General features: G+C 42.4%; 6 protein-coding genes, 3 long non-coding RNA genes and 1 pseudogene across 14 annotated transcripts; 5 read left to right on the top strand and 5 right to left on the bottom strand.

The window, feature by feature from the left end:
* Window positions 1–2093: 2093 nt before the first annotated feature.
* Window positions 2094–4645, bottom strand: LOC147366773 (interferon omega-1-like). Its single transcript, XM_086414289.1, has one exon. It carries the CDS (start codon window positions 3077–3079, stop codon window positions 2417–2419), a length of 663 nt encoding a protein of 220 aa, XP_086270415.1. The 5' UTR covers window positions 3080–4645; the 3' UTR covers window positions 2094–2416.
* Window positions 4646–11960: 7315 nt separating this feature from the next.
* Window positions 11961–14777, bottom strand: LOC147366772 (interferon alpha-G). The gene has a single exon (XM_086414288.1). It carries the CDS (start codon window positions 13305–13307, stop codon window positions 12738–12740), a length of 570 nt encoding a protein of 189 aa, XP_086270414.1. The 5' UTR covers window positions 13308–14777; the 3' UTR covers window positions 11961–12737.
* Window positions 14778–15299: 522 nt separating this feature from the next.
* On the top strand, window positions 15300–27324 carry LOC147366770 (uncharacterized). 3 transcript variants are annotated; one of them, XR_015169073.1, is made up of 5 exons: window positions 15300–15360; window positions 15552–15639; window positions 16814–16900; window positions 19867–19938; window positions 20885–23336. It is a non-coding gene; the product is annotated as an uncharacterized LOC147366770 (long non-coding RNA). The 3 variants fall into 3 exon arrangements; XR_015169072.1 differs by lacking the exons at window positions 15300–15360; window positions 20885–23336 and adding an exon at window positions 27192–27324 and having other exon boundaries at window positions 15502–15639; XR_015169071.1 differs by lacking the exon at window positions 15300–15360 and having other exon boundaries at window positions 15502–15639.
* LOC147366771 (uncharacterized) lies at window positions 16352–17242 on the bottom strand. The gene is made up of 3 exons (XR_015169074.1): window positions 17087–17242; window positions 16839–16987; window positions 16352–16583 (listed from the first exon to the last, which is right to left on the bottom strand). It is a non-coding gene; the product is annotated as an uncharacterized LOC147366771 (long non-coding RNA).
* Window positions 27325–44748: 17424 nt separating the features above from the next.
* KLHL9 (kelch like family member 9) lies at window positions 44749–47268 on the bottom strand. Its single transcript, XM_086414287.1, has one exon. The coding sequence runs from the start codon at window positions 46714–46716 to the stop codon at window positions 44863–44865; it is 1854 nt and encodes a 617-aa protein (XP_086270413.1). The 5' UTR covers window positions 46717–47268; the 3' UTR covers window positions 44749–44862.
* Window positions 47269–47788: 520 nt separating this feature from the next.
* LOC147366768 (uncharacterized) lies at window positions 47789–79900 on the bottom strand. Of its 4 annotated transcripts, none has more exons than XR_015169067.1 (6): window positions 79485–79608; window positions 77677–77762; window positions 73874–73987; window positions 73671–73794; window positions 62963–63080; window positions 47789–49576 (listed from the first exon to the last, which is right to left on the bottom strand). It is a non-coding gene; the product is annotated as an uncharacterized LOC147366768 (long non-coding RNA). The 4 variants fall into 4 exon arrangements; XR_015169068.1 differs by having other exon boundaries at window positions 73892–73987; XR_015169066.1 differs by lacking the exon at window positions 73874–73987 and having other exon boundaries at window positions 79485–79900.
* Window positions 79901–83838: 3938 nt separating this feature from the next.
* On the top strand, window positions 83839–84531 carry LOC147366767 (interferon tau-11-like; annotated as a pseudogene).
* A 5274-nt stretch (window positions 84532–89805) lies between these two features.
* Window positions 89806–90687, top strand: LOC147366766 (interferon alpha-G-like). Its single transcript, XM_086414142.1, has one exon. It carries the CDS (start codon window positions 89814–89816, stop codon window positions 90498–90500), a length of 687 nt encoding a protein of 228 aa, XP_086270268.1. The 5' UTR covers window positions 89806–89813; the 3' UTR covers window positions 90501–90687.
* A 6193-nt stretch (window positions 90688–96880) lies between these two features.
* LOC147366765 (interferon omega-1-like) lies at window positions 96881–97562 on the top strand. The gene has a single exon (XM_086414286.1). The coding sequence runs from the start codon at window positions 96896–96898 to the stop codon at window positions 97481–97483; it is 588 nt and encodes a 195-aa protein (XP_086270412.1). The 5' UTR covers window positions 96881–96895; the 3' UTR covers window positions 97484–97562.
* A 9780-nt stretch (window positions 97563–107342) lies between these two features.
* On the top strand, window positions 107343–107939 carry LOC147366764 (interferon omega-1-like). The gene has a single exon (XM_086414285.1). The coding sequence runs from the start codon at window positions 107358–107360 to the stop codon at window positions 107937–107939; it is 582 nt and encodes a 193-aa protein (XP_086270411.1). The 5' UTR covers window positions 107343–107357.
* Window positions 107940–111274: the final 3335 nt, after the last annotated feature.

Below are 111274 nucleotides of genomic sequence, written 5' to 3'. Positions count from 1 at the left end.
ATGCATGATAGATAAAGCCCTTGAGAATTATAGCCATTGCAAGAGATTGGATTACAAACATTTCAGTGAATCTCTGTAGGAAACAGGCTTCCCTGGTGGGAAAGAATCTTTCAGTGGATTAAAGAATCCACGTGTCCATGCAGGAGAGGGGTGTTAGATCCTGGATTGGGAAAGTCCTCTGGAGGAGGAAATGGCAACATACTCCAGTATTGTCTGGGGAATCCCAAACAGAGAAACCTGGCAGGCTACAGTCCATGGGGTCACAAAGAGTCAAATAAGACTTAGCGACTAAACAATGAGAACAACTGTAGAAAACACCAAGCTGACAGGGTTCTTGTGGATTTAGGTTAAAAATACTTAATGCTACCAAATTACATGAATATGGGAAATGACTGGAAGAATAGAAGACGAGATATGCTAACAGGTGAAATGTTAGGGATGGAGCAGAGCATCCCCGTTGCCATCAGCAGGGAGACCAGAGTTTCAGAAATTCAGCACTTCATCTGGGTCTCAGTGAAACAGCTCAAGTCCTGCACTAAGCTAAGTCCTCCAAGCTCCCTTCGCTGCGCCCCAGCGGCCGGGATGTGCGCCTGAACTCTCAGTAATGGACAGGACACGCCTCCACGTCCAGCGCCACGAACTGTCGCGCAGGATCCAGGGGAGAACCGAGGAGTCCCCGTGGGCAAGAGCCTTAATCCCTGCGAGGCACCGCCACAGCCCAGGGAGCCTGAGGGGCCCAGGGAGCAGTGAGGAAACTTCCTTTTGGGTCCCACTGCCCAGGGGAGCTTTAATGCTACTTTGCTCAGATCCTTAGATTTCTGCACCTGCCCCCATGTCCTCCCTCCCCTTCCTAGGAGGAGATTTCGGCCAGATCTATTTACACCGGGCCATTTATGCTGCGATTGATCGCTGGAAATCAGAGCAAGTTGTGAAGTATTTTCAAATTCAGGGTTGTTTCTGGGGAGAAAGACTAATTCTTTCAGGGATTCAGGGAAAAGAAAAAGGCACCTGAAATCTGGACAGAAATCTATTAGATATTCAGACCCTCCAGTGGGAAGACTTGGGGACAAGACTGAGACTTAAAGGGAAAAGTATTTCATTTAATATTAATATAAATGGTTAATTTCTCTTGCAATGTTAATTGGTTAAAAAATATTTCAGAATTTATACTGAAGGTCATTAAGTTATGTCTGACTCTTTGAGACTTCATGGATTATACAGTTCATGGAATTCTCCAGGCCAGAATTCTAGAGTGGATAGGCATTCCCTTCTCTAGGGGATCTTCCCAACTCAGGGATCGAACCCAGGTCTCTCATATTGCAGGCAGATTCTTTGCCAGATGAGCCATTAGGGAAGCCCAAGAATACTGGAGTGGGTAGCCTGTCCCTTCTCCAAGGGATCTTCCTGTCTCAGTAATCTAACCGGGATCTCCTACATTGCAGGTGGATTCTTATAATTTATAAGTAATTATAAATAACTGAAAATGTATAAGTCTTAAATATCAAGTTAAGATATTTTATGACCAAACAAAACTTTAGTTAAGTTCTTGGCTTCAGTGGAAGCAAAATCATCAGTACTGTTTTGAAAACTGCTTCCTAGTTTATCTCACTTCATTGCACAAATGCCATATTTGACTAACCTATGACCCAGTAACTACCATAAATAATTAATTTCAGTTTACAAAATCCCTTTTTCTCTCATTTTTTCAACCAAGGGTCTTCCCTAGTGGCTCAGACAGTAAAGAATCTGCCTGAAATGCAGCTTCCATCCTTGGTTGGGGAAGATCCCCTGGGAAAGGAAATTGCAACATACTGGCGACCCACTCCAGTGTTCTTGCCTGGAGAGTCCTGGGGAGGGGGAGCCTGGTGGGCTGCCGTCTATGGGGTCCCACAGAGTTGGACACTACTGAAGTGACTTAGCAGCAGCAGCGTAATCTTGCCTGGAGAATCCTGTGGACAAAGGAGCCTGGTGGGCTATAGTCTATGGGGTCACAAAAGAGTCACACTTTACTTAGCAACTAAAGAAAAAATAACAAAAAACTCAAGAAGTTTACCTTGATAATATTTAATAAACACAATGAATTACAAATTTAATGAAATAAACGTGAATGTATTTGCTAAATTTTAATATAATGTAAACAAATATATTTTATATGGAAAAATAAATATGAGGAAATAAAAGAATAAATATAACAAAATAAATAAGCAAACAAACAATAACATCAGAGCTGTCTACACTTCAGGACTGATGCACCAGCAGCCAAAAAAATAATTTACATATATTCATTTACTACTGACAAAGTATTGGCTGAAGTAATTCAACAAATTTGCTGGCTAAAGCAGAATTCAGAGTCTTCTGAAATGACCCCAGGTGAGTATACAAGGATGATGTGGCATCTTAGTCAGTGAGGGTCATGTCAAGGTGAGTTCAGGTCTCCATCCATCATTCTTAACCTTTCTTGCAAGCTGGTCGATGAAGAGAAGGATCTCATGATTTCCATTATGATGATTTCCCAGGCACAGTTGCTGTATCCCTTCTCTTGCAGGTAGACATGGATGCCCTGGAAGTACCTCTTCACGGCCAGTGTGGGGCCCGTCCTTCCCAGGGCAGAGTCTTCCTTTCCCGTCAACAGGCCCAGGCAGGCATCCAGGTCGTCCAGCTGCTGATGGAGTCCAGTGCGGAGCTGCTCCAGGAGGGTGGTGTCCCAGGCAGCAGAGGAGCGCTCTGTGTGGAAGAGGTTGAAGGTCTGCTGGAGCATCTCGTGGAGCACAGAGATGGCCTGGGCCTCGTGGAGCTGGCCGCCCTCCACCATCTCCTGGGGGAAAGCGAAGTCTTTTCTGTCCTTCAGACAGAAGCGAGGGGAGAGTCTCCTCATTTGGCCCAGGAGCCTGAGGTTCTGCCTGCCAACCAGCACGTGGTTCTGAGACAGGTCACAGCCCAGGGATCTTCCCGGGCCATAGCTGACCAGCGCCAGGGCCATCAGTAGAGAGAGCACAAAGGCCATGGGGAAGATGAGGCTGCTGCTGGGCTGGCTGGGAAGGCGTCTGGTGGAACCTTGAGGTAGGTTCTCTGATGGCATTGTTTCTAAGCAAGGCCATTAAATAGGGAACATGGTAATTTTCATTTTCTAATCATTTCTATACACTTTTACTTCCTTTTTTGATTTTCATTTATGTATTCTGAATATGGTCAAAGAAAATGTCATCAATCTAAACTGTTTATTTTATCTATCTCCAAAAGCTTCAAATGTACCCATCTAAATGGAAATTTATCAATCAAATGAGAAAGATCTGTGTCTTACGTCTGAATTGATATGGGTTTCTAAGTTTCACTGGGCATTTCTGTCCCTCTGTCTCGTCTCTGAGAATGCAGGGTCTGAGGATCAGGCTACTAGATTAGGAGAAACAGCCTTCTTTCTTTTACTTGAGTACAATTTTTCGTTTAAACTTTATATATGCATTTTCATTTACTGACTTACTGGACTAGATTTGTCCTGCTGCTCCTGCTGTAATCCTTCTAATTCATGATGAGATATGAACAATAAAGGGAAGTAAAGACAGGCAGAGGGGCTGTATCTCTATCACCTTCAAGACTTTAGATTTCTTGTTTCCCTTTGCAGCTTTTCCTACAAAGTAAAATTTGAGATGTTTTTTGTGGGCAAAAAGAAAACAAGTGTAAGTCTCAATGTCATGAATATTATAGAAGGGAAGTATTCTGACACAATGACATATTCTGAGTTAGCAAACTTCAGTGCAACAAATCTGGGGACGAGGCTGTGGCAGAGGGGAAGGATGAGGTCAGTATGATGAACAGAAAGGCTGGGACATGGCTGCTTCTGACAGAAGTTCAACGAAGGTCAAGTCCTTGGTCAGTTGACTGCTCTTTGCTTTTCAAGATCAGCTACATCATTTTTCTTTCTTTTAATCCATGTAGGATCAGTTTCAGGAGAGAAGGAAGAAGTCACACCCACCAGCTCACAAGAGATGGGCAACTAGAACCCCAGTTGCTGCAACATTAACCCTCTCTGGCAGGATCAAGGACACCAGCCTTGCTGAGCATCTGTCTCAGATGATAAATCCACTTAGACAATGAGAAGATGCTTTGCAAAAACTAGAATTAAAAAGAAGGGAATCAAATGATTCCAAAGATACTTATGTTAATCCCCAGGTAGTAGTAATCATGATGTTAAAAAGTAACTGAATTTTATTGCTTGCTACTAGCAGACTAGGCACTTTCTAAGGTCTTTAAAATATTAAATCAATCCTGTCATTAATCCTGCTGGGACCATACCCACTTATCCAGCTGGAAAGAAATATAAATCTGAACCACTGGACTATTCCCAGTGTACCAAAGGTACAAAGGCATATTTTAGGAGCTTTACAATGATTTGTCTGAACAAGCCTGTTTAAAAAAGTGAAGAGTGTAGATGAACATGATATTTAGGAACCAATGAAATACATAGACAGAGGAGAGTGAGATGACGAAGGACCTGTAATCCATTTCAGATGCCAAAGGGTTACATTCTATGGTTTTGTTAAGGCAATTCGGAATGGAATCTGAGTCTACAGAATTGACATTAAGTTTTAATCAAAAATAGACTAATAAATACTTAGAAGACTATAGATTTTTCTGCCAGTTGAAGGAAAAAAAAGCATTAGTTTTCTAATCTAGTGGTCTAGTGGTCAGGATCCAGCACTTTCACTTCTGAGGTCTGAGTTCAACTCCTGGTAGGAAACCAAGATCCCACAACCCTTGAGGCACAAAGTCTGAGATTTTATGAGTGATTTCTTCAGCGAAATATAGTAAATTAACTTATTAACTGTACGAGAGGTGAACCCTATAATCTATGTATTTTATACCCTTAACTTTTCTCATGAGTTTATGGACAGAGAAAAAGTACCTAACAATTTCTTGCCACATGAGCTCCGACATTTCTCCTTCAGAATGACGACTAAAATGTCATTCACCATCTTGTTCTACATGAATGAAGTCACTAGCCACTTAGTTCCTGATCTCCAATTCTCCCTGATAGAGGTTCAGGTTGGAAATCAGGAATGAGACACTCTGTGCTCTGGGAAAATTAGCAAAACAGGCCTTAAGATACTTTAGATCATTTCTGGAGAAAGTTTTATGAAGCTAACTTTTTGCAACATATACATAGAAAAGCACTAAACTCATTCATAGAGACATTTGTTATCCTGACTCTCAGCCATCTTCTACCAAGATGTGAGGTGTCTTCATGTAACCTCTTCACTGCAATCACATATATGGACCTTCCCTGACCTTGGAGCAGTTCCTGGGAGCTGATGAGATGCTGTCCTCCTAGGTATAACCTGCAGCAAGTCCTCCCCAAAACTGAACTCTCAGCTCTCATATTGCTTTGTTTTGTTTTGTTTTCAGTTGAGAATGACCTCACTGATTTCCCAGAGGACCTCTTCAGGTCTGAAAGTGAAAGTGACTCAGTCGTGTCTGACTCTTCGTGACCCACAGACTGCAGCATGCCAGGCTTCCCTGTCCATCACCACCTCCCGGAGCCTACTCAAACTCATGTCCATCCAGCCATCTCATACTCTGTCATCCCCTTCTCCTCCTGCCCCCAATCCCTCCCAGCATCAGGGTCTTTTCCAATGAGTAAACTCTTTGCATTAGGTGGCCAAAGTATTGGAGTTTCAGCTTCAGCATCACTCCTTCCAATGAACACCCAGGACTGATCTCCTTTAGAATGGACTGGTTGGATCTCCAAGGGACTCTCAAGAGTCTTCTCCAACACCACAGTTCAAAAGCCTCAATTCTTTGGTGTTCAGCTTTCTTTATAGTCCAACTCTCACATCCATACATGACTACTGGAAAAACCACAGCTTTGACCATATGGACCTTTGTTGGCAAAGTAATGTCTCTGCTTTTTAATATGCTGTCTAGGTTGGTCATAGCTTTTCTTCCAAGAAGCAAACATTTTTTTAATTTCATGGTTACAATCACCATCTGCACCAAATGTATTAAAAGCCCAGCCCTTGTCTCTTCTATCAAACTTGTTTTTATTGTTTTTTGTCTTTCAAAGAGGCAAAGACATCATGATGGAATTTTAAGAACTTCCTTGGATTGCATTATCCCCAGGAACACCTAGTCCTGCTCTGTGATAACTTGCTGGGTCCTGAGAGAGTCAATTCCTAGGCAGGTTGATAAGAAGTCTAGGGTCCCCAAGGAGGAGAAAGGTGTCTGGGGCTCTCAAGGAGGAGGTAGGGGTCTGGAATTCTCAAGGAGGAAAGGACAAACTTTTTTCTATGTTCCTTAGTAAGGATTATATAACAATAATGGATCCTACTTGAGGACATGTTTCTCCTTCCTGAAAACCTTCTGACTAATCCTGTTATCTTAAAATGTATATTGTGGGAGTGGGTCTAGTAGGATCTTTACAACCTTGGGACATTCTTTTGATTTACTGTAATAACCAATTTAAAAAGTATATAACTCCCTTGCTAACACTAGCAAGGGGGGCACTCTCCGTACCCCTTTTGATATCTATGTCAGAAGCTTTCCCTGTCTCTTTTTCATACTGTAGTAAAACTTTGCTATACAAAAGTTCTTGAGTGATCAAGCCTGGTCCCTGGTCCTGAAGCTAAATCTTCTTCCTCGGAGATGATGAATCTGACATCATTCACTGTAAGCTCATTCCTAAGGAAGAAACAAGTCTGAAGCTGTGACGGGAGTGACTGTCGCCCCTTCCAGGACTCTGCAGGCTGCTGTGGTATGAATGTCACCCGTGCTGGGGACACAGCTGGTAGCCAGGCCCTTGTGCTCTGTCTCTGGGCTCTCAGCATCCACTTCAGTCTTCTCAGTCTCTGAAAAGGAATGTTCTGGAGAAACGCTTGCCTCAGTGCAGCTCATCTATGTGGTTCCATGTCCTGAGGACCTGCTGCTGCTCCACGAACACTTTAAACATCTCTGTTCTCCTTCCAAGTTCTCAAGCTTCCAAGTTCCAAGCTTCCAAGTTTTGGCTCCATGTTTCCTGCGCTTTGGGCTTTTTGAGCAAATGAGATTCCTGAACCAGGTGAGCTCCTCCTAGTGCAGTCAGCACAGGAAGAGCCCAGGTAGAGCCTCAGAGGAGCCCCTGGTGTCTCCACCATTGTTCACTGTGGGGCAGGGTTCCTTCTATTTTCTGTGTTTCTCTGAGAGGCTGGACAGTCTGGACCTGCGGTGATTGGCCGGCTGAGTGGGTGAAGTCATAGGAGAGTGTCTGACAAACCTAGAACTTTTACTCAGCTTCTGCTTTTAGTTGGTGGTTTGCAACCATAAGGGGAAATTGACAACTAGAAACCGTAACGGAGAAGGACACAGCTATATGAATGGAAAGGACGCCTTCATGCAGAGTGAATGAGGAGAGCATGCTGGGGATTTCTACACTGAGAGGAGTGAATGATTGTGATATTTGATTGAAACAATGAGATCAAGGATAGTGCAGAGAGGAAGGCAGAATTATACCATGTATCAGAATCAGCAGGTGTATGGTATATTATGTACGTAGTATACTTTAATCAATAACCTCAGATACACAGATGACACTAGCCTTATGGCAGAAAGCTAACAAGAACTAAAGATCCTCTTGATGAAAGTGAAAAAGGAGAGTGAAAAAGTTGGCTTAAAACTCAGCATTCAGAAAACTAAGATTATGACATACGGTCCCATTGCTTCCTGGCAAATAGATGGGGAAACAATGGAAACAGTGAGAGACTTTATTTCTGGGGGCTCCAAAATCACTGCAGATGTTGAGTGCAGCCATGAAATTAAAAGACACTTGCTCCTTGGAAGAAAAGCTATGACCAACCTAGACAGCATATTAAAAAGCAGAGACATTACTTTGCCAACAGAGGTCTGTCTAGTCAAAGCTATGCTTTTCCCAATAGTCATGTATGGATGTGAGAGTTGGACTATAAAAGCTGAGCACTGAAGAACTGATGCTTTTGAACTGGTGTTGGAGAAGACTCTTGAGAGTCCCTTGGACTGCAAGGAGATCCAACCAGTCCATCCTAAAGGAGATCAGTCCTGAATATTCATTGGAAGGACATGCTGAAGCTGAAACTCCAAAACGTTGGCCACCTGATGTGAAGAACTGACTTATTGGAAAAGACCCTGCTGCTGGGAAAGATTGAAAGCAGGAGGAGAAGGGAATGACAGAGGATGAGATGGTTAGATGGCATCACCGACTCGATGGACATGAGTGTGAGCAACCTCTGGGAGTTGGTGATGGACAGGGAAGCCTGGCGTGCTGCAATCCATGGGGCCGCAAAGAGTTGGAAACAACTGAGAGACTGAACTGAACTGAGTATACTTTATAATATGTTTTCATATGATGTATATGTATATTATTATGTATATAATTACATAATAATTGATGGAATACTTTCCCCCAATTCTTTTCTTAGATTTGTTTGCAGTTACAGAGAGATGGTAGGAGAGTTCATTATCGCCATTTAGATTTATATGTAAAAAAACAATAAAATAGGCACTACCTGTTTAGCCCTCACTCAGTGGGTGATACTCTGCTAAGTGTTCTTGAATGTTCTGGTTTATCTGGTACTCAAAACAACTCTAGAAACATTTTCACTTACTCTATATTTGAGGAGGCTGACGCTCAGGGAAGTTCAATGATTTCCTGTGATTACCTGTATGTCCTGACAGAGTCTAGACTCGATGCAGGATCTCATATAACATAGAAATCATTCTTTAACTTTCAGCCTGTGTGATTCTCAATCCTTTGCTTTCTTCTTTGATGCTTTGGGAAGATCATTTCTCCTGGGTAGCTCCCAAGTGCCCTGGTTGTCCCAACTCTGGGCCCTTTGTAGACTCTCCTTAACTTTCTCAGCCTTCAAAATGAAAGGTCCTTGCAAGCGTTAGGTCATCTTCTCCTTCTACACTCGTCTCCTAAGGCACAATATCACATAAGCTTCTACCAATGGGAAATCTGTCTTTAGGTGTTTCTTGGGCACTTTATAGACTACATCTGCTTTCTCTCCTTCTTGAGAGTTCTCAGCTAGATTCCCGTGAGAGAATCTCCTTTTGTCTAGCTATCATTGTAACAGGACGTTTAAATGAAATAATTAAGCATGATTACAGTTTTTAAATCTTTTTTTTCCAAACAGAAGTCTTCAGAAGAAGAGATTCTACGTTTGCTTTTTTCACCTCTGTATTATCAGAGCTATCATATATCTGATATAGAAATGTTGTATAGTCATTGAGTCGTGTCTGACTCTGTGACCCCATGGACTGTAGCCCACCAGGCTCCTCTGTCCATGGGGCTTTCCAGGCAAGAATGCTGGAGTGGGTCGCCATTTCATTCTCCAGGAGATCTTCCCAACCTAGGGATCCAACTCACATCTTCTGCATCTCTTGCATTAGCAGGAGGATTCTCTACCACTGAGCCACCAGAGAAGTAATATAGAAATATAAGGTTTTAAAATATAACCTACTAAAGAAGTGAATAATGAGTAGAAACTATCATCCATTTTTTAGTTTGTTTTGCAAATTTAGGCTATTTCTTTTTGTAAGAATAACAGCTCCAAGACGTCTCCTGAGGAAGAGCTTCATAAATTAAAAAGAAAATAATTCGAGAGATGATAAAGGTAAGCATCCTTTATTATATTTGAATATATTATAAAGTTGAACATGATATTATATGAATAAAAATTTTAAATACCATACATAATATGACAGATTAAGTGCAGGGATAAGTAGGTGAATACATTAGAGCCTTAGCACTTTAGTCACTGTTAATTGACTGCTGGTCTGATAATTTCTAAATATCTACTGTATCTGAGTCTAGTTCTGATATTTTCTCTGTCTCTTCAAACTGTGTTTCTCTCCTTTTAGTATAGTGAGTTTCTGTCATACATTGAATATGATGGACGGGATAAAGGAAAAGAAGTAAATGTAGGATAAGGAGTTACATTTATCTTGCAAGGAGTTTGGCTGCATTTACTTCTAGTCTTGTTTCTGTTTCTGCCTTGTTTTTTTTTTTTTTTTAATACCAGTCCCTCTGACTTATCCTTCTGCATTGGTCTTCTTGAAAATAGATTTATTAGACACATTTAACAAGTAACCACCAAAGGAGAAAGGTATATCTCTTGTTCACCATTCTTTTTTTTTTTTCTTGTTCACCATTCTATTGTTAGCACAGAGTTCATAATTAATCCAAAAAATTATTCACAATGAGTATTCTTAGATTTTTCCATCATAGCTCCCATCATAAGCTTCTATTCACCTTACATCAGAGCTGTAATAGAAGTTGTTAATAAGCATCATTAGCTGGTTGAGTACATTTCTGTTGAGCCTCTTGGATCATCATTGTCATCTCGCAGTGGAGCTGTAGTGTCTGTGATGCTAGGTAAAATCAGCCTCATGCTCTCCTGATTTCAGAGTCTATGTGATTTTACGTTCTTTTTCATTTCCTATTTTTCTGGGCAGGGGTTTTCTTGCTACTTCTGAATTACTTTCTGTATCACCTTGAGGTTAGTAGCCTAGTACGAAAGTAAAAATGGGAACATAAAGGGTCTGTACCATAATTTTCTGTAATGTTCAACACATCGATTTTCTTCTCCATTCAGCTTTCTTGGAAAGCCATCATTGTATCGGATACACTGAGGCAAAAAAAAAAACTAATGCAAATCTGACTTTGACGAGAGTAACAGACGTGAAGTGAATCCCCAGGTGAGTAAATGTCCATGGGACTTCGTTTGTTATAATCTTCTACCTACTCCAGTATGGTTCCTGCTGATTGATTCCACCACAACAGCTCTCAGTAAGGTCAGTTCCATCTATTTCCCATGTAGTGAATGGTTTCAACCATGGAGCAGCTTCTTGACATTCAGTTCAGTTCAGTTCAGTTGCTCAGTCATGTCCAACTCTTTGTGACCCCATGGTCTACAGGACGCCAGGCCTCCCTGTCCATCACCAACTCCCGGAGCCTACTCAAACTCATATCCATTGAGTCAATGATGCCATCCAACCATCTCATCCTCTGTCATCCCCTTCTCCTCCTGCCTTCAATCTTTCCCAGCATAAGGGACTTTCAACATCCAATTAATCAAAATAATGATACATTACCATTGTATGTGACTGAATCTCATGATTTAAAATAAATCCAATCTTGAACACTGATATGAGTTGTCTATATATCAAATCCATGAAATCCCTTCATAAGCAAAGTATTTCAAAAAGGGAAAACACTGCAGAGCAAAAAAAAGAAGAAAAGAAAAAAATCCACCTTCTACTTTAGGTCCCACCCTATCGTCTCCTCCAATTCAGACAGCAAATATCTGAAAGCCATGTTCTAGATATTATCATTACCTTCTCTTCTTCATCCTTTCGTCTTGTCCACTATGGTTTCTGCTGATTAATTCTACCAAGCAAGCTCTCACTAAAAGGTCAATGTCTCTCTTTTCCCAAGTAGGAGGCACTTTCCATCTACATGTTCATGAATGCATTGCCTCTTAAGTGGTTGCAGCCTTTGCATCTGTCTTCTCACCATTCTCTCTTGTCCTGTTAACTTACGGCTACTCTCTCTCTGCTTCCTTTGTGACATTCCCTCCTTTTTAAGGTTAAGGTCATGGAACTCAATTTAAGTCCTTTTCTCATTCTGTACTCTCCTCCCATTTGATCACTTCTTCTGTTCCATGCTTTACACTTCATCAATTGCCATCTCCAAATCCAATGGACATTTGCACTGAAATGTCTCTTTGTCTAGTGCTGTGCTGTGCTAACTCGCTTCAGTTGTGTCTGACTCTTTGAGACCCTATGGACTGTCATCCACCAGGCTCCTCTATCCATGGAATTCCCCAGGCAAGAATACTGGTGTGGGTTGCCATTTCCTTCTCCAGGGATCTTCCGGACCAAGGGATTGAACCCATGCCTCCTGTGGCTCCTGCATTGCAGGCAGAGTATTTACTGCTGAGCGGTGGGGGAAGCCCACTAGTCTAGTAGTTAACTTTTATTTTTATGTCCTCACATAGCTTGATCCACCTTCTACTGAGGGAATTCCATTTTTCTCCTTTTTGTTTTTGCATTCAACCTAACTGATATTTTTTACAACTAATTAATACTATTTTTAAAATAATTAACACATTATTACGAATTAACTGATTATTGTTTCTAGGTTATTTTCCTTAAAAAAAAAATCAGAATTACAAAAAAGACTGGACTAGTTATGTTCACCTCTATGTTCTGAAGGCAACAAATACCCTGGCTAAAGGACGTGTATTTTTACTTCTAACATGCAAGTTGTAAAAAAGGGTCAAGGAATTGTAAAATGTATTCTTGAATCAAGTTGCACATTCAGGTTTGGTGTTTCTTTTTTAAATAAACTGCAAATGAAGTTTTTATAGGAAGAATTTAATGAGTGAAGAAAAATAATAAACTGCATACAGAGTATATATATATTTTCTCTTAATGACAACATATATATACACAAATATATATGGACAAGAATAATTTAAATCTTTATAAATAAGTAAATAAATAAATGTCCAAGTAGATAAATAAATGGATACATCAGCTAGGGCATCTGTGAGGGACTAGTGCCTATAGAGTAGAACATGATATCCTTTAATATTCCTGAAATCATGTGACATATTGATTCAATTCAGTGCAGGATGACAGCAGAAATGAGAGTCCTTGACATGGCAGCACAGGAGGACGTGTGGTCTGTTGGTCCATGAGAATCATTTCCGTGTTGAACCAGGTGTGTGTCAGTCCTTTCTCCTGAATCTCTCCTGCAAGTTTGTTGAAGAAGAGAAGGCTCTCATGACTTCTGCTCTGACAACTTCCCAGGCACAAGGGCTGTGTCTCTTCTCTCGCAGATAGAGAGTGAGTCTGTGGAAGTATTTCCTCACAGCCAGGCTGGAGTCCTCCTTGAGCAGGGGAGCCCCTCGCAGCCCCTCCTCCTGCCTCAGACAGAATTGCAGGTCAGTGAGCTGCTGATCCAGTGCAGTGCGGAGCTTGTCCAGGAGGCTCTCATCCCACACGGCGGCTGAGCCCTCTGCGCTGAAGAGCTGGAAGGTGTGCTGGGTCACCTCGTGGAGCACAGAGATGGCTTGAGCCTTCTGCAACTGGCTGCCACCCAGCGCCTCCTGGGGGAATGCAAAGTCATTTCTGTCCTGCAGGCAGGAGGAAGGGGAGACCCTCCTCAGTTGTTGCAGGAGCATCAGGACCCTCCTGTTGGCCAGGCTGTGGGTGTGAGGCAGGTGGCAGCCCAGAGAGCAGATGGCGTTGCAGCTGAGCAGCAGCAGGGCCAGGAGGAAGGACCAGGCTGGGGCCATCTGGGACCTTGCAGATGCTTGTGGCCTGGTGAGGTGGGTGACTCTGTGAACCTGCTCTCTAGATTCTCTGAAGACCTTCCTTCAGGCCTGTGTCTTAAATAGGAGCCCATGGTTTCCATTTTCTGAAAGTTCCTTCTCACTTTCTACTTTTGTTTTTGCTTTTCATTTTGCACTCTCCAAATGGGTTCTGACAGCATTTCTCAACTGTTAATTTTTTTTTCATTATTGCCTCCCTTTCCTCCCATCCACAGTCTTTTGAGATATTTTTTCTAATTTGCCCACACTGTGAAGTTTTGATATCACAGATGTACTGTGGATCTATTTTATACTCCGTGTATATCCTTATACATAGAGAATGGAAGTACTCCACTTTCTCTTTGTATTGAATACATGGTTAAGTATGACATAGGGGACTTCCCTGGTGATCTAGTAAGACTCCAGGCTCCCAGTGCAGGGGGCCCAGATTTGATCCCTAGTCAGGAAACTAGATCCCACATGCTGCAGCTAACACCTGGCACAGCCTAATAAATTAATATTTTTCTTTTAAACAAAGAATGACATCGGCACTTCCCTGTTGGTCTAGTGGCTAAGAATCCACCTGCCAGTGCAAGGGACACAGGTTCGATCCATCATCCAGGAAGATTCCACATGCTGCAAGGCAACTAACCCCTAGAGCCACAACTCCTGAGTCCATAACTCCTGAGCTCTGGGGCCCATACTCTGCAAGAGGAGAAGCCACTGCAATGAGAAGCCCATGCACCACGCCTAGAGAGTAGCCCTGCCTTCTGTAACTATAGAAAGCCTGAGTGTGGCAAAGAAGGTCCAGCATAGCCAAAAATAAATAAACAATAATAATAAAAATAAAAAGATAGGCGTCCTGCAGCTTTATTTTGAGGCCACAGCCTCTCCATTTCCCCTTCTGACTGCAGGGAGAGGAAAGGAAGCAATTTGCTCTGGTACTCCAAGTGAAATTGCTGAAGGAATTATTCTAATTTGTTTGTGCTCCCTGTATTAGTCGACTCTGAGCATAGAGCATGTTATGGTAAATATTGCTGCATTGCAAGTTATCATAAAATTTAGTAGCTTAAAACATTTTCTGCACACAATACAATGTCCCGGTCACTATAGCTTTGAAATAACTTACTCCAAGATCAATCACCCTAAATAATAATTGTCTCAGCTCACAGATTCTGTAAGTCAGGGATTTATTTCCACAGGGCACAGAAGGAATGGCTTGTCCCTGTTTCACGATTTTTTAGGGCCTCAGATGCACAGATCACTGGGTAACTGGGGGTGACCTGGCAGTTGGTGGGCACTTTCACTTATAGATCTGATGCTAATAAGCCTCAGCTGGGACCTCAACTGGCCCTGGGCAGCGACGCACCTCTCCATGACCTCTCCTGTGGCCTGGTTTTCCTGTGAGCATGGTGTACTCAGTGTAGTTGTACTTTTTACATGGGGAACTTGAGCTCAAAAGTGAGTGGTCCAGTGAGCAAGCTATTATGACATAATCCATTGATTCTCAGGGAGGGGAATTTTGTCCCTGAGGGGATGTTGGCGATGTCTGGAGACATTTCCAGTCACTAAAACTGGTGATGAGGGCTGACACTGGCATCTAATGGATAGAGGTGAGGGATGCTGTTCAATGCCCTACAGTCCACACAGGATAGACAGCACAGCAAACAGTGATCTGCCCTCAATGTCTGCAGTGCCGAGGTTGATAAACCCTAACCTACCATTGGAAGTCATAGAATATGTTTCCAACAAATTACTCTGTAAACAGTGCACACGCTGTATGCTTAGGCAATTCAACCTGGATGTTCTCTTCTTTCTACATGCCCTGCTAGACAGGTCCCTGCAGACCTAGACCCCACTCACAGGAACATGAGTGCCCCACCCAGTTTGGGGGGGCGTTCTACTGTTTGGGCTAAAGCAGCTACACCTACTAGTTTACTAAAGAGTAATATCAGCCCTGGTGTTGGTCATTAACCTGAGGGGTTGTGAGGGATAGCTTGGCTCCTGGTTTCCTTGGTAACTGATGAGCCAACCTGAGGTCAGTTCCCGCTGGAAAGGATCATCTCAGTCCTCCCCAGGCACTGAGTAGCAAGGATGACTGGCCCATCCTGCCTGCCATTTGCTGTTCACAGTGGGGTGTTCTTTGAGGACCTTCTGCTAAGACCAGTAAGATCCCCCAGTCCAATAACCACTCATGTCTCTGCCACCAACTCTGGGCTCTTTCCTCAGTCTCCAGAGTGGGCAGCCCTAAGGCTTGAAGACGTGGGGGATGCCACTCAACCACTGGTGAGCCAGCCAAGACGCCAAGGAAACTCTGGTGAGTGCTGAGATGTAGGGAAATAAAAATGGGAAACAGACTGGAAGGGTGCTGGGGAGGGGTGCTAATCCCAAGGTGGCCCTCCACTAGCAAGGGGGACCCTGAGGCCACTGTCCACTGTGTTTGTCTTTCTAGATCCTTCTACTGCTGATATCCTCTTAACCTCAGGGTCTGTTTCCAGGTAAAAAGCAGCAGCCCTGAGCTCATGGTCTATCTGACTGGACAGGGAAGGCTGGTGAATGCAGGCAAAATGCAAGGACCTGGGTTTCCTATCAGATACTTTGGGAGTTAACCTGGTTGGGTAATCAAGCAGACCCCCAACCCCAACACCGCTAAAGTTAACAGCCACAAGCTGTAGGGATATTTAACTGAGGAGAGGGTATAAATTGGGCATGGCCAGTTCCCCAGAAAGGTTTTGTCCAGGCCTCTGGTGAAGGTAGTATACTAAGGATACCTTGGAGCTTTGGGGCATTGGAAGGGGGCAGAGCAATGATTCAGTGTGATGGAACAACAGCTCTCTGCCATCTGCAATGTCTTAGAAGCAGTGGAAGCCATAACTACAGGCTTCAATGAGGCATAGAGCAATGTGAAAAACCACTGATGGGGAATCCAGAACAGCTGTGTGGGATAAATGGGATTCCCAAAGTTCCCGGGCACTTTCCAGATCCTTGGGCTGCAACAGCACAGGAATGATATCATTTCCACAAGACTCTTGGGGAAGCAGTTTTTTATTCAAAGAGCATGTGCACAAAGGAGAAGGGGCAAGAAAAAGCCAGCTCCCTGAGTAGAGGGGGGCAAGTTGCATTTCTAATAAATGGGAGGGTTTGTCTCTGGTGACTGATAATGTCCAGAAATCATCACACTTCTTGGTTCAGTAGCAGGAGGCCCATGGTGGCTATCAGGAATGGCGAGTTTTGGTGTGGGGAAAGGAGTGTGTGAGAATTCTGAAAGAAAGCACAAAAACAGGCACGGTTAAAGGTTACAGTGGATGGACCTTCTTGCCTTGCAAACTATGTATACACTTTCGTGTAGCAGAGAGAAAGTTCTTTTATTTCTGGGAGACCACTGCCACCCAGGTACCCAGACTCAGGACCCCAGGACCCCAAAACATTGTCTTGTCTTTTTTCAAAATGGATATACTCTTGTCTTCCTATCTCACCATGGACATTGATAGCGACAAGGAATCCCAATTTACTCACCATGGAGCAACAAGGAATCCCACTTTACTGACCATGGATTTCAGGAATGGCTGATGAGGCTGGTAAGCACTGGTGTTTCTACTTTTCCTTACAACCATGCTGCTACAGGGCTCATTGGAAGGCTTATCACATGGCACCTGCTGTGGGGACTGGGGGTGGACAGACCGTGTGGTTCTGCAGCCAGGACAGAAAACACAGGCCTGGGTGGCATTATCTGAGAATGCTCTTAAGGCTTGTCTTTTGCTTACTGGTCAGGATCTCCCTGTACTGTCCTGCTGGATTTCCTCCCTGGCCTGAGGGCAGGGGATCAGCTGGAGCACCGGCGACAGGGGTGGCCTCTCTGCAAAGGGAGTCTGCTGGCTGGTGTGCAGCAGGACGCTGTGGGAAATCAGCCTGGCTAATGCAGCCACGTGGGGCCAATGAAGAGTCTTACCTTCTTCCTGTCCTGGGTGCGCAGAGCCTCGCTTACAATGACACTTCTTAGCTGCTTTCCCTTGTATTACATCTGTGGTATTTGGTTGCTGGGCTGACCCAGCAGCGTACTGACTGACCCTAAGGATGTCTAGGATGGGGCACCATTGTAAGGGTTGTGCAAGGTTATGTAGGGGCTCGGGATGCATGGTCATGCCCTCAAGATGGCTGTTCTCCTGCTCTTTCTCTATCCCCTGCTAGAACATTTCTGCTGCACTTACACCCCACTCACAGGAACCTGCTTGCCCCTGCCCCACCTAGTGGTTGTTCCAATGCTTAGGGAGAAGTAGCTCCACCTTCTAGTTCCTAAAAGGGAAATACCAATCCTCGTGATGGTCATGAACCTGAGGTGTTTAAGGGAGTGGAACCTGCTGTTGGTTTTCTTGGTAAATGATGAGCCAACATGAAGTCTGTTTCCCATAGAAATGCTAATCTCCATCTACCCCTGGGCACCAAGTAACAAGGATGCCTGGCCTTTCTTACCTGCTGTTTGCTGTTGACAGTTGGGTGTTCTTTGAGGACCTTTGGCTGTGCAGCATCCTCAGTCCAATAAACCACTGATGTCTCTGCCACCAACCTTGGGCTCCTTCCTCAGTTTACAGATTAGGCTACACTAAGGCTTGCAGGTATGCCAGGTACAGCTCAACCACAAGTGAACCAGCCAAGAAGCCCAAGAAGTTTTGAGTGCTGAGATGTAGGGAAATAAAAATGGGAAACAGACTGGGGTCGGGGGTAGGGAAAGTGGCGGGGAATGGGCAGGGGCACTAATCTCAAGGTGGCCTTCCGCTAGCATGAGGGACCCTGCGGCTGCTGTCCACCATGAGGCATGTCTTTCTCAATCCTTTTACTGGTGATACCCTGCTAACCTCAGTTTCTTTCCAGTTTAAAAGTAGCAGCCCTGTGCTCGAGGCCAATTTGTGTTGGGATGGCTGGTGAATGCAGGCAAAATGCAAGGGCTAGGGTGTCCTGTCAGATACTTAGGGAGTAATCGATTGTACCAGCAACCTACCACCCCTAAACAGAGCCACAGGCTTTGGGGATAACTGAAGACAGGCTTGTGAATTGGGTGTGACCAGTTCCCTTCAAGGGTTTCACTGGAACCTGTTGTGAACCCAACATATTAAGAATACCATGGAGCTTCTGGGCCCAGCTCTGGAAGAGGATGGAGCAAGGACGCAGTGTGATGAAACCACAGCTCTCTGCTGTCTAGTGTCTTAGAAGCAGTGGAAACCATAACCACAGGCTTCCATCAGTCATCAAGCAATGGCAAAAATCACTTCTGGGGAATCTAGAACAGCTGTGAGCAATAAACAGGACTGCTGTTGTTCCCAAGCCCTTTCTAGATGCTTGGGCAGCAAAATCATAGAAATGATACCACTTCCAGAAGACTCTTAGGCAAGCAAAGCTTTTTATTACAACAGAGAATTTGTGCCCAAGAGAGAAGGGGCAAAAAAAAAAAAAAAAGAAAAAGAAAAAAGAAAACCAAAGCAGGCTCCACGAGTAGAACAGTGAGTTGCCTGTTTAAGAAAAGAGACTGTCTCATGAGCTGATAAGGATGGTAAGTACTGGTTATTTCTACCTGACTTACAACCTTGCTGCTGGCAGGCTAATTGGAAGTCTTATGTGGCATCTGTTGTGGGGCCTGGGGGTGAACAGACTGTGTGGTACTGCAGGCCAAGGCAGGAAACACGGGCAGAGGCGACATTATCTGAGATGGTGTCAAGGTTGTCTTTTTCTTACTGGTCAGAACCTCCCTGTATTGTCCTTCTGGATTTTCTCCCTGACTGAGGGTGGGGAATCAGCTGGAGGACTGGGTGACCATGGTGGCCTCACTGCAAAATGACTGTTCTGGCTGGGTGTGCAGCAGGACTGGATGGGAAATCAGTCTGGCTAATGCAGCCACGTGGGGCCAGTGAAGACCCTTGCCTTCTTCCTGTCCTGGGCCTAGTTTACTGTGACACTTCTTAGCTGCTCTCCTTTGTATTAGTTGTTGTATTTAGTTGCAGGGCACCTCTACACACTAGACTGACCCCATGGACGTCTCTGAAGAGGGACACCAGGATAATGAGTTGTGCAGGTTATGTACAGAGTAGAATGTATGGTCAGGTTGCTGAAGATGGCTCTTCTCCATCCCCTGCTAGGCCTGTCCCTGCTACAGGTATACCCCACTCAAGGACCATGCTTGCCCCTGCCCTACCTAATGGTTGTTCTCGTGCTTAGGCCAAAAGGGCTCCACTGCTAGTTCATTAAGGAGAAATATCAGCCCTGGTGATGGACATTAACCTAAGGGGTTGGGAGGGACTGGCCCCAGCTGCTGGTTTCTTTAGTAACCAATGAACCAACCTCAGGTCAGTTTTGCCTAGTGAAATACTAGTCTGTATCTGCCCCCCCAACCCTGCACCCCCAACTAGAGTAGCAAAGATGACAGATCTGTCTTGTTTGCTGTTCCCAGCTGGATGTTCTTGGAAGACCTTTGGCTTCAGACATGTAAGATCTCTAGTTCAATAAACTGCTAATGTCTCTGCCACTTACTCTGGGCCCTTTCCTCAACCTCTAGGCTGGGCAACTCTAAAACTTGCAGGCCTGCCGGGTGCAGCTCAATCACTGGTGAGCCAGCAAAGAAGCTCTGGTGAGTGCTGAGATGTAGGGAAATAAAAATGGGAAACAGACTAGGGTGGGGTTTGGGGAGAAAGGGTGGGGTTGCTAATTTCAAAGTGGCCCTCCACTAGAGATCCTATGGCCGCTGTCTACTGTGAGGCATGTCTTTCTATATCCTTACATTGATGATATCCTGTTAACCTCAGAGTCTCTTTCCAGTTATAAAGTAGACATCCTGTGCTCCTGGTTGATCTGACTGCACGGGGATGGCTGGTGCATGCAGGCAAAACGCAATGACCTGGTTTCTTCCTTTATCAAACGCTTTAGGAGTTACTTGGTTGGGTAATTGATCGTACCCACCACCCCTAAACTATTAAAAGCTACCGGTTTTAGGGATATTAGCTGAGGACAGGCTTGTGGATTGGACCTCAGACTACTGTCTGATCTTTTTTCACAACGGTTGTACTCTCGTCATCCTATCTTACCATAGACATTGATAGTGACCAGGAAATCCCAGTGTACTGGCCAAGTTCTGGTGTTCCCACTTACCTTATAGCCCTGCTGCTGCAGGCTAGTTGTGGCACCAGCTGTGGGGACTGGGGGTGCACAGACCGTGTGGTACTGCAGCCAGGACAGAAAACACAGGCCTGAGTGGCATTATCTGAGAATGCTCTTAAGGCTTATCTTTTTCTTACTGGTCAGGACCTCTCTGTATTGTCCCGCTAGATTTCCTCCTTAGCTTGAGGGCAGGGAATCAGCTGGAGGACTGGGTGACAGTGGTGGTCTCTCTGCAAAGTGAATCTGCTGGCTGGTGTGCAGCAGGACGCAGAGGGAAATCAACCTGGCTAACGCAGCCATGTGGGGCCAATGAAGACTCTTGCCTTCTTCCTGTCCTGATTGCCAAGGGCCTTGCTTACTCTTGACACTTCTCAGCTGCTGTCCTTTGTATTTAATGCATTTATGATATTTGGTTGTAGACGCTGCTACATACTCTTGACACTGAAAAAAGCTGGCTTAAAACTCAACATTCAGAAAACTTGGATCATGGTATCTGCTCCTATCACTTCATGGCAAATAGATGGGGAAACAGTGACAAACTTTTATTTTTGGGGGCTCCAAAAATCACTGCAGATGGTGACTGCAGCCATGAAGTTAAAAGATGCTTGATCCTTGGAAGAAAAGTTATGACCAACCTAGACAGCATATTAAAAAGCAGATACATTACTTTGTCAACAAAGATCCATCTAGTCAAGGCTATGGTTTTTCCAATAGTCATGTATGGATGTGAAAGTTGGACTATAAAGAAAGCTGAGCACCAAACAATTGATGCTTTTGAACTGTGGTGTTGGAGAAGACTCTTGAGAGTCCCTTGGACTTCAAGGAGATCCAACCAGTCCATCCTGAAGGAAATCAGTCCTGAATAGTCATTGAAAGGACTGATGCTGAAGCTGAAACTCCAATACTTTGGCCACCTGATAAGAAGAGCTGACTCGCTGGAAAAGACCCTGATGCTGGGAAAGATTGAAGGTGGGAGGAAAAGGGGATGACAGAGGATGAAATGGTTGGATGGCATCACTGACTCAGTGGACATGAGTCTGAGGAAGCTCCGAGAGTTAGTGATGGACAGGGAAGCCTGGCGTGCTGCAGTCCATGGGGTCACAAAGAGTCGGACACGACTGAGCAACTGAACTGAACCGCTACATACTGAACTGACCCAGAGGATGTCTCGGAATATGGGCAGACCAGGATTGTAAGGGCTCTGCAGGTATGTAGGGAGGTGAGGTGTATGGTCAGGCCCTTCAAGATGACTTCTCTTGCTCTTCCTACATCTCCGACTAGACAGGTCCCTGAGGACTTACACTCCACTCACAGGAATGTGCTTGCCCTTACCTCACCTAGTGGCTGTTCTGATACTTAGGCCAAAAGGGCTCCCCATCTGCTAGTTCCTAAAAGGTAAATATTAGCCCTGGCGACGGCGGTAACTTGAGTTGTTTAAAGGAAGGGCCCCGTGCTGCTGGTTTCCTTAGTAACTGATGAGCCAATCTGATGGAAATTCTCAGAGTAATAGTATCTTCCTCCCTCAAATAGGTGAGATTGCCTGCATTCCACTGGGTATTGCTGCAGTATTTTGCTTAAGATTCGCTTTCCATTTAGCCATTGATCATTCTGTGTTTGTGCACATACAAGAATTGGTGGTCAGTAAGAGTTGAACACGATAGAAGCAACTGAGCAAGCAGGAGGTACAATGCAACAGAAGCATTCTCACATTTAAACAGTGAAGTGGATTCAATTTGGTGAGAAATGGCAAAGTTTCCAAGGAGCCTGTGGGATGGCAATTAGCATTGTTGGTATCCTTGGAAGATTAAATCTGTCAGTCTTTTGCTCTGTGGTTTTACAACTTATGCTCTTTGAAGTGGAGACTATGAAATCTTTTATCTTCTGAAAGTTTCAAAACCAGTGCTTTTGATGATATTCTTTCAAGGGACTTGGGTAAAGATGTGTTCACAATGCTGAACGTTTAATGTACAATCTATCTATACTGTGGCTATGAGAATGTTAAGGACACATCTAAACCTCCAGTCCTTTTTTCTTAACCTATTAGTTGAAGGAAATAGAGCTTTTCTCAAATTCTTCAGATTTTTTTTGCATAGTTAAAAATGTTACTAACACACATAAAATGTTGCTTATATGCATAAAATAGAAGAGGCCATGTTCCACCCTCACACCACCCCCCTCCCCAGAAAAAATTAGCACCAAATTTTCTTCTCTCTGACCACTCAGGGAACAGATGGGGCTGGAAGACTGCTAGTTCTGCACGCTCTCCTTTCCTGGTGGTGGTATGAAGCCCAGCAGCTACAGACCCCTAGAAACAGCTCTATAGTTAAACCAAGTCAGGGTTTCTTTCTTTTTTTTTTTTTTGCAGTGAGAGTCCTCTCTGTGAAGAAGTGTGAGGAGGCTCAGGAGGAAGAAGTGGGAAGGGGATCTGTCCAGGGTTTGAGTTTGGATGACATGATTCTAAGGAAGTCAGGGAGGAGGGTGTCAGTTCAGGGTCAAAATGTTTGAGCTCACATGAGCTATTTTTCTGGAAGTCCTAGGAACACAGTGGAGCTTAGGTAGTCCTTGCTGCTTTCTTACGATCACTCTAAAGCTGAGAGGGTTGTGTTGTTTGCCACATTTCTTTAGAAATGTTAGGAAGATCACCTTTTGTCCCCCAATGCAAAGGGATTAAAGAGAAACCTGTTTCTGTTTTTCCCTGGAAAATGTAATAGATAGATAAGGAAGGCAGTGTATGAAAACCCACTCACTATATGAAGCTTTGCATCTGGTTTGGGAATCAGGATGTTTCTCTGTTGTACCAAAGTGGCTCAGATCCTTCAAGATGATTAGAAATGTATGGGACAAACATAATAAATCTATGATGTGAGAGAACAGTGTTTCTCAGCATTATATTCTTGGTATTAATAAAAGCAGTTTTTATAAGTCAGCTTGAGTAGAAGAGAACTGTGGACAGTGTAGTAGAGATAAGGTCTGGGGTGTAGTCATTCCTCAGGGATGGATGAAGGCTACTCCTAAGAGTTAAACGGGAGTAGTGTGGAGATTTTTCTTTTGACCCTGCTCTTCTGAAAGACAGAAGTCGGATGGTGAAACAGTAAGATTGCTGCTGTCGTTTAGTCACTAAGTCATGTCCAACTCTTTTGTGACCCTGGGGACTATAGCTTGCCAGGCTCCTCTGTCTATGGGGTTTCCTAGGCAAAGAATACTGGAGTGGGTTGCCATTTCTTTCTCCAGGGGTCTTTTCAACCCAGGAATTGAACCTGCATCTCTTACTTCACAGGCAGATTCTTTCTCGCTGAGCCACCAGGGAAGCCCTAGTAAAGGATACTAGAGGAAAACTAATCACTTTTGGCAGGGATGGTGCATAGGAGTAGCAGGTTGTGCATTTTTCTTGTGCCTGATACCACCACCTTCTGCAGTCATCTGCACATCTCTCCAAACAGAATGGTTTTGGTCTAGCAACATCTGTGAAGTATTAACTACCCCAGGGAAGTGAGATTATGGACAGAAGAATGGTCAGTTTTACTGACTTTTAAAAAGAAAACATCCAGCTGGTGACTTGTTTGTAGTTCAAGACTGGTTAGTGCAGTAATGCCCTGAAGGAAATAGCAAGCCACTCCAGTATTCTTGCCTGGGAAATCCCATGGACAGAGAAGCATGCTGGGCTACAGTCCATGGGGGTCACAAAAGAGTCAGACATGACTTAGCGACTAAACAACAGTAAGATGATTCTAGCTCTGTCACTGTCCTGAACAAGTCCCCTTACTGCTAACACCTCTGCACAGGACCAAGGCATCAGCAGACTTATGTCATTCTCAAAAGTTACAATCCTGATTGCTGCTTAGGTCTTGATAGGGATTCTCTATGGTGTCCCAGTAGATACTCCAAACAGGCAGGTTGTCTACTGGGAGCTCTGACCAGATGCAAGTGCCCAGGAGGATATGTAAAAACACATTTCTGGAACTCAGTTTGGGGGCCAAGAGGAGACACTTCTCAGCTCAGTTTACACATAAAGAAGCTGTTGCACATGGCTGGTAAGAGATTGTACTACGAGGTAAGTGGTGAGGGTGAATGAGAAGTGCAGATACCAATACCGGAGAAGTAAACTAAGTGGACAATTTAAGTGGAATCCATAACCCTCTCCCCTTACAGGTAAAGTAGGAAAAGTTGAGGGCACAGGTTATTTCACTAATGGAAAGTCAGCTTGGAAGGTCAGAAAACCCTTTTTTCCCATTCTCCGAGTGCAAGTGATACCTTTGAGCATACATGGAAGGTTTGTGAACAGTGTTATCAGGAGAAGGATGGAGAGCTCAATAACCAAACACTCTGCTTAGTATGAAGAAATGTGTTTTATTGATCACTAATCCCTGACTGGAATGTGTTGGCTTCTAAGTGATAAACAGTCCTTCTCAATAAAAGTTCAGTCAGTAGAAATTAGACCTGTCCCTCACTCACACATATAGAGTCTGCTGATAGGCTGTTGGGTGAAATGAGGCAAAGAATGAGAAACTACCACTATAGTCAGAGCCTTCTGGAAGACGGACTAGTAAAGAGCTAGAAATACTACATGAACTTAAAACTGAGAAGGGCCTGTATATACAGTGAAACAACTGAGCTCAGGTAACAGACTTTAACTGCCACCAGCAGCTTTATATTCATCTTGTTCTAATACTGTATTAAATAGAACAGGAGGACAAGCTTGTATCTCACAAAGATCTATGAGCTAAGTGCATTCTTGACAGCCTTCAGGAGGCACAATTAAGAGGTCACTTGAGGGAGAGAATGCTCAGTACTAGAACATTTTGCTCTGAGACAATGTTTTGGAGACAAATGAAATGGATAGTTCCCTGCGTGTATGCTAAGTCACTTCAGTCATTCAGTCATGTCCGACTCTGTGAACCCATGGACTGCAGCATGCCAGGCTTCCCTGTCCATCACCAATTCCCGGAGCCTACTCAAACTCATGTCCATTGAGTCAGTGATGCCATGCCAACCATCCTCTGTCGTCCCCCTTTTCCTCCCACCTTCAATCTTTCCCTGCACCAGGGTCTTTTCCAATGAGTCAGTTCTTTGCATCAGGTGGCCAAAGTATTGGAGTTTCAGCTTCAGAATCAGTCCCTCCAATGAATATTCAGAACTGACTTCCTTTAGGATGGACTGGTTGGATCTCCTTGCAGTCCAAGGGACTCTCAAGAGTCTTGTCCAACACCGCAGTTCAAAAGCATCAATTCTTTGGTGCTCAGCTTTCTTTATAGTCCAATTCTCACATTCATAAATAACTACTGGAAAAACCACAGCTTTGACCATACAGACCTTTGTTGGCAAAGTAATGCCTCTGCTTTTTAATATGCTGTCTAGGTTGGTCATGGCTTTTCTTCCAAGGAGCAAGTGTCTTTTAATTTCATGGCTGCAGTCACCATCTGCAGTGATTTTGGAGCCCCCCAAAATAAAGTCTGTCACTGTTTCCGCATCTCTTTGCCATGAAGTGATGGAACCAGATGCCATGATCTTAGTTTCTGAATGTTGACTTTTAAGCCAACTTTTTCACTCCCCTCTTTCATCAAGAGGCTCTTTGGTTCCTTTTCACTTTCTGCCATAAGGGTGGTGTCATCTGCATATCTGAGGTTATTGATATTTCTCCTGGCAATCTTGATTCCAGCTTGTGCTTCATCCAGCCCAGCATTTCACATGATGTACTCTGCATAGTTTAAATAAGCAGAGTGACAATACACAGGCTTGATGTACTGCTTTCCCAATTTGGAACCAGTCTGTTGTTCCATGTCCAACTCTTTGGGACCCTATGGACTGTAGCCCGCCAGACTCCTCTGTCCATGGGATTCCCTAGGCAAGAGTTTTGGAGTGAACTGACACACCCTCCTCCAGGGAATCTTCCTGACCCAGGAAGATCAAACACTCCTCTCCTGCATTGACAGGTGAGTTCTTTACCACTAGCGCCACCTGGGAAGTGGGTAGTTCCCTAGCCAAAAAATAGGCTTTCTTGGAGCCCAGCTGCTGCTGCTAAGTCGCTTCAGTCGTGTCCAACTCCATGCGACCCCGTGGACAGCAGCCCACCAGGCTCCGCAGTCCCTGGGATTCTCCAGGCAAGAATACTGGAGTGGGTTGCCATTTCCTTCTCCAATGCACGAAAGTGAAAAGTGAAAGTGAAAGTGAAAGTGAAGTCGCTCAGTCGTGTTCTACTCTTAGCGACCCCGTGGACTCCAGCCTACCAGGCTCCTCCATCCATGGGATTCTCCAGGCAAGAGTACTGGAGTGGGGTGCCACTGCCTTCTCCCTTGGAGCCCAGGGATGGTACTAAAAAGAATTTGGATCAGTTGGTCCAGAAGCCACTCTCTATCACACATGAGTTCTTATGTACATGTTGCTGTCTGGGCTGGATGAAAGCTTTGTGGCTAGAGCAGTGACCTGATCCTAGCATCTGCATGGGCAAAGCAATATAAAAAGCCCTTATGATAGTATAAGTTTACCAAGTTTACTTATACCTGGATATTTGCACATTAAATCCTTTCTGCAATTAAAAGATTTACTCTTAGTGTGATACTTTATAAGCTGAAGCTTCATTAAAAAAAAAAAAAAAAAAGCCACATAGTAATGGGTGTGAATACTCAAAATCCAGATGATATGTTTCAGAATTGTATCAAACTCAAGTTATATGAATTTATCAATAAGATAAAAGCCAAGGCAATTTAAATCTGTGTTTTTGTGCTACAGCCAAGAAGGTGGAGTAGACAGACCTTGTCTTATGAGCATGCCAAAATCAGCTACCTGCAGAACAACCTGGTCAATGAAAAAGACCAGAACCAACCAGAAGAGATCTTCTACAACTAAAGACATAAAAAAGAAACTACAGTGTGACTGGGAAGGAGGGGCAGACTTGGATATAGTCATGTTCCATACCGCCCCTCCTGGGATGGGAGACCCACAAACTGGTACAGTTCTATTGCAGAGGTTCTCTCATAGGAGTAAGTTTTGAGCCCTACGTTGGGCTCCTCAGCCTGAGGGTCCTGCACCAAGAAGTTGAGTCCCCAGAGCATTTGGCTTTGAAGGTCAGTGGGGCTTATTTCTCCCAGTCCTTTGGGACTCACAAAATTGACTCCCCTTTTAAAGGGCACACAATCTCTCTGCAATGAGGCCCCGGGTAAACGCAGAAAATTGACAGGACCTTGGGCCAGACCTACCTGTTGGTCTTAGGGAGTCTCTCAGAGAGGTAGTGGAGTGGGTGGCTGCAGCTGACCCTGGGGACACAGGCATCAGCAGCAGCCATACTTGGGAGTTCCTTCTACCACATGGACACTGGATGGGCAGGCACTGTTGTGGGATCCTCTCTCTAGCTCATCAGTGCCAAGACCTGGCCCCACCCAACAGCTGTTAGGGGCCAGTGCTGGGATACCTCAGGCCATACAACTTACTAGGTAGGATTACAGTGGACAGGTTGTATAAGGGGCGGTGGGGGAGAGGGGTACCAGACCTCAGACTCAAAACCACAATCTTGCAGCCAGTGGACCCAGCCTACCCACAGCTAGCCACACCATGCCCTGGGACAAGCTGGGCCCTGGCCCTGCCCACCAGCATGTCAAAACAAGCTTAGGGACACCGCATACCCAACTGTGTCAGGAACCACACCCCCATCCCCCATGACACCAGCTCTGGGATCTCTGGGCCCTGTAGCCTGACTCCAGGATCTGGCTTTGCCTGCCAGTAGTCTGGAACTAATTTGAGGACCTACCCTGAGACCTGGCATGAAGCCCATCACCAGTGGGCAGGCAACAGCCCCAGTCTTCTGGACCTTGGCTCCACTTACCAGTGAGCCAGCACTAGCCCTGCAGCCCCTGGGGTCCTGAAAAGAGACAAGGCCCCATCAACTAGCAGCTGGCAGCCTGTGAACCAGGCAAGGCATGGCAACCAACCATAATAGGAGCTAACTAAGCTTACCAGACTCCCCACATAGCCCGCCTGCCAGAATCAAGGACCCACACCACCCTTGTGGGGGGTGGAGGGGAATGCCTAGAGCATATAGCATAGGAAATGAGAGGGGACTGCACTGCTAGAATGCATAAGATGTCTCCTAGAGAAGGCCACTTCTGCAAGGAACAGACAAAATGAGAAATATGTTCCAGACGAAGGAAGAATGAAGTAGATATACAGCTTAACCAAGGAGAGTTCAGGGTAATGATGGTAAAGATGATCAAAGAATTTGGGAGAAGAATGAATGCACAGAGAAGTTAGAAATTTTTTAACAGTAAGAATAAATATAAAGAACATAATAACTGAAATGGAAAATATACATGAAGGAATCAAAAACAGACCAAGTGACACAGAGAAATGAACCAGTGAGCTGGAGACCTCTAGGACTACAATAAGCACACTAATTATTTGCATTTTACGGGTCCCAGAATGAGGAGAGGGGAAAAAGGAGCTGAGAACATATTTGAAGACTTCCTAATTGAAAACTTCCCTAACCTGGGGATGGAAACAGTCATGTAAGTTCAGGAAGCAGAGTCCCAGAGAGGATTAACACCAAGACATTGTAATTTAAATGAGAAAAATTAAAGAGAATATTAACAGCAGCAAGAGAAAAACAATAAACATACAAGGGAATCCCCTAAGACTGTCAGGTAATTTTTCAGCAGAAATTCTGCAGGCCAGAAGGGAGTGGCACAATATATTTAAAGTGATGAAAGGGAACAAGCTCCAACCAAGAATACACAGCAAGGCTCTCCTTCAGATTTGGTGAAGCATCATGGATGAGCAAAAGCTGAAAGAATACAGCACCACCAAACCAGCTTTACGAACAATAAAGAAACTTTTCTATGCCAAAAAAAACACAATAAATGCCACAACTAGAAACAAAATTATGCAATGAAAAAGCTCACTAGTAAAGGCAAGCATGCAGTAAATGTAGAAAATCATCCAAGCACAAAGCTAGTAGGAATGTTAAAAGACAAAGGTAGTCAAATCATCTATATCTACAAATAAGCAGTTAAGGGATACACAAAATAACTATATAAAACATACCAAAAACAGTAACTGAGAGGAGGAAAGTACAATGCATTTGAAATAGAGACCAGCAACTCAAAATAATCATGTATGTATATAATATATAGATTGCTATATAAAAGAGTCATGTCTGACTCTTTGGGATCCCATGAACTGTAGCCCACCAGGCTCCTCTGTCCATGGGATTCTCCAGGCAAGAATACTGGAGGGGGTTGCCATTTCCTCCTCCAGGGGGTCTTTCTGACCCAGGGATCAAACCTGGGTCTCTTGTGTCTCTGGCCTTGGCAGGCAGGCTTTTTACTGCTGAGTCACCTGGGGACTGCTATAATATATAAATTGCTATATACAAACCTCATGGGAACCACAAAATTAAACATCCATAATGCACACACAAAACGGAAAACCAAACAACATTTAAGATCATCAAATCATGAAAACAAAAGGGAAAAAAAGACATACAAAACTCCCCAACAATTAACAAAATGGCAATAAGGATATCATGTTGATAATAATCTTAAATGCAAATGGACTAAATGCTCCAATCAAAAGACATACAGTGGCTGAATGGACACAATAAGACCTGTACATATATGCTGCCTATAAGAGACTTCATTCAGATCTACAGACACACAGTCAAAGTGGGGGGATGGATAAAGTTATTCCATGCAAGTGGAAGTCAGAAGAAAGCTAGAGTAGCAATACTTATTAGACAAAATGAGACTAGAGGTCAACTGCAAAAAAGCAGAAACACACAAACAAAGCTTGTGGAAGCTAAACAAGACACTCTAAACAACCAGTGGATTATTGAAGAAATCAAAGAGGAAATTTAAAAAATATATATTTAAAGGTAAATGAAAATGAAAACATGATACTCCAAAACCTATGAGATAAAGTAAAAGCAGTTTTAACAGGGAAATTTACAGCAATACAAACTTACCTCAGGAAACAGAAAAATCTTAACAACCTAACTTTACACCTAACGGAACTAGAGGAAGAACAAAAACCCAATGTTAGTAGAAGCAAAAGATCAGAGTAGAAATAAAGACTAAAAAACAAAGGAAAGACCAATGAAACTGAGTTGGTTCTTTGAATAAACAAGACTGAAAAACTTTAGCCAGCCTCATTAAGAAAAAGGGGGGGGTGGCGCGGCGGTTAAATCAATAAACTGAGAAATGAAAAACGAGATGTTACAACCCAGAGCACAGAAATACAAAGGATCTTAAGAGACAGCTACAAACTATATGCCAGTAAAATGGACAACCTAGAAGAAATGCTAGAAGAAATGGACAAATTTTTATAAGAGTACCATATCCCAGGACCAAATCAGGGAGAAAGAGAAAATATGAACGGACCAATTACCAGTAGTGAAATTAAGCTAATAATTTTAAAAATTCACAACAAACAAAAGTCCAGGACCAGGTGGCTTCACAGGTGAACTCTACCAAACATCTGAAGAGTTAACACCTATCCTTCTCAAACTATTCTCAAAAATTTCAGAGGAACATTTCCATATTCATTCTATGGAGCCAGCATTACCCTGATACCAAAACCAAAGAAAGACACCACAGAAAAATAAAATTACAGGCCAGTATTACTGATGAACATAGTTGCAAAAATATTCAAAAAATACTAGCAAACTGAATCCAATACAGTAAAAGGATCATTCACCATGATCAAGTAGGATTTTATCTCAGAGATGCAAGGACTTTCCGATACCCACAAATCAATGTGATATACCACATTAAAAAAACTGAAGAATTAAAACCATATGATCATCTTAGTAGAGATAGTAAAATCTTTTGACAAAATTCACATCCATTTATGAAAAAAAAAAAAAAAAAAACTCTCCAGAAAATGCACATAGAGGGAACATAAGATAATACAAGCCATATATGCCAAACTGACGCCTAACATCATACTCAATGGTGAGAAGCTAAAAGAATTTCCTCTAAGATCAGAAGAAACAAAACAAGGATGCCCACTCTTACTGTTTTTATTTAACAGTCTTGGAAGTCCTAGCCACAGCAAAAGAAAAAGAAATAAAAGGAACCTGAATTGGAAAAGAATTGAAATTGTCACTGTTGGCAGATGACACAATACTATTCATAGATCCTAAAGATGCCACCGAAAACTATTAGAGCTAATCAATGTATTTGGTAAAGCTGCAGGATACAAAATTAATACACAGAAACCTCTTGCATTTCTGTATACTAACAATGAACTATCAGAACAACAAACTTAGGGAACAATCCCATTTACCATATCAAAACAAATAAAATACCTAGGAATAAACTTATCTATGCAGAGTACATCATGAGAAACGCTGGGCTGGAAGAAGCACAAACTGAAATCAAGATTGCCGGGAGAAAGATCAATAACCTCAGATATGCAGATGACACCACTCTTATGGCAGAAAGTGAAGAGGAACTAAAAAGCCTCTTGATGAAGGTGAAAGAGGAGAGTGAAAAAGTTGGCTTAAAACTCAACATTCAGAAAACGAAGATCATGGCATCTGGTCCCATCACTTCATGGGAAATAGATGGGGAAACAGTGGAAACAGTGTCAGACTTTTTTTGGGGGGGCTCCAAAATCAGTGCAGATGGTGACTGCAGCCATGAAATTAAAAGACACTTGTTCCTTGGAAGAAAAGTTATGACAAACCTAGACAGCATATTGAAAAGCAGAGACATTGCTTTGCCAACAAAGGTCCATCTAGTCAAGGCTATGGTTTTTCCTGTGGTCATGTATGGATGTGAGAGTTGGACTGTGAAGAAAGCTGAGTGCCAAAGAATTGATGCTTTTGAGCTGTGGTGTTGGAGAAGACTCTTGAGAGTCCCTTGAACTGCAAGGAGATCCAACCAGTCCATTCTGAAGGATATGAGCCCTGGGATTTCTTTGGAGGGAATGATGCTAAAGCTGAAACTCCAGTAGTTTGGCCACCTCATGCGAAGAGTTGACTCATTGGAAAAGACTCTGATGCTGGGAGGGATTGGGGGCAGGAGGAGAAGGGGACGACAGAGGATGAGATGGCTGGATGGAATCACTGACTCGATGGACGTGAGTCTGAGTGAACTCCGGGAGTTGGTGATAGACAGGGAGGCCTGGCGTGCTGCGATTCATGGGGTCGCAAAGAGTCGGACACAACTGAGCAACTGGACTGAACTGAAACCTATCTAAGGAGGTAAAAGATCTGTACTCAGAAACTTATTAATAAGACACTGGTGAAAGAAACTGAAGACCCACAGATGGAAAGATGGTACCGTGTTCTTAGACTGGATGATTTAATACTGTTGGAATGACCAAACTATCCAAGGGAATCTACAATTCAGTGTGATTGCTATCAAAATACCAAGGGCATTTTTCAGACCTACAACAAATAATTTTAAAACTTGTATGAAAACAAAAGACCCCAAACAGCCAAAAAAATCTTGAGAAAGAAGAATGGAGTTAGAGGAATTATGTTCCCTGACTTCACAGTGTATTACAAACCTCCAGTAATCAAAATAGAATAGTACTGGCACAAAAACAAGACACATGGATCAATGGAAAAGTATTGAGAGCCCAGAAATAAACTGAAGTACTTACAGTCAATTAATCTGATAAAAGAGGCAAGAATATACATTAGCAAAAAGACAGTCTTTTCAATAAGCGGAGTGGGAAAAACTGGACAGCTATGCATAAAAAAACAAAATTAGAACATTCTCTAACATCATATACAAAAATAAACTCAAAGTGGATTAAAGACCTAAATGTATAAAGTTCCTAGAGGAAAACACTGGCAGAATACCCTTTGACATAAATTGTAGCAGTATTTTATCTGTCTCCTAAAACAAAGTAAATAAAAGGAAAAATAAACAAATGTGACCTAATAAAACTTAAAAGATGTAGCACAGCAAAGGAAACCATCAACAAAATGAAAAGATAACCTACTGATTGGTAGAAGATATTTACAAATGATATGGGGTTAATTCCTTAACCCCTTAAGGCCTATAAGGGGTTAATATCCAACATACATAAACAGTTCATAAAACTTGGCATCAAAAAACAGCCTGATTAAAAAATGGGCAGAACTGAACAGATATTTTTCCTAAATAGGAAATGCAGATGGCTAACAGGCACAAGAAAAGATATTCAACATTGCTAATCATCAGGGAAAAGGAAATCAAAGCCAAAATGAAATGTCACCTCAACCCTGTCAGAATGGCTATCATTAAAAAGAATACAAATAACAAATGTTGGTGAGGATGTGGAAAAAAATGGAATCCTTGTACACTGTTGGTGGGAATGTAAATGGGTACAGCCACAGGAAAAAACAGTATGGAGGTTTCTCAAAATACTACAAAATGCAAGAAACTACGAATAGAATTATCATATGACCCAGCATCACATATCCAGAAAAAACAAAAACATCAATTCAAAAAGATAATATATGCATCCCAATGTAGATAGCAGTTTTATGACTGACAAGATATGGAAACAACCTAAGTCCATCAAGGGTTGAATGGATAAAGATGTGATATCTATATATAATGGAATACTGCTCAGCCAATAAAAAGAATGAAAATGTTGCCATTTACAGCAACATGGATGGACTTGGATGGCATTATGCTAAGTGAAGTCAGACAGAGTGTATATCACTTACACGTGGAATCTAACAAACACAACAAACTAGAGAATATAACACAAAAAAAGCAGACTCACAGATACTGAAGACAAACTAGTGGTTACCAGTGGGGAGAGGGAAGGGGGAAGGGGTAATACAAGGGATAGGGGATTAAAGGATAGGTACAAACTATTATGTATAAAGAAGCCACAAGGACATACAATGCAGGGAATATGGGCAATATTTTATATAAATAAATGGAGTACACCAGATGGTGATTGCAGCCATGAAATTAAAAGACGCTTACTCCTTGGAAGGAAAGTTATGACCAACCTAGATAGCATATTCAAGGGCAGAGACATTACTTTGCCAACAAAGGTCCATCTAGTCAAGGCTATGGTTTTTCCAGTAGTCATGTATGGATGTGAGAGTTGGACTGTGAAGAAAGCTGAGTGCCAAAGAATTGATGCTTTTGAACTGTGGTGTTGGAGAAGACTCCTGAGAGTCCCTTGGACTGCAATGAGATCCAACCAGTCCATTCTGAAGGAGATGAGTCCTGGGATTTCTTTGGAGGGAATGATGCTAAAGCTGAAACTCCAATACTCCAATACTTCACCACCTCACGTGAAGACTTGACTAACTGGAAAAGACTCTGATGCTGAGAGGGATTGGGGGCAGGAGGAGAAGGGGACAACAGAGGATGAGATGGCTGGATGGCATCACCGACTCCATAGACGTGAGTTTGAGTGAACTCAGGGAGCTGGTGATGGACAGGGAGGCCTGGCGTGCTGCGATTCATGGGGTCGCAAATAGTCAGACACAACTGAGCGACTGAACTGAACCTTTAAAATTGTGAGTCACTATATAATTGTGTACACCTTATATAATAGCATGAACTATATTTCAATCGAAAAAAATTTTAATGAGACCATGGAGGGGGTGGGGAAATATGTATTCTCTGATTATCTGACCCTCTCTGTACACCAAGGTTACCATAGGGATTTCGTATTCATTTATTTAAGTATGACCTGAAGACTCTGAACTTTCATATACACTATAAAATCATCTGCCGAGTTCTGTCATTACTGTTTTTTAAAAAAGCCTACATATTCTGTCATCTATCTACATAAGGATTTAAAATTTCAACCAGTAGATGGCAGAATAACATCAAAACCCCCGGAAAATGGTTGTTCAAAACTGTTACCAAGAAAATAGAGGATCTTTTATTCTTTGCATTGATTGCTGAGGAAGGCTTTCTTATCTCTTCTTGCTATTCCTTGGAACTCTGCATTCAGATGCTTATATCTTTCCTTTTCTCCTTTGCTTTTCACTTCTCTTCTTTTCACAGCTATTTGTAAGGCCTCCTCAGACAGCCATTTTGCTTTTTTGCATTCCTTTTCCATGGGGATGGTCTTAATCCCTGTCTCCTATACAATGTCACAAACCTCCGTCCATAGTTCATCAGGCACTCTGTCTATCAGATCTAGTCCCTTAAATCTATTTCTTACTTCCACTGTATAATCATAAGGGATATGATTTAGGTCATACCTGAATGGTCTAGTGGTTTTCCCTACTTTCTTCAATTTAAGTCTGAATTTGGCAATAAGGAGTTCATGATCTGAGCCACAGTCAGCTCCTGGTCTTGTTTTTGTTGACTGTATAGAGATTCTCCCACCCCACTCGAGTACTCTTGCCTGGAAAATCCCATGGATGAGGAGCCTGGTAGGCTGCAGTCCATGAGGTCGCTAAGAGTCGGACATGACTGAGCGACTTCACTTTCAGTTTTTACTTTCATGCATTGGAGAAGGAAATGGCAACCCACTCCAGTGTTCTTGCCTGGAGAATCCCAGGGATGGGGGAGCCTGGTGGGCTGCCGTCTATGGAGTCGCACAGAGTTGGACACAACTGAAGTGACACAGCAGCAGTAGCAGCATAGAGGTTCTCCATCTTTGGCTGCAAAGAATATAATCAATCTGATTTCGGTGTTGACCATCTGGTGATGTCCATGTGTAGAGTCTTATCTTGTGTTGTTGGAAGAGGGTGTTTGCCATGACCAGTGCATTTTCTTGGCAAAACTCTATTAGTCTTTGCCCTGCTTCATTCCATATTCCAAGGCCAAATTTGCTTGTTACTCCGGGTGTTTGACTTCCTACTTTTGCATTCCAGTCCCCTATAATGAAAAGGACATCTTTTTTGGGTGTTAGTTCTAAAAGGTCTTGTAGGTCTTCATAGAACTGTTCAACTTCAGCTTCTTCAGTGTTACTGGTTGGGGCATAGACTTGGATTACTGTGAAATTTAATGATTTGCCTTGGAAATGAACAGAGATCATACTGTTGTTTTTGAGATTGCATCCAAGTACTGCATTTCAGACTCTTGTTGAAAAGGAAAGACAGAAGCATCTGAATGCAGAGTTCCAAATAGCAAGAAGAGGTAAGAAAGCCTTCTTCAGCGATCAATGCAAAGAGAGGAAAATAACAGAATGGGAAAGAGTAGAGATCTCTTCAAGAAAATTAGAGATACCAAGGGAACATTTCATGCAAAGATGGGCTTGATAAAGGACAGAAATGGTATGGAACTAACAGAAGCAGAAGATATTAAGAAGAGGTGGCAAGAATACACAGAAGAACTGGACAAAAAGGAGCTTCATGACACAGATAATCACGAGAGTGTGATCACTCACCTAGAGCCAGACATCCTGGAATGTGAAGTCAAGTGGGCCTTAGAAAGCATCACTACGAACAAAGCTAGTGGAGGTGATGGAATTCCAGTTGAGCTATTTCAAATCCTGAAAGATGACACTGTGAAAGTGCTGCACTCATTATGTCAGCAAATTTGGAAAACTCAGCAGTGGCCACAGAACTGGAAAAGGTCAGTTTTCATTCCAATCCCAAAGAAAGGCAATGCCAAAGAATGCTCAAACTACCGCTCAAATGCACTCATCTCACACGCTAGTAAAGTAATGCTCAAAATTCTCTAAGCCAGGCTTCAGCAATACATGAACTGTGAACTTCCAGATGTTCAAGCTGGTTTTAGAAAAGGCAGAGGAACCAGAGATCAAATTGCCAACATCCAGTGGATCATGGAAAAAGCAAAAGAGTTCCAGAAAAGCATCTATTTCAGCCTTATTGACTATGTCAAAGCCTTGGACTGTGTGGATCACAATAAACTGTGGAAAATTTTGAAAGAGATGGGAATACCAGGCCACCTGACCTGCCTCTTGAGAAACCTATATGCAGGTCAGGAAGCAACAGTTAGAACTGGACATGGAACAACAGACTGGTTCCAAATAGGAAAAGGAGGATGTCAAGGCTGTCTATTGTCACCGTGCTTATTTAACTTCTATGCAGAGTACATCATGAGAAACGCTGGGCTGGAAGAAGCACAAGCTGGAATCAAGATTGCCGGGAGAAATATCAATAACCTCAGATATGCAGATGACACCACCCTTATGGCAGAAAGTGAAAAGGAACTCAAAAGCCTCTTGATGAAAGTGAAAGAGGAGAGTGAAAAAGTTGGCTTAAAGCTCAACATTCAGAAAACGAAGATCATGGCATCTGGTCCCATCACTTCATGGGAAATAGATGGGGAAACAGTGGAAACAGTGTCAGACTTTATTTTTTTGGGCTCCAAAATCACTGCAGATGGTGACTGCAGCCATGAAATTAAAAGACACTTACTCCTTGGAAGAAAAGTTATGACCAATCTAGACATCATATTGAAAAGCAGAGACATTACTTTGCCAACAAAGGTCTGTCTAGTCAAGGCTATGGTTTTTCCTGTGGTCACGTATGGATGTGAGAGTTGGATTGTGAAGAAAGCTGAGCACCGAAGAATTGATGCTTTTGAGCTGTGGTGTTGGAGAAGACTCTTGAGAGTCCCTTGAACTGCAAGGAGATCCAACCAGTCCATTCTAAAGGAGATCAGCCCTTGGTATTCTTTGGAAGGAATGATGCTAAAGCTGAAACTCCAGTACTCTGGCCACCTCATGTGAAGAGCTGACTCATCGGAAGAGACCTGATACTGGGAGGGATTGGGGGCAGGAGGAGAAGGGGACAACAGAGGATTAGATGGCTGGATGGCATTACTGACTTGATGGATGTTGAGTCTGAGTGAACTCAGGGAATTGGTGATGGACAGGGAGGCCTGGTGTGTTGCAATTCACAGGGTCGCAAACAATCAGACACGACTGAGCAACTGAACTGACTGATCTATTATTAGTACATTTAAGGACCACAACATCAACAGTTCTGCAGTGTATGCAATCATCTTTAGTGAATATCTAAGTCTTTTTTAACCATCACTCCACCATTTAAATATATGCTTTAACGGCGAATACCAGCAACAGATATAATGTATCAAAATCAGGGAGGATAAACTCCAAAAAATTCATTTTTAAAAGTATTTATGGAAGGTCTGAGGGGGGTCACATTAGAAAGGAAATATCAATAATAATAGTATCATGCTGAGATTATCATTTGGGGGCTTATTTATTATTACTAATTTGGAAATACATTTAATGTTCAAAAGATATGAGAAAGTTGGAAGACAATCTTTTACTACTCGTGCCAAACTGCTTTCTAAACTATGCCAATTGATAATCAGTGATCGAGGAGAGTATTTTCTAATCCAACAGTGGAAAACAAAAAACACTCTTTTTCAGTATCTGATATGAAAACAAGGTGCCCCCCTCAATAAATTTTGGTATTTGTGATGCAAATATTATTCCCTCATTTTAAAGACTACCAGTTAATGCAAGATAGATATTTCAAAAACAAGACCAAGAATATCTGTCTTTAACAAAGGAATTCTAAATTCTAATTCTAGAGTTATCCCTGTTAAAATTACCTACAAGGCACAATGCCTTGTATTACACCTAAAATCTGCTGAAAGTATTAACCAGTGCTTTAAGTTATGAAACAAACAAAATAAAAACAAAATTCCATTCAAAAGAGCAATCTACATGCCAAAGACAACGTGAATAAAAGATCACTATAACTGAAGAAAAAGACCCCAGTGTGCCCATATTATAAATAAGATTCTACTACATGATTTTAAAAAGCATAAAAATTCAGTGAGAAAGTAAAGATTATTCAAAAAGTTGTTGTAAAACAACTGGATAACAACTTGGAAACAGAAAACTAGTGAAAAGCTAAAAAGCCATATCCATAACAATGACATCAAATACCAGGGTAATTACATCATCACATGATGAGGAAAATTATGCAAAGAAAGCATTAAAAAAATGAGGGAGAGGGTGGGAAGATTTGGGAGAATGGCACTGAAACACGTATAATATCATGTATGAAACGAGTTACCAGTCCAGGTTCCATGCATGATACTGGATGCTTGGGGCTGGTGCACTGGGACGACCCAGAGGGATGGTATGGGGAGGGAGGAGGGAGGAGGGTTCAGGATGGGGAACACATATATACCTGTGGTGGATTCATTTCGATATTTGGCAAAACTAATACCATTTTGTAAAGTTTAAAAATAAAATTTAAAAAATAAAATAAAAGTACTAGGAGATACTCCAAAAAAAAAAAAAAAATGACAAAGGAAAAACTAATTTCACTACAATATAAGAAATACCTTGTGTAAGACATATACTCAGAGAAAAAAGATGGGAATAAGATAATATTCTTAATATAAAAGAATTTTCAAAATTCATCTTCATTTCAACCAGAAAAGAGAAAAGCTATTTGAACAAGAAACAAGCAGTAAATGCTACCTGAGCACATTAAAAATAAGCACTGACAAAGCAACAAAATAAAGGACAAGGAATGTGACATGAGAACTATGGACAACAACTACAATATTATCACTAAAAGGTCAAAATACAAAAAAGACAGACATACTTGACTATTAAATTGAAGATGGCGATCAAAAGGTACAAATAAGTCCCAAGAGTATAATGTTCAGCATGGTGGCTATTAGTAATACTGTACTAAATATTTGAAAGTTGCTAAGAGCACAGATGATAAAAGTTCTCATTACAAGAAAAAAGTGTATAACTATGTGTGGTAATGGAAGTTAATTAGGCTTGTGATCATTTCATAATATATACTATAACCATCCTCTGCTAGCTGTGATGTTTTGGGCTTCCCTCATGGCTCAGATGATAGAGAATCTGCCTGTAATGCAGGAGACCTGGGTTCAATCCCTGGGTCCAGAAGATCCCCTAGAGAAGGAAATGGCTCCAGTGTTCTTGCCTGGAGAATTCCATGGATAGAGGAGGCTGGTGGGCCGAAGTCCAAGGGGTTGTAAAGAGTAGGAAATGGCTAAGAGACTAACACTTTCACTTTCATCGAATCATTATGTTGTATGCCTGAAACTAATATAATAAAATGCCAGTTATAACTGAATTTTAAAAATTGAACAGCCCTGTTCCCATAAAAATGACACTGAGGAGAAAAGTCGTTGTAGCTAATAGAACATTTAAAACAATAGAAAGGAATAAATAATTCACATATGAAAAAAAAATGCACAGGCTCAATAAACAAAAATTCACAGTTTTCAATAATTAAATATAAGTACAAACTGTAAATAATCAGAACTGCAAAGATTTCCTTTGAAATAGTCACTAAACACATTCTGGTGAAAACACATATTCACACACTCCTGGAAATATTTTTCAAAAGCGTAAAAGAGCCTACACTATTTCACTCAGATTTTACTTAGAATTTATCACAGGGTAATAGAGATGGAAAAAGTTTTATGAAAGAGTATTAAATCTTGCTTAATTTATGATAAAAAATTAGGGTTAGATATTTAAATATAACCCATAAGGAAATATATGAAAGCATATTCATGGATAAAATATGGTATAGATATTTAACACTTTCAAAGAAAAGAATCTGTGAAAATCATTAAGACAAAATTAAAGTAAAACATGATGTAGTACAAGGTCAATTAGTAATAACTATCCTAATGCTTCTCTGTATATGTTTTATGCTAATCACTTTATATTATTATCTCCTTATAATTCTAATATAGATACATTTAGTAACATGTACCATCCATCCCATGGACAAACTGGAAGATGAACCTTGAGAGGTTAACTTACCCTAAGGTCTTTCAGTTGAGCTGTGGACAGAATGTTGCTTTGATTTCTCAATAGTATGTTTTGGTAGTTTTGAGTGAAATTTTCTGAAGGTGTATATTTTATCTTTATAATCAGAACAAGATAATTTTAATTAGAAACCAGAAAAATTGGAACATGATTAAATATGTTTACTTTACAGGTAAAGTACAGAAATACTACTCTAGGCAAATGGGAAAAAAATTAGGTATGGGCATTAATCTGGTTTATAAATGCAATGTTTTTCTTAATGCACATGCATTTGATAATTAAGGAAAAAACATCTTATATACTACTTTCTAATACATATAGATTTTTTTAATATATTTAATTACATATAGATTTTAGAAAACTTGGAGAAAGCCATAATAATAGCAGTGTGTGTCTCTGGAAGTTGAACTGACTTCATCATCCAGATTTTAGCTTAAGGTTTGGCATATTTGCAATATATTTGACAAATGTCTGTAGAGTCCCTGCAATGCAGGCAGGAGACCCTGATTTGATTCCTGGATCGGGGAGATCTGCTGGAGAAGGGATAGGCTACCTACTCCAGTATTCCTGGGCTTACCTGGTGGCTCAGCTGGTAAGGAATCTACCCGCTATGTAGGAGACCTGGGTTTGACCCCTGGGTTGGGAAGATCGCCTGGAAAAGGGAACGGCTGGCTACCCACTCCAGTATTCTGGCCTGGATAAGTCCATGACCTGTAAGTCCATGAGGTTGCAAAGAGTCAGACACAACTGAGCAACTTTCACTTTGTACATAGGTAAATTCACAATATATCTTGTATTAACATGTTACCTTTGAATGTGGAATCATTGATAATTTATACCTTCTGGTCATTTTTATTTTCCTGTACTTACACTTACATAGGGCTTCCCTGGTGGCTCAGTGGTAAAGAATCCACCTACCAGTGCAGTAGACGTGAGTTTGATCCCTGGACTGGGAAGATCCTCTGGAGAAGGAAACGGCCACCCATTGCAGTATTCTTGCCTGGGAAATCCCACAGGTAGAGGAGCCTGGTGGGCTACAGTCCATAGGGTCGCAAAGAATCAAACACAACTTAGCGACTAAACAACTTACTGTAACAGACAAATTATTTTTATAATCAGAAGACTTAACAAAAGTCAACTTTTGACCCTATCAGAAAAACTAAAACAAGAAATTAAAATTTAACAAAATGTTTTATATGCTTACAGTTTTTATCCTCTTTGAAATATTTTTCTACAGTCTAAATTTTCTGTTTAAAAAACCAAAACTATCAGCTTGTTAAAACAGGTATCATCCCAATCATTTCAGTCACCTAAAATTTCCATATCTGTAAGGAAGGAATGCCAGATTTAATATATTTAATTAGCAAAGCACCAGTGAGTTGTTTTATAATTATCAAGAGACCTGTAAACTGCAGAAAATTATAAAGTAAAAGGATGAGAGGTGGGATGTGTGAGGCTGGAGGTAGGGGGTATAGGTGGAACAGTTAACTTACCTGGATAAATAATATTTAATTACAAAACAACAGGGTCAAATGTAATAGAAGGCAGAAACCTTTTCTCAACAAAGAAAAGAGAAAAGCTTATGCAGAACAGTACCATTTCAGCATGTCAGAATTAGCACCAAAAAAGTAATATATCAAAATGACATAAAAAATAAAGGAAACTTGGCAAAATTATACCCAAAAGGTCAAAATACAAAAGATGGACAAATTTGATCTCAAAAATTAACTGAATGCCCTGTCTTGTAAACTTCTAACAGACAGAGAAAAAAGTCAATGCAAGCAAATGCCAGTTAAATTATATTTATTATATAAAGAGATGCTATAACTTGATATGAAAAAGAAAGCAACTCCAATAGGTATTACAAGAGCAAAGGACATTAACATTTGATTATAAGAGGAACACAGCTACTGAAAAATGCAAATATTTAACCTAATTAGTAATTAAGGAAATAACTGAGATGCTCTTTCTTGCTTATTTGATGCACAAAGTTATTATAATTTCTACTTTTTCTACTTTCTAAATGTACTCAAATGTGCTATATTTAGTAATAAAAAATTGAGTCATTAAAAAAAATAGGAAGTATGAAATTTTCTGCCAATGCAGAAATCATTAAAGCATTAAAATGAAAAGGGCAGTGAGGCTCAGATCCCTTGAAGCCAATTCCTTTCGTTCTGGTTCCTGAGATGGTCAATAACAAGGTTGTTTCTGATTTACACTATGACAATCTCTTTACACTATGACAGGGATATAAATATATATGTAAATTTTTTCTTCAGGCAGGCAATTATTCCAGGGAAGTACCTCTTCAGATTCTTCAGAATCACTCACTTCAGAGGACTCATATGATTCCATTTCTGGTAAGGTCCCATTAAGGTCTCCCCTTGTCGTTCTCAACCAGTAGGGATGCCTCTGGTATTGAAGAGGCTGAAGATATACTTTAGTACTGCCTGCAAGACAACAGTGTCCTAGGCTTTCTATGGCTGGCTTCTTAGGGAATCTGAAGTTGGTCCTGTCCTTCAGACATAGCCAAAAGGACATTTTCTGATGTGATGCCAAAAGTACATCTTCCACTTGCTCAGATCACAGCCTCAAGACTGATCACACAAAGCTCAGGATGCACATGGGCTGGAGCAGCACCACAGCAACCACCTCAAATCAATCAAATAGTTATGTCAGAATGACTAAGTTGAGAGACTGAACTTAAAAACCTACAGCTTTGTTGAGCATGCTTTTGTCTTTTTCATACGTTTTACTGAACACAAAGGTGAAAAGTAGCAGAGCCTAAATTTACTGAGCAAAAGCAATTCTCTGAGACTTGAACTCTGCTAAATAATCTGTATAAAGGCAACTCTACAGAAGACAACATACAAGCAGGAAAAGTTAAGTTTCATCTATAGTAACAATTCAGTCAAATGACATATTTGGTTGTTATTAATAATTTAATGTTTAAGTCCTTATCTACATCACTGCAGTAAGACTACATAGACATTTATTCTCTAGTAGTGAATTCCCATTTGAACAGAAATAGCTGCTACGTAGAAGAGTTTAAATTTACAATTTTACTATAGCTGAAGTGCCAATCAATTTAAAAATTACATATGTATATGCATGTATATACATATGTATGTGTGTGGTAATGTATTTTCTCTCTTCCTCTCCCCAGAAAGAGATATGAAACCCTGACTTGGGGTTATACTATTTTTTGAGTTAATATTCCTCCAGTCTGCCAAAGAATTGTCACATATTCTGAATGTACCCACACAATTTGGTGAGTCAGCAGCTATGTCACAAACCATGAAAAGAGGGAAGCAGCTAATAAGGCTTGGTGACCTTTTTTGTTTATTATTTTAGGTTATAGCAGGCATCCTCCCTTTGATGTTTTGTAGTCAAAGATGAAAACTTTCAACTTTGAAGCATAATGAACATAATTATACATTTACTTCAATCACCTACACTTTGCCTTACACAACACCACAAAAAGATATCTATCATTTTTCTGCTTTTTACATTTGTTAAAGTAGCTATGTTGAATACATACATTTGCAGAATACATTTGTTAACCATTTGATAAACATACTAAGCCAAACAATACAAATAACATCAATTACCTTTTTAATCTAATAACTGTACCAATCATTGTAAGAAGATACAACTGAAGGGGAATTACGGGATCATCCTTGATGCACTGCAAAGGTTTTACACCTTGGTCCTAAGAATGATCTGAAGGTGCTGAAAGAGGTGATTCTCTGGAAGGTGACCCAGGATTTTCTTCAGGTGGAAAAACTGTGAGAGTACAAGCTCGAATGCCACCAAGTGACTCTGGAAGGTCAAAAACTTTGTGCCACTCATCCTTTTCTGGGTCATATTTCTGGACAATTTCTACCATACAACGATTATTCCAAGAATATCCACCTACAACATAGATTTTATTTTCAAAGACAGCAACTCCAACATCACTTTGACCTCTTAACATGGCAGCAATTGGTGTCCACTGGTCAAGGGTTGGCGAATAGTATTCACAGCTTAGAACATCATCATAATCACTTGTTCCTCTGAAGTGATTGCCACCAATGACATAGAGCTTGTCTCCAACTGTACACATGCAATGCAGACCTCTGACTGTAGTCATTGGAGCCTTCTGTGTCCATTTGTCTGTATCAGGGTCAAAACACATGAGCTCATTTTGGAAAGTGTCATGAGTAATTCCTCCTGAAATATACATTAAGCCTCCATACACTGTTCCAGCATGGCCATAGTGGGGTTCACTCATTTTCGCAACATAGCTCCACTCATTCATTCTTGGATTGTAACATTCTACAGTGGCCAGCTCACCAGCTGCACTTCGCCCACCAACAGCATACAAATGTCCTTTGAGGGCGCTCAAGTGAAAAAACGTGCGCTTTTCATTTAATGATGCAACCTGCATCCATTTATTATATCGAGGATCAAATCTGAAAACTGTATCAACAGCAGTTTTTCCTTTTGTATCATAATTACTTTGACCACCAACTACATAAAGAAAGTTTCCAATGACAGCAATGCCGTGCTGATAACGAGGAGCATCCATGGGGGCTAAAGATCTCCACTCTTGAGCCCTCTCATCATACATCCGTAATTCTTTACTGACAACCAGCTGCTGCCTCAAAACGCCTCCTAAGGTAACCAAGTGTGTCGAATCAGATCGAATGGCGGTTCTATCTGACTGCATCACTGGCTGCATATACGGCATCATTTGGTAATTGCTAGCTTCCAAAAGCAAATTCACACACGTATTGTCTGTTCTCATAAAATCTACTGTCTGCACATAATTGATGAGATCCTGTGGTGTCATCAGTGGAAATCGAATATTCTTCATTAATTTTGCAGCATAATCCATCCGAGGATCTTCCAACCTTAGCCAGCGACAGGCAGCCTTAAAGAGCTCAAGTTCAGTACAGTGCTTAAGGCTATTGCTAGAAAGCACAAAGGCAAGCCGTTCAAAAGGGAGTTTTAGAAACTCTCCAGTGCTCAGTAAGGCAGGAAAATTCTTCAGAATGAAATTATTGACATATTTATCTACTTCTATAAGATTGTAGGTGTTAGCAATCCGTCCAACTTCAACACAGTTATCTAAAGAGACTCCTGAAATAAGAAACACTTTACAGAAGTCTAAAACAGGCAAGATTTGCAAAAAGCTGGCAGCTTCAAGAGTGTCCTGAAGATTGTCCATATTAAGAGAAAGCTTTGCAGTATAAATAAAATCAATAATTTTCTTCAGACCAACTTTGTTCACCCCGTGAAGCTTAATGCACATTAAATCCTGTTCTTTCATTCCACCTGTGAACATAGCCTTGAAGTAATCACTAGCGGACGCCATCATAGCTCTATGAACAGGGAAGATTTCATCTCCATCACCTGGTACCAGAGTCACATCACAAAGCAATCCTTCTATTCTAAGTTGATCAAAACCTTGCAATACCACCGAACTGTGAGTATTGCTGGTAAAAAAACGTGTGGTTCCTGCCTTGCAAGGCTGTAAATGGGCGGAGACGCCCATTTCACCGTTACCAAGAGACACTTTCATGTGAACGCCTTCCTCTTGCACAAAGATGTATGCCGGACAAAGACGTTACGACTGGAAAGCTTTAAAGGGAACGAGGATGTCCCAAGAGCAAGAGAGTTCGCTTTCCTTATCAAGGGCAAACTGTCACTGCAGCACGCCTCAGAACACAACAGTCCCACATTGAAAATTGTTCTGCAGCTGGCCCCAGAGGGCTGTGGACCTCAAATCTGACTACTGTGTAGATGATTCATCACCTGAGGCAGTTAAGTGACCCAGTTCACTTGGTCCGGCCTGCGCTGCTCTTCTTCCCGCAGTTCTGCTCCGGGCCAAGGGGGAGGTGCCGCCACGTCCTGCGGCCCGGCGTCTCGCTCGACGGCGAGGGCCGGCACCTCAGAGAGCGGCCCGCCGCGCCCTCCGCCGCCCTTTGAGCGTCGCCGCGGCTACCGGCCCGTCCTGGAGCAAGGACCTGGAACACGAGCCTGGGCCTGGAACACGGGCCGAAGCCCCAACGCCGAGTCGGTCCTTCCGGAAAGGCCTCGTCCCAGGATCCCCCGGGCTGGGAGCGGCCGTGGCAGCTACTGCGGCTGCGCAGCCGCCAGACCTCGCCAGTAGGCGGGCATGTGGGGGATGGGAGGATGTGGGCGGTGCCTCGAGCAGGCGGGGTTTGGGTCCGGCAGGGTTGTGCTGGGTGGGCCAGCGGGGTGTCTTCGGGGTACTTTGTATGTGGTATTATTAAATAGGAATGGGTGCGCGGATGTTATTTTTAATATAAATCTTTCACTGCAGCTGAGCTGTTCCTCTAAATGAATACTTCGAGATTTACATTTCTTGGCTTCTCCCTTTTGGATAACTGAAATGCAGCTTTTCTGGAAGCTGAAACCTGGCAGAAGGCTTCCTTAGGGGGAAGATGCTTTTAGTTTTCCTCTTATAAAAAAAACTTTGTTAATTCTTATCCCACACTGGGAATGTTCTGGCAGGTCAGCGGTTGGGACTCGGCATTTTCACTGCTGTGGCCAGGGTTCAAACCCTGGCTGCAGAACCAAGATCCCTCAAACTCCTCAACCAAAAAAAAAAAAACAAACAAACAAAAAAATCCTATCCCACACAATTTAATAGACAGTTCATTTATAACTCTGGGTACATATTTTCAAATTTTAATCATTTAAAACAGGTCATTTGCTTCTCTTAAAATACCAAATTATGACCATGCTATGTCAATAGTATAGGCTGAATTATTCCCATGCAGCAGAATTCTATCAGTAAATTTTTCGTGCTTTTGTTTTCCACTCACAAGTTTTTAAATGGATAGACAATTGTCATTTGTTCCTGAATATATACTTCCTTGTTCTCCAGTGTTACAGACTCTGAGCACAAAACTTCCCGTTTTGGGATAAATCCTAACGTTAGAATGCTGCTTGAAGACATACAAAGTTTTTTTTCCAAAATACTGTCACCAGAGATGTTTTGAAAAACGACAGATTGGCACTTTCCATTGGCACTTGCCATCTACCTCTACAAGGATTAAATAAACCACTCCTGCTGTTGTAGCTGCTGGCCTTCAACACCACCTGATGGGTATTCAGAGTGGATATCCAAAGGAGGCACTCGTGCTCTGGAAAAACTGGCAGAACAGGTCTTCAGATAGATATTTTCAGGAGCAGATTTTAGGAGCACAATTCTTGCATCTCCTCATATCTAGAAAAGCACTAAATTCCTTCATGGTGATACCTGTTCCCTCGTGACTAGCAAAATCTTCTGCAAAAACACGTGCTTGATTGCATATACTTCTCTCTTCACCAAAATCACATATATACCAACCTTCCCTCTACCTCTTTGGAGCAGCTTCCCAGAGTATTTGAAATGCTATCTCCAGGGCTATAGTCCTCATTTTGCCCCCGATAAAACTTAACTCGCAACTCTTTTTAAGTACTTTTTTTAAGTCGACACTTTGAGTGTATATGTATCCCGCTACTGATATTTCCCTTAATGGTTATTTTAAAAATTTACATTTTAAAAAATTCAAATATAGTTGATTAACTTATATTTTAAAAATTACTGCTGCTAAGTTGCTTCAGTTGTGTCCGACTCTGTGCGACCCCATAGACGGCACCCCACCAGGCTTCTGAGTCCCTGGGATTCTCCAGGCAAGAACACTGAAGTGGGTTGCCATTTCCTTCTCCAATGCATGAAAGTGAAAAGTGAAAGTGAAGTCGCTCAGTTGTGTCTGACCCTTAGCAACCCCATGGACTGCAGCCCACCAGGCTCCTCCGTCCATGGGATTTTCCAGGCAAGAGTACTGGAGTGGGGTGCCATTGCCTTCTCCATAAAAATTACTAGTCAATTTAACTTTGGGTATATGAATAAATGTATACTTTGACAACTGCTTCCAACATTTTCCACAGTTTGAAGTTATTACTGTTTTTTACATCCTTCTAGTTTCTTTATGTATAAGCTAACTGATGAAAATATAGATATATTCTTTTATTACACTCTCCCTTGTTTTTATATAGAAGATAACATACTATACTCACTGTTCTGCACCTATCTTTTTTAACCTGGAGATCTTAGTCATTTATAGAGAACTTCTTTATCTTTTTAAATAGCTGTATTGTTTCCTACTGAATGGATGAGTCCTACATTATTTGATTAGTCCCCTAAAGATGGACATTCAGCTGGTTCCAATGGTCTTCTGTTGTTATTGGCAGATGGCAGCAAGGTCCAAAAGGCTCAGGTCACTGCTATGTTCCATCAAAGGCTTCAGCAAATCTTCAAACTGTTCAGCAGAAGAGGTTGGCTGGAATGAGACCAGCATGGAGGAATTCTTCACTGGGAAAATTCCAGAATGGTTGTGAAAAAGCACTTCCAAGGAAACAGTTTCTCTCTGGAAAAGAAAGAACAGAGCTGCAATACCTGGGAAGTTGTCAGAGCAAGAAATCATGAAATCCTTCTCTTTATTATCAAGCTTGCAAGAGAGTCTAAGAGCTGAGGAATTAGAGGTATGCTCTTAAACAATTACTATGGATGGATACAACTCATCATACCCCCACATGTTAGTAATTTCAAAAGCCTCTTTCTTTCTGCCTTCATCATAAAATTAATCGGTTAAATTTGTCAAAACATTTATTGGTAGTATTAAACAACTATAAGTAAAAGCATTTAGTTCATAGCAGGCACCAGACAATTGCAGATAATCTTACTAATGTACTTATATACTTAAATATCTATTTTACTATATCTCTTATATTTCAGTATTTTTGTTTTGTGCTAATTACACAAGTGTTCATCTTTTTATTTTAAAATTATTTATTATTTAAAGTTTTACTTTCAAATCTTTTTGCATTTGTTTCTCTTAAATTAATGTTAAGACTGATTTCACAAACTAAAGGGTGGAATTGCAGTTTCATTCATTCATTTCATTAAAGTTATGTATCTAAATCACAGGTTTTATGCCTTTGAAGGATTAAAAGGTGAGGATGAAGGAAAAAAATGAAGTGCCAGCCGTCTTGGAACTTCCTTTTTTGCTAGAAGGAAACATAAAAGTATTAATCAATTTGTTAATTCATTTCAACTACATTATATACAACACCATAGGCAAAAGAAAAAGCTCCTGTGACCAGAAACTGGAGGATGCAGTTTCAAGAATCTAAGACTTGACGCTGGATGTACAGTTGTAGAACTTAGCAGAGTGCTATGGCCAGAGAAGGCAATGGCAACCCACTCCAGTGTTCTTGCCTGGAGAATCCCAGGGACGGCGGAGCCTGGTGGGCTGCCATCTGTGGGGTCGCACAGAGTCGGACACAGCTGAAGCGACTTAGCAGCAGCAGCATGGCTAGAAGTGGTAACCTGGGAATTGGCTTATCCTGGTTCCAGAAAGCCCAGAAAGGAATGAGGACTTTTAGGAATAGAGTAGCGAAGAGGAGGACCAAAAACTGAAGCTTAGAAACCTTCATGTTTTAATGTAGTGAAGAGAAAGAAAAAGGAGCCTGAAAAGAACCCCGGAATGGAATGCAACACAACAGGATGACAACCTGGAGACAAATGGTGATGAGAGAATGTTTCAGGAAGAAATACATTTAAAACATGGTATCTTATATTAAGGGAAAATGAGGGCTGGTTTGGCAGAGTTAATTCTGCAGAATCCAGACTGGAGTATACCAACTAAGTTTAAATAGGAGAAAAAGGTTTTGGAGACAGAATAAATAGAAACCTCTTCTGAGATTTATCTGTGAACAGAGGAAGAGAACTAGGGTAGCACCAGGAGAATAAAAATGTATGTTTCTATTATTTGATATAATTAAAAAAAAGTTTTACAAACATTTTTAGGGATAGAGTTCAAGAAATATATGTGGTAGCACAAACCACATAATATTTTTAAAAAAACTGCTTATATAAACAGGCTAAAATATTAAGCATCATTGTTAAACCATTTGTAAAGACTAGTGGGCCAGAATGCCTTTTCATATGCTCTGTTTGCTATTTTTAGTTCTTTTATTTGTATTTCATTTTAAAACATTAACTAGTTGTATACTGTCCTTGTGAATTATGTTTTTGTGTTGTTTGTTAGATGCTCAGTCATGTCTGACTCTCTTTGTAACTACACGGACTACAGCCCACCAGGCTCCTCTGTCCATGGAATTTTCCAGGAAAGAATACTGGAGTGGGTTGCCTTTTCCTTCTCTAGTGGATCTTCCCAACCCAGAGATTGAACCCAGGTCTCTGGAATTAAGGGAGGATTCTTTACCATCTAAGCCACTAGGGAATTATGTTTTTACATATCCTTAATTCTTAAAAGTACATATAAAACTTTTATGCAGATGGTAACTATATTCCTATGGTGCAAACATTTGTCAACTTTATCTTTACAAACACCAGCTCATTTTCTTTATATTTTCTTCTAATGCCAGAATACTGAATGTGTAGAACCAATCCAGGCCCATTTTCATTCTTCTATGGATCTTATGAATTATCAATTCTCTTTATGTTTTAAATCTTTCACATTTATTTTTATAGTACATTAGGATTTTTTTTTCATCTATGAGATGAGAATATAAACTGATTTGTAGACACAAATTACCAGGCATTTATATTGTAACCATTTATTGAAACTTTTTTTCTTCCATATTAACATCTAAGATATTACTTTCAAACTTAATTACTACAGATTATATAACAATTTCTGAGATTTTGGTTTTTTTTTTTTTTTTTTTTCCTATACCATGCAGCACGTGGAATCTTAGTTCCTGGACCAGGGATTGAACCCCAGGCCACAGCAGTGAAAGCACAGAGTTGTAACCACTGGAGTGCCAGGGAACTCCCCAGAGATTTATTTTCTCTATTACTCTGATCACTTAACTTTCCTGTTACTGTGTTTATACCATTGCTGCTTTATAATACAGTTCATTTTCTGGTAAAGCTATATATATATAAGAATTTTTTCTCTTATCTGTACTTTGATATTTTTGCTGATCTTTCTTAATTAACTTTGGAATTGTTCTACAGAGGTCAGCATTGGCTTTATAAAATCAGGAAATTTTGTGGACTCAAAAATAATCATACTGCAGTAGATATAAAATTCTGAGGATATTCTTTCATTAGATGGAAAAATGAAACTGGATCAGAGAATTTCTCTTCCCCAAAAATCTAAGGTAAAGAAAAAATAGATTAAAATCATATCACAAAAAATAGACTAAAATCATCAGAAAGTAAAAATGTAGCCACCAAAAAGAGAAGCCCAGGGAAAAAGAAAAAGAATATTTCTGCAAGTAAAAAAAAAAAAAATTTAAAAACCCACAGAAATCCAACATATTGTTTAAAGAATCTAACTCACTATCTGAGTTTCTGCATGAAACCTTATTCTGCTTGGAGGCAACTCAATTTCTTTGAGTCTCAGTTTTCTCAACTGGAATGAAAAATATTTGTAAAGCTGATGTAAGTACATTTTAAAGCTCTTAGAAAGCCCCTTTCTTGGAGTTAACAAGTGGTAACTCTTTTCTTCATTTTCTCCATATAAACCTATATGAGAATATTTTATGTCTTTTTTGATAAACTGGTTTGAAACTGTTCCATTTCATTTTTGACAGCTGACTGACAAAGTCAGCTGAATTGGTAAGAACCTTGAAGAGAGAAAAATAGATATGGTCATGTACACACTGCTATATTTAAAATGGATAACCAAGAAGGACCTACTGTATAGCACATGGAACTCTGTTCAATGTTATGTGATAGCCTAGATGGGAGGGCAGTTTTGAGGGCGAATGGATACACGTTTATGTATGGCTGAGTCCTTTCGTTGCTCTTCTGAAACTCACAACACTGTTAATCAGCTATACTCCAATATAATATAAAAAGCTTTTTAAAAAAATAGATATGATCATATCAAAGACATATTTGATTTGTATTCAGTCAGCACAATGGCTTAAACCAATATCCGAAATTGAGAAGGGAATCTCCTAGGCTGGAATGGGAAAAAACCCTGTGTTCTTTTGCTGATTCTGGAGCCTGGTCCACTTCTCTTGGCACGTCTGCCTGCTTTTCTGGATCAATTCCTTTGCTTCCATATCGCAGGACTTTCCTTCTCCTTCAGGGCTGAAATCCCCAGGGGGCCCTCAGCTTTCACTCCCTTTACTTTCACTGCCCTTACCTATTTGCACAGTCACTTCCTGTTCTGTTGTGATTTCCAGCTTTAAAGTTTTCTCAGGTGGACACAAATAGAAAGTTAAAGTTGCATGATATTTTCAGATTTTGTGAACACACGTAAGAGAAATCTTCCTTCTTTATGTTGAATACTTTCGAAAACATGAGGGCCCACAGAGTTCAAAGGAAGCAGAAAGCAGAGTCCAATAACTGAGGGGTCTACAAAGGTCTCCCAGGAAAAGAAGTCCCACCCCAGCCATGGGTGACAGGGCCAGAGAACAAGTCTGTGGAGGGCAGGCTTCTGGTCTGTGTCAATGTGCTCCTTTTAGGTAATTTTTGTCCAGAGCTCATCAGAGGTTCCTTCGTGGCAGGAACTGACCCTATTATAGGAAGCATCTTGCCATAGTCTTTGTTACAAAGAGAACGAGTCTTTAGCTTCAGGCATGGCTCCTTTGACCTAGGAGCAGGTAAGAGAAAAAGGAGCCAAAATACGGTTCTTTCCTCCAACCTGCTGGGCAGACCCAGGGCTTCTGATTAATGATCTGATCCACATACTGTCTGGTCTTCCCTGGAGGCTCAGATGGTACAGAATCCGCCTGCAATGCGGGAGACCTGAATTTGATCCCTGGGTTGGGAAGATTCCCTAGAGAAGAGAATGGCTAACCACTCCAGTATTCTGGTCTGGAGAATTCCATGGACAGAGGAGCCTGGCAGGCTACAGTCCATGGGGTCTAAAAGAGTCAGACACAACTGAGTGACTTTCACTTTCCACATACCGTCTGACAGTGGGAGGTGGATAGGCCCTGAAAATCTCAGGGTAAAAACCATAACGGGCTTCCCTGGTGGTCCAGTAGTAAAGACTCTGCCTGCCAGTGCTGGGGACATGGGTTTGACCCTGGTCCGGGAAGATTTCACCTGCCATCAGGCAACTAAGCCTGTATGCCCCAACTACTGAGCCTTCACTCCACGACCACAGAAAGCCCGCATGCAGCAACAAAGACCCAGCACAGCCAAACATTATAAATAATAAACAAACAAATATTTTAAAACTACAACAGTATTTTGAGTATAACTTCATGTTTGAGGGTGCATTCAATTTCTTTATTAATGGTAATTCCCAGTTTCACACTCATTTTTTATAATAGATCTTTTATCTTTATAATTAGAAAAATATGCCCATCATAACTTTGCATAAGGATTGCAGTAGCCCTTTGTATCCCTGACACAATAGTAAAAGGTTGCAGTCTGCTCCATGCCAGCCTCAAAATCCTTTTTATCACTGGATGCCACAATACTCAAGGATCGTTTTTACCTCACCGCTTGCCTTTTACTTTCAACCCACAGAGTATGAAAAGACACTGGAACCTATGCCTCACTTTGTCTTTCAACACCACCTCCTCACTTGACCTACACTCCCCAAGTCCCTCTTTTCTTACTCCATTACCCATGTTTCAAAGACTAACTCCATGGACAAGGTTGCAAAGCTCCTTGGAAGAAATCATCAAGCAGATGGCTGCTGCTGTTTAGTCACTCAGTCATGTCCGACTCTTGTGATGCCATGGACAGTGGCCCACCAGGCTCCTCTGTCCATGGGATTTTCCAGGCAAGAATACTGGAGTGTGTTGCCATTTGCTTCTGGGGAAGAAATTCAGTCCCCAGTGTGGATAGCTTTTTCCCTGGGCCCTCCACTGGGACAAAGGGAAACCAGAGGACCATGAGAGGGGCCCACTCTAATTCTTCTCCTGGGCTTTCATAATTAGTCCTTTGGACTGGGAAGAACAGCAAACAGGACAAGAATCTATGATCAACTCAGAAGTGAGAAGACCCAGGAGACTCTTAGAAGGAGAGTATTAAAGAGGGGGTGTGGGAAAATGGGTCCTTCTACATTACAGATTAGATCATTTTGCCCAGGACAGGGAATTAGCAGAGATCCCTGCAAGCAAGTTGCCCCAGTTCCTGTAACAGACTCCATGAAAGAGTAACTTTAAAAGCCAGATGAAGTGTGTGTGTCAGATGCTTCATCCACAAGAAACTGGGAAGGTACAGGAAGATCCACAGCACAAATCCGTAGGGACATCAGCCTCTGTTGGGAGCCTAAACCTAGTAGAAATCAGAGCAGTTTTTATGGATAAAGGGGGTTGTGACACTCAGAAGGACAAGTCAGATATTGGCCAGATCCTAGAGAGGAAACTGTGGCTTATGCATGAATTAAGGAAAGAAAAGACAACCCATCCATGGAAGAACTCAAGGACCAACAGAGTCCAAAGATAGAAATTCCTGGACTTCCCTGATGGTCCAGTGGTTAAAAGTCTGCTTGTTAATGCAGGGGACACAGGTTCGATATCTGGTCCAGGAAGACCCCACATGCCTCAGAGCAACTAAGCCCATTAGCCACAACTACTGAAGCCTGTGTACCCTAGACCCCATGCTCCCCAACAGGAGAAGCCACTGCAGCGAGAAGCCTGTGTACTGCAATTAGAGAACAGCCCCCACTTGCCACAACTAGAGAAAGCCCACACGCAGCAACAAAGACCTAGCAGCCAAAAATAAAATAATTAACTAATTAAAAAAAAGAAATTCGTATAATGGCAGGACCCCTCCTCCCCCAAGGAAAGGTAAGGGCCGAGTGTCACATCCTGCAGCCTCCCTGTGAGGGCCCGAGTGCACCGGGCATCCACGTCCTTTGTTCTATCCAAACTTCACTACATATTTTCCAAGAGGTACATACCTCTACCTCTGCTGCCTAAAACTTCATATCTCTAAGAAGCTGGATTTTTCTTATACTGAAGGTAAACTTATGAACGGTTTTTGCCTTTTGGCCAATTCCCTGAATACTGGTTATATTTAACCTTAAATACACTTGCTACATGCTGGCTGTCTTCTGCCAACCTGGAATGTTTCAAGCACAATCCAAAAAAAAGGAGGAAAACTGCCACAAAAATTTAATAGTGTTCTCATAGAAAGACTATGCTAGCCAGCAAGCTTCCATGCTAGGCAAGGAAAAGACAAGTGATCTTAGATTAGACTGCTGGAGAGACAGTTAAACATTGTAAGACCATAAATTGAATCATTTACACCTTTTACATGTATTTCTGTTATATACTTTTCAAAAAATTCTGTTTAATAAGTTACAATGTGTCCCATTGTAGCCACTTAAGGTAGTACCAGTAGTTTCTATACTATCTGTCAGGTGAAGAGGTGAGCAGCTTCCACCAACCTGACTGGCTTTAATTAATTCCATAGTGAAGAGATAGTCACTCAGTTGTGTCTGACTCTTTATGACCCCATGGACTGTAGCCCTCCAGGCTCCTCTTTCCATGGGATTCTCTAGGCAAGAATACTGGAGTGGGTAGCCATTCCCTGCTCCGGGGATCTTCCCGAACCAGAGGTCAAACCCTGGTCCCCTGCACCACAGGAGAATTCTTTACTCCTGAGTCAGAGGTTGGGGCTTCCCTGGTGGTTCAGAGGGTTAAGCATCTGCCTGCAATGCGGGAGACCCGGGTTCGATCCCTGAGTCAGGAAGATCCCCTGGAGAAGGAAATGGCAACCCACTCCAGTATTCTTGCCTGTAGAATCCCATTGACAGAGGAGCCTGGTAGGCTACAGTCCACGGGGTTGCAAAGAGTTGGACACAACTGAGCAACTTTACTTTCTTTTTTTCTTCAGAGCTTAACTTGAATGGGACACAAGGCAAAAAAAAAAAAAAAATTGTATATTCAGAAATGATTGTCCCAGTAGACCAGAACAATCAGAAGAGATACTCCACCTGGTCTTCTGCCCTATACCTCTGGTCATTATGTTATTGTGCCCTTACTATCTAATGATTAACTTTTCATCAGAATGTTAACTACAAATGGATGCTTGCCAAGGGCATTTGCCATTTGCCTCTGCAGGGAGTGGGCTTCCCAGGTAGCTCAGCTGGTAAAGAATCCACCTGCATGCAATGCAGAAGACCCCAGTTTGATCCCTGGGTCGGGAAGATCCCCTGGAGAAGGGACAGGCTACACACTTCAGTATTCTGGCCTGGAGAATCCCATGGACTGTATAGTCCATGGGGTCACAAAGAGTTGGATACAACTGAGTGACTTTCACTTTTTTCCGTGGGGGCTGAATCCTTTGCTGCTGCAGCTGCTGACACGCCTGACGGAGCTCAGGGTGGAGAACAGGAATGGGGCACTCTGTGATCCAGGAAAACTGGTGGAACAGGTCTTTAGCTAGCTATTTTCAGGAACTGATTTCATGATCCCAACCCTTGCATCTCCTCACATCTAAGAGAAAGTGAAAGTGTAGATTCTTTACCATCTGAGCCACCAGGGAAACCCTCACATCTAGAAAAGCACTAAATCTTTTCCTGGTGACATCAGCTCCTTGTGACTAGCAGAAAACCTTTCCTAAGATAAGTGCTAGGTGGCATGAACTCTCCCTTCACAAAAACCACATGTATTTGCTTCCCCCTACCTACCTTTCTGGAGCAGCTTCTTGGAGTTATTTGAGGTGCCACCTCCCAGGCTGCAGTCATCATTTTGCTCCCAATAAAACTTAACTCACAACTCTCTCGTTGGGCATCTTTTTAAGTCGACAAGAGAAAGAGAAGTACCTTATTTTTAACTCCAAGAAATAGCTGATCCAAATGGTCCATCTGGGAAGAGTGATTTTTTAAAAAGTAACTTAATCTCTTGGAGAAGGCACTGGTACCCCACTCCAGTACTCTTGCCTAGAAAATCCCATGGATGGAGGAGCCTGGTGGGCTGCAGTCCATGGGGTTGCTAAGAGTGGGACACGACTGAAGAGACTTAGCAGCAGCAGCAGCAGCAACTCAATCTCTTAACAGAGCCATATGAGCAGGGCTCATTCATTATTTTTTATGTCTGGAGGTTAAAAATAGATCTCATATGTTATGCTGCTGCTGCTACTGCTGCTAAGTCACTTCAGTCGTGTCCGACTCTGTGCGACCCCATAGATGGCAGCCCACCAGGCTCTTGAGTCCCTGGGATTCTCCAGGCAAGAACACTGGAGTGGGTTGCCATTTCCTTCTCCAATGCATGAAAGTGAAAAGTGAAAGTGAAGTTGCTCAGTCGTGTCAGACTCTTCGCAACCCCATGGACTGCAGCCCACCAAGCTCCTCCGTCCATGGGATTTTCCAGGCAAGAGTACTGGAGTGGGGTGCCATCGCCTTCTCCGTATGTTATGCTATTATGTTATGCTACTATAGGTCAAATACCTGGGAAAGCAGACTGAGAATTGGATGAAGGCTGCCCCAGGAGGGGGAAATACCTTTGGGCTAAATGACTCACCTTAGCCAAGAGCAGTTTCCAGAGAAGATCTGCATGCATGAAGCATGACACTCTATCCGTAGCTATAAAGAATTAGTTCTTAGGTCTTTAAGAGAGATTTGAACGGTGCATCAAATATCTATTATAAATGCCAAAGTGCTAGATTGTATTCATAGGATTATAGGAAACAACAACTGTAGAAATAATATTACTAGACTTGATTTGTAAACTAAATATTGTTGGCTCCATTTTGGACCATGCACTGCTTTGAACAAGAGCAGTGTTCTTGTTCAAGAACAAGACCACTTGTTCTTATTCAAGAAGAATTAAACAAGAATTGAATTCTTGTTCAATTCTTCCCGTTAGTTTCCTTAAGAATGTACCATAGAGGTTGGATAGGATGGTTCAACAAAATAATTCATAGTATTTCCTGTAGTCTTCTTCCTGTCTCTAAATTTCTTAGTCATCTGCAAAAACAGTGCCATCTTTCCAAGTCTTGTTACCCAAGTAAGAGATTTCAGGTCCCTTTGGAAAGCATAGAAAGATCTTCAAGAGACATGACTGCAAAAAACTAGTTAACTGAGGAGGCGAATAACCCTGGAAGGGAATGTAATGGGAGGAAAAGAATATCATACTATTCAGTTATTGCCTCATTATCAGTGGCAGAAATCAGTTCGGCAGTCTCTATAGGTATTGTTCTTTGTTTTCCAAAAGTACAAAAATTGAGTAACTGTACCTTTATTTTGGGTTTCTCAGATGGTGCTAGTGGTAAAGAACCTGCCTGCCAAAGAAGGAGAGAAAAGAGACACAGGTTCGATCCCTGAGTCAAAAGACCCCCTGGAGGAGGGCATGGTAACACATTGCAGTATTCTTGCCTGGACAATCTCATGGACAGAGGAGCCTGATGGGTGACAGTCCATAGGGTTGCAAAGAGTCAGACACAATTGAAGCAACTTAGCATGCACCATTTTATTATTCTTTTTTAAAAAGTTATTTTTGTTTTTTGTTTGTTTTTCTCTCTCTTTCTTTTTCTTCTCTTGTATGGATCTGATCAGATCAGATCAGTCGCTCAGTTGTGTCCGACTCTGCAACCCCATGAATCGCAGACGCGAGGCCTCCCTGTCCATCACCAACTCCCGGAGTTCACTGAAACTCACGTCCATTGAGTCAGTGATGCCATCCAGCCATCTCATTCTCTGTCGTCCCCTTCTCCTCCTGCCCCCAATCCCTCCCAGCATCAGAGTCTTTTCCAATGAGTCGACTCTTTGCATGAGGTAGCCAAAATACTGGAGTTTCAGCTTTAGCATCCTTCCTTCCAAAGAAATCCCAGGGCTGATCTCCTTTAGAATGGACTGGTTGGATCTCCTTGCAGTCCAAGGGACTCTCAAGAGTCTTCTCCAACACCACAGCTCAAAAGCATCAATTCTTCGGCGCTCAGCTTTCTTCACAGTCCAACTCTCACATCCATACATGACCACTGGAAAAACCATAGCCTTGACTAGACGAACCTTTGTTGGCAAAGTAACGTCTCTGCTTTCCAATATGCTATCTAGGTTGGTCATAACTTTCCTTCCAAGGAGTAAGCGTCTTTTAATTTCATGGCTGCAGTCACCATCTGCAGTGATTTTGGAGCCCTCAAAGATAAAGTCTGACACTGTTTCCACTGTTTCCCCATCTATTTCCCATGAAGTGATGGGACCGGATGCCATGATCTTCGTTTTCTGAATGTTGAGCTTTAAGCCAACTTTTTCACTCTCCACTTTCACTTTCATCAAGAGGCTTTTTAGTTCCTCTTCACTTTCTGCCATAAGGGTGGTGTCATCTGCATATCTGAGGTTATTGATATTTCTCCCAGCAATCTTGATTCCAGCTTGTGTTTCTTCCAGCCCAGCGTTTCTCATGACCCATTATGCATATAAGTTAAATAAACAGGGTGACAATATACAGCCTTGACGAACTCCTTTTCCTATTTGGAACTAGTCTGTTTTTCCATGTCCAGTTCTAACTGTTGCTTCCTGACCTGCATATAGGTTTCTCAAGAGGCAGATCAGGTGGTCTGCTATTCCCATCTCTTTCAGAATTTTCCACAGTTTATTGTGATCCACACAGTCAAAGGCTTTGGCATAGTCAATAAATCAGAAATAGATGTTTTTCTGGAACTCTCTTGCTCTTTCCATGATCCAGCGGATGTTGGCAATTTGATCTCTGGTTCCTCTGCCTTTTCTAAAACCAGCTTGAACATCAGGAAGTTCACGGTTTACATATTGCTGAAGCCTGGCTTGGAGAATTTTGAGCATTACTTTACTAGCGTGTGAGATGAGTGCAATTGTGCGGTAGTTTGAGCACTCTTTGGCATTGCCTTTCTTTGGGATTGGAATGAAAACTGACCTTTTCCAGTCCTGTGGCCACTGCTGAGTTGTCCAAATTTGCTGGCATATTTTTGCTGACTGTATAGAGCTTCTCCATCTTTGGCTGCAAAGAATACAATCAATCTGATTTTGGTGTTGACCATCTGGTGATGTCCACGTATAGAGTCTTCTCTTGTGTTGTTGGAAGAGGGTGTTTGTTGTGACCAGTGCATTTTCTTGGCAAAACTCTATCAGTCTTTGCCCTGCTTCATTCCGTATTCCAAGGCCAAATTTGCCTGTTACTCCAGGTGTTTCTTGACTTCCTACTTTTGCATTCCAGTCCCCTATAATGAAAAGGACATCTTTTTTGGGTGTTAGTTCTAAAAGGTCTTATAGGTCTTCATAGAGCTGTTCAACTTCAGCTTCTTCAGCGTTACTGGTTGGGACACAGACTTGGATTACTGTGATACTGAATGGTTGCCTTGGAAACGAACAGAGATCATTCTGTCATTTTTGAGATTGCATCCAAGTACTGCATTTTGGATTCTTTTGTTGACCATGATGGCCACTCCATTTCTTCTGAGGGATTCTTGCCTGCAGTAGTAGATATAATGGTCATCTGAGTTAAATTCACCCATTTCAGTCCATTTCAGTTCGCAGATTCCTAGAATGTCGACATTCACTCTTGCCATCTCTTGTTTGACCACTTCCAATTTGCCTTGATTCATGGACCTGACATTCCAGGTTCCTATGCAATATTGCTCTTTACAGCATCGGACCTTGCTTCTATCACCAGTCACATCCACAGCTGGGTATTCTTTTTGCTTTGGCTCCATCCCTTCATTCTTTCTGGAGTTATTTCTCCACTAATCTCCAGTAGCATATTGGGCACCTACTGACCTGGGGAGTTTCTCTTTCAGTATCCTATCATTTTGCCTTTTCATACTGTTCATGGGGTTCTCAAGGCAAGAATACTGAAGTGGTTTGCCATTCCCTTCTCCAGTGGACCACATTCTGTCAAATCTTTCCACCATGACCTGCCTGTCTTGGGTTGCCCCATGGGCATGGCTTAGTTTCATTGAGTTAGACAAGGCTGTGGTCCTAGTGTGATTAGAATGACTAGTTTTCTGTGAATATGGTTTCAGTGTTTGCCCTCTGATGCTCTCTTGCAACACCTACCATCTTACTTAGGTTTCTCTTACCTTGGGCATGGGGTATCTCTTCACGGCTGCTCCAGCAAAGCGCAGCCATTGTTCAAATTTTTAACTGGGTTCATAATCTGGAGAAAAGTCTAATAAGATTGTGATGGACAGGACTTTCCTAGTGGTCCAGTGGTTAACAATTTGCCTGCCGAAGCAGGGGACATAGGTTTGATCTCTGGTCCAGGAAGATTCCACATGTCACAGAACAACAACTGAAGTCTCTGTGCCTAGAGCCTGTGTTTCACAACAAGACAAGCTATCATAATGAGAAGCCCATGCACCCCAGTGAAGAGTAGACCCTGCTCTCCACAGTGAGAGAAAGCCTACATGCAGCAATGAAGATCCAGCACAGCCAAAAAAAAAAAAAGACTGTGATGGACAAAGGACACTCTGAGAACAGTGGCCTTCTGATGTTAATTATAAGCAGTTTATGGATGTGATACTTGTTGGCTCCACGAGAGGGCGTTACAGTGACAGATGGAATGGGACAACTGGATTGGGCACCTCCAAAACCGTGTTGATAAGGATGCTGAGATTGGGAAACAAAGGATGGAATCCAGGTGGAGGAGGACACCTTATCTGTCTTCACAGAACTTCCTTAAGAACTGCCTTCCAGCCATGTTTTCAGGACCTGGAAGCCATGAATGATAAAACCAGTGTGAAAAAAATCAGGAAGCTAATCTTAAAAATTTGACTCAAGGAAGCCAGAAGCTAAGACTTAGGAGCTGAGTCACATGAGTGAGAATGGTCTAAGGTTGCTGGAGTTTACAAAGTTCTTACCTCTTCTCAGGCTTTATTGTTTAACTCTTACCTGGATTCTTTGAGATACCACAGTATTCCTAGAATAATGACCTGGCAGCTCATATCAATGCAGACTGTCATATCTTCTTAGAAGTGCATGTATTTTTTGAGGACAAGTCATGATGTCCCTTTAATGATAAAAAGATACAATTCTTAAATGTTTTATCATAGATTATCCACCTAAAAACTTTTATTACAAATATATACTTTATAATAGGCATAATACTTTATAACTGCAGTACACATGTATATTATCAATAAAAATAAATATATTGGAGGTGTGAGCTCAACATTTTTTCCAGTCATAGTGGAAGGAAAAATACAGAGCACTTGTATCTCCATACTCCTGGGGACCCCACTTAAAAACATGGGTGGACATTCTCTGCAATTCCACACATTTATTAAAATTTGAATTTTGTTTGGGTCACAAGGAACAGAACAAGATTTATATACATACAATTTTTTGGACACACTAAGTGTACCAAGGAGAGATAGATTGTGTGATTGCATGCCCATAGCACTGAGTAAATGTAACAATCCCTTCCTCTAATCTGAGTAACAGGCAAATTTGGCCTTGGAGTACAGAATGAAGAAGGGCAAAGGCTAATAGAGTTCTGCCAAGAGAACGCACTAGTCATAGCAAACACCCTCTTCCAACAACACAAGAGAAGACTCTACACATGGACATCACCAGATGGTCAACACCAAAATCAGATTGATTATATTCTTTGCAGCCAAAGATGGAGAAGCTCTATACAGTCAGCAAAAACAAGACCAGGAGCTGACTGTGGCTCAGATCATGAACTTCTTATTGTGAAATTCAGACTTAAATTGAAGAAAGTGGGGAAAACCACTAGACCATTCAGGTATGACCTAAATCAAATCCCTTATGATTATACAGTGGAAGTGAGAAATAGATTTAAGGGACTAGATCTGATAGACAGAGTCCCTGATGAACTCTGGACAGAGGTTCCTGACATTGTACAGGAGACAGGAATCAAGATTATCCCCATGGAAAAGAAATACAAAAAAGCAAAATGGTTGTCTGAGGAGGTCTTACAGATAGCTGTGAAGAGAAGTGAAAAGCAAAAAAAAAAGGAAAGATATAAGCATCTGAATGCAGAGTTCCAAAGAATAGGAAGGAGAGATAAGAAAGCCTTCTTCAGCAATCAATGCAAAGAAATAGAGGAAAACAATAGAATGGAAAGACTAGAGATCTCTTCAAGAAAATGAGAGATACCAAGGGAACATTTCATGCAAAGATGGGCTCGATAAATGACAGAAATGGTATGGACCTAACAGAAGCAGAAGATATTAAGAAGAGGTGGCAAGAATACACAGAAGAACTGGACAAAAAGGAGCTTCATGACCCAGATAATCACGATGGTGTGATCACTCACCTAGCGCAAGACATCCTGGAATGTGAGGTCAAGAGGGCCTTAGGAAGCATCACGATGAACAAAGCTAGTGGAGGTGATGGAATTCCAGCTGAGCTATTCCAAATCCTGAAAGATGATGCTGTGAAAGTGCTGCACTCAATATGTCAGCAAATTTGGAAAACTCAGCAGTGGCCACAGGACTGGAAAAGGTCAGTTTTCATCCCATACCCAAAGAAAAGCAATGCCAAAGAATGCTCAAACTACCACACAATTGCACTTATCTCACACGCTAGTAAAGTAATGCTTAAAATTCTCCAAGCCAGGCTTCAGCAATACGTGAACCGTGAACTTCCATATGTTCAGGCTGGTTTTTGAAAAGGCAGAGGAACCAGAGATCAAATTGCCAACATCCACTGAATCATTGAAAAAGCAAGAGTGTTCCGGAAAAACATCTATTTCTGCTTTATTGACTATGCCAAAGCCTTTGACTGTGTGGATCACAATAAACTGTGGAAAATTCTGAAAGAGATGGGAATACCAGACCACCTGACCTGCCACTTGAGCAACCTATATGCAGGTCAGGAAGCAACAGTTAGAACTGGACATGGAACAGAGTGGTTCCAAATAGGAAAAACAGTATGTCAAGGCTGTATATTGTCACCCTGCTTATTTAACTTATATGCAGAATAGGTCATGAGAAACGCTGGATTGGATGAAGCACAAGTTGGAGTCAAGATTGCCGGGAGAAATATCAATAACCTCAGATATGCAGATGGCAGAAGTGAAGAAGTAAAGAGCCTCTTGATGCAAGTGAAAGTGGAGAGTGGAAAAGTTGGCTTAAAGCTCAACATTCAGAAAACTAAGATCACGGCATCTGGTCCCATCACTTCATGGCAAATAGATGGGGAAACAGTGGAAAAGTGCCTGATTTTATTTTCGGGGGCTCCAAAATCACTGCAGATGGTGATTGCAGCCATGAAATTAAAAGACGCTTACTCCTTGGAAGGAAAGTTATGACCAACCTAGACAGCATATCCAAAAGCAGAGACATTGCTTTGTCAACAAAGGTCTGTCTAGTCAAAGCTATGGTTTTTCCAGTGGTCATGTATGGATGTGAGAGCTGGACAATAAAGAAAGTTGAGTGCCAAAGAATTGATGCTTTTGAACTGTGGTGTTGGAGAAGACTCTTGAGAGTCCCTTGGACTACAAGGAGATCCAACCAGTCCATCCTAAAGGAGATCAGTCCTGGGTGTTCATTGGAAGGACTGATGTTGAAGCTGAAACTCCAATACTTTGGCCACGTGATGTGAAGAGCTGACTCATTTGAAAGACCCTGATGCCGGGAAAGATTGAGGGCAGGAGGAGAAGGGAACGACAGAGGATGAGATGGTTGGATGGCATCACTGACTCAATGGACATGGGTTTGGGTGGACCCTGGGAGTTGGTGTTTGACAGGGACGCCTGGTGTGCTGTGGTTCATGGGGTTGCAAAGAGTCAGACACGACTGAGCGATTGAACTGTACCGAAGGTGGCAGTGGGCTGTTCGGAAAACTCAAGTGCCCCTGTTGGGGGAGTTTGTAATTTCCTTAGTTCTGTCTCGCTGCAGCAAAAATTTGCAGCGATGGATGGACCAGTGTTACAGCTGTGTTTCAGCTCAGTTTTATTTAGAAAGCAAAGGAAAATACATCCTCAAGGCATGAGGGCGGGTCGACCCAAAGAACATGAAGAGAAGAGAAGCCCCCTCTCCCCAGCCCTAAATTTTGGCTCCTCTCTTTGTTTGCTTTTTCTCCTCCCCCTGAGCCTGCCCTATGTAAATTGGGCTAGCCAGGAGGGCTATTTGTTTTATCTGAGGTTCTCACTCTTCCTTTGTTCTATTTTCTTGGGCTTTTCCCTTCTTTGTCTTTTAGCCCCGCCAATTTGGATTCCTTTTTCCTATCCAACTACCTAACACCCCCAGTCACCCCTTCTAGAACTTGGGTTCACAGGGAGCCCCTCCCCTGCTCACCCTGTGCCTCACTCCTAATATTCCTCTCATCCTCCTACAGTATCTGCCTGGGTAACTAGCTAATCTATCACCAGTGAAAGTGCAGTAAGATCTCAGGTTCCCTTGAGTCTCAAGGTTCAAGTAGCATATAAATATTCAGTGCTGAGTCAAGGCCTTGATAGTGAAACAGGAGGGAACGGGGCAGGGCACAGCTCTTGAAAGAATGACATAGCCCAAAGATACAACATAAACTTATTAGAATCAAATGGGTCCAAGATGGCAGACAAGTCAACTTTGACTAGACCTTGACCCTCAGTCAGCAAGGAAAATGACACAACCAAAAGCCATGACAGCTCCAGTTCAATTCAGTCACTCAGTCGTGTCTGACTCTTTGCAACCCCATGAACCACAGCACGCCAGGCCTCCCAGTCCATCACCAACTCCTGGAGTCCACCCAAACCCATGTCCATTGAGTCAGTGATGCCATCCAACCATCTTATCCTCTGTCGTCTCCTTCTCCTCCTGCCCTCAATCTTTCCCAGCATCAGGGTCTTTTCAAATGAGTCAGCTCTTCACATCATGTGGCCAAAGTATTGGAGTTTCAGTTTCAACATCAGTCTTTCCAATGAACACCCAGGACTGATCTCCTTTAGGATGGACTGGCTGGATTTCCTTGCAGTCCAAGGGAATCTCCAGAGTCTTCTCCAACACCACAGTTCAAAAGCATCAATTTTTCGGCACTCAGCTTTCTTTTTTTATAGTCCAACTCTCACATCCAACATGACCACTGGAAAAACCATTGCCTTGACTAGAAGGACCTCTGTTGACAAAGTAATGTCTCTGCTTTTGAATATGCTGTCTAGGTTGGTCATAACTTTCCTTCCAAGGAGTAAGCATCTTTTAATTTCATGGCTGCAATCACCATCTGCAGTGATTTTGGAGCCCCCAAAATAAAATTAGCCACTGTTTCCCCATCTATTTCCCATGAAGTGATGGGACCAGATGCCATGATCTTAGTTTTCTGAATGTTGAGCTTTAAGCCAACTTTTCCACTCTCCTCTTTCACTTTCATCAAGAGGCTCTTTACTTCTTCATTTTCTGCCATAAGGGTGGTGTCATCTGCGTATCTGAGGTTATTGATATTTCTCCTGGCAATCTTGATTTTTGCTTGTTTTTGCTTGCTTTTTGCTTCATCCAGCCCAGCGTTTCTCATGACCTACACTGCATATAAGTTAAATAAGCAGGGTGACAATATACAGCCTTGACGTACTCTTTTTCTTATTTGGAACCAGTCTGTTGTTCCATGTTCAGTTCTAACTGTTGCTTCCTGACCGGCATACAGGTTGCTCAAGTGGCAGGTCAGGTGGTCTGGTATTCCCATCTCTTTCAGAATTTTCCACAGTTTATTGTGATCCACACAGTCAAAGGCTTTGGCATAGTCAATAAAGCAGAAATAGATGTTTTTCTGGAACACTCTTGCTTTTTCGATGATTCAGTGGATGTTGGCAATTTGATCTCTGGTTCCTCTGCCTTTTCAAAAACCAGCCTGAACATATGGAAGTTCACGGTTCACGTATTGCTGAAGCCTGGCTTGGAGAATTTTGAGCATTACTTTACTAGCGTGTGAGATGAGTGCAAATTGTGTGGTAGTTTGAGCATTCTTTGGCATTGCCTTTCTTTGGGTATGGGATGAAAACTGACCTTTTCCAGTCCTGTGGCCACTGCTGAGTTTTCCAAATTTGCTGACATATTGAGTGCAGCACTTTAACAGCATCATCTTGCAGGATTTGAAATAGCTCACCTGGAATTTTATCATTCCCACTAGCTTTGTTCATAGTGACGCTTCCTAAGGCCCTCTTGACCTCACATTCCAGGCTGTCTTGCTCTAGGTGAGTGATCACACCATCATGATTATCTGGGTTGTGAAGCTCTTTTTTGGTCCAATTCTTCTGTGTATTATTGCCACCTCTTCTTGATATCTTCTGCTTCTGTTAGGTCCATACCATTTCTGTCCTTTATCGAGCCCATCTTTGCATGAAATGTTCCCTTGGTATCTCTCATTTTCTTGAAGAGATCTCTAGTCTTTCCCATTCTATTGTTTTCCTCTATTTCTTTGCATTGATTGCTGAAGACGGCTTTCTTATCTCTCCTTGTTATTCTTTGGAATTCTGCATTCAAATGGGTATATCTTCCCTTTTCTCCTTTGCTTTTCACTTCCCTTCTTTTAACAGCTATTTATAAGGTCTCCTCAGGCAGCTGTTTTGCTTTTTTGCATTTCTTTTTCTTGGGGATGTTCTTGATTCCTGTCTCCTGTACAATGTCATGAACCTCTGTCCATAGTTTATCAGGCACTCTATCAAATCTAGGCCCTTAAATCTATTTCTTACTTCCACTGTATAGTCATAAGGGATTTGATTTAGGTCATACCTCAATGGTCTAGTGGTTTTCCCCACCTTCTTCAATTTAAGTCTGAATGACAGCTCCAAGGCACCATCAAAAGACCAAAAGCTGGGCAGTGGCCCAACTACTAGAAATCTCCACCCCTTTCCCAAAATAGTTGGAATAACCTCCCACTCATTAGCCTATGAAATTACCCAGCCTATAAAAGCTCACCACACCACATTTTGAGGCCTCTAAACTCTCCCTCTGTGATGCCCACACCCTGCCTGTGGGGTGCATTTCCTCTGTAAATAAATCCACTTCTTATCTATGACTTCCTCTCTCACTGGATTCTTTCTGTGAAGAGACATCAAGAACCTGACCTTCATTAGGTCCTGAAACCAGGTACCATGGGTTTTGGCTGGATTTAAATCCTGTTCATGTGGGTTAGTCCCAAACTGGGTTTTGGCTGGGTTTGAGTCCTAGCCATGTGGGTTCAAGTCCTAATCTAAGGTAGACACTTTCAGTAGGACTTCATACCAATCACTTGCAAAGTGGCGGTATCCACTGAAAAGAAGGGACTCTTACAAACCACCTGGCCTCAGTTACCACCTGTCATCTGTGAAATAGAGAAGAAAATAATGTTCCCCAAGCTGACTGCTCAAAGCTGACTCTGCCTCTTACCAGCTGTGGCCCCAGAGCAATCCCCTCTCTTCTTCTTTCTTAAAATGTATAGCTTGACATTTATTTGCAAACCACTGTTATATAAATATACACTAAGCTCTCCCCAAAATATGCTTTAGCTGCTGAAGAAGGACACATTTTTGAAAGGACCTTCAATTAATCAAGTGTGAACAGTGTGGCCCACTGTGTATTTTCTCCACTTCTTTCTGTTTGCAATGGCATGCGTGATGTGTGTGGGTATGGAACATTCCAACGCACGTATGTCTGCCCTGAGGCCAAGTTCATTTATATAACACCAGAATTTAAGCACAGGTGACTATTCAAGTGGAAGAGAGAACATCTAATTTCAGGCAGGCAAAGTCAATGGGGATTTTGCTGATGATAAGAATACCCACTCTCCAACCTCTCAATATGTAGTTCTACATTCAAAAAATACCAGAAATGGCTATGTTGTTGCTGTTCTTGTTTAGACGCTAATTCGTGTCTGCTCTTTTGTGAACCCTGGTCTGTAGCCCACCAGGCTCCCTTGTCCATGGGATTTCCCAGGCAAGGATACAGTAGTGGGTTGTCATTTCCTTCTCCATCCCCTCCCTTCTTGAGCCTCATGGCTCTCCACACCTTTCTAAGCTACAAGAAAGAGAAAAAACAATACTGTGAAACCATCTGCAAAGTGCCATGCTTTACCCCCTCTAACTGATCTGCATTTGAAGACTCTCCATGGAGTCTATGTCCTGGCCAGATCCCATCTGCCTGAGCCAGGTCCCTGGCTGTCCTTAACTCTGCCCTAGGCTTTGCATATCGGGCGAGGGGGTGACACTTCTAATCAGGCAGAAAGTGCTCTTCAATAACCTCCTGGGAGGAAACTTCCCCTGTTTTTATTATTTAGAGAATATCAGTTAGCTCTTATATCACATTCTTTGGAAAAGGATGGTCTCTCTTGAGACCTTTCCTCTGGAAAGGATATTTATTGTTCCCCATATATACTTGTTTTTTCCTAAAGGAGAATGGTGTCACCTGTCTCTGCTATGTTCAGGGGGAAATAGAGTATCCTATGAGCTCAGATTTAGGGAAAGGAAGGGATCCCTCTAGCCTTTATTGGAGAGCTGGCTTTGGCTTATAAAATGAGACAACTGCTAGGGAAGTAGACAATGGAGTTGCTGACACACCACCATCCTGGTTTCCTTCATCTGTATTTGTGAAGATAGCCCACTTTAAAAGTTAATTTTTCCATAATACTGTTATTAGAAAAACAAGTAACCACTAAACAATCATTTGATGCTTGCAAAAGTGAGAAACTGTAACAAAGACCACAGCAAATTAGACGGACCAGTCAGCCCTTTCCTTTGCCCCCTCAGCACCCTGCACATTATGGAGTCATGGCAGGGAGTGGATCAGGTTGCACCTGCCTCATGGGGCAAAGATTCCCAACTGGGCATCTAGGAAATAGTTAGAGAAAATGAACTTTACACATCCCCAAAGTGGAACTCAAGATTTGGAAGTAGCAAGGCCCTGAGTTCAGAAGTGTGAGGGGGAAAAAAAAAAACCTGTGACCATGGTGGGGCAGAGCTTCCATCTGCACCAAAGACAATGCACCCTCCCTGATGAAAACTGCAGTGCCGGGCACTCTACTCTACTCTCAGCCTTAAGGAAAACATACAGCTGATCAGGTGATGCTAAAGAACCCACCTGCCAGTGCAGAAGACATAAGAGGTATGGGTTTGATCCCTCGGTCAGGAAGATCCCCAGAAGAAGGAAATGGCAACCCACTCTGGTATTGCCTGGAAAATCTCATGGACAGTGAAGCCTGGCAGGCTATGGTCCATAGGGTCAAAAAGAGTCGGACACGACTGAAGCAACTTAAAACACACAGCTGATCACACCACATCTCATCTCCTCTCCCCACGTGACCTGCTCTGAGCCAGTAGAAAACACAGAACCCTGGCTCTGTGGTTTAGTAAGTGGTGGTGACAGTGAAGGCAGGGATTGGAGCTCTCAGCAAGGCTGCTGTGGGCAATAGTTCACCTCCTTGCTCCATGCAGAAAGCGTTCATAGCCTACCACTTTCCCAACTTTAGCTTTACCATAGTTACTTTTCTTTCCTACCTCTACTCCAGAGGGGTTGTAGAAAGCCCTGAGTGGGTGGTACAAGGGCACGAACGTGCGTAGACACCTCTCTCTGACTGCTGGGCACTGCAGACCCAGGGTCTAGTGGGGCTGCTAAAACAGGAGTCCTCTGCTCTTTCTCCTGCAGACAGGAGGTAGCTAAAGGGAAGGGAGAGGGACTTCTGAGGTGGCCCAGCGGTTAAGACTCCACCGGCCAATTCAGGGGACATGGGTTCGATCCCTGATCCAGAAACTAGGATCCCACCTGCCTTGGGGCAACTAAGGCTGTGCACCATAAGTACGGAAGCCCATGTGCCCCAGAGCCTGTGTTCTGCAACAAGAGAAGCCACCGCAATGAGAAACCCATGCAGCACAACTACATAAAGACCGCACACAGCAATGAAGAGCCAAAGACAAATACTTTAAAAAACAAGCAGTTAAAAAAATAGAAATAAAGGGAAAGGAGAGCCCTAAAAGACCTCAGCAAAACTGGAGGGGAAGGGGAATATAGCGTGTACACGCTCAGGAAAGAAATCTCCACGTATCTTCCAAGTAATACTCATGTCACTCTCCAGCCATGAGAAGGGGACTGGATTCAAAGCTAGGGACCTGAAGATGGACCCATGAGTTGGGTCATCCCACCTCCCAATCTCCAGGCAGCCAAGCTCTGAAGGGGTTCAGAAGCAGGAGAACTTCTGTCTTAAAAGTGGCTTTTTAAGATGTCAGAATGTTATAAAAGTACCCACTGTGTAGTGGATGCAGAACTGAGTGAAAACTGGATGGAGGATGGGAACGTTGCCATGCTTGGAGACTGAGATGGGCCTGCTAAGGCCCAATAAAATGATACGAGCTTCTTAAAGGTCTACTATAACTGTGATATTCATCTGTTTTGACACAAACTTTGAACTAAGATAAACTCTCCCACTGGCTGGTGACCTTGCACAAGGATTTAACACCTCACTGAGACTGCACGTGACCTGACTTGGGGTCAAACAGCCATCAATGATGGAAATGTTCACAGAGCAGCCACACAGGGTCTGCAGGAAAATGAAGAGAGAATGCGGAAAGGGTTAGGGATTGAGTGAGTGGGAAGAAGGGAAACTAACAAAGCAGGGAAAGAAGACCCCCTGGGTGGGAAGGAACAGGAGTATCCCTATAATTTATCACTAATCAACCCTGGCGTGCTGCAGTCCATGGGGTCGCAAAGAGTTGGACATGACTGAGCCACCGAACTGAACTGAATCAAGCCTCTCCCACTCCCTGACTCCCTTCCCAACTATCTGATGCTGGCGCCACCTGCTGCTGCTACTGCTGCTAAGTCGCTTCAGTCGTGTCCGACTCTGTGCAACCCCATAGACAGCAGCCCATTAGGCTCCTCTGTCCCTGGGATTCTCCAGGCAAGAATACTGGAGTGGGTTGCCATTTCCTTCTCCAATGCATGAAAGTAAAAAGTGAAAGTGAAGTCCCTCAGTCATGTCCGACTCTTAGCAACCCCATGGACTGCAGCCTACCAGGCTCCTCCGTCCATGGGATTTTCCAGGCAAGAGTACTGGAGTGGGGTGCCATTGCCTTCTCCGGGCGCCACCTGCTGGTGACTGACTATAACACTGACAAAGTGCGATGGACTTGCGCCACCCTGACAAGTGTGTGAATATAGCCTGGGGACAGAGAGTGGAAGAGGGAAAGCCAGCCTTTGAGCACAATCAGGACTGTTCTAAGGCCTCCCAAACTCCTTTTTGGCCTTCCTTAAAGCCATTCTTTCTGATATCGTGCAGGATCTTGTACTCAATGCCAACACCTGGCCAATCAGGGTTGAAGTGTCCTCTGTGGGCTTCCCAGATGGCATTAGCAGTAAAGGACCCACCTGCCAACGCAGGAGACATAAAAGACCGTGGGCTTCCCAGGTAGTGTTAGTGGTAAAGAACCCGCCTGCCAATGCAGGAGACATAAGAGACCTGGGTTCACTCCACTATTCTTGCCTTGAGAATCCCATGGACAGAGGAGCCTGACAGGCTACAGCCCATAGGGTTGCAGAGTCAGACATGACTGAAGTGACTTAGCATGCACCAGCTGGGATAGTTAGTTATATGCTTTATACAGTCATGGGATATCTTCTTCAGGACACAGAAAGCACATGCACCACAGGTGGTTCTGCAATTTATGACAAGAGTGCAATTTTTCTGGGCTTACCTTGGACACACACACTACTCAACCCACTGAAGCCAAGGTGACCAAAGATTCTAAAGACTTTCCACATCCCTCTCCATCCATATGATCTGGGTTAACACCACTGAAGGGCAGAGTGGCATGATGGCTGAAAAAGAAGAGCCACAAAGAAGTGGAGTCACCTAAAAGTAGTCCCCATGAGATAGAAAACAGAGCCACTGAGCTACCTGTGGTGCCATTTCCACCTGGAGGAGAGAGGAGGTCGGGGTCAGTGTAGCTACACCAATCTCTTCAGCTGCCTTGGCTCCCAGATCTCAGCCGTGAGAATCAGCCTTTATTGCCTACAGATAAGTTCACACAGAGCAATTAAAGCCTGGGGAGATTTACTACCTGCTTTTTTATTATACAATTAATAACACTTCTCATTCATTCAAAAACAATCTGATTCTTCTAACTTGAAGTTCGGACAAGATGAGTAACCACACATGCAGAAGACCCAGGACTAGGGAACTTGGAGGAGAAGTGTCTCAGGACAGTGACCTTCGTTTTGCTCCTATTGACGAAGACTACTCACCAAGAGAGGCGGTGGCTTAGAGTGCCCATGGCTGGCCGTGGTCACATGACAAGTTACACCTGACTCACAGATCTTTGCTTTTCCTTAGGAGCTGGTCTGCAATTTGAAGTCATACACTAATACAGCCTAGCATCCCACCCTCTGACCTCCACCTTCAGTTTCTCCAAATTGTCTAGATTGCCCTCCAGCAGCCAATTAGTCAAGGAATTACAGTCTGTGGGTCTTTAGTTTCTTCTTCATCACCAGCCTCTGATCTGTTCTCTCTCTCCACGTAGATGTTATGGGCTGAAATGTGTACTCCATACACATTTGTTTATTAAAGTCTCAACATCCAGTACCTAAGAATGCAATGGGATTTGGAGGTAAGGCCTTTAAAGAGGTGATTAAGTTAAAATGAGACCCTTAGGGTGGGGTCCTAATCCAATATGACTAATATCTCCCCACCTCTCTCACCCCTGCTGGATCTTAGTCCCCCTACCAGGGACTGAACCCATGCCCCTTGAAGTGGAAGTGCAGAGTCCTAACAACTGGACCACCTGGTGTCTCCCTGGTGTCCTCATAAAAGGAAGAGAGACCAGGGATGGGTACACACAGAGAAAAGGCCATGTGAGGACACAGCAAGAAGGCAGCCATCTGCAAGCCAGGAAGACAGGCCTCCAGAGAAACCAAATCTGCCTAGGCCTCAAGCTCGGATTTCTAGCCTCCAGAACCGTGAGAAAATAATTCTCTGTTGTCTAAGCCATCCAGACTGTGGCATTTTGTTATGGCAGCTCCTGGAAATTAACAGAGCGGACTTCCTGGTCCATCAGTTGAGCAACATTTTTCAGGCCCTCACGTCACCCTTGTGTCATCACTCCTGTCTAGCAGAAGTCAAACCCTCTGCCTCTTCCACACCTGATGTCAAGTACGCAGTGGAGACCTATTAGATAAAATCAGGCAAACGAGTATATCATGCTACCATAGCTCTATGGTCGACGACTAATGGGCCTCTCCAGTACTACATGGAATTCATAATTTCATTCACCGTATATCTTTGGTAAGTTCCTTCTGTGTGCACTGAAGGCTTCCCAGATGGTGTAGTGATGAAGAATCTGCCTGCCAATGCAGAAGATGCGGGTTCCATCCCTGGGTCAGGAAGACCCCCTGGAGAAGCAACCCACTCCAGTATTCTTGCCTGCAAAATCCCATGGACAGAGGAGCTTGGTGGGCTACAGTCCACGGGTCACAGAGAGTGAGGCATGATGCAGTGAGCACACACAGGTGCGCCTAGGCTACGTAAGTGAACACAGTGATAAGGCTCCCTGGTTTTTTGGAGCTTATATCATTGGTTCCACCATCAACTCTCTTATTCTTCACAAACAATTTCAAACATTCTCCTCTTTGACAAACTTCCATCCCCCCAATCTCAGATGTGCTGGATGCCATTTCATAAAGGAAGTAAAAGCCACTAAAAGAGAACTTTTTTGTCACCAAAATCAAAAACATTTACCACCTTTCTTCTCCGTCCTCCTTCCGTTAGAGTGATAGAAGTTTCCCAGACGGCAGTCCTTCTTTGAGTTTCCAGCTGGGAAGGTGCTTTTATTGCCACAGGCACGTACATTTTATCTATGTTGTGACTTCTAGCTGAATTATCTATTTTCTTCCAGAACATGCATCACCACTCTATTACCAGTGTCAGGCGCTTAGGATTTACTTGGTACTCAAGAGGCATTTGGGAAATTAATGAGGAATGAGGGGGCTTGCTGGAGGGAGGGCCCCCATAGCATGTCCTGGGACAGAGCCCCCAGAAAGGACCAGACTCTGAGGGATGCTCCCTCAGGCTGTCTACCAGAGGCCACCACAGCTTTCTCCTCAGGAACCATGCTCTGCCTCTGTGGCTTCTGGAAGACAAGTGCTGGAGACTCGGCCTTATAGATGAGGTTCAGGCACAGCTCTCTGGACACATGGGGAAGCCTGCCGTGCCCCCAGTCAGGGGGCTGCTGCTCTCAGTTCCTCTATCACGGCTCTGCAGCCAGGGCTCAGCTCCGCGGCCTCTGAAGCCACTCCACCCAGGGGAAGCCTTGGAACCTCAGCACCCCTGTGCTCAGCCTCAGCCTCAGCACAGAAGCAGCCTTCTTCAAAGGGCTGCTTGTGGTCTGGGCCTGCTGGAGCAGGCACCTCCCTTCTCTGCTGCAGGTCCATGGAGATAACCATGGTAATGATATTTAACACAGAAAACTGCATACAATCCCCAAGTCTCATCTACTAACTGGGGAATATTCATATATCCTAATAATGTAGTCGTGAAGAACAGAATAAATAGGCAAGCACTTTACACAAATTTAAGGCCTGGCCTCCTTAGAGTTGCCACATAGACTTGGCAAATAACACTGTCCAGAATCACCCAACCCCATGCCCCCGAGTCCCAGTGCCATGGAAATATCAAGACTGGCCCAGGGAGACCTCAACAAGGCCCCTGTCCACTAAAGTTGAGGGGTTGGCATCTCAAACTGTCTCTATAGGATCAATATTCTTTTTGGATATGCTTTTATATAATTATACCAAAGGTAACACTGTACAGTTTATTTCTATATATTTATCATGGAAATCTTTTCAGGGAAGTTCACATAGATTGTCCTAATTTTGTATTTGGGGTGTGATATAGTTTAACTGGCTACTTGATGCTTTTTTCAGATGTTTTTAAACTTAAGGATCAGAGAAGTTAGCATCTCTGATGGGGGCTCCTGGACAAAGGGATGTCTGCAGGCATATGAAGGAGCAGTGCCCAGGCTCTGATGCTAAGGCTGTGTCTAGCACAGAGAAGAAATCGCATAGCATTCTTGAAGCTTTTTCTGGAGCCCCTAAATCTTAGCAAGTTGTTTGGCAGATCAAAACTACTCTATGAAATATATAAATAAATGATACAAATAATTCCAATGTTCATTTCATTTAACTTCAGACTACCTCTGGTGACAGTATAGGTAAAATAATATTATAAAGACAAAGATAACTTGTAAGGAAAAAATACAGTAAGGGATGGGAGAAGGGGATGTTTCCAGATTTTCAGACATAATTTTCACAACACTTCACGTCAAAAATTCCTCCCAGTGTTGGGATTAGGTTTAGGCAAGTTAGAAAGTTGCCTCAAATACAGAGAGGAGGTGACAAGTGACTTAGTAATGTGGAAAAAATATACATTAGTGCAATATTTAAAAAAATTAAAATTAATAATAAAAGTCTTGATGAACAATATATAAAAATTATAAATAAAGACAAGATCTGGCCCCACAACTTAAAAAGTCTAAGAGGTGTACAAGTTGGGGGGAGAGGGTGCTGGGAGGGGCTTGTGGCACAAAGTTAAATTGTGACAAATTTCATGCATTCTATATATTACTCAGCAAAGAAATCTAAATGTCCTTGTTAAATAATTGGACACTTTTCACATAATATTGGTAAAAAGTGGTGTGATGTGTTTACCTGAGATACTGAAGCTTTTATAATGAAAAGTTTCGGTCACTTTTCAGTCTCAATACATACAGAAGAACTTGATGAAAACTTTGATCCTGTCAAAAGAAAAAAAGACAGCCCCATAAAAATGTGCTAACAAGATGGTTAACACTGTTGTCAAAGAAAGATATCAAAACACTGGACTGCCATAGAATTGTAATTGCAACTAGGGGACAAGAAAAATATGTCCTATAATTTGGAAATACATTATGCATGAGATGGAGAAAAGAACTAATATGAATCAGAAATTCATATGCTGTCTCTCCAAAACTTTCAGCAACCTAAATTAAATTAAGATAATTCTCTTGACTGAAAGTGAGATAAGCAAAGAAGTAATTCAAAAGTGAAGAAGAACTAAAAAGCCTCTTGATGAAAGTGAAAGAGGAGAGTGAAAAAGCTGGCTTAAAGCTCAACATTCAGAAAACGAAGATCATGGCATCTGGTCCCATTACTTCATGGGAAATAGATGGGGAAACAGTGGAAACAGTGTCAGACTTTATCTTTGAGGGCTCCACAATCACTGCAGATGGTGATTGCAGCCATGAAATTAAAAGACGCTTACTCCTTGGAAGGAAAGTTATGACCAACCTAGATAGTATATTCAAAAGCAGAGACATTACTTTGCCAACAAAGGTCTGTCTAGTCAAGGCTATGGTTTTTCCAGTGGTCATGTATGGATGTGAGAGTTGGACTGTGAAGAAAGCTGACTGCCAAAGAATTGATGCTTTTGAACTGTGGTGTTGGAGAAGACTCTTGAGAGTCCCTTGGACTGCAAGAAGATCCAACCAGTCCATTCTGAAGGAGATCAGCCCTGGGATTTCTTTGGAAGGAATGATGCTCAAGCTGACAAAATACAAACTCCAGTACTTTGGCCACCTCATGTGAAGAGTTGACTCATTGGAAAAGACTCTGATGCTGGGAGGGATTGGGGGCAGGAGGAGAAGGGGACGACAGAGGATGAGATGGCTGGACGGCATCACCGACTCGATGGACATAAGTTTGAATAAACTCCGGGAGTTTGTGATGGACAGGGAGGCCTGGCGGGCTGTGATTCATGGGGTTGCAAAGAGTTGGACACGACTGAGCAACTGAACTTAACTTAATTCTGACAAAATTATTGTTCAATTTGTCTTCAAAAGGTCAGTAAATTATAACAAATTCTGGTTTGGGTATAAGTAAAATGTTTAAAGTTAAAATAATCTGAATTTTAATACACACACGTTTCAACACTTTTTAACTACTATAAGGCCGTAGGATTCTTTATGAGTTACCAGGGAAGCCCCCAAGTGAAAGTGTTAGTCTCTCAGTCCTGTCCAGCTGTTTGCGACCCCATGGACTGCAGCCCACCAGGCTCGTCTGTCCATGGGATTGTCCAGTGAAGAATACTGGAGAGGGTAGCCATTCCCTTCTCCAGGGGAACTTCCCAACCCAGAGATAGAACCCGGGTCTCCTGCATTGCAGGCCGACTCTTTACCGCTCAGCCACCAGGGAAGCCAAATTAATTGTTAAAATTTAATAAAATCATTGTAATAATATTCATCTCCAGATTGGAGATGTCTTTCCCCTTTCTCCCAGAAATAATCCTTAATCTGAAAACACATCACCACGTGCTCTGATTTCCAGCCATCAATCGTAGCATAAACAGGCACCGGTGTAAACCGCTCTGGCCAAAATGTCCTCCCAGGAAGGGGAGGGTGGACGCAGAAAATGCAAGGCTCTGAGCGAAGCCGCGGCAAAGTTCCCCTGGGCAGTCGGGTGGGAAAACGAAGTTTACTCACGGTTCCCACGGCCCCACGCGCTCCCTAAGCCCCGGCGGCGCCTCGCCCGGGCTCCCGGGATCTCCGGGTGGATCAGGCGCTCCAGCTCGCGTCACTGGAGGCGGGTCGCGCGGGGTGGGCGCTGTCGTTAGTGCGTTATGGCGAGTTCGGGCGCCCCCTCCCGGCCGCTGGGGCGCAGCGAGGGCAGTTTTGAGAGCCTTGTTGAGTTGTATGCCTGCGACTCAATTTCACTAAAGCGCTGAGTTTGGGGATTCCTGGTCTCTCAGAGGATGGCAATGGTGATGATCACCATTCTCCAGGGCTGGAGAACATCTTGTCTTGTTGTTCTTGTTGTGAAGGGGTTGGCAGCACCCCCCCCCCCGGGGGGGGGGGTGTTGATTATGCTGCATATTTATCCAGCTGCTCTGAGGAACTTCCTGCAAATGAGATGCTTAATTAGGCCAGAATTGTCATTTTCGGCACTTTTCTCATTTTTGTTTGCACCTAAAAACTTTCCCTGTCTATTTCTGGCATCAGAGAATGTCACAACTTCGATGCTTCTTTTGTGTTATTACACTGGAAATGAAATACACTCATGGAAAAGTCTCAGTCCAACAGGATGTATGCATCTGAATGAGTCAACTAAGGTTGAAATAAAACCCAAAGCTCAATCTAACTCTCTTATTTAAGTCTAATAAGAAAACTTAAGAGGTGTGACCCCATACTCTATTTTGACAGTTTTTCAGTTCAGTTCCGCTCAGTCGTGTCCGACTCTTCGCGACCCCATGAAACGCAGCACGCCAGGCCTCCCTGTCCATCACCAACTCCCAGAGTTCACTCAGACTCACGTCCATCAAGTTAGTGATTCCATCTAGCCATCTCATCCTCTGTCGTCCCCTTCTCCTCCTGCCCCTAATCCCTCCAAGCATCAGAGGCTTTTCCAATGAGTCAACTCTTGGCATGAGGTGGCCAAAGTACTGGAGTTCCCACACCAAAATATATCTAGCCACAACTCTCACTCTCTGTATTTCCTTTTTAAGATCTAATACATAAGGTTTGAATTCTTCCACAATTATTTACAGGACCATAGCTCTCATTTTCTGATGGTCTACAGATAATAGTTGCATAATATTGAACATGGGTTAATTCATACAATTCTCTTCATTCTGTCACCAAAGTGTGCTGACTGCATAAATATCTGACCGTGTGGATTCCAGGACAGTCAGGCAGGGATGGTGGCTGCCCTTCTGGGAGCAGGGGCGAGGACATTGGAGGCAGGATGAGAGGAATGAGGCAGAAGGAGGTCAGAGCATCTGAGGGCCAGTACTCAAAGCTGATGAAGAGGAGGGACTGGGAGCAGCAGAAAGCTCTACTTTCAGACAATCTGGGGCTCCCGAGTGTAACTGACATCAAACTTTCACTTCCTCTTCTAAAAAACCAAGACAACTTCAGTAGTGGTCACAGAGGATATCATGTTCATCAAATATAAAGTTTGCAAATTACAGGCCGAGAATCTGAACTTAATGAATGATAGTAGCCTTTCATATCAATATAACCAACAGTAATGTCCTTAGTCCATTCTCAGTTCAAACAGGAGAAGCTCTGACTGTAAGGCCCTTAACACTGTCAGGGGTCTGCACGTTGAGTGCAGTGCAAACTCTAGGAGAGGGGGCTGCCCATAGGATTGTGAAGAACCAGAGCCCAAGATTCCAGTCTTAGAGAAGTGCCTGGAACATTCTGGAAAAAAATCTTACAGCACTTGAATCCTTTTGCAGAGAACCAGCACCTCAGAAAATTGTCAAAAAAAAAAAACCCCACAAAAAACAAAACAAACAAACAACAACAAAAAAAAAACCATGGCTGCTCTGTGAAGAATACAAATGAGATAAACTGTCCCTTACCTCATCCTCAGTTAGTCTCAGACCACCTCTGGTAATATTATTTTCAGACAAAGTTTTTTTTAAGGGTTAAAGAGATCAGGAAATCAGTTATACAACGTAACGAGACAGGGGAGAGGATGACAAGAAACGGGACATTCCTATACTTTCATCCAGGGAAGATGGCAACAGGACTTCTAAAGCTATTTCTTGGGTTAGTATTTGGGTAAACTAAGAAAGGACTTTTCTTAAGTATGAAATGTCAGTCAGTTCAGTTCAGTTCAGTCCCTCAGTCGTGATCGATTCTTTGCGACCCCATGAATCACAGCACTCCAGGCCTCCCTGTCCATCACCAACTCCCAGAGTTCACTCAAACTCAAGTCCATCAAGTCGGTGATGCCATCCAGCCATCTCATCCTCTGTCGTCCCCTTTTCCTCCTGCCCCCAATCCCTCCCAACATCAGAGTCTTTTCCAATGAGTCAACTCTTCACATGAGGTGGCCAAAGTACTGGAGTTTCAGCTTGAGCATCATTCCTTCCAAACAACACCCAGGGCTCATCTCCTTCAGAATGGACTGGTTGGATCTCCTTGCAGTCCAAGGGACTCTCAAGAGTCTTCTCCAACACCACAGCTCAAAAGCATCAATTCTTCGGCACTCAGCTTTCTTCACAGTCCAACTCTCACATCCATACATGACCACTGGAAAAACCATAGCCTTGACTACATGGACCTTTGTTGGCAAAGTAATATCTCTGCTTTCCAATATGCTATCTAGGTTGGTCATAACTTTCCTTCCAAGGAATAAGCGTCTTTTAATTTCATGGCTGCAATCACCATCTGCAGTGATTTTGGAGCCCTCAAAGATAAAGTCTGACACTGTTTCCACTGTTTCCCCATCTATTTCCCATGAAGTAATGGGACCAGATGCCATGATCTTCGTTTTCTGAATGCTGAGCTTTAAGCCAACTTTTTCACTCTCCACTTTCACTTTCATCAAGAGGCTTTTGAGTTCCTCTTCACTTTCTGCCATAAGGGTGGTGTCATCTGCATATCTGAGGTTATTGATATTTCTCCCGGCAATCTTGATTTCAGCTTGTGCTTCTTCCAGTCCAGTGTTTCTCATGATGTACTCTGCATATAAGTGAAATAAGCAGGGTGACAATACACAGCCTTGATGGACTCCTTTTCCTATTTTGAGCCAGTCTGTTTTTCCATGTCCAGTTCTAACTGTTGCTTCCTGACCTGCATATAGGTTTCTCAAGAGGCAGGTCAGGTGGTCTGGTATTCCCATCTCTTTCAGAATTTTCCACAGTTTATTGTGATCCACACAGACAAAGGCTTTGACATAGTCAATAAAGCAGAAATAGATGTTTTTCTGGAACTCTCTTGCTTTTTTGATGATCCAGCGGATGTTGGCAATTTGAACTCTGGTTCCTCTGTCTTTTCTAAAACCAGCTTGAGCATCTGGAAGTTCACGGTTCACGATTGCTTAATACCATATAGCAAATATTTAAATATATTCATTAAAATAATTCAAAATATAAACATTTTAAACAAGTTAAATACGATTAGTATTAATTGTATCTAAATATTAATAAATTCATATATATATAAATACAGTGCTATGAGTGTTTTAATAGTCCCACTTTTCAGTTAATTAATACTTACTCCCCCACCTCAAGGCCGATACCTTAAAAGACACCCTGAAAGTCCCAAAGCATCTCCAGGGGCGCACAGCTCCCCCGTCCTCGGCCCGGGTGGGGACCGCACTCCGACTCACCTCCAGGGCGTCCCCAACACGGTCCAGTCGTCCCATCGCCGCCGCCAAGTTCCCCATTCCCTGAGCTGCCCCTTCATCGCGCCAGAAACGAGGCGGAATCTGTAAAATCGGCCCTAACTCGCTCTGTTTCTCTGCCTCAAACCCCTTAGTAAAAGTATTTTCTTTGTAACGACGTGCCAAGTTGCTCAGTTCTGTCCGACTCTGAAATCTCCATGGATTGTGGCCCACCAGACGTCTCTGTCCATGGGGATTCCCCAGGCAAGAATGCTGGAGTGGGTGCTATTTCTTGCTCCAGGGGACCTTCCCAAACCAGGGATCGAACCCAGGTCTCCCACATTGCAGGCCAATTCTTTACCGTCTGAGTCACCATGAAAGAAAGACCTTTGTAAAAATGGCCTCGCTCAAGTTTCTGGGCGAGAAGAAAGCACAAAAAAAACCTCAGGGGAAAGCAGAAGACGCAAGGTTCCGGGCACAAAAATGCCTCTGGCGAGGGTTCGGAAACCAAAGTTTCTTGCTGCTGAAGGTTCCTTAGTGCACTATTAAAGCCGCACCAGCTTGGTCTCTGAGCAGCGATGCTCTTCCTCTCTGGCTGCCAAACCCGCTGAAACGAAGTCTCAGAACTAGCAAAACTCTAAGAAAACCGGTAAGAAGTCATCCTCCGCCTTGCGGCTTCCTAGAGAACCGCTCTCCCAGAACCTGGCCAAGAAACCTTTCGCTCACTGATTAGTGGTGTCCGCGCGCCCCCTGTTGGCCTTCCAGTGAATCACGGAAACTCCCTATGGCCAAGATCTACTTGCTAGTGGCAGGAGTGATGCTCTGCTCCATCCCTGCTTGTCCTCTTGACAACAAAGAAATCTTCATACATTTGAGACGGATGAAAACGATCCCCTCCCAGTCATGCCTAGAGCACAGACATGACTTCAAGTTTCCTTGGAAAAGAGAGAATATCAGCCCAATCCAGATGACTCAAGGCACTTGTTATCACCAATTGATGCTCCAGCAGATCTTCAACCTCTTTACCATGGAGAGTAGCTATGCTACTTGGAACAACACCCTCCTCGACAAACTACTCTCCAGCCTGGGTCAGAGCCTGGAACAGCTGGAAGAAGTGACTCTGGATTTTCCCGATTTGGAAATTACTGTCTGGGAGTATTTCTGAGGAATCCATTTCTACCTGAAGGGAAAGGAATACAGCTCCTGTGCCTGGGAGATTGTCGGAGTGGAAATTGAAAAGTGCCTTTCCCTCATGTAAGAATCCTCAAGAAAAGTCAACAGATAAAATGAAAATTATACTTGTGACAACTCTCTACTCAATCAGATTGTTGTTTTCTTAACTCTCCAAAGGGATCTGGACTTCTGTTTGCTTACAAGCTGAAAAATATCTGAAATAAAAATCATAGTTTTACAAAAACATTTAGACATGAAAACAAAGTCTCTTTTCTTAAATAAACGATTTTATAACATAATGTAAAAGATCTTTATGTATTTGGGGGTATTTACTATTTTCAACATCTGAAGTTTACTTTTTTATGGAAGTTTTTAGGAGAGTATGTTGTTAAAGGTATTTGTCAGTTAGCCTAATGTTTAGCCTCTGTAAGAGGTAAACAGAAAAGTGTCAGGAATTTGATTCTAATGGAAACCGTTCTTTCCTTCTTTGAAGAGCACAATGCAGGCCTTCTTGATCAAGTGAATCTTCTAGTTTGCTCTTCTCCAAAAAGTGAGTCAGGGAAATGGGTCCCCTTGTCTTGCAATTTTTCCATCATTAACACGTGACTTCTATTTTGTCTGTAGTACTTGAGTCTATTCTCCTTGAAGGCAAAGGGAAAAGATTAGTGGATCACATGGGGTGTTTCCAAGGGCCAGGACTACATGGGGGTAACAGCACTTCTGCTCACATTACCCGGCCCAGGCTTATCCTCATGGGAGTCTCATTGCAAGGAAATTTGGAAATAATTGGATGATTAAGACAGAAGGAGACAAGTTCAGTGCATAAGACCATTTTTTCATTTTTGCACTATTTGTCCTAATGGAGCTCTGGGTGGGTGTGCAAGGAGAAAACCAATGTTCTTGCTTGTACACAGTCTAATTTAAACTCTTATTTCACAGTTTCAGCTTGGGGAAGATGACAGAGCTGTCACTCAGAGTTCACAGGATCATAGACAATTTGAAAGAAGCATTCAGGTTGAGTCCCAAAGGCATAGGCCAATGAGGAGAACATCTACAAGTGTAGACAAAGTGTTTCCTTGTTGCCTGAGGGAGACAAGGAAAGAGTGATCAGGCAGCCCCTTGCAAGCACTTGAGAATCACTGAACGAAAAGTGGACACTGAGTCCCCCACTCACCATACCTTCCAAATATTGAAAATGCAAACTTGAAGAAAATATTTCTGCGAATGATCTTTAAAAAGTATCTCACACAATATTTCATCATATCTTCCCTTGTAGAAACATGAAGAATCTCTAAATTATTGTGTTCTCACATCATATATATCTAATAGATATTGGGTTTATTGTTTCTCCTATCATTACCATCCTTGTGAACTGATGTTACTTGAATATTGATTGAGCTCAAGAAATGTTAGAGCCCAGACTAGACGTCTAGGAAATGGTGTTCAGTAAGATATTTTCTCTCCCTTCAGAAATTTTACAGACTCTGGAGGTATTCTGAGGATAAAACAGGGCATGTATACAAAATAGCATAGACTAGGTAGTTTGCAAAGACCAGAAATGTATTACTCCAAGTTAGTTCTCGAGTCTGGATATCCAAGAACTGTGTGTCAGCTTGGTCCAGTCGTGGTCAGAGCCTGCTTCAGGTCTCACACTGCAGAGTTCTCTCGTATCATCACAGGGCAGGAGAGGGACTAGTTTTTATCCACCTCTTTTATAAGGGCATTATTTCCTTTTGTGAGGCCTCTATCCTCACACCCTAATCACTTCCCAGAAGGTCTGTCACCTGATATCATTACTTTGGGGTTTAAGACCTCATGATATGACTTTGGTGGGGTCCTAACCATTCAGAACATAAAGGTCTTTAAAGTCTACATGCTTGGCATGTAGAAGGAAGAAAATAGTCACACTGAGCAAAAAAGAATGAGCAGGTTAGTAGGCAAAATAAGGAGACCAGGGATTCATATCCAAACTCTAGATTTTCAACCTGTTGTAAGGCTTTAATTATTACATGTCAAAAACAGGAAACCAATCTAAAATGAAGCTCACCAGCCATGCAATGGAATAAAATAGAGCATGGAAGTGATCATTCATCATTCCTTGTGAGGAGTCTCTGAAGTATCTCAGGTCAATGTAGTAGTAATTGCCATATCGGTAAAGATCCACCAGAGAGTACTGTGGTAAACCGCCTGCTCATTGCTATGAGCTATGAGCATCAAGGAGAGTTTGAGTTCAGATACATGGCTCTGCGTATGACACCCAGCAAGTTCTTTTCTGTCAGGACCTCAGTTCAGTTCAGTCATTCAGTCATTGGTGACTCTTTATGACTCCTGAACCGCAGCACACCAGGCTTCCCTGTCCATCACCAACTCCTGGAGCTTGCTTAAACTCATGTCCATTGAGTCAGTGATGCCATCCAACCATCTTATCCTCTGTTGTCCCCTTCTCCTCCTGCCTTCAATCATTTCCAGCATCAGGGTCTTTTCCAATGAGTCAGTTCTTTGCATCAGATGGCCAAAGAATTGGAATTTCAGCATCAGTCCTTCCAGTGCATATTGAGGACTAATTTTCTTCAGGATGGACTGGTTTGTTCTCTTTGCAATCCAAGGGACTCTCAAGAGTCTTCTCCAATGCCACAGTTCAAAAGCATCAATTCTTTGGCACTCAGTTTTCTGGTCCAGCTCTCACATCCATACATGACTACTAGAAAAACCATAGCTTTGACCATACAGACCTTTAGGTCCAAGTAATAACAGCTCTGCTTTTTAATATGCTGTCTAGATTGGCCATAGCTTTTCCTCCAAAGAGCAAGTGTCTTTTAGTTTCACGTCTGCAGTTACCATCTGCAGTGATTTTGGAGCCCAAGAAAATAAAGTCTGTCACTCTTTCCTTTGTTTCCCCATCTATTTGCCATGAAGCTATGGTACAGGAAGCCATGTTCTTAATTTTTTGAATGTTTTAAGTTTTCAGCCAGCTTTTTCACTCTCCTCTTTCACTTTCATCAAGAGGCTCTTTAGCTCCTCTTCCCTTTCTGCCTTAAGGGTGGTGTCATCTGCATATCTGAGGTTATTGGTATTTCTCCTGGCAATCTTGATTCCAGTTTCTGCTTCATCCAGCGTGGCATCTCACATGATGTAGTCTGGATATAAGTTAAATAAGCAGGGTGACAGTATACAGTCTTGGTGTACTCTTTTCCCAGTTTGGAAGCAGTCTTTTGTTCCATGTCTGGTTCTAACTGTTGCTTCTTGCCCTGCATACAGGTTTCTCAGGAGGCAGGTAAGGTGGCCTGGTATTCCTCTCTCTTGAAGCATATTCCACAGTTTGTTGTGATGCACAAGGTCAAAAGCTTTAGCCCAGTCAATGCAGTAGAAGTAGATGTTTTCTGGAATCATGACCTAGTTGAGGACAATTATGGGTGAGGCATCCTCCTGAGTTTAACATAGTGCTGGGCAAAGGCTGAAAACTGTGTTGCACTTGCTAGTTGAATCCCCAGACCACACGTACCTTCAAGGAAGGAGACTTCTAGTGGTTTTAGCAAAAAGCTCAGTATGACTGGTACCAGCAGGAATAGAGTGGAAATACCAGACGCTGTCTATTATAGTTACAGGAAATAGGGCCCAGATGAAGCAAAATAGCTGGGTCATTTGTAAATGCCTTCCAGTAGTAGGAGGAAATCTGAGAAACTGCTTTAGCTACAATTACTTGTTGAGGACTTCCCTGATGGTGCAGTGAAGAAGAATCTTTTCTCAGGAGAGACACATTCGATCCCTGGTCCAGGAAGTGTCCACTTGCCACGGAACAACTAAGACAGTGCTCCCCTGTTACTGAGACCCTGCTCTAGAGCCCACATGCTGCAACTCCTGAAGCCTGCACGCTAGAGCCTGAGGAGCTCTAGCTCCTCAGTACCCGCACAGCAAGTAAAGCGGGTACTTCGAGGAAGAGCGATCCCCACTTGCCACAGCTGATGAAAGTCCGGGCAAGCAGTGAAGACCCGGTGCATCCAGAAGTGAATAAGTAAATAAATAACCAGAAAACAACTTGTTGAGTGATTACACTGGGCCTGGTACAGAAGATACCACAGAGAAGAAGACAGAGTTCAGTCACTACAGAGCTGATTTGCCAAAGATGGTCACATATCTCTTATTTGAAGTTTGGAACATAAGGGGAAAAGACAACATAAAATCCACTGTAAAATCAGAAGAATTCAGGAGCAGAGCCAAAAGTTAAATCTTCCCATGAAATAATAAATATTTATCCCATTCTGGATTAATTACAAAGATGGTTTCCTTTTTTTGAAAACAATAGACTTGGATTGTAACTTGAAAGTCATTTGGGAAATCTGAAATTTAATGCAAAGGAACAGAGAGAAAGATTCACATGGATGGTGATTCCTAAATCATGCTTTCTCAGTGGGGATAATGCTACTTCCACGCATGCAGACATTAGTTTTCTGGAATATGAACAAATCTTGTCATTACAATGATTAGTTATTACACGTCAAAGCTCAACCTGATACAACAAAATCTAACCCCTTAGTATTTATTTCTGTCTTTGGCCTTTCCTGTGTATCATACATAAGAGAAGCATTGAGATTGAGTTTATGGAATATAATCAAATTGTATACAAGATCAGTATTACAACCTAAGGTGACTAGATGGTTCATGGGAGGACTTTCCATCATTTGCTTGATCTCCAAGTCATATTGTGAGAGTTGCCCTTTCTGTACTTCTGAGAAACCATTGTCCGTCTCATGCATGTTGCTTACGTTTGAAGGTCAGTGTGATCTGGGCTCCAGAAATTAAATAAAAATGGAAAACTTATTTGTAAATAAAATACAAAAAATATTATCTTTTCTTACAAAATTCTACAAAGGTGGTTCAACATGTCAAAGTATTAAAGAGAAAAAATGTTGATAATATCCAGATGAATATCTAGCAGGCAGTAAAACTAAAAATTATTTTCTGACATGAAGAAAATTCAATGATAAATACTTAAAATAAATATTAAAGGACTATTTTAAAGTTATTCAATGATTTGAGCAGCTTTGATGACATTTAAGTATGTCTATATCTTGGTATTATTAAAAGTATTTATGTAAATTTTATTTCAATGTGTAATTGGATACATACCTACTTATAAAAGTAAACATATGACATTAAAAGTCACTCTGAAAACTGAGTTTATAAAGAAAAAATAAAATTCAGTAGCTTTTACATTTAAATTATAGGTTAAAATTTTATGTAATTCTAAACTACACTGAATACAAAGAGTAAGATTTACACCTCCTTTTTCTATGTACAGAGAAAAGATATTCATAGAGTAAAAAAATACATACACAGTATATCTGTGTTATCAAAATTTCACAGTGCAGAGCAATTAAGAAAAAAATATCTAAAAAGGCTCTGTGGGCAGAAGAAAGAAGGGCAACTTGAAAAAAAAATGATTGAGAAATGCTGCCCTAATCCACTGGAGAGTGCAAATTGAAAAGCAAAAACAAAAGTAGAAAATAAGAGGGAACTTTCAGAAAATGGAAACCATTGGCTTCTATTTAAGACACAGGCCTGAAGGAAGGTCTTCAGAGAATCTAGAGAGCAGGTTCAGAGTCACCCACCTCCCCAGGCCACAAGCATCTGCAAGGTCCCCGATGGCCCCAGCCTGGTCCTTCCTCCTGGCCCTGCTGCTGCTCAGCTGCAACGCCATCTGCTCTCTGGGCTGCCACCTGCCTCACACCCACAGCCTGGCCAACAGGAGGGTCCTGATGCTCCTGCAACAACTGAGGAGGGTCTCCCCTTCCTCCTGCCTGCAGGACAGAAATGACTTCGCATTCCCCCAGGAGGCGCTGGGTGGCAGCCAGTTGCAGAAGGCTCAAGCCATCTCTGTGCTCCACGAGGTGACCCAGCACACCTTCCAGCTCTTCAGCACAGAGGGCTCGGCCATCACGTGGGACGAGAGCCTCCTGGACAAGCTCCGCACTGCACTGGATCAGCAGCTCACTGACCTGCAATTCTGTCTGAGGCAGGAGGAGGGGCTGCGAGGGGCTCCCCTGCTCAAGGAGGACTCCAGCCTGGCTGTGAGGAAATACTTCCACAGACTCACTCTCTATCTGCAAGAGAAGAGACACAGCCCTTGTGCCTGGGAGGTTGTCAGAGCAGAAGTCATGAGAGCCTTCTCTTCCTCAACAAACTTGCAGGAGAGATTCAGGAGAAAGGACTGACACACACCTGGTTCAACACGGAAATGATTCCCATGGACCAACAGACAACACTTCTTCCTGCACTGCCATGTGGAAGACTCTCATTTCTGCTGTCATCATGCACTGAACTGAATCAATATGTCAAATGTTTTCAGGAATATTAAGCAACATCATGTTCAACTCTATAGGCACTGGTTCCTCACGGATGCCGAAGCTGATCTATCTACATATTTAACTACCTGGACATTTATTTATTTATTTTAATATTTATTTAACTATTTATAAATATTTAAATTATTTTGTTGATAAAATATTATGTATGTATACTTATGGGAAAATGTGTATTTTTGTATTTAGTCAGTTTATGATTTTTCTTCCTTTATTAAATTCTTACTGTAAAAGACTTTGTTTTTTCGTTAAAACAGAAACACCAAGCCAAATGGCAGCTTGATTAAAAAATGCATTTTACGATTCCTTGAGCCGTCTTTAGGATTTACACATTAGAAGTAAAAATACTCTAGCTCTAGCTATGTTGTTTGTTGCTCTGAGGACCTTGAAGGGAACACAACCACTCCAACGCTTTTTGTAATTCTGATTTTTTTCAAAAAAAGTAACCTAACAACAACGATCAAAAAAAAAAAAAAATCCACGCTTCAGGATTTGATGAATTCTTGTGAAGGATTTTCTGCCTCTTGTTTGTGGTGGAATTTTCTTCCTTGGAAAAAATTGTAGGTATGCTTGAAGACATGGTATTCAGTTGGCGAGAGGTGAGGTGAATATCTTATCCTTACACTCAAATATCACAGTCATTCACTTCCTCCCAGTGTAGAAATCCCCATTTCTCTCCTCATTCACTATGCATGAAAGTGTCCTCTCCATTTATACAGCTGTGTCCTTCTCCATTACGGTTTCTGGTTGTCAATTTCCCCATATGACTGCAAACCACCAACTGAAAGTAGAACTTGAGTGAAAGTTTTAGATCTGTCAGACACTCTCCTATGACTTCACCTGCTCTGCCTGCCAAGCACTGCAGGTCCAGACTGTCCAGCCTCCCAGAGAAACACAGTAAATAGAGGGAACCCCGCCCCACAGTGAACAATGGTGGAGACACCAGGGGTTCCTCTGAGCGTCTACCTAGGTTATTCCATGCGCTGGTTGCACCAGGAGGAACTCACCTGGTTCAGGAATCTCATTTGAGAAAAGCCCAAAGCACTGGAAACTTGGAGTTGAAAGTCAGCAGCAGCTTGAGAACTTGGAAGGAGAACAGAGATGTTTAAAGTGTTTGTGGAGCAGCGGCGGGTCCTCCGGACACAGAACAACACAGATGAACTACACCGAGGCAAGTGCTTCTCCACAACATTCCTTTTCAGAGACTGAGAAGACTGAAGCGGATGCTGAGAGCACAGAGACAGAGCACGAATGCCTGGCCACCAGCTGTGTCCCCAGCACGGCTGACATTCACACCACAGCAGCCTGCAGAGTCCTGGAAGGCACGAGGGCCACTCCCATCACAGCTGCAGACTTCTTTCTTCCTTAGGACCCAGCAAGTTATCACAGAGCAGAGCAAGAGGTGCCTGGGGACAATGCAATCCAGGGAAGTTCTTAAATTCCATCATGGTGTCTTTGTATCTCTGAGAGACAAAAAAGATCAAACAAGATTGAATAGAAGGGGCACAGGCAGGGATTTTAATACATTTAGCAACAGTGGGACAGAGCTTTCCTTGTAGGACATATGTTAGTAACATGCACACTGGAAGAATACAATTTCTCAAAGTAACAAAGATCTTTGTGGAAATTCATGTATTTAATGTAGGCAATCTTCAGGACATTGATGGATCAGTCATCTTTCTCTTCTTTCCAGCTGGGACATACAGCACTCAGTAGCTATATGTAAAGTCAGAGGGACTTTTGAAATAATTTTATTTATTTATTCATTTTTCACTGTGCTGTGTCTTCATTGCTGCCTGGACTTTACTCTAGTTGTGGCAAAGGTGGGTCCTCTCTAGTTGTGGTGCACAGGCTTCTCACTGTGGTAGCTCCTCTTGTTGGGGAGCACAAGCTCCGGTGCACTTGGCTTCAGTAATGGGGGTCCTGGGGTCTAGAGCACAGGGCAATAGTTGCGGCACACGGCTCAGCTGTTCTGCAGCGTGCGCATCCTCTAGGACCGCATGTGGTCCTATTGGCAGGTGGGCTCCTTACCACTTAGCCACCATGGAAGCCCCTCAGGGAACATGTAAAGTACATGGAGAGGTTTGGAAACCTTCCTGAGGATAAGGGTCCTAAAAAAGTAAAAAACATTCTGATATTACTGCTAAAAATATCATTTCATTAACAAATTAATTTCTAAATAACCTTTTCATGTCAGTTCTATAGTATTACTTAATGATGTTTAATAGGTTGAGCTAGAAATTTTTTAAAAAGATAACTATACAAGGCCTTGAGACTTACTTCACAATTCAAGCCCATTTCTCCCTGCCAAGGAGAAAAATGTTCACTGCTTCTGTCCAGGAAGCACACATGCGCTTCCATCTTGGTCACACACAGGCCTCCTCAACACCCACATCTTGACCAGAAGTTGGGAAACAGAGTAGCTGTTCTTCACTGGACTCCATCAGTAGACACCAGGATGACCCAGCTGGACTGGAGGTGAGTAACGCAGGTGTCTTCCTTTAGAATGAGAACAGCAGGTTACCTGAGGAGGTCTCTTGGAAGGGGTCCTTGTCAACCAAAAAAAAAACCCCAAAACATGACTCCCGAGAGTTCTTTTTATTGGGAGGACTTGCTGAGGACTATAGGCCAGAGGACAGCCTCCCCCCCCGCTCTGAGGAACTGCCCCACCGATGTAGAGGAGGTCAGTATGCATGCGACTGTGGTGAAGGGGTGACGTGCCGATAAGCTCACATCTTGGGAGAAAGTGGCTGAGAATCAGGAGGAACAGATGTCTCTCTGAAAGATTTTAGAGCTTTTCTACCCATGAGAAGTTGTAAAATTGGGTTAGTCAATTTTCTCTAGAAATTATTTAACTATCAGAAGGCCTGTTGTGTCAGTTTCCCCAGAGCAGAGTGCCTTGTTCCTGATCTCAACCCTGAACTCCTATCAGGACATGTTGGAGGTCAGGGACTGCAGTGGGTAGAGACTTCATTCTGCAGAACCTGATGCAGAAAGATGTTTTAATTGTCATCCTGAAGGAGAAACATCAGAACTCATGTGGCAAGAAACTGTTAGATGCTTTTTGTTTGTTCTTAAGCTCACAAGAAGGGCAAAAGATTAAAATACATAGAAACTAGGGCTTACCTTTCATAGGGTTAATAAAATCATTTTACTATATTTCATGGAAGAAACCACTCATAAAAGCTTAGACTTCAGCGAGGCTTGTGTGATTGGACTTCCCAACCAGGGATTGAAATCAGGTCACAGCAGTGAAAGTGCTGGATCCTAACCACTAGATAATGAGCAAACTCCTGCTTTTCTTTTAGCTGGCAGAACAATCTACTCCCTTCCAAGTACTTAATAGTGATTTTGACTATTTATAATTAGATCTCAATTTTTCGGACTGCAGACCACACACTGTGGCCCTACAAAATAATAGGTCGTGACCCTTTGGCATCTGAAATGGATTAAGGGGTCTTTGTCATCTCATTCTCCCCCTATCACTTATTTCACTGGTTCCTTAATGTCATGTTCATTTGAATCCTTCCTTTTTATTTTTTAATTGGATCATTCAGACAAATCAAAGCCCCCAAGGTTTGCTCTTGAAGTTTGCTATGATTGGAATAGTTCATTTGTCTAGATTTATATTTTTTTCCAGGAGTATAAGTAAGTGGGACCCTAAGAGTTAATGAAACGATTCAGTTAAAATTATAAAGAGCTTGAAAATGACTAGACCATTCACTTCAGTTCAGTTCAGTCGCTTAGTTGTGTCCGACTCCTTTCAACCCCATGAATCGCAGCACGCCAGGCCTCCCTGTCCATCACCAACTCCCAGAGTTCACCCAAACCCATGTCCATCAACTCAGTGATGCCATCCAGCCATCTCATACTCTGTCATCCCCTTCTCCTCCTGCCCCCAATCTCTCCCAGCATCAGAGTCTTTTCCAATGAGTCAGCTCTTCTCATGAGGTGGCCAAAGTACTGGAGTTTCAGCTTGAGCATCATTCCTTCCAAACAACACCCAGGGCTCATCTCCTTCAGAATGGACTGGTTGGATCTCCTTGCAGTCCAAGGGACTCTCAAGAGTCTTCTCCAACACCACAGTTCAAAAGCATCAATTCTTCGGCACTCAGCTTTCTTCACAGTCCAACTCTCACATCCATACATGATCACTGGAAAAACCATAGCCTTGACTACATGGACCTATGTTGGCAAAGTAATGTCTCTGCTTTCCAATATGCTATCTAGGTTGGTCATAACTTTCCTTCCAAGGAGTACGCGTCTTTTAATTTCATGGCTGCAATCACCATCTGTCGTGATTTTGGAGCCCAGAAAAATAAAGTCTGACACTGTTTCCACTGTGTCCCCATCTATTTCCCATGAAGTGATGGGACCAGATGCCATGATCTTTGTTTTCTGAATGTTGAGTTTTAAGCCAACTTTTTCACTCTCCTCTTTCACTTTCATCAAGAGGCTTTTTAGTTCCTCTTCACTTTCTGCCATAAGGGTGGTGTCATCTGCATATCTGAGGTTATTGATATTTCTCCTGGCAATCTTGATTCCAGCTTGTGCTTCTTCCAGCCCAGCGTTTCTCATAATGTACTCTTCATAGAAGTTAAACAAGCAGGGTGACAATATACAGACTTGACGTACTCCTTTTCCTATTTGGAACCAGTCTGTTGTTCCATATCCAATTCTGTTGCTTCTTGACCTGCATATAGGTTTCTCAAGAGGCAGGTCAGGTGGTCTGGTATACCCATCTCTTTCAGAATTTTCTACAGTTTATTGTGATCCACACAGTCAAATGCTTTGGCATAGTCAATAAAGCAGAAATAGATGTTTTTCGGGAACTCTCTTGCTTTTTTGACGATCCAGTGGATGTTGGCAATTTGATCTCTGGTTCCTCTGCCTTTTCTAAAACCAGCTTGAACACTCCATTAGTAGCAGGCAATAAAATTCAGCTATTATTTTTAATATCATAATTACTATTATCCAGATTAAGTTCAGGATGTTTTGGAATCATTTAATTCTATTTCATTCTAGTTTTTTTCAAAGCATCTTCTCACTGCCTAAGTGGAATTACTACCTAGACAGATGCTCAGCAAGGCTGGTCTCAAAGACACTGACAGCGAAGGTTAGTATTCCAGCAACTGGCATTCTAGTTGTCCATCTCTTGTTAGGTGATGGGCTTGACTTCTTCCTTCTGTCCTGAAACTAATCCTCATGCATTAATTGAAAGAAAAATGAGGTAGCTGATCTTGCAAAGCAAAGGACAGTCACTTGACCCTGGACTTGACCTTCGTGAGCTTCTGTCAGAGCAGCCATGGCCCAGCCTTTCTGTTGTTCACACTGGCCTCATGCTTCCCCTCTGCCACAGCCTCATCCCCAGCTGTGCTGCACTGAAGTTTGCTAACTCAGAAGACATCGTTGTGTCAGGGGAAAACCACTTCCCTTCATTCATATTCAGATATTCAGACTTAGATTAGTTTTCTTTTTGCCCACAAAACAACTGTGCAGTTTTATTTTATAGGAAAGTAGCAAAGGGAAACAACAACAACAAAAAAACTAAAGTCTTAAATATGATAGAGATACAGCCCCTCTGCCTTTCTTCACTTCGCTTTATTGTTCTTACTTCAAGGTGAATTAGAACTAGAGCAGGAGCAGCAAGAAAAAGCCTGGTCAACAAGTCACTAAAAGAATGTAGAAACTAAGTGAAAAATTATACTCAAGTAAAGGAAAGAAGGCTATTTCTCCCTGAACCAGTAGCCTGGTTCTCACCGTCCTTCGTTCTCAGAGGGAGAAAGAGATAGAGGAACAAACGTACCCAGTGGAATCAACGGCCTGAATGAATGACTGAAACTCTCTAGACTCTGTGACATAAGCTTCTAGTGAGAGACATCATCACTGAATCTCCTTCCTCCAGCTCTGAAACTCTGAGCAGAAAAGTGTTGAACAGTTTAAGTAAAAGTCTTGAATAATAAAAACGTTCTCATTTTAGTGACAAATATCCAATTGGATGGGTACATTTGAAGTTATTGGGAAATACGTAAATTTACTACTTTAAACTTAAGACATTTTCTTTGATCATATTGTGAATACACAAATGAAAATCAAAAAAGGAAGTAAGTGTATTAAAACAATTAGAAAATGAAAATTACCATGTTCCCTATTTAATGGCCTTGCTTAGAAAGAGTAGCATCAGAGAACCTACCTCAAGGTTCCAGCAGACACTGCTCAGTCAGGCCAGCAGCAGCCTCATCTTCCCCATGGCCTTCATGCTGTCTCTACTGACGGCCCTGGTGCTGGTCAGCTATGGCTCGGGAAGATCCCTGGGCTGTGACCTGTCTCAGAACCACGTGCTGGTTGGAAGAAAGAACCTCAGGCTCCTGGGCCAAATGAGGAGACTCTCCCCTCGCTTCTGTCTGCAGGACAGAAAAGACTTTACTTTCCCCCAGGAGATGGTGGAGGGCGGCCAGCTCCAGGAGGCCCAGGCCTTCTCTGTGCTCCACGAGATGCTCCAGCAGACCTTCAACCTTTTCAACACAGAGCGCTCCTCTGCTGCCTGGGACACCACCCTCCTGGAGCAGCTCCGCACTGGACTCCATCAGCAGCTGGACGACCTGGACGCCTGCCTGGGCCCAGTGACGGGAGAGGAAGACTCTGCCCTGGGAAGGATGGGCCCCACACTGGCCGTGAAGAGGTACTTCCAGGGCATCCATGTCTACCTGAAAGAGAAGGAATACAGCGACTGCGCCTGGGAAATCGTCATAGTGGAAATCATGAGATCCTTCTTTTCATCAACCAACTTGCAAGAAAGGTTAAGAATGAAGGATGGAGACCTGAACTCACCTTGACATGACCCTCACTGACTAAGATGCCACATCATCCTTGTTTACTCACCTGGGGTCATTTCAGAAGACTCTGAATTCTGCTTTAGCCCCCAAATTTGTTGAATTAACTCAGCTGATACATGTCAGTAGTAATAAGCAAGTAGATATAAAAGTAATCATGTGCAGGGGTATCAGTCCATAAGCAATGACTGCCCTGATGTTATTTATTTATTCTTTATTTATTTAGTTAATGGAATATTTTATCTCATAGTATTTATATTTTCATATTAAGATATGTATGTTTATATTGTATTAAAATTTAGAAAATATATTTCCCTAATTATAATTGTTATGTGGTTTATTAAATAGTTATCAAGATAAATTTCTTGAGTTTTAATTTTTTTTAATTTTATTTATTTTTTTTCTTCTGAAATTAGTATAACTATGCCAGGTTGTATTCTAGGGTTTTATTTTCTAGATATATTCTATTCCATCCTGTTACTGCCAAACTCCTTTTTGACTTCATATATAAATATTAAGTACATTGCTTGTAAGAAGCATATGAAGTTTTGCTTTTATTCAGTCTGTCTTTTAATTGGACTGTTTTATTTGTATTTCTTTTCTTTTCTTTTTTTTAAATTTTATTTTATTTTTAAACTTTACAATATTGTATTAGTTTTGCCAAATATCGAAATGAATCCGCCACAGGTATACCCGCGTTCCCCATCCTGAACCCTCCTCCCTCCTCCCTCCCCTACCCTCCCTCTGGGTCGTCCCAGTGCACCAGCCCCAAGCATCCAGTACCGTGCATCGAACCTGGACTGGCGACTCGTTACATACATGATATTATACATGTTTCAATGCTATTCTCCCTGATCTCCCCACCCTCTCCCTCTCCCACAGAGTCCAAAAGACTGATCTATACATCGGTGTCTCTTTTGCTGTCTCGTACACAGGGTTATTGTTACCATCTTTCTAAATTCCATATATATGCATTAGTATACGTATTGGTGTTTTTCTTTCTGGCTTACTTCACTCTGTATAATAGGTTCCACTTTCACCCATCTCATTAGAACTGATTCAAATGTATTCTTTTTAATGGCTGAGTAATACTCCATTGTGTATATGTACCACTGCTTTCTTATCCATTCATCTGCTGATGGGCATCTAGGTTGCTTCCATGTCCTGGCTATTATAAACAGTGCTGCAATGAACATTGGGGTACACGTGTCTCTTTCCCTTCTGGTTTCCTCAGTGTGTATGCCCAGCAGTGGGATTGCTGGATCATAAGGCAGTTCTATTTCCAGTTTTTTAAGGAATCTCCACACTGTTCTCCATAGTGGCTGTACTAGTTTGCATTCCCACCAACAGTGTAAGAGAGTGTGTGTGTATGTCTTCTTTGGAGAAATGTCTATTTAGTTCTTTGGCCCATTTTTTGATTGGGTCATTTATTTTTCTGGAGTTGAGCTGTAGGAGTTGCTTGTATATTTTTGAGATTAGTTGTTTGTCAGTTGCTTCATTTGCTATTATTTTCTCCCATTCTGAAGGCTGCCTTTTCACCTTGCTAATAGTTTCCTTTGATGTGCAGAAGCTTTTAAGTTTAATTAGGTCCCATTTGTTTATTTTTGCTTTTATTTCCAATATTCTGGGAGGTGGGTCATAGAGGATCCTGCTGTGATGTATGTCGGAGAGTGTTTTGCCTATGTTCTCCTCTAGGAGTTTTATATTTTATTTATTAAATAGTTATCAAGATAAATTTCTTGAGTTTTTACTTTGAAAACCTAAATCCTTATTTTGTCTACAAATACCTATGACAAAATAGTATTTGTTCACTTTATACTTTGAAACAGTTCTATCACTTTCTAACAAGTGTCTTTCAAAAGGTGGAATTCTGAGAAACGTCTGTGGGTGCAGTTGTTAGGACTCTGAGTTTTTCCTCCAGGGAGCCTTCGTTGAGGAACTAAGAACCTATAAGCTGTGGAGGGTGCCAAAAAGAAAAAAGGTAGAAAGGAAATTATGAAATTGTAGAAAATGGTTAGTTTTGATGTCATAGGCTTAACTAATTTATACCCACTCATTAAAGAATGGTTGATAGACATATCTGAGGGAAGCAGTCACGTCCTGCAGGAAAGCTGATGACGTACAGTGTTGACTCGCTGCTCCTGACTCCTATTACTCTGTCTCCCACCTTCTCCTCAGCACTGCTTTACTGAGCAATTCAGTCCCTTCCACATTACCTTCACTGCCTCCAACACAGGAACTCTGTTCTGTGCTGATTTCTTCTAGCTGCATGGTGTAGTCAGAGTAGAAGCCACAGGAAGAGAGTCCAAGTGAAAGGAGAGTACTAGAAATTCCAAAACCTCTGAATCCCAACTCTGCTATTTGCCAACAGTATGACCCTGAAGAATTTCACAAACACAACAGGTCAGTTTCCTCATTTTTAATATGGGGACAATAAGAGTGGTTTTCATACAATTACTGTTTGGATTCAATGAGTCCATATCACACAAGAGGCATCAAGTGCTCCTGGCAGAAATCATCAGGACTGTGAGAATCACGGAGTGGCTGCCCTCAGGGAGGAGACAGGATAGCTGCCCTGAGACAGCGACTGGAGGGCAGCATGGAAAGGTGCTGACCCCTGACAAAGGAATTTTGTTTTCCACTTGGGTGCTAGTTTCACAGTGCTCTCAGTGTGAGAACGTTCCTTTGCTGTATGCTGAAGAGCATTCCAATTTCTGGATTTCATACTTCTAAAAGCATTCCTATGAATTCATAAAAACTCTTTGAGTAAGATGAATTGGTAGAAAATGCTTGATCTAACATAAATACGATACTAGGGAAAGAATAGAGATCGCATATCAGTGCAGATAATCAAACACAAGCAGAGGCAGGAAGGAAAGAGCAGGGGCTGTGAAGTGTGTGGTTCTGATCTCCAGTTCTGGGCTGTCCCAGGTTGGATCCTAGTTCTCCTTTCCATAAAATCCCTTGTCCATACTTGCTGGCAATGTCACCTCCTGGAGCCTCTGTTTTACTACTGAAAGAACAAAACCCAACAAATGGTTCAGAAGCCAGTTTTACCTCTTCTCATACTAAAGAAGTGAGAAACATGATTAATGAATGAGGTGCTTGATTTTCGGCAACCTCCAAGGAGACTCACACCAAGGGCCACCTTCCAGGATTGCTGCTGCTAGTACCCTTGTCCCCAGGGCAAGCCACTGCTGACCCACACTTCCCTAGGAGACTCCAACCTTAGGAGGTGGGTCTGGTTCAGTCTCCTGTGGGGTCACTGCTCCCTTCCCCTGGGTCTTGGTGCATGCAAGATTTTGTTTGTCCCCTGCAAGAAGAGTCTCTCCCACCGCCCTGTGGAAGTCCTGTAATCAAATCCCACTGGTCTTCAGAGTCAGATTGCCTGGGGATTTCCAGTCCCTTTGCAGGCTTGCAAGCATGACATGAGGCTCAGAACCTTCACACCAGTGGGAGAACTTTTCTGGTATTATTGTTTTCCAGTTAGTTGCTTTCCCATCTGGCATGTATGGCATTTATTTTTATCATGCTTGAGTGCCTCAGTATCTCGTAGTTTCTTCTTTGTGTCTGGACGTGGGACATCCTTTTTTGGCGGGCTCCAGAGTCCTCCTCTGGATGGCTGTTCAACAGCTAGTTGAGATTTCGTTGCTCTTGCGTGAGGAGATAAGTGCATGTCCTTCTACTCTGCCATCTTGAATCAGAAGCTTCGCAAAACTTTGATATTTCACCAGTTGAAATATGCTGAACTATCTCATGCACACCCACCATATCTTTTATTCACCACCATGGACATACTTGTGGCTGAGATTTGAACAGAGGGTTAATTGCTGGAAATATGTATGTTGTCTGTCTTCAAAGAGTATGCTTTTATAAGAAAGATTTTAAAAATCAACACGTCAATCTGATGCACAGAAAATATTGTTATTGAGGTATATCCAGTTCCCCGCAGTAACAAGTGGGATCATTTATAAAATTTGATCAACAAAGATCCCACCAATTTATGTATTTCATTCAGCATATTTCAACTTTTATTATTTTAAGAATTTCCTATAATCTGTACTTTTCAAGATCAAAGTCTTTCTTTTCATTTTAAACTCCCCTCCCCCACACACATCCTCCATCAGGACCTTCTAACTGAGAGTCCTTTAAATGGGGAGGAATTGACTCCCCAAAGCAGGAGCAAGTCTCCATTTCCTATTCCCACCCAGTATCCTGCACAACGGTAGGATACTACTGGTCCTCAGAGTTGTCAATAAAAGTGTAAATGTAACAATGATAATAATAATAATGATAAGCTTAGAAGAGTTTTACCAGTTAAACTGTTTGAAAACGACAATCTTGCTACATTTTTTTGTTTTTATTTTTTGTGGGTTACTCTTGTCTTCTCAGGTGACCAGTATATTTGTTATCTGGGCATCTCTTTAGATTTCCCACAAGTTCCTGAATCATTTAGTCCAGTCGATTTTTCTGTCCTATGCTACAGTTTTCTCAGCTTTAAAATAAGGATATGGGAGTGGATATATGTGTACTTATAGCTGGTTTACCTTGTTGTACAGCAGAAACCAGCACAACATTGTGAAGCAATTATTCTCCAATTAAAATCAAAATAGGGATAATGAGAATACTGTACTCCATTCAATATACCATCTCATGTTCTGTACTCTATATGATGTTAATATAACAATTTACAAAATTATCTTAAATGAGTAGATTATATAAAGCATCAGGGCCACATTAAACATGTGAGAGTTGTTACTGTGACAGGTGTATATTAAGCTTTCACCATTATTTCATGTCTACCCTAAAGATGATTAGGCCATATCTGTGACTGTCTCAACTCAATTTTTAATGCAAAAATTCTACCTCTGCAAATTAGAATGCTAATCTGTTCTAGGATTGTACAAAGCATATCTACACATTTTGAAATTTTACTAGCAAATAAAATAATCACATGACTGTACCAAGCACACCGAGATATTTAGTGGCCATCAAATCAACATGTAATCAGTGCATTTGGCATATAAGATGCTTATTAGGTAGGAAATGGTATATTATGTGAAAATCTACATTATGCTGAAATAAAAAACATCTTGATTATGAATTTTAAAGTAACTTATCTATATGAAATGACCTTCTAAAAGTGTTAATAAAACTATGCAATGCAAAACTATGTATAATTTTGAAAGCTTAACGTAAGATCCTTAGATAAAGGAAATGAGAAGAAAAAAAGACTTTGAAAATTGATATTAATTATTTAAGGTAGCTACTGGGTCATTGTTTCTCAAATATGGCTTTCCCTCAATTGAACTGAGATGAACAAATAAGTAATTTTGAAAACTTTACAGATGTTTTGCTTCCAATGAAGCCAGGTACTTAAAGTTTTGTTTTGGCATAAGGAATATTTAGACTTGGTGTGAGTTTTAGACTTCTTTGTACATTTTAAAATATTTCCAACTACTAGAACGTTGCAGGAGAAATTAACCATTTATATTAAGTAAAATCATTTTCCCTTTCCCCAGGGGCTCCTGTAAGTCTCAGTCTTGTCCTCAAGTCTTCCCAGTGGATGGTCCCAATATCTAGATTACTGTCCAGAATGTAGATGCCTTTCCCCTCTCCCGAAATTAGTCTTTTTCCCCAGAAACAACCCGGAATCTGAAAACATACCACAACATGCTCAGATTTCCAGCCATCAGTTGCAGCATAAACGGGCACCAGTGTAAACCGCTCTGGCTAAAATCTTTCCCCAGGAAGGGCAGGATGGAAGCAGGGGCAGGTGCAGAAATCAAGTTCTGAGCGAAACCCCTGCAAAGCTCCCCTGGGCAGTCTGGCCCCAAAACGAAGGTTCCTCACTGCTCCTGGGACCCCACACGCTTCCCGGGCCCCAGAAGCACCAACTCAGCAGGAGACTCCTGCCTACAGGGTCTCCCCGGTTCTCCTGGTGGATATGGCGCTGGAGTTCAAGGCTCTGGACCTGGACAGGTCTGCTGGGAGAGCAAGGCCAGTTGCTCTGTTACAGGGAGTTCTGTAGTGGTCTCCCAGTCGCTGGGGTGCAGGAAAGGCAGATTTGAGCATCTTGTTGAGCTGGAGCCGTGGGACTGAATTTCACTGAAGTGCTGATTTGGGGGGATTCCTGGTCTCTCAGAGGGTGGCAATGGTGATGATCACCATTCTCCAGGGCTGGAGAACATCACCCTCCGTGTCATCAGGGAAGGGGTTGGCATCTGGTGAGCTTGGTGATGCTGCAGGTGTTGGGCTGTGCCAGCCTTTATCAAGCCGTTCCCAGCCCCTTCCCACAAATAAGATCTTTAAATAGGTCAGAATTGTCACTTTCTGCACTTTTCTCAATTTTGTCTCCACTGAAAAACTTTTCCCTTCTATTCTGGGCATCAGAGAATGTCACAGGTTCGATGCTTCTTTTGTGTTATTACACTGGAAATGACATATACTCTTGAAAAGTCTCAATCCAAAAGGAGATATTTATCTATATGAGTCAACTCAGCTTGAAAGAAAAACCTGAGGCTCAATCTCTCTTCTGTAGTCTAAAAGAGAATTTAGAGGTGTGACTCCATAGTCTATTGTGACAGTTTTTAAACTGCATCAATTTTTAAATTGCCACATCTCTCTGCATTTCCTTTTTAAGGGTCTAATACATAAGGTTTGAATTCTTCAGTTATTTACAGGACTATAGCTCCTATTTTCTGGTGGTCTAGAGATAATAGTGGCATATTAACGAACATGGGTTAATTTGTAGCATTCTCTTCATTCTCTCATTAAAGTGTGCTGACCACATACACAAATGTGACAATGTGCTTGGCGATGTGAATTCCAGGAGCATCAGGAGGGGATCATAACTGCTCTCCTGGGAGCAGGGGAGAAGACTTTGGAGGCAGGACGAGGAGGAAGGAGGCAGCACGTGCTCAGAGCAGCTGAGGGCCAGTACTCAGAGCTGATGAAGAGGAGGGACTGGGAGCAGCAGGAAGCTACTCTCACAGAATCAGGGGCTCCTGAGTGTAGCCGACACCAGATGTTCATTTCATCTTCTAAAACATCAAGACAACTATAGTAGCAGTCACAGAGGACATCCTTTAATTCAAATAATTCAAAGTTTGAGAATTAGGCTGAGAATGTGGAACTTAGTGAATGATAGCAGTCTTTCATATCAATATAACCAATAGTAACCTCTTTACTCCACCCTCAGTCCAACCAAGAGAAGCTTTGAGTGCAAGTTCCTTAACACAGGCAAGGGTCTGCATGTTGAATCCCTAAGTGTTCATTCTAGGAGAGGGAATGCCTGCAGGACTATGAAGAGTCCAGGAGCCCAAGTTTCCTCCCTTTTGAGCAGGGCCTTGTACATAATCGTGAGAAATCCAACAGCAGTTGAAGTTCTTTGCTGAGGAAGAGATTCTAGGAAAGTAGTCCACTCTCCTAGGATTTTGATGTTTTGTTCCTGGTCAGGGAACTAGATCCTACAGGCTACAACCAAGACTTCCCATGCCACAAGATCCTATCTGAGGCAAGGAATATGGAAAAGTCAGCATGCCGCAACCAAGACCTGGCACAGCCAAATACATGCATTTAAAATTCTTAAAAAACCCAAAGAAACCCATCCCATAAATGTGATCATATCACAAGGTGGGATATTAGGGACATTAGGGTTACAATCAATAAAATTCAGTTATCATTTTTAATATCATAATTATTATTACCCAGATTAAGATCAGAATCATTGGAATCATTTCATTCCCTTTCATTCTAGTTTTCTCAAAGCAACTTCTCATTGCCCAGGTGGATTTGTCACAGATGCATAGCAAGGCTGGTCTCCTTGACCCTGTGAGACAGGGTTAGTGTTCTAGCAACTGGAGTTCTGATTACCCGTCTCCGATGAGCTGGTGTGTGTGACTTCTTCCTTCTCCCCTTATACTGGCCACATATGGATTAAAGGAAAGAAAAATCAGGTGGCTGGTCTTACAAAGCTGAGGGCAGTCCATGGACTCAGGACCTGGACTTTGTTGAGCTTCTGTCTGAAACAGCCATGTCCCAGCCTTTCTGTTGTTCATATTGACCTGATCCTTCCCCTCTGCCACAGCCTAGGCCCCAGATATGCTGCACTGAAGTTTGCTAATCAAGAATACATCACTGTGTCAGGGAAGCCACTTCCTTTCTTTCATATTCATGACATTGAGACTTACCCTTGTTTTCTACTTGCCCACAAAACAACTGTGGAATTTTACTTTCTAGCAAAATTGCAAAGAGAAACAAAAAATCTAACCTCTTGAAAGTGATGCAGCTCCTCGGGCTTTCTTTTCTTTCCTTTCTTGTTCTCACCTCATCATGAATTACAACCAGAGAAGGAGCAGTGACACCAATCTTGTCCAATAAGTCACTAAGTGAATATAAAAAGTTTAAATGAAAAATCACACTCAAGGAAAGAAGGCTATTTCTCCTGATCTAGCATGCTGGGTCTCACTGACTTGCTTTCTCAGAGGAGACAGAGTCAGAAGAACAGAGATGCCGGGTGGAATCAACTGCCTGAACAAACGGCTGTAACTCACTAGATTCTGTGACATAGGCTTCCAACAAGAGACAACACCAGCACTGAATCTCCTTCCTCCAGCTCAGAAACTCTGAGCAGAACAAGTGTTGAACAGTTTAAGTAAAAGAGTTGAATAATAAAAACTATACTTGGTAAAGTAGATATTATTTAACTACTAAAAGCAAAATGACTGCAGTTGGAAATTCCTTCACCAACTTACACAAACACACTTTTGCTCTCAGCATCTGAGCACTGCTGATGTTTTGGACACCTGGGGAAAAGGGTCAGGACAAGAGGAGATCACCATGGAGAACTAGGATCCTTCACAGAAACACTCCAGGGGAGAGGATGGGGTTCAGGAAGAGAATTAATTTTCCCAACAAATAAACAAGCCCTCCACAGAAGGAGATTTTGAGGCCACAGGATATGGTAAGCCTGTCCTCAGGGAGGGAGTACAGCAGGTGAGGAAGGGACTCTGTCACTCAGAGGAGAGGGCGTGTCTCCATGTGATCTCTCCCTTCTGAGTGAGGTGCTGCTGGGAAAATACAATTATCCTGGATTTAGAGTCTCCTCACCAGTGTTCCCTGAGAAGAACCAGGATTCTGGCGGGGGTATTGGCCCAGTCTGTGGAGGATGACAGGTCTCGAGCAAGAAAATGGTGGAAAGAAAGGGTGATGTCTGTAATGGCCCTGAGCTTGTGGCTCCCTAAAACACAGCCACATGGACCTGCAGGAACATGTTCTAGAAGGAAGAGAAATGTGGGATAAGCTCATGGACTGATAATAATCAGCCTCTTCTCTAAATCAAACTCTAATGAAACCCATCTTGTTTCAAAGAGCTCAACTGCCACAGTGATCTGGTAAATCCCTAAATAAATACAGAAACCATAGGGCTGAGGGAGCCTGGCTTCCTAGGTAAAGTGAGAGGGGAAAATGGAGCCTAAGATGAGGGCTACAAATGTGTTCCTGGACAAGAGGAGAGGCACATTTATGCATGAGAGACAGGGAGCAATATGTGTGTAATTACAAATGTACTTCAATTCTAACATAAGACAAAGACCTTCTCATTTGATGATAAATACCCATTTGGATAAGCATGTCTGAAGTTACTGGGAAAAAGTAAAATTAATAGTTTAAATTGATGACAATTTCTTTGACCATATTCAGAATACATAACAGAAAACCAAAATAGAAAGTAAAAGTGTATAGAAATGATTAGAAAATGAAAATTACTGTGTTCCCTATTTAATGGCCTTGCTTAGAAAGCATGGCATCAGAGAACCTACCTCAAGGTTCCACCAGACGCCGTCTCAGCCAGCCCAGCAGCAGCCTCATATTCCCCATGGCCGTCATGCTCTCTCTACTGATGGCCCTGGTGCTTGTCAGCTACGGCCTGGGAGGATCCCTGGGCTGTGACCTGTCTCAGAACCACATGCTGGTTGGCAGGCAGAACCTCAGGCTCCTGGGCCAAATGAGGAGACTCTCCCCTCGCTTCTGTCTGCAGGACAGAAAAGACTTTGCTTTCCCCCAGGAGGTGGTGGAGGGTAGCCAGCTCCAGGAGGCTCAGGCCTTCTCTGTGCTCCACGAGATGCTCCAGCAGACCTTCAACCTTTTCAACACAGAGCACTCCTCTGCTGCCTGGGACACCACCCTCCTGGAGCCGCTCCACACTGGACTCCATCAGCAGCTGGATGACCTGGATGCCTGCCTGGGGCAGGTGATGGGAGAGGAAGACTCTGTTCTGGGAAGGACGGGCCCCACACTGGCCATGAAGAGGTACTTCCATGGAATCCACGTCTACCTGAGAGAGAAGGAATATAGTGACTGCGCCTGGGAAATCGTCAGACTGGAAATCATGAGATCTTTGTCTTCATCAACCAACTTGCAAGAAAGGTTAAGAATGATGGATGGAGACCAGAATTAACCTTGACATGACTCATTGACTAAGATGCCACAGCATCCTTGCACACTCAAGTGTAGTCATTTCAGAAGACTCTGATTTCTGCTTTAGCCATGAAAGTTGTTGAATTAGTTAGTCCAATGCATAGAAGTACAGTATTAGTAAGCAAGTAGATATAAAAGTACCCAGCTGCAAGGGTATCAGTCTATAAGCAATGACTGCTTTCATGTTATTTATTTATATTTTATTTATTTAATGTGTTATTTTATCTCAATATTTTATATTTTCATATAAAAGATGTGTATGCTTACATTGTATTAAAATTTAGAAAATATATTCCCCTTTCTCTTTGATTAAAATTGTAATTTGTTTTATTTATTAAATACTTATCAAGGTAAACTTCTTGAGGTTTTTTACTTTGAAAATCTAAATCCTTATTTTGTCTATATTTACCTACCACAAAACAGTAATGTTCATTTTATACTGTGGAACAGTTCTATCACTTTCTAGCAAATGTCTGTCAAAAGGTGGAATTCTTCAAGCTTTCTGGTGGCGCAGTTTCTAGGACTCTGAGTTTTCCCTCCAGGGAGCCTTAGTTGAGGAACTAAGATCCTCTAAGCTGTGGAGGGTGCCAAAAAGAAAAAAAGGTAGAAAGGAAATTATGAATTATAGAAAATTGTTAGTCTTGATGTCTAGGCCTAAGTAATTTATACCCACTCATTAAAGAATGGTTGATAGACATATCTGAGGGAAGCAGTCACCTCCTGCTGGAAAGTTGATGCCATATGTTGTTGACTGGCTGCTCCTGACTCCTATTATTCTGCCTTCCACCTTCTCCTCAGTACTGCCTTACTGAGCAATTCACTCCCTTACACAGTAACTTCACTGCCTCCAACACAGGAACTCTGTTCTGTGCTGCTTTCTAGCTGCATGGTGTATTAAAGGTATTTTCTCTTCCACTTCAGTGCTGGTTTCATAGTGCTTTCAGTGTGAGAACTTTCCTTTGCCATATACTGAAAAGAATTCCAATTTCTGGGTGTCATATCTCTAAAAAGCACTCCTATGAGTTCATATAAAACTCTTTGAGAAAGATGAATTTGTAGAAAATGATTTGATGTAAAAAGGACGAATAATAGGGAAACAATACAGATCTCATATCAATGCAGAAAGTGAAACACATGCAGAGGCAGGAAGGAAAGAGCAGGCGCTGTGAAATGGACTTCTGCCCTCCAATCCTACGCCATCCCAGGTTGGATCCTAGTTCTCTTTTCAGTAAAGTGCCTTGTCCATACTTGCTGGCAAGATCACCTCCAGGAGCCTCTGCATAGCAACTGAAAGACCAAAACCCAACAAAGAGTTCCGAAACCAGTTGTTACCCTTCTCATACTAAAGACGGGAGAAACATTATTAATGAATGAAGTGTGATTTTCTGAAACCCCCAGGGGACTCACACCACGGGGCACCTTCCAGAATTGCTGCAGCTAGTGCCCTTGCCCCCACGGCAAGCCCCTGCTGACCCACCTCCACAGGAGACTCCACCTTTAGCAGGTAGGTCTGGTTCAGTCTCCTGTGGGCTCACTGCTGCTCAGTTCCCCTGGGTCTTTGTGCTCACAAGATTTTGTTTGTCCCCTTTGAGAATGGAGTCTCTTTGCCACACAGTCCTGTGGAAGACTTGTAATCAAATATCGCTGGCCTTTAGAGTCAGATATCCCAGGGATTCCCAGGCCCTTTGCTGGATTCGCAGACCTGGAAGCCTGACATGAGTCTTAGATCCTTCACAACAGTGAGATAACATTTTTGGTTGTATTGTTTTCCAGTTTGTTGGTTTCCCAATGTGCAGGTATGGAGTTTATTTTTATTATGTTTGAGTACCTCCTACCATCTCATTATAATTTCTTTTTTGTCTCTGGACATGGGGTATCTTTTCTGGGTGGGCTCCAGAGTCCTCCTGTGGATGGTTTTTAACAGCTCCTTGAGAATTCAGTGCTCTTGCAGGAGATGAGTGCATGTCCTCGTACTCTGTCATCTTGAACCAGAAGCTAAGCCAGAATTGTCATTTTCTGCACTTTTCTCAATTTTGTTTTCATGGAAGAAACTTTTCCCTTCTATCCTGGGCATCAGACAATGTCACAGCTTCAATACTTCTTTTGTATTATTACACTGGAAATGAAATATACTCATGGTAAAGTCTCAATACAAAAGGAGATATTCATCTATAAGAGTCAACTCAGCTTGAAATAAAAACCTGAAGCTCAATCTAACTCTCTTCTTTAGTAAAATAGAACTCAGAGGTGTGACTACATAGTCTATTTTGACAGTTTAAATTGCACCAAAATAAATCTAGCCACAACTCTCTGCATTTCCTTTTTAAGGTCCAATAGATAAGGTTTGAATTCTTCCACAATGATTTACTGGACCATAGTTCTCATTTTCTGATGGTCTACAGATAACAGCGGCATAATACTGAACATGGGTTAATTCACAGTTTCTTTATTCTGTCACCAAAGTGTGCTGACCGCACACACATGTGACAATGTGCTTGATGATGTGCATTCCAGAACAGTCAGGCACGAATGGTGACTGCCCTCCTGGGAGCAGGGAAGAGGACATCGAGTCAGGAAGAGGAGGAAGGAGGCAGCAAGTGCTCAGAGCAGCTGAGGGCTAGTACTCAGAGCTGATGAAGAGGAGGGCCTGGGAGCAGCAGGAAGCACTATTCTCACACAATCTGGGGCTCCTGAGTGTTGCTGTTCCAGACTTTCAGTTCCTCTTCTAAAAGATGAAGATGACTTTTAGCAGCCACAGAGGACATTCTTTACTTCAAATAATACAAAGTTTGCAAATTAGGCTGAGAATGTAAAACTTAATGAATGATAACAGTCTTTCATATCAATATAACCAATTCAGTTCAGTTTAGTTCAGTCGCTCTGTCATGTCCGATCCTTTGTGACGCCATGAACCCCAGCACGGCAGGCCTCCCTGTCCATCACCGACTCCCAGAGTCCACACAAAACCATGTCCATTGTGTCAGTGATGCCATCCAACCATCTCATCCTGGTCATCCCCTTCTCCTCCTGCCCTCAATTTTTGCCAGTATGAGGGTCTTTTCCAATGAGTTAGCTCTCCACATCAGGAGGCCAAAGTATTGGAGTTTCAGTTTCAACATCAGTCCTTCCAAAGAACACCCAGGACTGATCTCCTTTAGGACGGACTGGTTGGATCTCCTTGTAGTCCAAGGGACTCTCAAGAGTCTTCTCCAACACCACAGTTCAAGAGCATCAATTTTTCTGTGCTCAGCTTTCTTTATAGTCCAAATCTCACACCCATACATGACTACTGGAAAAACCATAGCCTTGACTAGG

This window comes from Bos grunniens, chromosome 8, assembly GCF_055505025.1.
Source record: "Bos grunniens cultivar Pamir isolate PY7600 chromosome 8, Bosgru_T2T1.0, whole genome shotgun sequence".
NCBI classification, from domain to species: Eukaryota; Metazoa; Chordata; class Mammalia; order Artiodactyla; family Bovidae; genus Bos; species Bos grunniens.
Note: the sequence above shows the minus strand (reverse complement) of the source record. Positions and strands in the feature narration are given on the sequence as shown.

Coding starts and splice junctions, on each gene's coding strand:
- LOC147366773 (XM_086414289.1), bottom strand. CDS start 3,079: ATGCCATCAGAGAACCTACCTCAAGGTTCCACCAGACGCCTTCCCAGC.
- LOC147366772 (XM_086414288.1), bottom strand. CDS start 13,307: ATGGCCCCAGCCTGGTCCTTCCTCCTGGCCCTGCTGCTGCTCAGCTGC.
- KLHL9 (XM_086414287.1), bottom strand. CDS start 46,716: ATGAAAGTGTCTCTTGGTAACGGTGAAATGGGCGTCTCCGCCCATTTA.
- LOC147366766 (XM_086414142.1), top strand. CDS start 89,814: ATGGAAACCATTGGCTTCTATTTAAGACACAGGCCTGAAGGAAGGTCT.
- LOC147366765 (XM_086414286.1), top strand. CDS start 96,896: ATGGCCTTCATGCTGTCTCTACTGACGGCCCTGGTGCTGGTCAGCTAT.
- LOC147366764 (XM_086414285.1), top strand. CDS start 107,358: ATGGCCGTCATGCTCTCTCTACTGATGGCCCTGGTGCTTGTCAGCTAC.